Raw genomic sequence first — 144,179 nt, 5'->3', positions numbered from 1 at the left:
CAACAGTTGCCCTGAGGGATTTGCCAGCCTCTATCTTCCTGTGTCTAGTGCATAGTCTCCTATCCATAAGCTGTTTTTTAATAACCAAAGCTTAGAACCAGACAGAGAGGGGTTTGGAATAAAGACCTGACAAAGCTGGGACCCTGGAAGTGCTACATCCTTAGCAAAGGGGTCCAGAAAAATCTGCCCACAAAGAAAGGAAAATAATAAGAAGTGTTTTCTATATTTGCCGGGCTGTCTGCAAAAAAATGTTCCCTAAGAATTTGTAACCACAGTTGTGCCTTCACACAGCTTAGGTTTGGGATTTGCCCTTCCTGCAGGATCTAAGAATCCCAAACCAAAGTTCATATGAAGTGGTCCTGAGTTGGTGCCTTGAGGTCTGGAAGAATCAATGGTAAATCCACTCTGGAGGGACTGTCTTCAAACCATGGCTTCTATCACTCCCTTGTAATACCTAGCAAACAGGAACAGACACTACACAATTATAAAATACACATGGAAACAAGGCATTGTGAATGAGCATTAAAACAAAACAAAACCAAAAACAATAAACAATGGGATTAAATACCCAGCATTTTGGATTAAAGGAATTATTAAAATAAAAATCTAATACAATTATTTTTCAAATACTAAAAGAAATAGAAGTGAAACAAACAGATTTGTAAAAAGTTCAGGTAGATTCAAAAAGAAACTAAAACAATAACAGTCAGAAACTAGGAATAAATAATATCATAATTGAAATTATAATATTTTGGGGACTTCCTATTTCAGGTATATCAGAGTGAGGAGGCAAAAAAACCATCTTCCCCAAAAGCAACCACATAGCTGGATACAACACCATATGATCATCTCAATAGATGCAGAAAAGGTATTTGATAAAGCCAACACTCGTTCATGATATTTTAAAAAAGTCAACAAATTGGAAATAGATGGAAACTTCCTCAACTTGATAAAATGCTTTTATGAAAAGCCTACAGCTAACATCATGCTTGATGGTGAAAACCTGAATGTTTCTTCCCTAAACTAGAGAGCAAGGCAAGTAAGTCCACTCTTGTTACTTCACTGTATTGGAAGTTCTGGCAAGAAATAAAAGGCAATCAAATTGAAAAAGAAGTAAGACTGTATTTATTCATAGATGGCATGATCTTGTATTGAGAAAAACCCGAGGAATCACATACAAAAAAAAAACCCCACCAGAACTAATAAATTGAGTTGGATACAAGGAATCACAAACCCTACTAGAAACTAATAAATTAAGTTGGATATAAGATCAATATACAATTTTTATTTTTATGATTTTTTTTTATAACTCCCTCCCACCCCAGATGTCTCCCTCATCTGTCTGCTTGCTGTATCTGCTTGTTTTCTTTAGGAGGAAAAGGGAACTGGACCCAGGACCTCCCATGTGGGAGGTAGAGTGCCCAACCACTTGAGACACATCCATTCCCAAGATCGATATACAATTTTATATCTATATACTGGCAACAATTTGAAAACCGAATTAAGAAAACAATTCCACTATAATAGCATCAAAAAGAAACCTAGGAATAAATTTAACAAAAGTAGTGCAAGATATATACACTGAAACTACAAAATGTTGAGAGAATTTATGGAGGATCTAATTGAGAGACATTTTATGTTCATAGATTGGAAGATCCAATATTCTTAAGAAGGCAAGTCTTTACAAAATTTTCCCAAGCTCTTGTTTTTGCAGAAATTGATAAAATAATTCTAAAAAAGTGTAGAAATGTAAAGGACCAGAAGAGCCAAACAATTTTGAAAAGGAAGAAAGAAGTTGGAGAACTTCCAATTCCTGATTTCAAAAGGAACTGAAATTGTACAAAACTACAGTAATCAAACCAACATAGTACAAGCATTAAGAACAGACCAATAGGGGAAACGGATCTGGCTCAAGCAGTTGGGCTCCCATCTACCATATAGGAGGTCCAGGGTTTGATGCCCAGGGCCTCCTAGTGAAGGCAAGCTGGCCCTTGCAGCGAGCTGGCCCACACGGAGTGCCAGCCCATGTGGGAGGCCGCTCCATGTGGGAATGCCACCCTGAGTGGGAGTGCTGGCATACGCAGAGAGCTGGCACAGCAAGATGATGCAAGAGACACAGAGGAGAGACAATAAGAGACATAGCAGAAATGGGAGCTGAGGTGGAGCAAGAGAAGGATCGCCTCTCTCCCACTCCAGAAGGTCCCAGGATTGGTTTGCGGAACTGCCTAACAAAAATACAAGCAGATGTAGAAGAACACACAGCAAATGGACACAGACAGCAGACAACAGCAGGGGGAGAAATAAATAAATAAATCCATCTTTTAAAAAAAGAACAGAAGAACAGACTGATATAGATCAATGGAATGAACTAAAAGTACAAAATTAACCCTTAACACTTAAAATGGTGAATTGGTTTTTGACAAAGTTACCAAGGCAATTCTTTTCATCAAATAATGCTGAGACAATGGGACATCCACATGCCAAAGGGTGAATTTAGACCTTATCTCACACCATACACAAAAAGTAATTCAAAATAGACCTAAATGTAAGAGTTAAAATTCTTCAAATTTGTACTGTTCCTTGCTCAGTTTTCTAGTACTTGACATGTAGCCATCCTTAAACTCCAGCAGAAGTATAAATCACCTCTCAATACTTTCAAACACATCAGATTTCTGTTAATTTCAGTGATTGGAAGAGCCAGAAACCCTTAATAGACAGACTTGGGGGCAGGAAGGATGCTTGAATTTGGATGGGAAATCCACATCTCTGTTTTCACTAATCGCTTGCTAAAATTTAGCATTTCTAAAATTATAAATATAGGTGTAAGTTATGTGCAGTACCAGTTATTTTCTCCTGACCCCTTCTGTCCTGTGTGTATCTGGGTTGGTTTATCTGTTACCAAATCGCCATCTTTGGATTTCCTCCATCAAGTTCTTGGGGTGGGTGGGGGTGGGGATTCTTTGCTTCTCATATTTGAGACCCAGTTTCATTGCTCCCATACAATACGCTTTCTTGCTTTATTACCCCCAGCATATTACTGAGAAAGAATGCATAAGTTTTTGACTTCTGCAGGCCTGAAAATTATTTATTTTATCCTCATCCTTAATTGATAATTTGTCCATGTACATTTTTATGATGGAAATCATTCTCCTTAAGAATTTTAATGACTTTGTTCTCATGTCTTTAAGCTTCCAGTGAAATCTTGGGAAGTCTGAGCCAATCTGATCCTCACTTTTTTATGTAATGTCTTTTCCCTCTTTGGCAATTTTTCATATTGTTTTCACCCCAGTGTTTAGTGATTTGATGATGCTTCATTTTGGTATAGTTTAGTTTTCATCCTGGGCTCTTCGGGTCTATTTCTATAGATCTGGGAGGTTTTATTGAATAATTTTATAACTTCTCTGCCCATCTACTTCCCTGTCTCCAGTCTAATTGCATTGCTCTCTCTTTCTGGAACTTCTATTGTAGGGTGAGAAACTCCTTGAGTGATTTGGAATTATTAAAGACAGTTCTTTTTTATCTTATATTCAGCTCTAGGTTTTTGTTGTTATTGTTGCTGTTACACATTCTTGAGTTATTTCAACATTATCATCCAAACCTTCTTTTGTGTTTTTCATTTCTGTTATTTTATTTTTAATTTCCCAGACTCCTTTTATTACCCGATGCTTCCTTTCGTGTTGAATTTTTTTAAACCAATATTTCTCTCTCCCTTTTTTTTTAAGATTTATTATTTATTTATTTCTATCCCCTTCCTGCCCCACTTGTCTGTTCTCTGTGTCCATTTGCTGTGTGTTCTTCTGTGACTGCTTCCATCCTCAGGAGTACTGGGAATCTGTGTTTCTTTTTGTTTCGTCATATTGTTGAGTCAGCTCTCCATGTGTGTGGCGCCATTCTTGGACAGGCTGTACTCTCCTCCGTGCTGGGCGGCTCTCCTTACGGGGGGGCACAGTTCTCTGGATGGCAAAAGGAAATTCTTTACTAACTACAAGTACAAAAAAAAAAAAAATTAAAACTTCTTGGACTTTTTTCCTGCTGCACATTTTACTCCTTGTTTGTTTTTTTTTTCAATCGTCTCTGTTGCTTTGGAGAGTAGCTATTGAATAGTGATATGGTAATTAAGGAGCAATTAAAAAAAACCCTCAAAACCTTCACATTTCTAATTTTTAGAATTAAGGACTGCTTCAAAATGATTTCCTAGAACCACAGACTTGTATTTTAAGTTTCTTAGAGATGAATAGCTACTTCAGAATGCTCTCAGGAACTGGGTCTTTCCATTGGTCAGAGGTCAACCTTGATGCAGCTCACAGAACGCGAGTGCTTTGTGAGTGATGTCAGAAGCCTTAGGGGCTCTGCAAGTCTGAGAAAGCTTCATTCACAGAGTCAAACTCCAGGGTCCCAAAGCAGTCACCGCTCGCGAGACAGGGAGAGAGAGAATGTCTCTCACTTCAGTGTGTCCCCTCCACGCCCGGAGCACTGCCTGTATCTCCACTGCCGGGCTCTTCTGCTAGAGTTGGGGAAAACTCACATTGAGGATCAAAGCGCTGGTCTGGAAAACTGTTAGATGGGGCTCAAGCAGGGAGGCTGGGTGGGTCCCTTGTCCCTGGACAGTTTCCCTTTGCCTTTGATATTATTTGTCCTGGAGCTCTTGGCCTCCGTGTTTATGGGCAATGCCCTGCCTTGCAGCAGGAGGGCACCCCCCCACCCCACCCCCTGCCAGCCTTGCTCTTGGCCTTGGCTGACAGGACCCTTTGCGTGCTGTCAATTACAGGGTGTTGAAATGCGTTCTGCTTTTCTGGGCTTCACTTGTAGCCACATTTGCCGTGCTTTTCTTTCTCTGCTTCTCTGCTGTCATCTAATTTCAGAAGAAATCCTGCCATTTCTTATTGACCTATGGAAAGGGAACAATAGGCAGTTTCTGGACTTTTATTTACAAAGGTGAGTTAGATGGACAAAAAAGGACCCATTAAAAATTTTTTTTTTTTTTTGCTTCTTAAAGTAGATGGTATTGGCTATGTAAGAACAGGTGCAATGTGGGAGGTAAACACAAAACCAGGTGACTTGATTAACTCGCCATGGTTTTGTCCTAGAGAAGTTATTTCTAGGTGTGAAGAGCAATCTTGTCTTTAGGCATATTTATTTATTTAACAAACCCTTATATAGCAGTTGCTAGTGCCAGGCTCTAAAGACTACAAATATTGGTTCTCTTAATCCCCAAAACCCTAAGAAGTAATTATTAATTTTTTCAACATTTTCTCAATCAAAAAAATGAGGTACAGAGAGGTTAAGTTACTCACTTGAGGTTGCACAGCTAGTCAGGAGCAGAGCTGAGATTTCTTTCCAGTCAGTCCCCCGCCCCAAAGCTCATGTGTTTCCTTTCCTAAAAATGTAAAACCATTCCTTGTTAGCTATGGGTATAATCAGCTTATAAAGATTAAAAAGGACAGGAAGGAAGAGAAAGAGAGAGAGAAATGATCATACATGGCAATGCTCACTTACCTCACTGCCATCATAAGCCAGGTTGTTTTATTCAATAACATATGAAGTATGTACCTTTTGAAAATGTTTCTAAAGTAGTCTTATGTATGCTGTGAAATACAATGTACCTATATTTGAAAACAGTGAAAGGATTCATTAAAATCTGAATCTGCTTTAAATCAAACATGTTTTAATTTGCTGAGCAGATTGTGTTGGTGGGGAATAAAAAGGTTATTTCATCATATTTTTAATATATTCAGGAGCTTCTCAATAGCTGGCTAAAGAAAATATGCATATTAAAAATAATTTCAGTTTCTACTATGTTCCTAAAAATTACATTCTGTTTTAAAATGCAGATTCAAGTTACTGATTGTGAACTTTTGCAGAAATGGGTTAAATAGATTATTAGGGAAATATTCTTTGAGTAAGTCTTCGCAGAAAATACAGCTATTCACTAACCGTTCTTAAAATGTGGTTGAAAAATATATTTGCAGATGGGGCTGTACTGTAACTCCTGTGCGTGTGTTGTGTCCACTGTCTGGAGCAGGATGTCGTTTTCAGAGGACATAGGCTGGGGAGGTGAGCTGGGACGACGGGGTCCAAGGGATGTTGTGAGTGGATAGGGTAGATTGAAGAAAAACAAGAGGGGAGGGGCCTGAGAATATTTACCTACCAAAGCTAACGATTCAAAATGTCCCCAAACACTCATTTGGTTGACTGAATTTGCTTCCCAAGAAAAATTAATTTAATATGTTTAAGCATCGATGTTTTGGGACATCACATGGCAAAATGCATCAGCCTGTCAAGAGGTGGTGAACATTACCCTCTGGTAGTGCTCAAAATGGCACAGCTACATTTGTTTCGTTAGTACTCAGATGCATTATTTCTTTATGGTGGTTTAGACTTTGTGTCTTGGCTCCTCTAGGATGATCTTGAAGCAGTTCTCTCTTATATAAATATCTTCCCCCAAAGTTTTGGTTTGTTTTAGTTACTCTCAATGTTCCGATAATTCTTACCACAAGAAGAAAAACATTTCAACATTTAGTTAGTGGGAATGAAAGCCCTTATTCTATTCTTTCTCTTGATGGTACTCAACCTAAAAGAGTGATGTTATTTCAAAAACTGTTTTATGTTTTAAAAAATTTACGTTCTTTATCCTATTCAAAAGAGGAAAAAACAACAACAACTGAGAGGTTTGTGATTACCTCTGTTTTGATTCTTCATCTTATGCTTCCTGAGTTATTTAAATCACTAGAATATGAGCTCCATGAAGGGACAGATTTTTTTTTATAAAGTTTAATTTATTGATTTATTTCTTTTAGAGTTTGTGTTGTAGTTAAAAACACTTGCCAATCCCAAGGTCACAAACATATTATCCTGTTTTCTTTTAGAAGTTTTATAGCTTTAGTTTTATATTTAGGTCTATTATTTGTTTTAAGTTAGTTTTTCTATATGTTATATGGTAAAGATTGAGGTTAACTTTTTTTTACATATGGCAATTCAATTGTTTCAGCACCATTTCTTGAAAAGATTATCTTTTCCCATTGAACTATTTCAGTATATTTGTCTAAAATCAATTAATTTTTATTTGTGAGTCTATTTCTGAACTCCCACTCTTCTCCATTGAGCTGTAGACTTTCTACGCTGATACCATACTTTTGTGATTAGTGTAACTTTATGTCTTAAAAGGTAGAATAAGTCCACTTACTCTACCTTTTAAGATTTTTTTCTTAATGAGTTTTGTTCTGTCCTGGGTCTCCATTGTCTAGAACAGCATAGAACATAAAAGGATGTCAAAAATACTTGCTAAACAAATGTACAAAATACATCCTGAAAATGTGATCTAAGTAAAAACTTCATGAATTTCAAACAGAAAACATGGAAGAAATTATCCCAACGAATGAGGAAAATGGTCTTTTGCAGGGCTGTATAAATACAATGGTTTCCTAGAAAGATTTTGTTTCATAATACACCTGAAATATTTTCATAGTTTCCTTTTTGGTGTTTGCTTGTTTAGAGGTTCTCTAATTATATGGAAATAAAGTTTTTTACTAATTTTTTATCACCTGTAAAATACAGAGGTGTGTAAATCCTGGAAGCTAATCACAAGACTTAATTTCTTTCTAAATCTTCTCCATTATAGAATGCATACTGTAAATGTTTCCATCTCTTCAATATTCAAGTGGTATTACTTAATTTTAAAGTGCTCTTTCCATAAAAATCACAGTTTTCTTAGAGATTCTGTTTTTAAATTCCCAGTACTCCCTAACCTAAAATTTGTTCTATCAATGGAGGTCTTTCTTATAATCAAAACTGCACCCAAGACTCCTCACAATTCTGACATCGTATCTCAGATTTAAATGTTATTTTAACCTTTAACTTCCCTTCCCAGGTGGGATCTGTAGAGAAACTCTACTCCCACCATCATCTCTGTTCACCAACTTGGGTTCCCACCTGTCCATAGCCATGACCTTTGGGGAGAGCGACCTTGGAGAATCTAGTTGGTATGTAAGTTCTGCGGGACAACCCAAGTTTCTGCTCCTCTGGTTCAGAAGCTTTATTGTGAAGTGTCACAAATTATCCAAGTTAGGGCAGTGGCCATAACCAAAGGTGAATCACCCTGAAACAGGATATCCAAGGGAGGTGAAGATGACGTGGGCCCAGGCACTGTGCTGTTGGCTGGCCTCAGATGCTTTTCTGTCTCTTCTGTCCCCTTCATTTTTACATGTCCCTTGTTCTTCTGACTCAGTCGTTGAGTGGGATTCAATCTGCTGTTTTTCCCAGTACTCTCATTTTTTATTCTCACTCACCAAAGAAACAGAGAATCGACACCATGTTAAACACAGTTTTCGGGAAATTTCTTCATATTATAGGGGTCATTTGTTTCTTTGGGTAATTCAGAATTGACTGTAAAACTGCTTTAAAATTATTTCCATACGATTTATCAATTGATCTAATGTTGCCTAACATTGCCTCCCTCAAATAGCTTGTTATCACATGGTGTCTGATCTTGCTCACAATGAATTAAAGAAGTAAAATTAACCTTCTTTATGACTACTCAATATTATTTATTATTTCCTTGAGAAATTTATTGACACAGGCTTTCTGCAAGCCTGAGTTAAGACATCACCTTTAAAAAGGGAGGAGATTGGAAGGGCACAAGATCAATTTGGGTGGATCATTTGGCTTCCTCTTTCTAGGGGACAGACCAAAGTGACCCCAGAACATCAAGTCAAACCCCTTCCCTTGAATATTTCAGCCTCCCAGTTCTTTACACTGATGACCCTACTTCACAAAGGTAGATATTTTTGAAATGTTTCCAAATTAGAATATTCTTTATACTAGTCAGAAAGCTTTTTTTTTTTTTGGCAGTATTGGATATACAGAAATAATATTTAATTTCTCTGGCTTATATACCAAATCATGGTATTTTTTGACCCATACTTGAAAAATTTTTTCTCACTTAACATGCAATATAAATAGCAATAATATAACTATTTGTTAGTTAATTTAAAAAAAGGAAAACATTTTCTTTTTTAAATTTGATTTTCAAAATATTTTCTACCCACCAACCAGTTAAAATGGTCTGAACTTTATAAATATCTTCACTCTCTGATGTCCGTAGGAGGGTCACAGAATAACCCTCTAGTTTAAAATATATGATCATGGTATTTTTTCCCAGAACTTTTTGCTGTTGTGAGTTCTAAGCACTGATTATTACTTGAAAAAGAGAGAAAGAGTGCTTATTTATTTTCCTTTTTTTAAATTAGAGAACTTTTGAGCTTATAAAACAATCATGCATAAATTACAGGATTTACTACAACTGATGATAGCATTTAAAAAAACTGTACTTTTTTTTTAACATTAGTTACCTTTGCTACAATTGATGAAAGATTATTAAAATAGTTTTACCTATCATCCGTTATTTACACTAGGTATATTTTTATCATATGTCACCCTATTTTTAACACCTTGTATTAGTATTGTTCATTTGTTGTATTTCATGAAAGAACATTCTTACACTTGTTTTATTAACATCATCTACAAAACGGTTTGCTGTGTTATACTGATCTATTTTAACTTTTAATTAAAATTTTCTTATTAAACAACTTGTAGGTTTACAGAACAATCATGCCTAAAATATGGACTTCCCATACGCTACCCCATCACCAATACCTTGCTTTGGTGTGGAATATTTGTTACAATTGATGAAAGTAATTTTTTTGTAATTGTACTATTCTTTTTAACAGTAGTTACCTTTGTTACAATTGATGGAAGATTATTAAAATAGTACTATTAGCTATTATCCATAGTTTTCATCAGGTGTATTTTCCCCCATATACCACCCTATTATTAAGGTCACACCAATATATCAGTGCTGTTAATTATACTCATAATAATGTGCTACCATAAACTCTATCCATTTCCAAACATTTACACTCAACTTCATTACTGATGATTCTACACAAAGTAAGTATGTAGTATTCTCTATTATCATTCTATCTTCTGGTAACCTACATACTAGGTTTTTAACTCCATTAGTTTGCTCAATATATTTAGTTCATATTAGTGAAATCAGACTAATATTCATCCTTTTGTGTTTGGCTTATTTTACTCAACAAAATGTCCTCAAGCTTCATCCATGTTGTTGCATACATTAAGGTTTCATTTCTTCTTACAACTAAAAAATATTCCATTGTATGTATATACCCCATTTTGTTTACTCATTCACTGATTGATGGACAATTGCGTTCTTCCTATCTTTTAGCAATTGTGAATAATGCCACTTAGAATATTGATGTGCAAATATCATTTGTGTCCCTGATTTCAATTCTTCTGGGTATATACTTAGTAGTGGGATTGCTGGCTCATATGATAAGTCTGTATTTGGCTTTCTGAGGACCTGCCAGACGGTCTTCCATAGCAGCTGCACCATTCTACATTCCCACGAGCAATGAATGAGTGTTTCTATTTCTCCACATCCTCTTCAACACTTTTAGTTATTTGTTTTGTTAGTAGTGGCCATTCTAGTAGGTGTACAATCATATGTCATTGTGGTTTTGATTTGCATTTCTCTAATAGGTAGGGATATACCTGTTGAGTATCTTTTCATGTGCTTTATATCATTTGTATTTCCTCTTTCTAGAAATGTTTATTCAAGTCTTTTGCCCATTTTTAATTTGGGTTGTTTGTCTTTTTATTGTTCGGTTGTAGGATTTCTTTATATATTCTGGATATTAAGCCTTTTTGTATATTTAATTTCAAAATATTTTCTCCCATTGAGTAGGTTATCTTTTTACTTTCTTGACAAAGCCCTTTGATGCAGAAAAGTTTTTAATTTAGAGGAGGTCCCACTTGTCTATTTTTTCTTTCATTTCTTGTATTTTGGGTGTAAAGTCTAAGAAACCATTGCCTACCACAAGATCTTGAATATGCTTCCCTACATTTTCTTCTAGAAGTTTTATAGCACTGGCTTTTATATTTAGGTCTTTGATCCATTTTTTTTGTTGTTAATTTTTGTATATGGTGTGAAATAGGGATCCTTTTTCATTCTTTTGGATATAGATATCCATTTCTGCCAGCACCATTTGTTGAAGAGATCATTCTTTCCTAATTGAGTGGACTTAGTAGCCTGGTCAAAACTCAATTGCCCATAGATGTGAGGGTCTAATTCTGAATGCACAATTAGATTCCATTGGCCAATATATCTCTCCTTGTGCCAGTACCATGCTATTTTGACCATTGTAGCTTTGTAATATGCCTTAAAGTCAGGAAATGTGAGTTCTCCAACTTCTTTCTTCCTTTTCAACATATTTTTGGCTATTCAGGATCCCTTATCCTTCCAAATAAATTTGATAATTGGATTTACTATTTCTGCAAAGTAAGCTGTTTGAGATTTTAATTGGGATTGTGTTGAATCTATAAATGAATTTGGATAGAATTGACATCTTAATGATATTTAGTCTTTCAATCTGTGAACACAGAATGTCCTTCTGTTTATTTAGATTTATTTCTTTTTAGAAATGTTTTATTTTCTGTGTATAAGTCCTTTACATCTTTGGTTAAATTTATTCCTAGGTATTTAATTCTTTTAGTTGCTATTGTAAATGAACAGTTTTCTTGTTTCCTACTTAGATTGCTCATTGCTGGTGTATAGAAACACCACTGATTTTTGCTTGTAGACTATGTAGTCCACCATTTTGCTGAACTTGTTTATTAGTTCTGGTAGCTTTGCTGGAGAGTTTTCAGGATTTTCTATACACAGGATCATGTCATCTGCAAAGATTGAAAGTTTTACTACTTCCTTTCCAATTTGGATGACTTTTATTTCTTTTTCTAGCTTAATTGCTCTGGCTAGCCCAACCAGTACAATGTTGAATAACAGTGGTGACAGTGGGCATCCTTGTCTTGTTCCAAATCTTAGAAGCAAAGTTTTCGGTCTTTCACCATTGAACAAAATGTTAGCTGTGGGTCTTTGATATACCTCCTTTACCACACTGAGGAAATTGCCTTCTATTCTTTTTTCTTTTTTTAAAGATTTATTTATTAAATTTATGTTTACATTTATTCCCCCGCCCCACAATGGTTCTCTCATCTGTCTGCTCATTGTTTTCTCACCTTTTCCAGGAGGCACTGGGAACTGGACCCAAACTCCCACATGGGAGGTAAGTGCCCACTGGCCTGAGCCACATCCGCTCTCCATGAGCTACAGCATCTGCTGGCTTGTGGCATCTGCTTGTTTAGGTTCCTGCTCATTGCAGCAGGTACAGTGTCTAGCTCATTGCAGTGGGTATGGGCATTTAGCTTATTGCAGTTTGTGCGGGCACCTGTTCCTCTTCTTTAGGAAGCACTAGGGCCTGAACCTGGGACCTCCCATGTGGTAAGCCTGCACCCAACTCATTGAGCCACATCTGCTTCCACTATTCCTATTTTTTTTAAATGTCTGTATGAAGAGAGGAGGCTGGATTTTGTCCAATGCATTTTCGGCATCAATTGAAGTGATCATATGGATTTTCTCCTTTGTTTTGTTAATGTGATGTATTACATTAATTGATTTTCTTGTGTTGAACCACCCTTGCATACCTGAGATAAAACTCACATGATTATGGTGTATACTTCTTTAAATGTACTGTTGGATTTGACTTGCAAATATTTTTTGAGGATTTTTGTGTCTATATTCATAGAAGAATTCTTTTCTTGTAATCCCTTTATCTGGCTTTGATATTAGGGTGATATTGGCCTCATAGAATAAGTTAGGTAGTGTTCCCTCCTTTTCAGTTTTTTGGAAGAGTTTGAGCAGGATTGATCTTAATTCTTCTTGGAATAATTGGTAGAATTCATATGTGAATTTATCTGTTCTTGGACTTTTCTTTGTTGGAAGGTTTTCAATGATGGATTCAATCTTTTTACTTGTAACTGGTCTGTGGAGGTCTTCTGTTCCTTCTAGAGTCAGTATAGGTTGTTCATATGTTTCTAGGAATTTATCCATGTGATCTAGGTTGTTGAATTCGTTGTGTACAATTGTTCATAGTATCCTCTTAGATCCTTTTTATTTCTTTGGGGTCAGCAGCATCTCTCTCTCTCTCTCTCTCTCTCATCATTCTAGCAAAGTGCTTGCCAATTTCATTGATCTCCAAGAACCAACTTCTGGTTTTAAAAATTCTCTTTTTTGTTTATTCTTAATGTCATTTATTCTGCTCTAGTCTTTATTATTTCTCTCCTTCTTCTTGCTTTGGGATTAGTTTCTTGTTTTGTTTTGTTTTTTTTTCTAGTTCCTGCAGGTGTGCAGTTAAGTCTTTGATTTTAGCTCTTCTTTCTAAATCTTGGCATCTAGGGCTATCCCTCTGAGCACTGCCTTCAGTGCATCCCATAAGTTTTGTTTGTTGTATTCTCATTTTCATTTGTATCAATATATTTACTGGTTTCCCTTGCAATTTCTTCTCTGATCCACTGATTGTTGAAGAGTGTGTTGTTTAAGTCCATATTTTTGTGAAGTTTCCAGTTCTCTGCCTGTTATTGCTTTCTGGATTCATTCAATTATGGTAATTTCAATCTTTTTAAATTTATTGAGACTTGTTTTATGGACCAACATATGCTCTATCCTGGAGAATGATCTTTGCACACTTGGAAGACTGTATATCCTGCTGCTTTGAGGTGCAATGATCTGTATAAGTCTGTTAGGTCTAGTTTATTTATCATATTATTAAAGTTTCTGTTTCCTTATTAATCCTCTGTCTAAATGTTCTATCTGTTTATAAGAGTTGTGTATTATAGTCTCCAAATATTAGTGTAGATGTATCTATTTCTCACTGTAGTGATCACCTCATATATTTTGGGGCACCTTGGTTATGTGCATAAATATTTACTATTGTTATTTCTTCTTGGTAGATTTCATTTCCCCTTTTATTAATATATGGTGTCCTTTGTCTCTTTTATGCAATATTACTATAGCTACTCCAACACCTTTTTGGTTACTATTTGCACTGAATATTTTTTTCCAAACTTTCACTTTCAAGGTAGTCAGATGCCTAGACATGAGCAAAAAAAATTACAAGCCATACTAAGAAACAGAAAGATATGGCCCAGTCAAGGGAACAAATTAAAACTTCAGAGGAGTCACAGAATTTGGAACAACTAGTCAGTGATGTTCAAACAAGTCTCCTAAATCAATTCGAGGAGAGGAAGGAAAATATGCATAAAGAGGTAAAGAATATTAAGAAGACAATGTGTGAGTATAAAGAAGAATTTGAAAGGGTAAAAGGCAACAACAGAAATTATGAGGATGAAAGACACAATAGAATAGATTAAAAATACATTAGAGGGGGGAAGCAGCTGTGGCTCAATCAGTTGGGCTCCTGTCTACCATTTGGAAGGCCCTAGGTTCACATCCCAGGTCTTCCTCATGAAGGCAGGCTCACCCACACATTGCAGAGAGCTGCCAGCCCTGGTGCCACTAAGTGCCACCAGCCCGCAAGCACCACGGAGAGCCAACTCAGCAAGGTGATGCAACAAAAAGGGAAACAAGCAAAAAAACACAGAAGAGCATGCAGTGAATAGATACAGAGAGCAGACAGCAAGCAAAAAGCCCCAAGGGAAGGGGGGGATTTAAAAAATACATTAGAGGGGAAGCAGCTGTGGCTCAATCAATTGGACTCCTGTCTACTATATGAGAGGCCATGGGTTTGCATCCCAGGGCCTCCTTGTGAAGGCTGGCTGGCCTGCGCCCCATGGAGTGCTGATGGCCCAGGCCCCATGGAAAGCTGATGGCCCACACCCACCAAAAGCCGACGGCCAATACCCCATGGAGAGCTGGTGCAGCAAGATGACGCAACAAGGGAGACAAGCAGACACAGAAGAACATGCAGCAAATGGACACAGAGAGCAGACAGCAAACAAGCCACACGGGGGTGGAAATAATAAATCTTTAAAAATATATATGTATTAGAGGCAAGCAACAGATTTGAACAGACAGAAGAAATAATCAGTGAACTAGAAGACAGGACAGATAGACTACATTGATGAGCTTACTCTGAAGGTCAGTTTCTCTTTCTTTCCTAGGGTGTTATTGTTGATTGCCTTGTGTTAAGGCTCTTCTTTGATACTTATTCCATCTTATTCTAGACCTTCAGAATAGCCTGTGTTTAAGTGATCAGAGTTTTTCAGCTCTTCATCATCTGATTCTTGCCCTGGATACAAGCACAATTTTTAAGATTGTATTTTTTGTGCAATTGTTTCACTTTCAGGAGAAAACTTCCTTTCTACCCTTTTTTTTCTTGATCTGTTCTGTTTGTGTTTGTTTTGCCTCTGTAGTTTTTTACTCTCCTTTCTTGTCTCTAGCTAGTGGCTTTTGCCTGTAGGACAAATTCTGGGAAGAAGGTCATCCCAGAGAGGACTTTCTCAAGTCAGTATTTCTTGGCCAAAATAGGGTCAGGGAAGCACTTTCCCTGAGGAGGGGATCATGAAGGGCACCAAAGTCATTTACTGACTGCTCCCCAAACCTGTGGTTTCCTGGCCTGCCCAGAAAATGCTACCCTTCAGTTAACTGAGCCTACAGCCCTGAAGAAGTAATGTGCCTTTAAATTTACACTGCCTCCTCCCCTGTTCAGGTCAGGGTTGAAACAATGGCTGCCACAACCTTTGTCCAAGGCATGTTGAAACAATAGCACAGAGCCAGTTAACAGTAATCCAAATTAACAAACCCAAAGCCATGATCAGTAAGAGGCTGTGCTCACCTTGGTTTTGGGGAAGAGGATTCTTATGTCCCTCTGTGTCACCAAAAAGCTAGCCAGGGACTGGAACCCAAGGCTGCTCACTGTGAGAGTGAGTGATGGGAGCCAGCTGTCACTGCTACACAGAGAGAGCAACTCACTCTTCTTTATCATAGTTTATCAGCCTCTTCCTCCCTCTCTTGCCTGGATGCTGTACAGTTTTCTTCTGGCCTCTGGAGGCCCAGAAAGTTGTTTCAGACAGTTCCTGCCTATTTAATAGCAGTTTTGGTGAACTGAGTCCTGAAGTTCCCTACTCCGCTATCTGTCCTGGAAGTTCTGTTTATTTATTTTTGTTCTAAGTGTTCTTTACAAGATAGTCACTCTCATTTTACCTTGTTTGAAGTTTAAATTTCCAACATGTTAAATTTGCCTTCTCCTAACATCTGAAAAGAGGATAAAAATGGATTCGATAATTACCAGCCCCCAACAAAAATAATTGAACTACATTAACATCTGTGTTGTGTGTGTGTGAGAGGGAAGAAGAGTAAAGATAAAAGATGATTTCCTTCAATTTCACTCAAATTAATTTCCCCACTCCACATCTTCCCACACACACATTAATTAAATTTTTACATGTTCCATTCCCACAATATCAAGTTTCAGTATGTAGCCATGGCTCTGGAAACTGAGCAACTACATAAAGTTTTAGAAACTTGCATCATGAAAATCTCCAAGCTACATTTGTAGCAAATAGACTTTGTGTGAGTGTTTTAGTTTGATTTGAAGTCAACAGAAATACTATAAAATAGATTTGTTTTCTAAAAATATTTTTTTATAAAAATATATCCAGACCATATAGTAATTTATAGTATCAATATATTTTTATTACTATGACAAATTTTTTACTTTACAAAAGAGGGAAGTTCCTGTTGACTTTCTTCTTATATAAGTTACAAAACAATGCTCTTCCTCAGTTTCCTCATAAATTGCTGTAAGGATTAAATGAGGCAATCCATGTAATATACATGCAGTATTATTATTATTATTATTATTGAAGTTGTTACATGTAAAGCTAATTTTGTGATGAGATGGCGTATTACTTAGCCAAAAGGAGTGCTGATGCAAAATACCAGAAATTGGTTGGTTTTTATAAAGGGTATTTATTTGAGGTAGGAGCTTACAGATACCAGGCTATAAAGCATAAATTACTTCCCTCACCAAAGTCTATTTGCACATGTTGGAACAAGATGGCTGCCGATGGCTACGAGGGTTCAGGCTTCCTGGGTTCCTCCCTTCCAGGGTCTTGCTTCTCTCTGGGTTCAAGGTTCCTTTCTTCCTGGGGCTGGCTTCTTTTTCCTCTGTGAGTTTACTTCCCGGGGCTCCAGCTTAAGTCTTTAGCATCAAACTCCAACATCAAAACTCCAACATCAGAAATGCTCAATTCTGTTCTTTGCCATGCCTTTTATCTGTGATTCCCAACTACCAAGGGGTGGGGACTCAATGCCCTAATCATAATTCAGTCACACCCAGGTACAGATGAGATTACAAACATAATCCAATATCTATTTTTTTAATTCATAACCACATTAAACTGCTACAGATGGGATTTCAATAAACCCTGTATGGGCACACACTGCAGTGAAATGACAGCAATTATCTGGACAGTTGAAGTAGTGACTATCAATCTGATTATATTTTAAATTTTCAGTCTTTTATTTAGTTATATAAGTAAGGGAAAACATGGCTTTCAGAGAACAAATTGCATTTACGTACAGCTAAGTCAATGATCCAATTTGTTTTTTTTAATGCGGAGATTTCCAAAGAATTCAAATTAATGCTTAGATTTAGAAACAAGAAGAAACAAAATCTTGTAGCATAGAAAACAAACATAACATATTTTCTCCTTTTATCCATGTATTGATTAGAAAGCTTCCAAACCTTGTTTAACATTCATAACCAGAAAGCTCATTTTTGCCATTTTCCTTATGGAAAAACAATTGCTTGCTATTGATTCATTTAAGTGAGACAGCTTTTCATTTAAGTGAACCTATATTCATTGCATATTTATTATTCCTAGTAATGATTGTAATGATTTTAATTAAGGTTTTGAAGGATTAAATATTCATGTTTATATTTTTTTAGTTCTGTGGCCTTTCAATATAGTACAGATATCTTCTGATCTTTTCCAAAACCATGTTTGGAATTTTTGAATCAAGTAACACCACATCCTCTCATCAGTCTCAGTGTGGAGTTAAATTTGTATTCAGGTATTTTTTGCTATTTTATTTTATTACTTTACTTATTTTTTAAAAAATTTGTGTGTGTATTCAGTTTTGAATTGATTTTGGTTGTTCATTTTAACTAAGCACTAAACTTTTATGTAAACTGATGGTGATAGACGTATAAGCATATAGAAGCTAAGTATTTAAGTGTCAAATCTACTGCTTTCCTTTGGTCTCATAAACGTTAACGTACCCTTGGGTGCAGATACAAGAGCGGATGTGCTGCTGTCATGCCAGCGAGCGCTGGCAAATCGGCCCAGGATGTAGAGCTGGCAGTGCCTGACCGTGAAGCTGAGCTGGGTGGGGTGGAGAGTGGGGAACAGTAGTAGGGGGTGGTGGGAGAAGGAGGAGTCAGCAAAGCCAGACCCCAAGTCTGACTTCCAGGAGGGTGAGAGAGAGCTCTTCTTTCATGTGTCTCTGCTTTATGAAGCAAGCGTGTAAAGGTTGCCGTGTTTTCCCTTACTTAGATAGTTGGATAAACGTGAAATACTTTACAAAAACTGGAATGAATGGATTCCAGGAAGCAGAGTCCTCAAATACGTGGGCATCAATCAGCAGAAACAGAGGGAAATTCAAATGCCAGTCAGGAGCAACAGGCAGAGAGAAGGAAGAGCCGGCCGCCCCAGGAAAGAAGGCATCTTGTCTGCAGCAGAAAAATGTTGACCTGAAAACAGAAAACATCTGGGAGTGGAGGCGGTGGCAGTACCAGTGAGACACACTCAGCCTCCTTGGAAGAGAATGGTGGAGTAGATCCTCCTGTTGAAAACGAGAAACCATTCAAGAACAGAATTGCAGTTAGTAAAGATTCCTGGAGAACTAAAACCATGGCTTGTTGATGCCTGGAAGTTAATTACTAGGCAAAACAACCCAGCTCTTTTATCTTCCTGCCAAGATGAATGTGGATTTCATGCTAGAGGATTATGCAAATTTCAAAACTTCTCCAGGAAACACAGATCATAAGGAATACGCTGTTAATGAAGTTATGGCTGGGATAAAAGAATCCTTCATTGCAATGCTGGGCACTCGGCTACTCTCCAAATCTGAGAGACCACAGTATGTTGGAATTCTTGCAGATCACCTGGAGCACCCGTGTTCCAGGTTATTTGTACGAATTGCAGCCGTGTTGGCCTGTATGCTTCTGCATGAGAGGAGCCTTGCTTTATCACTGAACTATCTTCATGAGTTCCCAAAAAACCTGGCAAAGGATTCTGAGACTTTGTTTAACACTGCGATTAGGAAGTGGCTCTTCCTGGGTGCCATCAGAGAGCTGTATGATCCTACTGCTGACACCCACTTAGGTTTGAATCTCTAACACATTTCTGTTCCGTGTCCTTTCCTTGTACAAATGAAGCACTTTGACAATGTTCGCATATGACAGAATTGATGTATGTTTGTTTTCTGATTTATTTATAAAAGGAGAAAGTAAAAGGGTCTGTGCTACTGTTTTCTTTTTTTTTTTTTTTCATTTCAAAATCACTACCAGTGTATTCAGTGATGGACACGACAGGCTGTCAATTGTTTTATTGCCTAATTGGCAAAGTTGGTTTTTAAAAAAATTTTATTTTTTTAAAGAAGCTTTAGATTACATAAATGATACATCAAAAGTACAGGGGGATTCCCATATTTCCTTTCCCCTTCTCTTCTGCCACATTTTCCCCTTAACATCTTTCGTGTTGTTGGTCAAAGGTGACCAGCGCCTTTATATCAATGTTGCAAGTTCTTCCATTGCTAGAATAATAATAAGTCTACTTTAGTCCATAGGTGCAGTCCCCCCTTGTGTTTGTTCATGCCTCAATCCTGAGGATGTGGGGATGATGATGCCCACTCTGCTTCTGATTGAGAGGGGACTTCCGTGGGGCAGATGGATGTAGCTGTCTTGCTTACAGTTGTAGATACCCTCTGTTTTTGGGGGGGGGGGGCATTGTCCATCATCATCATTTTGTTAGTTGTCCTGGGTGAGTCAGATGAACTGGAGAGTAGGTGTTGTAACTCTGCTGAGATTCAGGGCTCAGCCAGCATAAGAACAGACTGAAGCCTTAAATCTTCAGTCTGTTCAAAGCTGCTTTTGAATGCTGGCGATTCTATTCCTTTGACACCATGCACTTTTATAATATGTGTTAATGCTGTATGGCAAATGCTATGATTAGTGCCAAAGGCTCAGTTTGGCATATGCAGCTGAACATACTTGTCCATTTGTGTTCCTTTTTAAATAAATTTTTTAATAGTGCTTATACTAAAGAGCTCTTCCTTTGTAAATCGTACATGTTGTTTCTTAGGCATTTTTTCTTTGCCCAAATTGTTGAAGAATGGTGGCTCATCTCTTAGTTTTTATACTTGTGCCTAAGGCATGTGTTTTTTGTTTGTTTGTTTGTTGAGGTACTGGGCACTGCAGATTGAACCCAGGACCTCGTATGTGGGATATGGGAAGCCAGTGCCCAACCACTAAGCCACATTGGCTTCCCTGAGTTGGTTTTTTCATTTGTTTTGCTTGTTGTTTGTTTTTATTTTTATGAGAGGCACTGGGAACCAAACCTGGGACCTCCCATGTGGGAGGTGGGCCCTCAACTGCTTGAACCACATCCACTGCTGCTAACGCACGTTGTAAAATGATAGACTGAATGCATCGTGTCGCTACATTTTTCTGGAAAAGTTCATCTACTAAGGATTGTTTTCCAGATCTTCAATACATTTTTTTTATTCCCCTCCCCCCGTGTGGCTTGCTTGCTCTCTGCTCTCTGTGTCCATTAACTGCATGTTCTTCTGTGTCTGTATTTTATTTATTCCCCCCTGCCTTGTAACTTGCTTGTTGTCTGCTCTCTGTGTCCATTCACTGCACACTCTTCTGTGTTTTTACTTTTCTCCCTTTTTGTTGTGTCACCCCGCTGAGCCGGCTCTCCGCAGTGCTTGTGGGCCAGCGGCACTCCTTGGTGCCCAGGCCAGCGGCTCTCCGCAGCATGCGGGCGAGCCTGCCTTCACAAGGAGGCCCCAGGACGGGAACCCAGGGCCTCCCAGATGGTAGACGGGAGCCCAGCTGATTGAGCCACAGCCACTTCCCTTCAATACATTATTTCTTTAAATTTCAGGAAAAAATAACGTACCCCTTCTCTTAACCAACACTCAAATCCATTTAAACTCAGATTGTACTGATGAAATGTAAAACCACTAAAGCTCACAAAACCATGGTTGTTGTCTAGGATTTCACAATTTAAAACTAAGTGTGTCTTACTCATTCTAGTGAGGATGTTAATAGAGAGAAGTTATTTCTAAAATAATTTCATTTTAGCATCATCTTCGATGTTCCTCGTATTCATTTGAAGCTACAGCAAGGTATGTAGAAGTGTGTGTGTGTAACAGATGGATAGAGGGATGGAGGTAGAAAGCAGCTCCAAGGTGAATTTTGCAGAGTGGACTGGAGAGAACCTGCCTTAAGCTAAATACAAAATAAACACTCATATGCCAACATGCCAGTAGTAAGTTTTGAAACAAATCATATACAAAATAATGGTTTTTCAGGACAGTGTTCAGAGAAGCTTGGCAAGAATGTCTAATATCCACTGAATCATGGTTACATGTTCAATGTATTCTCATCCTAATGCTCTCTCATTAGACTGTAGGGCTTAATGGGAAATACCACGGCTGGAAAAACATTCAAATAAAGGGAAATTTAGAAGTGTTTATAGTTTCTTTTTAAAATATTTTCAGTTTAGCAGTAATTAATCTACATATATGGATTTTAAAATACACCATTGGGAAAATTCTCTCGCTTTCCTTTGACTCAAACGTGAAATGATTTTTACATGGTGAACAATTTCCATACTGTTTAGTTGGCCCCTTTTAGTCATAAATGCTTAATAGTTTTCACTGTTATAATTCTCCTACTTTACTTCAAAATGGGAAGTTTGGAGATCCAATATCACAATGGAAAAAAGATTAAAATATTCCAAGAACACAAATTCAAGAAATACTTTGACTTTCTTAAAATTAATAATCTTTAATTTTGAGAAGCTAAATTAATAAAATATTATGTAGCCTGTGGGAAATGTAACATGGAAAGTATTCACTGTATACTCTAGACTAAAAACCACTCCTAGAGTGGAAACAAAAAGTCGTAACAGCAAAATTCCTGTTCAGATCAAAATACAAATTCTTGCCGCTGTCCTGAATCATCACCCCCACAGGCGCACAGCCAGAAGGTAACTCCCACGTCCGAGGCTGGGGGGAGAATATCACCATATTCACAATGTCTTCTTTCTCTTTCCACTCTGTCCTCCTAACAAATGTCTGGAACTTAAAACTTGATGAAGCCAACACCAACATTGAATTTGAAATCTGAAGGATCAACCTGATACCAAAACAAATGACCAAGTCAGAGGAAGTGGAAGGAGCCAAGCATTGTTTGGTCAACTGTGGTGTCAACTGTGGCAGGTAACCAACCTCCCTGCTGGTGCCTATTAAAGAAGGAAACAACATCAAAACTATTACTTAGAACAGTTTGTTTCTGTCTAGGACTCCCTTTCCTCATCAGTAAGCTGAGTGTCTTGGACTAGGGGATCTCTAAGTTTCCTTCCAAGGCTGGCCTTCTACGATTAACTCAGCACGTTTCTTTCCCCTCCCATGATCACTGACAGCTTCAGTTGCTTGGTCCCCATAGAAGTGAGAGAGGCGGAAATGGGAGGACATGGGTATTTTCCTTCAGCTAACGGTGATTTCAAAAATGCATACGATTTCCAGGTTTATTGTATGGCCTCCATCAATACCAAAAAAAGGTTTTGGAACAATCACACTGGAGAGGTACTCAGTGTAATCGATTTCTTTCCCATCTTGCTACTGATACACACCATGGTTCCCTGCAAAGGGAATTTCTAACACATGGTCGTTAGTGGTGAAAAGGAGATTGCTTTTTCTTTCACTGACTTTTTTTTTCAGTTGAAACAGTTGTATTTCAGAGCATAGTTTACAGATCATTCTAAAGCATAGGTTTTGCCCAGAGAAAATGGTTTGCTTCCTGTGATTTTCACATGGAAGAATTTAAGAGTAATTTCCAGGGTCAAATGGTCTCAATTTCAGAGTGACCTCAAGAACTCCGTTAATGGAATCTTAGTCTCCCGAAACCCCGAATAAAAGTAAATGCACCATGTCCTCACTTCCTTCATCCCACATCATCACCATCACATCATCCATTATCAAAATGATGAATGTAACAGTGAGCTAATAGTGACTCATAGCATCTTGCTCATGTAAGAAATTTCAACTGGCATTCAAAATTACTAGTTTTTATTAGTGATGAGGCAAGAGCCAGAGAAAAGTATGCAGTTAAAAAAAAAAGAAAGAAAGAAACCAGAATTCTATTTTTGGCCTTGCTGCCACTGACTCACAGTATGCCCTTGAACCAGTCACCTATGCACACAAGTGCCTTAGTTTATAGACTAGAGCGAGAATATGCATCAGCATCCCCGTTCGAGTGTTGGAGAACTGCTGAGATCACTTACATAAATATTTTTCTTTGAGCTCCCTATGAGACGGGAACTTTATAAATATTTAGTATTGTTGCACCTCAGGTAAAAGTAGACAGGGAAATGATGATATTCCAAAAAAGAAATAGGCTATTTCAGACCATCCTGGTTCATTCCAAGTGACTTAGCATGGACTTTAAAAATTTCTCTCCTTCCCCTTGCCTAATGTGGAAACATAAATAAACTTGAGCAGCAGAGCCTTTGGAGGTGAGGGAGCTCAGCATGGCTGCAGTCTCACTGGCTGATCACAAGCTGTGTATCAGAATGGGTGGGTCGTCAAAATAAACATGGCATTTAAAATGCCTGATTGAAAAGTGTGAGAAAATGATTCATTGTAAGAATGAGCAATCTGGTTAAATGTCCTGAACTTCAGTAAGACCTCGCTGAGACCCTAGTTTTATCTTTTCTCTGTTCCTTTCATTGGATACGTGTTGGGAGAAGCAGCATGAAAATGTGATTGTAACTGGTGTGCTTAGAGTCACACCATTTATTTCAAACGAAGTCTTACAAAATTAGTTCACCTGTTTCTTCGCAAATTCTTGTCCACCAGGTTTTTTCTCCAAGACTTGGATGGGACTAGGTTCTGGAATGAGGTTCCCGGAATGCATACAAGAGTTATTTTTGGATGGTGGAATTTCAGGCAACATTTTAGTTTACTCTCTTAGTCATACTTTTCTGCATTTTCTGAGTTTTTTCTTTAAAGAAATAGCATAGATCATTTTTTACAAGAACAATAGTTTGTTCAAAAATGATTTGATATCCCTTCCCATTGATTTCATTCACCTCTCTATTCTATACCCTGAGTTTTAATGCACCTAGGCTTTCTTCCCGCTTTCCTTACAAATTGAAGACAAGCAATATAGAATAATTGATTTCCAAACTAGAAACTGAGGCCTCTATGAAAGTGAAGTGGGGAGGTGGTTTCCATCAAGGGAATTCAGGTAGCTTAGGTATGGATTTATAATCTTTTCTATTTGTCCTCAGTTATGGGGTAATTCAAGCCAAAACAGAGTGGGTCTCTAGAGTATAAATTATACTAATAATGTTCTGTTTGTTGACCTAATCTCAAGACCATTATGCTTGTTTTAGTATTTCTTGAGCATGTGGGTTGTTTTAAATGCAATGCCCATCACCGATACACAAAGGACAATAACTTCACACTCAGTGACCTTACTTAATGAAATCATAAAACAACTGAGGACTTCCTCTTTTGTGTATTCTCATGTGATCTTCTTTCTATGTTTACCTCAGTACCACTGCAGAGCAGAACATTCAGCCAAGCTGGGGTAAGCTTTCCCCTGACAGCCCAACCTTGTTAAGAGGATGTTTGCAGAAGGATCTGCACATGCATGTGTTCATTCTTTCTACAAGTATTTATTAAGCACCTACTGCATGCTGGTCTGTATTCCAGGCAATGAGGTTACAACAAGGGAGCTGACATCTCCCTGACCTAAAGGGGTTATGGAGAAGCATGAAGACAGGATGCACTGGGTCTGTACGGAGCATTCTTGAGCATTTCACAGCACCGTGAGAGGGGTCAGTGCCACCTGGCCCTTGTAATGTGGGAAGGAGGATCAGAAATGCTTCAAAGAACTGAGGGGGTTAAGGTAGCACGGCTCTCTGCTGAGGGCTCTAGAGGGAATTTTCATGTGTCTAGAGGGCAATGGGTGATATGAAAATGGTGGCAGGTTAAGTCCAGAGCAGAAAATGGAGGTCAGATTCTGGAAGGCATAACATCCCTTTGTTTTGTCATAAGGAGACAGAACATGTCCTAGGAGATGTGAAGTGGGGATTTATATGAGGAAATCCATGTAGCAGCTATAGCCGTGTGTCCCAGACTGCTCGTCCTAGGAATAAATGGAAGGTTGCCTTTGGCCATGCAACAGGATTTGAGTTCCCTGAAATCCCTGCCCAACACAGTGAGAGGCTGCAGGTGCCTCTCACGTGCCATCACCCATCCCCTTGGCCTCGGTGTCTGCCATTCTGTTCTTTCTCTCCATATCCACCCCCACCCCCTTCATGGAGGAAGCCAACAGCAGCAGCCAAAACCCAGGTGCTTGCACAAGGCGCCTGCTAGAACCAGCTCTAACGCTGCAACTCGTAGGGCGCTGCAGAGGGTGCTGCTGCCCCAGTACTGCTGCTCTTTCCTAGGTCAACGCCTTTGTTCTTTGTTCTTTGAAGGCGCCACAGGCTCCTTTAGGGCTTGCCCTGTGCCAAGGTCTCAATATCTCTGTTCTCTGACCCTGGCCCATGGTCACTGGCTAAGCCTAGGGACCTGATTCCCTTCTTCCTTGGTTGGAGCCCATTCCCAGTAAGCAGACCTGAATCCTTGGGAGAACACAGTTCAGATGCAAGCTGGTAACTCTGCTGTGTGCAAAGCAACAAGAAAACAAGCACACAGGATGAAACAGGATTTGAGGAGAAAGAATAAGAAGTACGCATGGTTTATGTGAAGCTTCCAAATCCAGAATAAAAAGTACATACTTCAGGTATTCTTCTTACCCATATATTTTTCATCTGATATCCAGCCGTTTTTCTATTTACATTGTTTGTATTTTTGTAACCCACCTTAGTACCTTTCTGAAATATGACAGGATATTAAAAAATGAATAAATAAACAGAGGCTAACTTAGAATTGACAGGTTGCGTAATTAGCATTCTGAAGACAGGACTGATGTGGTCAAAGGTTCAGACACAAAATTTGTGATAAACATGGCCCAGGCCAGAACGTGGGAGGACAGGAAAAGAGGACTTCGAATTAAAGCCTAACTTCTAGCCCCTCTGCCCGTAGCAAAGGAGTCTGGCAGAATCTGCCGCCATAAAATCCAACCCAAACCAAATCAAACAAAAAACAGGCGGAGGGCAGGCATGGGGCAGGCATGGGGCAGGCATGGGGCGCTGGCTCCCGCGGAGCGGTAGGAAGTCGTGGGGCCCGCGGGTGAACGGGTGGGACGGCTGCGCCGCGGAAGGCACCAAACTCCCCCTGGGAGCCGGGACGCCGCCGGGTACAAGGAGCTGAGATGTCCAACAGCTACCCTGGAGGGACTTTTGGGGACCCTCCCTCCACCGCAGCCCAGGATTATCCCTTCAGCTCACTGGGAACTCGCCTCCTAGGCTAAACTTGCTGTAACCTCGCATCCTCTCCTCCTTTCCCCTCGGATCTCCGACGTTTCGCACAAGTGCCCACCAGGGCTCTGCCCTCTGCCCCCGTCCCACTTTTCCGTCTTTTCTGGGCTTCTGCCTCTACCCACCCGCCTTCTTCACAGGAAGTCCCCGCTTTCCTTCCCACCCAACCAGCCCTGGGAGATCCAGGCCGGGTGGGGGGCAGCAGGTGTCTCGGCCTGGAAGAACCAGGCCAGACGGGAGCTGCGGGGCGCGCGGGGCCGGATAGGGTGGGAGCGCGGGACTCGGGGTTGGGGGGCGCGGGTCAGAGGTGGAATGCGGGAGGCCGGGGTGGGGGCGCCCACAGCGTCGGAGCTGAGCCTTCCCTGCCCGGGTGGGGGAGGCGCGAGGGCCCGGGGTTGGGAGGGAGAGGTGCGGGGCGGGCCGGGGCGGGGCCAGGCTCCCGCCCCCGCCCCCCGCACCGCCCCCCTGGCTCTCTTCGGCTGGCCCAGGTGCGGGCGCGCTGGAGGCGCTCGGGATGTGCCGCTGGCTGCTGCTCTTGCTTTGGGGGCTGCTCCCCGGGGCGGCCGCGGGGGGCTCGGGCCGGCCTTTCCCGCACCGCACCGCGCTGGACTCGGAGGGCAAGTACTGGCTGAGCTGGGGCCGCCGGGGCGGCCGGCTCGCCCTCCGCCTCGAGGTGCGCACGGCCGGCTACGTGGGCTTCGGCTTCTCGCCCACCGGGGCCATGGCCGGGGCGGACATCGTCGTGGGCGGGGTGGCCCACGGGCGGCCCTACCTCCAGGTAAGCGCGTATCCCTCCCGGAACCCGCCACGTCCCGCCCGGCTCCTGGAAAGGCGCCGGGAGAGGGACCGCGGAGCGGGACCACCCCGGGGGCGACCTGGCGAGCTCTCCTTGGCCAAGGTGAGCACGCACGGGCCCAGCAGCCCCGCAGCCGGCTTTGCACCCCGTCCCCCGCGCGGTCAACTCCTGCTCCCCGGGGCTGCCACCGCCTGGGGCAGCTGAGCTCGGAGGACCGCAGGCGAGTTCCCGATTCTGAACGCGGCCCTGACAGATCCCCTACGGACACTCCAGCCGTGCCTTCTCCTTCATCCCTGATAGGAAGGGAGAGGGACCCCGGCTTTAGGGATCTAAAGCATCAGCTCAGAGTTGGGGACCCAGAGAGCGTGAGCGCTCTGCTGCCATGCTGCCCGGGATTGGAGATCTGAGAACTTCACAAATTAAAGCTGTTTTGGAGTCACTGGGCGCGGGGCTGCTGTCAGCTGCTCACGGGTTAGGCGAAGGAAGGGTCGGCCAGAATCGCTTAGCAACTTCGCGATCCCGTGAGCGGCTTAGGAAGCCGCGCTTAGAGACCTCCACCGCCCACAGCCCCCGACGGAATCCCCTAACAGGCGCAGAACTTTTCACGTGTTCTGCGGCCCACCGACTTTGACAGCTGCCCTTTGCGTTAAAGGAACCTGGGTAATGACGTTGCCTCCTCATAGATGGATTTTTGAACAGGAAAAAGCCGTGTGGGACGACCGGCATGACTAGGTCGTTAGATCTTCTGGGCACTCCCTTTAGTTTATCGTGGCCGACATTTACACCGTTTTGCACACTGAGAAAACATCGTCGTGGAAATACTCTGTTTGTTATCTATCTAAATCCATCCCCGAATACTGCACTTTGCTAAAAGTTTCTTGGTTGATGTGAAAACTCATAGTTCTGGCATTTTGCTAAAGCTTTGATAATATTAAAGGTGAATTTCACAGTGCATTTCTCAGTAATTTTATTTCTGACTTCTGTGTTCGATTTCCATGAAGTTCTGAGGGAGATACCACCAGATTTCAATCCTGATTCTGGCATTAGGCTAACTTTGGCTAGAAATAAATTTTGAAACCACCTATCTTTATTTTTTCATGAGTTTATCCTTTCCTCCCAAAATAAGTACTCTACAGATCAAAAAAAATTACGTTTTGGATGGTGGATCTAGAAATCTATTGTTGCACCATCAATATTATATTTGTGACCCAAGTGTGTTATCTGAAACACTGGCCTCACTAATTGAATAACTTACTCCCCAGGGGTATGAAGTAGACAATGCCTTGTTTAAATACCTATCTCAGCCTAGTGGCTTTTTTCTTTTCGGGGCCAGGAGTGTAACATTCCCCCTAACTATTCCTGAATGCATTGTGGAAGGGAACGTGAGGCGTCTTACTACAGTATTGTTAAATCCAGGATACATTTTTAAAAAGTTAACTTGTTTTTTTCCCTCCTAAAAGAGTAGTATAGGAATTGTAGAAAGCCCACCCAATTTGGTATCAAATGAAAGGCCAAGAGTAGAATCCTGTTTCAACATGCCTTAATGGGTCCACCACAAACATGGCCTTTGTTAAACTACAAAGTGTTTTTATGCTGCTGGGGGTACTTGATAAACATGGCATAAGAATTAATTGTTTTCTTTAGATTGGTATTGAGACAGAACTTTTCTTAAAGTCATTAATAAGTTTATATCCCTAGGAGGTAAACCTTAGAAAAGAACCATTCCCCAATATATTTAATAAGCAAAAACAAGATTTTCTCCTCTATTTTCATTCCTAAGAAAATAAAATCCTTATTTTGATGATTAATGGATAATCACATTCTTAGCTGGCTGACATCCTTTAAAATCCACTTCCTAAAATATTTTATTCACTTTAGGACATTAGAATACAATAAAATTATGTTAATTAGTTCAGTAGAAAGGCATTTTATTAAATGTCTCTTTAATGAGATGAAGGGCACCAATGGCTCTAAATAACAAGAAATGTATCACTTTCAGCTGGATCATCCAAGTGTGGTGATTTCATTTTCCAGCCCTTGAAGTGGAATCTGCTCCCTCTAAATTACTTAATTCAGAGTCTTCATGTAATAATGTGATGCAATTATATCAAATGGTTAATAGGGCTCTTACAAGTAGTATATGTGATTCTACTAGTAGATTTTGGATTTCATATAATGTTGGTCCCAGTGAGAACAAATTTACATGAACAATCAAACAAAAAGCTTTGGCTCCTGGGTGATCAGTGCAGGTGCAGTAGCCAGTGATGGTGGAAAATGGCATCCAGCTGCATGATAATAACCTAAGCTGGCATCCCACTCACCTTACCTCGTGGATTTTTAAAATATATTTGATTCCATTCTTATTTAATTTTAAATTTCACCTTTAGATATTTTGTGTTTGTTTATGAGCCTTTTAATTTCTCTGATTTTTTTTACTCTTCAATAGGGCATGAACTTCTGGATAACCATATAGGAGTAAATCCCAACCAACTGGATTGAGAATTATTGGCCAAGCAGATATCACAAACCCAAATGCCTATGGGGGTCAGGCAGGAAATGAAAGAGTCACTGGGTATGAATGCAGCAGGAAGGATGGAATGCAACCGAGAGTGGAGGGGTTGAGGCAAACAGAGATTTTGTGCATCAGTTACTGTTGTGTGAGTGTGCAAATCCTGTGTTGCCAGAGATTCTGTTTTTTGTTTGCTTGAGAGAAGAAATTTAGAGTGTGCATGTGTGTGTGTGTGTGTGTGAAATCTTATTACTAAATCCTGGCAGCAATTCAAGTTTGTGCAAATTGCCAACACACCAACACATACACACTTTCAGATGGGATATATTCTTTGGACAATTTAAATATTTTGGGGAGGGTTGGAGCCATTAAATTCTCAAAGTGTTTTTTTTTTTCACTTTTATTTGAAAATATGAGACCAAAAGGAAAAAAACAACAACAACAGGATTTATCAAGTATCAACCCAAATGATGAAAATCAGTGAGAGGTAGAGAGGCAGGTCCCAGTTTTTTTGTTTTTTGTTTATCTTGTGCTAGGAAATGGGTCCAGAGTCTGGGACACCACGTGAATGGCAGTGCTTCCTGAACCACCCCCTTGGCTGTGGTTGGGTTATCTATTTTTCAGTGACAAACCACCCAAACTGTAGTGGCTTTAATGACACAACTTATTTTGCTCACAGATCTACAATTTGAGCAGGGCTTGTTGGGGACGGCTTTTCTCTACTTCACTTGGCATCACCTCAGGGGTGGGCGGCTGGAGCCGTCTGAAGGCCCACTCTCTCGCATGTCTGGTGGCTGACGCGGGCTGTGGGATGGTACCTGAGCTACTGCAGTGGCAGAAGTGTGGACTCTCCACATGGCAGCTGGGTTTCCTCACAGCATAGTGACTGGGTCCCGAGGGTGAACATCTGAGATGCCCAGTGGTTTCCAATCACTAATTCAGGGTAAGACCCAGCCAGATGACCTCCAGAGGGCAGTGTGGTCTTTGCCCGCAGCCTTGTGTCCTAAAAGAGCAGACTGAATTTCCCTGCCTCCAGGCAACAGGCTTAGGCACCCTTGAAACATACCAGAGACTGGGCATTATGGAAATCTCCTTGCCCATTTTGTTACTCTTCTGAGTTATTGAATCATACCTGTTTGATCAAAATGGGACCCAAAAGAAAGGTGCATTGTGCGTGTGAAGCAGAGTCTGTCTCAGGGTAGGTAATCTTATGGGCATACATGTTCTGGAGGGGCTTACACTTGTGGAAATGCCACCCCTGCCAGACCCTGAGGGCAGTTTCTAGGCTGTCTTTCACGGAAGGACCAGGGACCAGAGGGGGAGGCAGTTTTGCACATTGACTTCTAACAACCTCACTATTTTGTCTCAATGAGTCAGCTCCACTCTCACTTCCCTGATGGATTCGTGTCCTTTCCTTGTTCTTTGCCCCTTTCTGACACAGAGTAACCCCACCCCCACCCGGACCACTTAGCAACTGAGTCCTCATTTGAAGCCAGTAACAGGGATTGATGAATGCCTAGTTTGTGTGAGTTGGAGAAGAGAGCACCATTGTCATATGTGCCTGTCGCATTTGCACAAAAATTGACCCCCCCCCCCCAACTTTCTCTGAGGGTATAAACTGCTGGTGAATGGAGGCTGAAACATGTCATCATTTGTTACAGCCTTGCTTGGAGGCTCTCTCTAAAACTGAAGCCCTTCTGTGATCCCAAGAAATGTCTTCAGTAGCAGGGTAATTGCTGCTGGCTGCTCAATGAGGAAGTGCTCGGAATGGATTTGAAATCACAGAAAACAGTGAGCATTCTTTGCCCTTAATGATGTGCTTCTTTTAAGTGCACCCCAGCCATCGGCAACAAAGAAATGTTTGGGAAACAAATTGAAAGGCTGCAAGGGGAAGATGGAGAGAGCGTGCTACCCTGACACAGCTCAGCTGGCGCTTTGTTAAGAGATATTTCTAAGTGTTTGGATTATGCCCCCAGATGTCCAGACCACAAAGCGATCTCTCCAACCTTCAGGCTTCGGCGTGTTAGTAATAAGGACACATGCTCTGTGTAAGGCTCTCATGCAGCCTGATCCTCTTCAGCTGTGCAGTTGGCCCTGGCAGAGCAGATGATTTCATAATGCCAGCCCGAGGGCGTGGCGGAGCCCGACAGCCAAGGGGATGCTGCACCTGAATTGACAAACGTGCCCAAGCCTTCGGGCAGCCAACGGCTTATTTCTGGAGCCTTAGAAAGAGAGGCGAAGGTCTTCAGATGCACTCAAGTGCAGTTTTTTGGCTCATTATTTGTGATGGAGACCTTTTAAAATAAATTTGCCAGCAAAAGGGATGAATACATTCTACATAATTGTGCTTCTGGAAGAAGTTTGATCCATATGTAATTAAAAAATAGCTATATGTAATGCCTCACCATGCTGTTTATTGTAACTTTTAAAACTATCTAGTAAAGAACTTTTAAACAGAAAAAAGTATTTCCAAGAAGCATATTCCAGACTCATGTCTTTTTAGCTTGTTTAATTCTGTTGTAGACAAAAACAAACAAAAACCTGCTAGTTGCTCATACGGACAGCATATGAGCAGAAATGTCTGCAAAATGATTTCTCATGGATAATTTTCACTAACTGCAAAATTGGGTCCTCTCAGTGCTATACAATGAATGAATGCACAAAATTTAATTTGCTATGAAGAATATGCTTTCTTATTCATCTAATATAGCTAAAAATTATAATCAAATCTTTAAACAATTCTAGCTTTTACAAGTTAAATTTTGAAATTTTGTGTGTCTATTGGTTGTCTGTTAAGTGCTCAGGCTCTGGTTGATTCTCTCCAACCCCACCCTACCCCTGCCCTCCAGTTTTACAAGTGAGGAAACTGAACCTTAGGTAACTTAATGATTATACGAATCAGCATTCATTCATTTCCTCTGAGTCTGCTTAGTTGCTCTATTACTGAAAGCAACTGGAGCTTACAAAAAACATATTCTGGTTTTCTTCCTACATAGTCAAAGAAATATCAATGTTTTAAAATATTAATAAAATCATAGTATTTTTGTTACTTTTTGTTCCACTGTGTTGTAGATAAGCATTTTTTATGATAGGATTTTTTATGACTTTTCATTCATTGAGGTCTTAAAATGTGCCATGCATTGTATGGCCTTAACATCAGTTATTTTATGTAATTCTCATAATAGTCCTATGAGGTCAGTACTCTTATTTCTCCCACTTTGTAGGTGGGAAAACTTGAGGCTCCAGGTCCCACAGCAAGGGAATCAACTGTGACTTTTACGTGCCTGTTTCAGTAAATATTCACTTATAGGTGGAGGATGGTGGAATATCCATTCATTCATTCATTCATTCATTCATTCATTCAAAGGTTATTGAACAATTCTAGATGCTGGGGCCATATCATGGAGCAAAGTGAAACCAGTGGTATCATGGAGCTCGTGTTTTGGTACGGGATTAAGCAAATTAGTGAATAGGCAAGAACAATATCAGAGTGACAAGTGCTGTGCAGACAGTTCAAGTGGATGATGTGATAAGCAGCATCCATGTGGGTATTTCATATTTGTATGCTTATCATCCAAATATGAAGGAAAACAAGTATCTTTCAAGGTTAACCAGAGTGTCCACAATTCAAAGTATTATATACTTGAAGACTATTATCTGCATTAGCATCAAAGAACTCAGTAGACCTTGAATACAGCCAACTACTTAAGTGGAGGAAATATAATTAATACTTTTCAAATGTGTCTGAACCACAGGAGCTCTCCTTTGTATTTCTGTGGCTTTTTTTTTTTAACCCCCCCACCCCACCCCACTTGTGGCTTTTTTTGCATGCTGTCTGCTTTCTGTGTCCTTTTGCTGTACATTCTTCTTTGTCTGTATTTATTTATTTTATTTCCCCTCCCCCCTTGCAGCTTGCTTGCTGTCTGCTCTCTATGTCCATTTGCTGTGGGCTCTTCTGGGTTCTCACTTGTCTCCCTTTTTTTAATTGCATCACCTTGCTGAGTCAGTTCCCCGCAGTGTGCAGGCGAGCCTGCCTTCACTAGGAGGCCCTGTGATGCAAACTGAGGGCCTCCCATATGGTAGACAGGAGCTCATCTGATTGAGCCACAGCCGCTTCCCTCTGTGGCATTTTTATACAGATATTCAGTAAGCTCAACTTACTTTCAAGCCTTGATCTAGAAATGTGGTGATCTTGGGGAAGTTTTTTAATACTAGTTATGAATGTTTTCCTCTGTGTTCTTTCTTTTCTCAATAATATTAGAGAGCTAAAGAATTTTGTGCAGCTATGTCAACAAAACAACAAAAAACCAACATGGGGTTTCACAATTCTTAACTACTATGTTGAAATCTTATTTTCTTAGGAAAATTAAATTGCTGCCTCTTTTCCTGTGAAGAACATGCACTGCAACCTCACTCATACAAGGAAACTCATGGTAGATGACACCCTGTAGATGCCTCCTGGTGCTCAGACACCTGTACCCTTTTGTATAGGGTGGAGATGGATCCCTGCTATGGCGGATTGCAGAACAGTGATGAGCTGGCAGAGGGAATAGGAAATTGGGAACTGTGAAAGCTCCTTTCTGTATGGCCTGTACATTAGAATCATGGAATATTTTAAAAATTCCAGACACAGGGCACACCCCAATTAAACCACCATGACCCCGGTTAGACCCAAGCATTATTGGCTCTTCAAGTTTTCTGGGTGATTCCAATGTGGAGGCAAGTTCAGGAACTACTGACCTTATGTGACTAGGCTATGTGACAGGGATCAGAAGGCCCCTTTGTGGTCAACATGCAGGAGCTTGGAAGATTCCAGGCAGAGGGCATGAGGATACAAAGCAGGATTCCATATAAAGCCGTTCAGTCATCTGTTGATGTTTGAAGTGAGCACTAGCATATACTTGGGTCTCTACAATTATTTTGAAAAATAGAAAACTAAGATAGATTTTCCTGGTATGGAAACACTTCCAAGATGAGTTTAATGAGTTTGTTGATACTACTTGGTATTTTCTCAAATTTCTTTGCTGAAACAGGAGCAGCAATTACAGAACTGAGGATAGTGGTGTGTTTCAAAATATGCTGAGTTGGGAATCTTTTTCTTCTCTTCTAGCTCTACACCATTCCTATACCCTTTTAGCAACAGGTACCAGTTGTTGTATTGCTAACCAACAGGAGTAGCTGCCCAACAGAGAGTCTACTATTTATCAGTTGCACATGCACACATCAAAGAAACATGAATAAACAAAAATCCCAGGTAATTCTCATCCTGCATCTAAGCCAAGAGAAATGTTCCTCTCTAAAATTTTTGTCAGAGTTAAGAGGAACAAAATCGACTCCCCTAGTATTAGGAAAACATTCTTAAGCATCTTTCCAGTTACATAAATGGATTTCCTTTCCCTTTCCTCCCCCATTCTCCAAGGTTACTAATAAGCAGGGATATACCCTATGACTATAACTGCAGAGGGGAGGAAGAGTAGCAGGAGTGGTGGGTAATTAGTGTTTTATTAGGGTGTGGATGGGACTTTGACAAGTTGATGACTGTCTGTGCTGCCATTTCTTCCCTAGGGACCAGGGAATTCCATGTGGTTGGCAGTCTCAAGGCATACCTGCCGAATACCTGCCAAGTGGTCAGAGCAGGAAGTCTCCTAGACTCTGTGTGTGCCCTACTACTTACCAGTGCACACTACTTACCAGTTGCATGGACCTTGGCAAACATCTTATGTGAAGAAGGTGGTCATGACATCTAATCACCAGATCACTAGGAAGATTACACAAAATAGTCATGCAAAGCTCTTGGCAGAGTATATGATACACTGTAAGCACTTGATAGATACAAGATATTGTTATAATGAATTGATCACTTAGAGAAATGTCTGAATTGTCAGAAGACCAGATAAACACAAATGTCCCACCCTTCTGCTGGGGGATAAGGACATATAGATGGGGAGATAGATAACCAATTTTGAGAACAATTCAAGAACAACCTTTTAACCAGTGGTTTTTGATCACTTGGCGGTGATTGAGGTCTACAGGCCAGCATGGTTTCAATAAACACAAATTATACTGATAAGACTGCATTTTCTTTTGCATTTGGTTTGCTGGACCTGTAGATTGGGATATTAAACAAATGGTGCATCTGAATGATTATAAGGCATTTTGTAGGATTTATTATGATATCCTTATAGAATATGGACTATCAAGGTTGAATTAGCTGCAATCATAAATATTTAACATTTATACCTAAAATGTTAGCAGACTGGCTACATTAGTTTACAGAATGAAGACGCAAAAGAGTGGTAATTTAAAATAATGAAAGGGAAACTAAAGTTAAAAATTAATTGGGATGGGAAGTGAGTTGTGGCTCAAGTGACTGAACTCCCACCTATCACATGGGAGGTCTGTGGTTCAGTTCCCAGTGCCTCCTAAAGAAGACAGTGAGCTGGCATAATGGGCAGGTGCAGCAAGCTGATGCAACAGGCTGACCCAACAAAGAGGCACAAGAAGAAAAACATAATGAGAGACACAACAAAGCAGGGAATGGGGTGGCTTAAGCTATTAGGCACCTCCCTTCCACATTGGAGGTCCTGGGTTCAGTTCCCGGTGCCTCCTAAAGGAACAAGGAAGACAACAGACACAGCAAGTGTAAACAATGAGGGTGTGGGGAGAAATAAATTAATAAATACAATAATTCTTTAAAAAAATTCATTGGGACTGTGAGTAAAGTTCAACACTTGGTTAAAAAATTAGCTGTGTTTCTGAAATGTGTAAAATTTGGCTGAATTGGGAGTCATAAAAACAAGATCTAATATTCATTTTAAGTTCATATGAGACAGTAGTGTGATGTGACTCTGGGCATGGGAATGCAATATTAGCCGCTGCTTGCTATTGCTTCCAACAAGGGTGGTGATACTGTCACTGTACTCTGTACTAGTCTGTTCACACCAGAGGATCTCTTCTAACAATTGGATTTTTGAAGGACATCTGGGTAAACTAGAGCATTCAAAAAGAGGATTACAGGGATGGTGAGACCTCTGCAAATCAGGGTATCTGAAAAATGGGAAAGAGCTGGCAATTTTAAGAAGAACAACTTAAAAAGACATAATCATTGTCTTTGAAATATTTGACAGTCTTTCTCAAGAAATATAGATTAGATGTTAGATACTATCTAGCAGACTCCAGAGAGAAGGAAAAATGACCCCATTAATATATGTTAAAGGATAGACTATTTTGACATAGAATAAGAAATAAATCTCTGAAAATCAGAAGTATTAAAATTGAACAGCTTGCCATGTAAAGTCATGAGGTCACGAGCTTGTCACTGGAAGTGCTAAAGCAAACCCTGTATGATCATCTCTTGAAAAAATACTTTTGAGAGAAATCTACCTTTGGTGGGAGCTGAGATTTGTTATCGTTCAGATTTATCTTCCAGCTTGGGTATGGTGCTGAAAATAACATTACATTGCAGTCATGCTTTTAGATTGTTCAAGAATAAGTACAATCATCAATATCAAGGGCCTGATGAAATGATCTGTCTTCCTTCGCTAGGCACTGCCCTTGTACTCGGGGGCTTCTTGCCATTATATTAGAGAATGTAGCAGGAATCCCCTGGGTGGAAATTCATTATTCTTTCAGTTGTTGTGTGGGTCTACACCCATCAAGATAATGCCCCATGAACTTATATCATTGATTTAAAGGCAGTGGCCAGCAGAGGTTCTAAGAGGAGGGAGAGGGAAGAATAGGGGTAATATGGGGGCATTTTCAGAACATTGGAATTGTGCTGCGTGGCATTGCAATGACAGATACAGGCCACTACATGTTTTGTCAAAACCTATAAGATCATGCGGGGTAGAGTGTGAACTATAATGTAAACTATAGCCCATGGTTAGTAGCAGTGCTTCAATATGTGTTCATCAATTGTAACAAATGTACCACACTTTATGAAAGATGTTATTAATGTGGGAAAGTGAGGGATGGGGAGCAGGTGAGGCATGTGGGAATCCCCTATATATTTTGTTTTTGTTGTCTTTTTTCCCCTCAATATTTTTGATGTAACGTTTATGTAACCTAAAGCTTCTTTAAAAATAAAAAGCAAACATTTTTTGAAAAGTATTATACCCAGGGAAGACAAAAGAAATGAATAGTAAGGATACTATCTAAACTGTTTTTTAACCTGCCTCAAAAAGTTCTGGTCTCTGTGGATACGTCTGCAATGAATCCTTAAGATGGCTCTAAGAGAATTCCATCTCTTTCCATGTTATTTATTTCGGTATATTGGAATTATGCATAGTGAATATGTATTACTTTTGACATTTGAAACAGGGAAGAAGAAGAAAAAGAAGAGGCAAGAATTCAGAGGGTTTCTAGGGCCAAACTAAAGGTAAAGTTGATGACTTTCTGAGACAACCCCAGTTGCTGCATTACTTTGACAAATCTAAGAACAGCCTAAATATCCTCTACCTTCTGACCTTCCCATCTGGATATCTAGGTTGGCACCAAAAACTTAGCCCAATTTTCCCCCAGTCTGCTTCCTTCTCAGCCTCCCCTCTCAGTAAATGGCACCATCTGGTAACTCAAGTAAAAAATGTAGGAGTTACTCTTGTTTACATCAATCAGAATATGTCACTTGCTGTGTAAAGCTCTGCTGACTTCCATATAAGCTTAACATTAAATTCAAGCTCCCTGCACTGACCTGTAGGACCAGGATGGCTGTGGCCTCATCTGATGCCCCCCTGACCTCACTTGCCACTCTGGCTTTATTATTCTGCCAAACTGATTTCCATTTGCTTAGGCAAACTGATAAGCCCACCTCCTCTTGCGGGCCTTTCAGTAACTGCTGTCTATTTCTGGAATCGACTTCCTCCACATCTTTGCATAACTGGCTCCTAATTGTAGTTTTTATCTATACTTCAGTATCACTGCCTTGGTGATGACTTTTCTGATCACCTAAACTAAAGTAGCCTCCCAGTCACTCTATAATCTATGTTTCATTGTCATCTAAGCACTTATTGCCTAAACTTTTTTATTACTATTTTTAATTAATTAATTTTTTAATGTTACATTAAAAAAATATGAGGTCCCCAAATACCCCCCTCACTCCCCTATTACTATTATTTAATTTAAAAATTGTCCCCTCTAACTCAACTATAAGCTGCTTATAAATTGTCCCCTCCAACTCAACTATAAGCAGGAACCATGTCCTGTGTAATTATATATCCTACAATAAGATTGGGGTATAGTCATTGCTCAATAAAATATTTGTGGAAGGCAAAAAGGAAGAAGGGAGGTGAGGGAAGGAGGAAGGGAGAGAGGGAGGTAGGGCGAGAGGAAGGGAGGAAGGAGGGAAGGAAGGAAGGAAGGAAGGAAGGAAGGAAGGAAGGAATTGGTTTTCCCCTCAAAGTTTATTCCTACACATAATGATGACGGACAGTTCAGCGAAGTCATATGAAAGTAGAAATAAAAAAATGAAATGATAGGATGAAGGTAAAATTGTACCTTACTTGAAGGATGAAAGCTGAAATAGTTATTTTTTTCCCACTGAAGCTTATTATTAGAAACAAAGAGACAAAATTTTAATTTTATATCTTTTTTCTGAAATTGTTTAATTATAGCAAAGTATTAAAGTACTGTACATGAAATCTAAAAGGCAGTGATTTTCTGTGGAAGATGCCTGTTTTCAGAAGGTGGCACTCAAAGAACAGTGCAACTGCCCAGGTGGCCCTGTAATTGAAATGCCAGCTACATGGGTATATTTGGTAGGCATTCTGGTAGGTAGGTAACAGATCTTTTATTAGGCCTAGATGGTTTTGTTTTTTTCTGAAGTGGTTTCCTAAAGGCAAGCATTTTCTGTTTTGAGATCCTGCTCCAATTTCTCAGATTAGTGAAGAAATTACTTATTCAAATCAATTTTATTGAACTCAGAAAATTGCATTTATATAGTAGGTTTATACAGCTTTATGATTCTTTTAGGATCAAAGATTCTCTTTAACTCAAAAATACTTGTCATTATACTCTCAATATTATTAAACTACCATAATACTTCTTATGGAAATTGATATCATGAACAGAAATGTTTGAAGTGATGAGGCTTTTGCGATTTAGAAAAAGAAGAAAACCTACAAGCACCTGTTGAAGAGATGATGACAGATGGCGACATTTTTTTCAAGGTTTCCCACTGCAGCTGTGCTGCTTTCTGTTCTCCAGGGCTGCTGAACCAAGTCTGTTCACATCTTTTATTACGCCCGTAAGAGTTTTCAGCTCATCCCATTAAAACAGCACCAAGGCTCTTCTCTGTAGCAGAACTTTTTTTCAAAAGAGAAAGAAAAAAAAAACTAATAAAGAGTGAGAACCACTTTATCATCTGTTTAATCGTGCCTTTTTTAACAAGAGGTCATAGCAATCTTGTCGATTATCAAAATTTGATTTTTTGGGTATGTTTTCGACTGAAAGTGCCTTTTGCCTCACACGCTATCAAGTTCAGTGTGAACTTCCTGCTGACTTCCCTGATCCACATTTTGCTGTTGCCACACAGCATTCCACCACCTCAGATATATATTTTGTCATTTCTTTTTTTTTTTTTAAGGAGATAGTGGGGATTGAACCCAGGACATCATACATGGGAAGCCACTGAGCTACATTTGCTCCCCGATGAGAATTTGTTTGTTTTATTTATAGGAGGTACTGGAACCAGGAACTTGTACATGGAAACCAGGTGCTAAACCACTTGAGCTACATCTGCTCCCCTCATAATTTCTTTTTTTTTTTTAAGATTTTATTTTTATTTATTTCTTCCCCCTCCCCCAGTTGTCTGTTCTCTGTGTCCATTTTGCTGCATGTTCTTCTTTGTCCACTTCTGTTGTTGTCAGAGACATGGGAATCTGTGTTTCTTTTTGTTGCGTCATCTTGCTGTGTCAGCTCTCCATGTGTGCGGCACCATTTTTGGGCAGGCTGAGCTTTCTTTTGTGTTGGGCGGCTCTCTTACGGGGCGCACTCCTTGTGAATGGGGCTCCCCTACGCGGGGACACCCCTGCGTGGCAGGGCACTCCTTGCGCGCATCAGCACTGCGCATGGGCCAGCTGCACACAGGTCAAGGAGGCCTGGGGTTTGAACCACGGACCTCCCATGTGATAGATGGATGCCCTAACCACTGGGCCAAGTCCACTTCCCCCTCATAATTTCTTAAAGCCTAAAATATTCAAAAGAAAATTCTCTCATCCTATGAGAACATGTTTCAGGAATATTTTCTTATAGCACAACTAGAGATTAGCTTTATTACTAGAGTCTAATTATCAACTTAGATATTCAAGAGTAACAGGTAATATTTAACTGAAAACATGTCCAAAATTAAATCCATGATCACCATAAACTGCAATAAAAGAAAAAACAATACTCCATGACAGTTCCTATTGGAGCTGATCTTGTGTTAGGCAGTCATTGCAATTAGAAAAAGGTTGAGATCCACATGGAGCCATTTATATGGGGTAATATTATTTCACATTTCATTTTAAAGAATATTAAAATTGAGTTACTGCAAAGAAGAATGACTTCTGCATATCAGTGTTTATATTTATACTATTATTAACAGCATCTATATATTTTTATTTTTAAACTCCTACAAAATCTCTAAGAATCATGATTATTTGAATCCTCCCCAACCCTCTTAGACCCAGAAAGTTTTGTTTTAATGTGTTTTAATTGGAGCTTACTTTGATCTATCATTATTTTATAGGTTAGATTTTTAATATGTATATTTAGTATATATATCATACAGTTAAGGTTTTATAATGGCTATGACATCAGACCATGACAGTGTATACTGTCATCATATTCCAATTTTTATTCTAATGGTTCTAAAATGCCAAGCACTGTAGGAAGATAGTCTGGAGGAAATAGCTCAGCTACAGCTGTACAATAGAGCTACATCTGGTTCTCTTTGCTAAATGGGATGGGCAGTAGAGGTGGGGGAGACCATTAGAGTCTAATTGTACAGGTGATAATCACATGTTGTAAGAATGACCTGCGAAGTTTCCTTTAATGGCTCAGAATTATCCTACACTGTGGGTTTGTGAATTAAACTTTTGTGTGACTATGTGAGTACTTGCATTCTTAATTGGTCAGTGTTTTCCTACACCAGTTTCGTTTTCCAGTTTTTTCCTAGAGGATGATTGTGAAGCAATAGCTATCCATTTGATTGTCCAAATGAACAAAGTTTTATTCTTTTGTCAGATTGTCAAGAAACCCTTAAACTCATTGAACAGTTTTTTTTAGGTTTAGCCACCTGTATTAAGGATTTCAGGACTGACCGCTCTTTGGGTGGCTTTCTTTTTTTCCTCCCTTCCTCTTTTCCTCCCTTCCTTATTTCCCTCCCAACAAGAATAGTTTGAAGTCTCTGAAGTTTGGGACCAAGAATTTTTTTTTTTTTTTTTTTTGTCCTTTTCTCTCCACTTGCCTTAATTGTGCTTTTAACGTTTGCCAATATGCCATTTTTACTATAAAATATCGACACTATTAAGGCTGGGTTTGATTATGGTCCATGCATTTTAAAAATAACAGAATAAAGGAAGAAAAAGATCAGTCCTACTGGGTAAATAGTTTGCTGTCATCAAAGTAAACAATTCCTGTACCTCAAAGAGGTGAAAATCAGATGATGGTTCTTGTGTTCTTGTCTTTGGCTTTCAAAATTATCTCCTTATTTAGATTTACCAAAAGGAAAAACAGGATGCTACATTTTTAAGTCCGTGTATTTAATGACTAGCTGCATTATGCAAGTCACTCCGCTCCGCACTGGGGATATAAATTAACATCAGAAACCTTTTGAAATGGTTTCTCTCAGATATGCTTTTTCCCCCTTTTATTTATTTAAAATAGCTGGGGAATGTCCTCCTCCTGCAAGAGGATTTCAAAGAGTTGTTGCATGGATAAACACTGTGTTCTAAATACACATGCCAGGCTCAGAAGATTCATGTCCATTTAGGGGCTAAAAGGTCATAACAACCTTCCCAGATTTCAGTGCCAGATGTGTCTGTGTGGCTGGTCACAGACCCAGAGTGGACTCAGCAGCTGGTTAAAACAGGCCACCCCCGTCTTACCACATGGAAATATAATCAAGGGCAAGTGGCAAATCTCCGTTGTGTTCCTCCTTTTGTTCTATTTACAATGTAAACAGTTATTCTAAAGGTACACATTTATAATTGCCTAGCACGATGAGCTACCTGTTTTCTAGGAATTGCCACCTGGTCGAGCAGGTAATACTGTGTGTAGAATATACTACGGGCTACATAGAGATGCAAATAGAAGAAAAGGATTCAGAGAGGGAGTGATCACTTCCAGTTGGAATGATCAAAGAAGACTTCACAGAGGGACGGAATCATGAACCTTGAAGAGAGTGAAGAGATTCGTTGGGTGAAGTTAGTGGAGGGCATGCATCAGTGGAATGAACAGTGTAGGGGAGTAGAGGGGAAGATGTGAACAAAAGCAAAGAATAGGGAAAAGGTAGAATATTTGAGGGGGATAATAAGTAGATAGTAGAGGTTCTGTGTTGAGATTAGTGATAGATAACCTGGAAAGCTACGTGAGGTTAAATTTATAGGATACCCTAAAACCAAATTATTGGACTTTGAATTATACGTTGTTGAATACAATGTAATTGCATATTGAGAATGATTTTCTCAGTGTGATGAAATATAATGACAAATTGAAAGTGATTTTTCAAGAAAGACCATGACACAAAGAGATGATAGGGTCTGAACTGAGATAGAATGAAGTTGAAATGCAGTAGAAGTAAAAGGTAGATTATTTTCTTAAGGAAAGAAAGAACTAATAAGACCAGGGTCTCTTCGTGGAGGTGTGAGTTAATAGAGAAGTTAAGCAAGAGTTCAATTTTGAATTGGGATGGTTGGGAGAATGGTTCTACACTTAAAGAAAATCAAGAAAACTAGTCCTACAAGTAAAGAGTAAGTCTAATTTTTTAATATGCTGCATTTGAAATGATAAGACTTCCAAGTGAAAGTATTCAATACATTTTGGATATGTGGTACAGAATAAAGTTGATGATTTGAAACTCATGGAGTAGATGTGATTCTGAAAGGATGACATATAAGACAGAAGGATAAAGGAAGCAGATTTGGCCCAGCAGAGAGGGCGTCTGCCCACCACATAGGAGAGCCAAGGTTCAAACCCAGGGCCTCCTGACCCATGTGATGAGCTGGCCCATTCACAGTGCTGATGTGCGCAAGGAGTGCCCTGCCAAGCAGGGGTGTCTCCCACCTAGGGGACCCTCACGCTCAAGGAACGCACCCCATAAGCAAAGCTGCCCAGTGTGAAAAAAGTGCAGCCTTCCCAGGTATGGCACCGCACACACAGAGAGCTGATGCGGCAAGATGACACAACAAAAGGAGACCCAGATTCCCTTCCCATGCTGCTGACAAGAATACAAGTGGACACAGAACACACAGCGAATGGACATGGAGAGCAAACAACTGGGGGGCGGAGGGTGTGGAGCAGGGGAGAGAAATAAATAAAAAAATAAATCTTTTTTTTTTTCCCAACAGTACATTTTTATTTATTTTATTTATTTTTAATTTTATTCATTTTGTAAAAATATTACATTCAAAAAATATGAGGTCCCATTCAACCCCACCACCCCCACCCCACCATTCCCCCCCCAGCAACACTCACTCCCATCATCATGACACATCCATTGCATTTGGTAAGTACATCTCTGGGCATCTCTGCACCTCATGGTCAATGGTCCACATCATAGCCCATACTCTCCCACGTTCCATCCAGTGGGCCCTGGGAGGATTTACAGTGTCCAGTGATTGCCCCTGAAGCACCATCCAGGGCAACTCCAAGTCCCAAAAACGCCTCCACATCTCATCTCTTCCTGCCATTCCCCATACCCATCAGCCACCATGGCCACTTTTCCCACTCCAATGCCACCTTATCTATGTGGACCTTGGATTGGTTGTGTCCATTGTACCTCCATGTCAAGAGGAGGCTCAGATTCCACATGGATACTGGATGCAATCCTCCTGCTTTCAGTTGTAGGCACTCTAGGCTCCATGGTGTGGTGGTTGTCCTTCTTCAACTCCATCTTAGCTGAGTGGGGTGAGTCCAATAAATCAGAGTGTAGGAGCTGATGTCTGTTGAGGCTCAGCGCCTGGCTATCATATTGTCAGTCCAGAGATTCAAATCCCCTAAATATATCTTAAACCCCAACACCAACTACAATTCCAGTAAAGTAGCATGAAACTCTTGTGAAAAGAGATCCCATCTGAGTCCAGTTATAAATAAATCTTTAAAAAAAAAAAAAGAAGGGTAAAATGTCAAGGGCAGAACTTTAAAGTCACGTTTAGGAAACTAGAGGAGAAAACAGAGCCAGGGAATAACAGAACAACTGTCAGGGGTGGACAATCAACAGTGGAGCTTTCTGAAAGTAGGGAGTGCTGGACATCCTAAGACTTACTTGTTCCCAAACCTAGGGGAGAAGAATTCAGCCTTTCATCATTTAGTATGTTAACTCTAACTTTTTCACAGCTGCCTTTTATAACATTGAGGAAACACCCTTATATCCCTAGATTACTGAGAGATTTAACCATGAATGAAAATTTCCAAATGTTTTGTTTTGCATTTATTTGGAATCATATGGTTTTTCTTTTTTTAATCTGTTGATAGGGTTAATTGCATTGATTGATTTTCTAATGTTGAACCAACTTTGCATGTCTGCAATAACCTCACTTAGTCATGATATATTGTCCTTTTTTATGTTGCTAGGTTCTATTTGCTAATATATATTTTAAATGAAATCTGCAGGTAGGTTCATGAGGAATATTAGTCTATAATTTTCTTCTAATGTCCTTGTCTGGTTTTGGTATCAGGGTAATGCTGGCATCAAAGTATGAGTTGGAAGGTGTTCTCTACACTTCTATGTTCTTATGATTTTAGGAGGACTGTATCTTCCCTTCCTTAAATATTTGGAAAAAATGCAAGTGAAAGCATGTTAACCTAGAGTTTTCTTTGTAGGGAAGATTTTTATCTGTTAATAGATATATAGCCATTCTGATGATCTATTTTATCCTGAGTGAGCTTTGCTTACTTTTGTCTTTTAAGGACTTTGTTTCATCTAAATTATCCAAATTTGGGAACATAAAGGTGTGAATAATATTTTCAGCCTTTTAATGTCTATAAGTTCTATTGTGATGTTTTTCTTTCATTTAATGTTCATCCATCTGTTTATTTTCTATTTGTTCCTTCTCCTCTTTGTTTTGCTTTCTCTTTTTCTTGCCTTCTTTTAGATGAGTTAGTTTTATGAATCCATAAAATGTATATATATTTTTTAGTATAGAAAGAAGCCAAGATGGGTGCTTTTATGTTTCATCAATAAAATGAGATGTGAGATTTATCAATAAGGCAAAGTATTAATAACATGGTGGTGGTTTAGTTAGAAAAGGGCTGCAGGTGCAAAGTACCAGAAATCTGTTGGCTTTTATGGGATTTATTTGGGGGTAAAAGCTTACAGTTCTAAGGCTGTGAAAAGCCCAACTCAAGCCACCATAAGAAGTATTTTGTCACCCACATCAGCTGCCATGTGTTGAAGCAAGATGACGGGTGATCTCTGCCTGGTCTCTCACTCCCCTCTGGGCTTCCTCTCTCAGACCCAGCTGCTCCATGGGTCCAACATGTTGGGACTTTGTCCTTAAGTGATCCTGTAGTCCTCTCTCCTGCCATAGGGCTTGTTTCTTTCCAGGCTTCCTTTATCAGTCTTGGCTGTTCTGCTCCCCTCCTAAGTCCAGCTGTAAATGATCAGGCAAATGGCTCATTTCTCCCCAGGGCCTCAGCTGTTTGAGCCTCTCCTTTCTATCACCTGGCAGGATTAAAAATTGGCTGGGCTTTCTCTTCCTGAGTCTCTCTGAGTGTTTATTTCCGTTTATATCAGACCCAGCAAGTGGGCAGACTCAACTTGAGTCATGCCTCACTGACATAGCCCACTCAAAAGCCCTAAAGCAATCTTATCAAGTAATCTAATCAAAGCCCACTGAGATTTAATGCAATCAAAGGGCACTACACTCAGAGGAATAGATTAGTTTATAAACGTGATCTTTCTCAAATCTCAAACTGCCACATGTGGTGTGTGGAAATCCTGTATTTTACGTGTAATTGTTCTGTAAATCCACTAATTCTCTAATAAATTATATATATATATATATATATATATATATATATATATATATATGAGATGTGAGATTTATAAGCTGAGGGTGGGGAAACATTCGTTTCTTATATATAGAAAGGTTTAGAATATTTGCCCTGGGAGGGCTCCTGGGAAACAAAGAGAAGATTGCTATGTAGATTTCCAAGCATTGGTGAGGGCTCAGCTGAGGTAAACATGTAAGTAATAATACTATTTGGAGAGCCAAAGTATCCTATGGTCAAATCTGAAGATATGTCACTAAAATTGGCCCCCCAAATTTTAAAGTGTGAAAAAAATCATAATGGAATTATAGTGATGATTAGGGCACTTCACATTTCAATCTTTTTTTTTTTTTTCCATAGAGTAAATATTTTATTGGTCATCAATATGTCAGACACAAGGGATAGAAGCACTCAACAAAAAGCAAAGGACTCTCCTTGCAGAGTTCACAATTTCCACCTAATAACTAGCCAGGTGCCTTTTAGCCTGCCTCTTCTCAGTGCTTCTCCCAACTCTAGGTCCATAATCAGATGAGGATGGCTTTCTAGGTATCACAGACCTAAAAAAGGAGGACACCTCTGCTCCAGCAACAAGCTGGCATCTTCAGATGTGTTAACACCGTTTGGAAACTCAGGGGTAACCTGCAGAATAAATGGAAACACCTGGCCTCGGGTCCCTCCAAGCCCAGGTCCTGAGACATTATAGGAAAGTCGAGTGGCAGCTGCAGGTACTCCGCTGACCTGAGCTGTCAAAGTCTCTCCAGGTTGCTCTCGCATGCAGTTGGAGAACATTTCAATCTTAGTTTCAATAAACCTCGACATGTTTTTCCCTCACTAAGTTGAAGAAATTAGTTTCTTTTAGACAATCATGTTTTTTTTCCTGTTGAGTACTCAGTGGCTTACAGGGCCCATGAGATGAAGGGGGAAATTGTCAGAATCAGAGCTGAGTGAAGTTTCCATCATTTTCTCCCCACTAAATTATCTGAAAAGCCAGATAATGCCTAATAATTAGAAGGAATTGATATTGTTGAGTGGAAGTAGAGCTAATAGAAAATTGGCAAGCCAGCTGGGTTTTGGCATGCTAATGGTTTTTGAAACATATTTGCAAGACTAGTATACTTATTCTACTCTTTGAACTGATTACAAACTAATTATTGTATTCTTTTGGTTGGGGAAAACTGAATTCTATAATGAAATGTGAGTTCAGTGGAAAGGCATAGTTACTTGATCTGAACCCTCCTTTCCCTCAGGCATTGATATTTCATTTCCATATTGAAAACCTGTGTGATGAAAATGGGAAAATCACAGTATTATAGGAATATTTCATTTGTTACCTTCACAATTACAATCCAGTTCTCAGAGTAAATTTTTTGACCAACTCAATGTTAACAGTAGAAAAAGAAACATTTTATGTAAAAAAAAATGATGTAGATACATAGGTTATATAGACAGAAAAAATGATACATTCTTTTCCATCAGTGGCCATTACAGTGTAGAATAGTAAAGAAGGGTCAGGGGTCAGACAGCTTGAGTTTGAATATAGCTTTACTTCTTACCAGCTGTGCTATCCTGGGCAAGCGGTTTAACCTCTTTGTGCTTCAGTTCTTTGTATATAGGATAGGGAAATAGTTTCATCTCTTACAATTAAGGTGAAGATTAAATGAGTTAATACATGTAGCATGCTTAAAACAGGATATGATGCATAGTATTAACTCAGTGACTTGTAGTTACTCTTACTTGGGTGAAGATGGGTTAATTAAGGCTTGGGTATCAAATTTACACATACTTGATAAATACTTTAGAAAGGGTGGTAGGACTGAAAATGCCAGATGCCATTCATATGAGTGTGACTGTGATAGACAACTTTTTTCTTGGTTATATCTTCTCCACCAAGCATAGCATGTATGTTCTACCAACTAACTCTAATACAATATCATTATATTCTCAAAAGCGAATATAATTAAGGGAAATATATCTTCTATAGGTGAGGAAAATGAACAGTATGAATTTATAACTCAGAATAAGGCAGTGTTTTGGAAGAAAACGAACCGTATTGCAAAAGAGGAAAGGAAGTTAGCATTGAATGAGCATTAACTATGGTGGGCATTCTTTATCTTTCAAAATCTATAAAATAGGCATATATTATCCCCATCTTATGCGTATTAAAACTAAAGCTTGAAGAGGTTGACTTCAACCATTCTTCAGGGTTATTTAGTGGTAGTGCTAGGGGTCAAACCCTGGTTATTTGATTTCAATCTCCATGCTCTTTCCATTGCCAGGGCTGCCCCCTGGAAATATGTACAGAAAATTTAGTGTAGAAATTATACCTAATTCAAAAAAGTAAAACTACCCTGACTTTTCAGTATCTTTACTAGTTTTATTTATTTTTCCATTGCATTTAATTTTAATAAGCTTGGTTCATGAAAACTCATCATAAGACAACCTCTGATCTCAGGATGGGCTCCTTGCTTTTACAAGTGGTGGAAGGAAGCTCCATGGTAATAGTGGAAACCGAGCTGACCTGGGGGCTAGTTCTGGCTTTGCCACGGGTTAGTTATTTCATGTTGGGGAAAATTTTGTTTTACCTGAAGTGCTGCAAGTTCAAGGATGGACCATTTTCTTTGGGAACTGATTCCCTTGTTGGGGAACCCCAGGCTCTTGGAAATTCCAAGAATTTATAAAATGACTATGGAGACTGAATTGTGTAGTAAGCAACCATAACGAGTTTTGTGTTGTTGTTGTTTTTGGGCCTATAAATATTCTAAATCTAAATTACTTTCATTCTGTATTGAGAGCATTGTCGTAGTCCTTAGTGCTGGTGTAACAAAGTATTGCAAACTGGGGGGCTTAAAACAACAGGAATTTATTGTCTCACAGTTCTGGATGCTGGAAGTCTGAGATCTGTAGGTGGTAGCAAGACCATGCTTCCTCTGAGTCTGCAGGGCTCAGTGCAGGCCAGCAATCGATGGCATTCTTCGACTTGTAGCACAACTCAGTCTCTGTCTCCGTCACTTGGCTGTCTTCTCAGTCTGTCTGTCTGTGTCCAAATTTCCTCTCCTTATAAGGATACTAGTCATGTTGATGGTGTATCAGACAGCCAAAAGGGTGCTGATGCAAAATACCAGAAATCTGTTAGCTTTTATAAAGGGTATTTATTTGGGGTAGAAGCTTACAGTTACCAGGTCATAAAGCATGTTACTTCCCTCAAGTCTGTTGCCATGTGTTGGAGCAAGATGGCTGCCAAAGTCTGCCCAGAGTTCAGGCTTTCTGGGTTCCTCTCTTCCTTGGGCTTGATTCTCCCTGGGCTCACTCAGCTGCTCTGCTCCTCTGTGTGCTTACTTCCCAGGCTCCAGCTCAAAACTCCAAACTCCCTTCTCTGCAGTACGTTTTCTTTGTGTGTCCCTGCCCACTAAGAGGGCGGGGATGCACTATCCTACTGTCATGGCCCAATCGAAGCCTTCTCATTATTTAGTCAAGTAAATGTGAAACCTCTGAATCCAATACACTCAAATATGCCCAGAGGAAAAGACTAGTTGACAAACATAATTCAACTTCTTTTTGGAATTCATCAATATCAAATGGTATACAGGTGGTAATACCTTTGTTTTTAAAGGAAGTATCAGGGATTGAACCTGGGACCTTGTACATGTGAAGCAGGTGTCCAGCCACTGAGCTACACCTGCTCCGGCACCAGTCATTTTGGATGACAGCCACCTTAATACCGTTTAACCTCATTTTAACTAATCATGTGTTCAAAGATCCTATTTCCAAATAGGGTCACGTTCATGAGACCAGGGGTTGGGACTCGAACATTTCTTTGTGGGGAACACAATTCAATCCATAACAGATATCCTGGTTTTTCTCTCCCATGTTTTCCACAGGATTACTTTGCTGATTCAAATAGAGAGTTGAAAAAGGATGCTCAGCAAGATTACCACCTAGAATATGCCATGGAAAATAGTACACACACAGTAATTGAGTTTACGAGAGAGCTGCATACGTGTGACACCAATGACAAGAGCATATCGGTAAGGAGCTGATGGTGGATGCAGGCATGAGTAACCTGCAATCCACATTCTGAAATGTTTTATAGAATGAGTGGAAACAGGTATTTTAAAATGTCGTTGACAACCCGGTCAAAAAGAGTTGCTTTTGGAATCTTTTTAGGAAGCACATACGTGAAAAACTGAGGACCATAAATTTTAAGAAAAGCAATTTTTTGGGTGTGATTCTAAAGTTTTGAAGGACTCTTTAAAGCTCATATGATTTTGTCTGTAGAAGGTTTTTAGCCACTTCTCTATACAATTTGAAAATAGTGGACGAAAGTTGAAGAAAATGTATTATGCAAAAGAGAATTAGGATGCTCCGCATTAGGCTGTAAGTCATCTGATTCATTTTTTGTAAATTTCTAAACTCAAGATGAATAGTAAGCTGATGAAAATCACCTACTAAAATTGGCATATTATACAAGATTTCTTATTTTCAGATTTCATACAAAAATCAATGCCTTTGCGTATATGCAAATTCTTCTTTAAAGGTTCTGTAATCCATGTGGGTGCTTTATAGAATAATACAATTACTTTTTAAAATTTGGTAAGTTAAAGCTTTGAAAATAGGAATGTAAACCTGAAGCAGTTCTGATTAACATTCAGCGTAAAGAGTACAAGAGGAAGAAAAAAAAATACATGCAAAGTTGTGGATCAATTTTTATGTAATATACATTGCAGTTATATTTTAATTGGGATAACAATTACAGTTAGACTTATTTAGAAAGAACATAGCCAAAAGACCCTTTAAAATAGATGGTTTTTGCTTTATGACTTCTTTTCAAAGTTCTTACTTCAAAGATTTGGCAAAAACCTCTTTGTCTGAGGGAGGACTGAGCAGTTGCTTTATATCCCAGCAGCAATTCTACCCTGGCCCCCAAACCTTTGGGCAATTGCATGATGGAAATCAATTTTACCTGATGGTACTTTCCCTGGTGGGGATGTTCTGGCCCCTTGAAAATCCCCAGGATTTATAAAATGGCCATAGGTAGACTTTTGTGTGATAAGCACACCCAGGATCAGAAATGTCTTCCATGTTGGCACTTTCTGTGAACTCATGCATGTGACTGGGCTAGCGCATCTATTGTGAAAACATCTATCATGGAAAGAAAAGTCCTGACCTGGAAGGTAATGTTAATTTTCATTCTATTTATGTATTTTCCATAAGCTGTTCCAAGGTAATAAAATTGGTTTAACTTTTCAAAGTCCCTACTACTTGGCAAAAGCATTTGCTTGGTAATCTGCTAGTTTGGATTTTAGCATGACATTGACGTAGTGTGGTCATATTTGTTAAACATAACTGTTAAGTCAATTGTCCTTTCCTCAGTTTTGGAACATTATCTCAAGTGCTGAGACATCTGGTTTATTCCAAAAAATAATTTGTCTATTTGGATATTTAATGACTTGATCAAGTTTACACAATCAATATTAGAGACCATCAAGAACTCCAAATGTCATTATTCTCTTCACTAAATGTCCTGTTTTAAAGAAAATTCTTTAAGCTCAACTTAGGAAAGTGCTCTCCTAAGAAGTCATGGTACCCATGTCATCTCATCTCCAGGAGAGCACGGTGAAAGTGATCTGGGCTTACCACCACGAAGACATAGGGGGAGCCCATCCCAAGTACCATGACTCCAACCGGGGCACAAAGAGCCTGCGCTTACTGAATCCTGAGAAAACCAGTATACTGTCCACTGACTTCCAGTACTTTGATCTGGTAAATCAAGACGTAAGTGTTCTTTTGTTTTTTGTTTTTTAATTTTTTGATTGTAGGGATAGGTTTGTTGAAAGTACATAAGAGGGTTGTTGCCTAAATTATTGTGCTTAATAACATGTCAAAAGAATGTGACTTTGTGTCTCCATTCCCCTTATTTTAAGACAGGTCCCCATCCCAAACAAAGGGACAACGTATTGGTGCCAAATGTTTAAGATTCCTGTGTTCCAGGAAAAGCATCATGTAATAAAGGTATGTGACACACTTACAGGCTAAACTTAATTTGTATGAATGGAGGAAGAAATCGTTGCCCTTAAAATGAAATTGGTAAAACATTTAAAAATTATTTCCATTGCTACAGTTGGAATGGTTGGATTTGCTATTTTAATAATATATTTACATATTAATAAATTATATCCAGGATGGATAGAGTCCCCACCAATATTGTTTGAGAATGTATGCTTCATTGATAATACTGGATATTGTCATAAAAAATAATTGTTGCAGTCCCTTTGTGAAAATAGGAAAAAAGAAAATTCCTGAATTTCTACAGGATTAAAAAAAATAACAGAATTGGATAATAAATTAGTCCAATTTTTCTGTGGCATTTAATTCCCTGCCATCCCCAGGGTTGACCTCCCCAAACTTTTGCATCCAGTTAGTGAATGAAACAAGTGTTTAAAAAAACTTACAGGTCCTTGGCTCTGTCTAGGAATTGTTGGCAGTTCGACAGAGGCTAAAGATTCGATGTGCTCTCAAAGAACTTAGTGAGATTGTGGGAGACGTGGCCAAGAATAAACTGAAATGAAATACTGTAAGCATTCCGAGAAATGGCAAGCCACGCCAGACAGTGCTGCTTTCCTGTCAGTTCCCAGACTATGTAATGAAGCAGTGTGAATGTGAGGAAGGCAAAAGCTTCTAGACTCTAGACTGAGCAAAATGTTGGGTTCGAATTGCTGGCCCACTATTAGGTTAACTGTGTGCTATCAGGTAGGTAGCTCTGAGAAACCCAGGGTTTCTGGGCCCAAGTTTCTTCATCTGTAAGAGGTGGGGGGGCACAACATCTTCAAGCCTTTTGGCAGAGATGCAAACACTGAGCACATTCCATAAAGTGACTTACATTGGTTAATTCTGCTCTATTTGCCCAGTTGCACAGACCTGTTTTTTTTTTTTTTTTTTTTTTAATTTTTTTATTTTTTATTGACTTTGTAATAATATTACATTAAAAATATATATGTGAGGTCCCATTCAACCCCACCCCCCCACCCCCCCCTCTCCCCCCCCCCCCAACAACACTCATTCCCATCATCATGACACATCCATTGGATTTGGTAAGTACATCTTTGGGCACCTCTGCACCTCATATACATTGGTTCACATCATGGCCCATACTCTCCTCTATTCCATCATGTAGGCCCTGTGAGGATTTACAATGTCCGGTGATTACCTCTGAAGCACCATCCAGGGCAGCTCCATGTCCCTAAGACGCCTCCACCTCTCATCTCTTCCTGCCTTTCCCCATACCCTTTGTCCATTATGTCCACTTTTCCCAATCCAATGCCACCTCTTCTATGTGGACACTGGATTGGTTGTGTCCATTGCACCTTTATGTCAAGAGGAGGCTCAGATTCCACCTGGATGCTGGATGCAATCCTCCCATTTTCAGTTGTAATCACTCTAGGCTCCATGGTGTGGTGGTTGTCCTTCTTCACCTCCATCTTAGCTGAGTGTGGTAAGTCCAATAAATCAGATTGTAGGTGCTGGAGTCTGTTGAGGCTCAGGATCTGGCTATCACATTGTCAGTCCAGAGATTCAAATCCCCTAAATATATCTTAAACCCCAACATTAACTGCACCTCCAGCACATTAGCATGAAAGTCTTATGAAGGGAGATCCCATCTGAGTCCAGATTCATCACACATAAACACCATTTCCAAAGAGGGGCCATCTGCCCTGGTAGTTAACCCCATCGGCCATGACCATACCTCCCATGGGTCTCTTTAGCCCTCAAAGGAACCAATATCTGGGGGTTGTATCTGCTTTATCTGTCTCTCTGACTCTGCTCAGTTGTGCATGAGGGCAAACCTTCTGCCAGCCTCCAGACTCTTTTTTAGAAACTCGTAGCCATATAAACTCATTTCTCCTTTCCATTTCCCCCTTACTTTAGGTCAAACAGCATTTTAAAGTCATGGTATTTTATGTAGACATGGATATTCTGCTGATCCGCATTGAACCTTCCATATAAGGTCATTTTCCAGTTGCATCATCAGTTGGTAGTTGATAGTGGTCCCTCGTTGCCAGGGAGGCTCATCCCCGGGTGTCATGTCCCACGCTGGGGGGAAGGCATTGCATTTACATGCTGAGTTTGGCTTCGAGACTGGCCACATTTGAGTAACATGAAGGCTGACAGAAGGGAATTCCCAGGCACAAAGTTGCTCTAGGCCTTGTTATTATTTTGGGTTTATCAGCTCACAAGCATAGTCATTAGTATCAGGGGCTCACTGTTGCACCCTCACTCCCTCCCGGTCCCCACCACTGTACCTGGGAGACTGTCGCTGCTCCCCTAGGGACCACGACAGAGCACCACTGGCCGGGAACCCAGTACCCCCCCTACTGTGGTTTTTAATTGTTGCCACTATGAGTATATCCAAACATTACCATGCACCCTGGACATATGTTCTGTACAGCTCCCTGTCAGTCATATATCATCTGTCATTGGTATCCCATACCAGTATCCCTCCATTGCCATTGTTGAAACACTCTGTGATCCAGAACTCCCCGAAATTTGAAGCCCAATATAATGTCATGGTCCCTTACTAGGGAATGGCATATAGCGATGAGTTTAAAGGATAGATAAAGAACTTGGATAAAGTTAGATAAAGAACTTAGATAAAGAATGTTGACTTGAAAAAATTCCACATCCTATTTTCCCCCCCCCCCCCCCTAATTATTCAGCTTTTCTTCACAGGAGTCCTAGACCACAGCAATGTATATATATAATATACAGCACTCCCACACATCCACCAGAAAACCTTTTCCCTTCCACAGTGATACTCTTACGCCCTATTCATATCATATTTACTTAAAGTGATGTACAGAGTCTGAGACATTAGCTTTCTAACAAGGTGACATCTGTATTTACATTATGGTGCCTACTTTAGGATACACAGTTCTTTACATTTTTAGTTATCCTATGTTTTACATTATGGTTTACATTATCAGTCTGTCATCTCCTATATGTTATGGTGTAATATTACATGTTTTATATCCATCCTTGTGTACTCTCAAGAAACTCCTCTCTTACCCCCCATTTACTTTGGTTCCACACATTTAACGTCCATTTTCCCTTCCACCTTAGTGCCCTCAGTGATAGCCAACCTCCGTTTCCTGAGGAGCCACTTCCAGAGATAGATGGAATAGTGTTCAGGGCCTAACTTGCTCAACTGCCCCAATGCCCTGGGAGCCATCCTTTCTCTCGAGGGATACAGTTCCCTCTATTGGATGGCATTAGTCCTCCCCAGGATGTGGGTCCACCCCCACTCTCACTACTTGGGTTTCTACCCCATGGTGTCACCCACTCTGGCAGAATGAGCATTTAGACATTCCCCAGGAGCCCGTCCTGCATCAGACCCTCCCCTCCGAGCATTCTAAACAGGTAACCCTCTTTATTATATTTTGATATGATTTTCTCGGCATTTTACTCTCCACCAACACCTGACCCTCTCCTGATTCGTATGCTACCCCTCCCTCCCCCCACTTTTGGGCAACGTTACCCACCCGTCCCTCCCCAGCCACCCTCAAACCCGCAAAGCCCCAAGCAAAGGCAACCCCTTGCCCCCCTTTTATCTCTTCTTTGTGTTCATACTTACCACCATCTCGTCTTAAATTCCACCCCTGCAGACATCGGCTCATATCCTTCCTCCACCCTCCGATTTCCTGCAAGCCTATCGTTCAGTCTCTTGCTATCTAGGGCAGCTTGTTTATTTCATATCATTGAGGTCATGTAGTATTTGTCCTTCAATGTCTGGGTTGCTTCACTCATCATAAGGTTCTCAAGATTCATCCATGTTATCACATGTGTTTGTAGTGTGTTTGTTCTTACAGCCGAGTAGTATTCCATTGTGTGTATATACCACATTTTATTGATCCACTCGTCTGTTGATGGGCATTTGGGTTGATTCCAACTTTTGGCAATAGTGAACAATGCTGCTATGAACATTGGTGTACATATATTGGTTTGTGTTCTTGTTTTCAGTTCTGCTGGGTATATTCCCAGCAGTGGTATTGCTGGGTCATATGGCAAATCTATGGCTAGTTTTTTGAGAAACCGCCATACTGTTCTCCAGAATGGTTGGATCCTTCTGCATTCCCACCAGCAGTGGATGAGTGTTCCCCTTCCTTCACATCCTCTCCAGCACTTGTATTCTTCTGTTTTTTTCATAGCTGCCAATCTTATGGGTGTAAGATGGTATCTCATTGTGGTTTTGATTTGCATTTCCCTGATAGCTAGAGATTTGGAGCATTTTTTCATGTGCTTTCTTGCCATTTGTATTTCTTCTTCGGAGAAGTGTCTGTTTAAGTCTTTTTCCCATTTTTTAAATGGATTGTTTATCTTTTTATTTTCAAGATGTAGGAGTTCTTTATATATGCAAGTTATAAGTTTCTTATCAGATATATGATTGCCAAATATTTTCTCCCACTGTGTGGGCTCCCTTTTTACTTTCTTGACAAACTCCTTTGAGGTGCAGAAGGCTTTAATTTTGAGGAAGTCCCATTTATCTATTAGTTCTTTTGCTGCTCGTGCTTTTGGTGAGATATTCATAAATCCATTACCTATTACAAGGTCCTGTAGATGTTTCCCTACACTGCTTTCTAAGGTTTTTATGGTCTTGGCTCTTATATTTAGGTCTTTGATCCATCTTGAGTTGATCTTTGTATAAGGTGTGAGATGGTAATCCTCTTTCATTCTTCTACATATGGCTATCCAGTTCTCCAGACACCATTTGTTGAATAGGCCACTCTCTCCCAGTTGAGAGGGTTTGGTGGCTTTATCGAATATTATGTGGTTGTATATGTGAGGTTCTATATCAGAGCTTTCAATTCGATTCCATTGGTCTATATGTCTCTCCTTATGCCAATACCATGCTGTTTTCACCACCGTAGCTTTATAGTATGTTTTGAAGTCAGGTAGTGTGATTCCTCCAATTTCGTTTTTCTTTTTCAGTATGTCTTTGGCTATTCGGGGTCTCTTTCCTTTCCAAATAAATTTCATAGTTAGTTTTTCTAGTTCCTTAAAGAAGGCTGCATTGATTTTTATTGGGATTGCATTGAATGTGTAGATCAATTTTGGTAGGATAGACATCTTAATAATGTTCAGTCTTCCTATCCATGAACAAGGAATAGTCTTCCATTTATTTAGGTCTTCTTTGATTTCCTTGAACAATCTTGTATAGTTCTCAGTGTATAAGTTCTTTACCTCTTTAGTTAAATTTATTCCTAAGTATTTGATTTTTTTATTTACTATTGTGAATGGTATTTGTTTCTTGATTTCCTCCTGATCTTGCTCATTATTGGTGTACAGAAATGCTACTGATTTTTGCGCATTGATCTTATAACCTGCGACTTTACTAAACTCATTTATGAGTTCTAGAATCTTCGTTGTAGATCTCTCAGGGTTTTCTATGTATAGGATCATGTCATCTGCAAATAATGAAATTTTGACTTCTTCCTTTCCAATTTGAATGCCTTTTATTTCTGGTTCTTGCCTCAGTGCTCGAGCAAGTACTTCTAAGACAATGTTAAATAGGAGCGGCGACAGTGGGCATCCTTGTCTTGTTCCTGAGTTTAGAGGGAAGGAGTCTAGGATTTCTCCATTGTAAACAATATTGGCTTTAGGTTTTTCATATATACTCTTTATCATGTTCAAAAAATTTCCTTGTATTCCAATCATTTGGAGTGTTTTTATCAAGAAAGGGTGCTGTATTTTGTCAAATGCTTTTTCTGCATCAATAGATATAATCATGTGATTTTTTTCCTTCAATCTGTTTATATGGTGTATTACGTTGATTGATTTTCTTATGTTGAACCATCCTTGCATACCTGGGATGAATCCCACTTGGTCGTGGTGTATAATTCGTTTAATGTGTTGTTGAATACGATTAGCAAGTATTTTGTTAAGTATTTTTGCGTCTAGGTTCATTAGAGAAATTGGTCTGTAATTTTCCTTTCTTGTGATGTCTTTGTTTGGCTTTGGTACTAGGGTAATGTTGGCATCATAGAAGGAGTTGGGTAATGTTCTTTCTGTTTCGATGGTTTGGAATAGTTTCAGCAGGATTGGTGTCAGTTCTTTCCGGAATGTTTTATAGAATTCACCTGTGAAGCCATCTGGCCCTGGGCTCTTCTTAGTTGGGAGATTTTTAATAACTGATTCTATCTCTCTGCTTGTGATTGGTTTGTTAAGATCATCAATTTCTTCTTTTGTCAATATGGGCTGTTTATGTGTTTCTAGGAATTTGTCCATTTCCTCTAGATTGTCATTTTTGTTGGAATATAGTTTTTCAAAATATCCTCTTATGATAGTCTTTATTTCTGTGGGGTCAGTGGTGATATCGCCTTTCTCATTTCTTATTTTGTGTATTTGCATCTTCTCTCTTTTTTTCTTTGTTAGTGTTGCTAAAGGTTTGTCAATTTTGTTAATCTTCTCAAAAAACCAGCTCTTGGTCTTGTTTATCTGTTCAAGTGCTTTCTTATTTTCTATTTCATTTAGTTCTGCTCTTATCTTTGTTATTTCCTTCCTTCTTCTTCCTGTTGCGTTACTTTGTTGTTGTTTTTCTAATTCCTTCAAATGTGCAGTTAGTTCTTCAATTTTTGCTCTTTCTTCTTTTTTGATATATGAATTTATGGCTATAAACTTCCCTCTCAGTACTGCTTTTGCTGCATCCCATAAATTTTGGTATGTTGTGTTATCATTATCATTTGTTTCAAGGTAGTCATTGATTTCTTTTGAGATTTCCTCTTTGACCCACTGTTTTTCTAAGAGTGTGTTGTTTAATTTCCAAATCGTGGTGTGAAATCTGGGCTTCTTTCCCTTGCAAATCTCCAGCTTGACTCCACTGTGGTCAGAGATAATGTTTTGTATGATTTCAATCTTTCTGAATTCGTTCAGCCTTTCTTTGTGGCCTAGCATATGATCTATCTTGGAGAATGATCCATGTGCGCTTGAGAAAAATGTATATCCTGCTGTGTTTGGGTGTAGCGATCTATATATGTCTATTAGATCGAGCTCCTCTAATATACTATTCAGATGTTTTGTGTCTTTGGTGATTCTCTTTTGAGATGTTCTGTCCAGAATTGATAGTGGTGTATTAAAATCCCCCACTATAATTGTAGATGTATCTATTCTTTCACTTAGTTTTTCCAGCGTTTGCCTGACGTATTTAGAGGCACCCTTGTTAGGGGCATAGATATTTATGATTGTTCGATCTTCTTGACAGATTTTCCCTTTGACTAAAATGTAGTATCCTTCTTTGTCTCTCACAATTGTTTCACATTTAAAGTCTATTTTGTCTGATATTAATATAGCTACTCCTGCCTTTTTTTGGTTATTGTTAGCTTGTATGATTGTTTTCCAGCCTTTCACTTTCAATCTCCATGCGTCTCTGGGTCTAAGATGTGTCTCTTGTAGACAGCATATGGATGGGTCATATTTCCTTATCCAGTGTCCCAGTCTGAATCTTTTGATAGGTGAGTTTAATCCATTGACATTCAGTGTTATTACTATCAAGGAATTATTTGTGTTAGCCATATTTTGATTGGATTTGTGTTTGTCATATTTTGTTTGTATATTTTTTTTTGTCTTTTTTGTTGTTGTTGTTGGTCTTATACTCTCCTCCAACTTTGCCTTTCCTGTTTTTTCCTTTCTTCCTGCAGAACTCCCTTTAGAATTTCTTGAAGGGGAGGTTTCTTGTTGGTATACTCTTTCAGTTTCTGTTTGTCTGCGAATATTTTGAACTCTCCATCATGTTTGAATGCTAGTTTAGCTGGATAGAGTATTCTTGGTTGGAAATTTTTTTCCTTTAGTACCTTGACTATATCATACCACTGTCTTCTTGCCTCCATGGTTTCAGAAGAAAAATCAGCACTTAATCTAATTGAGCTTCCCTTGTATGTGATGGTTTTCTTTTCTCTTGCTGCTTTTAGGATCTTCTCTTTGTCTTGAGCATTGGATAATTTGACAAGTATATGTCTTGGGGTGGGCCTTTTGGGGTTTATGACTTGTGGAGTGCGCTGTGCTTCTTGGATATGTACATCTGTCTCTTTCAGTAGATTTGGGAAGTTTTCAGTCATTATTTCCTGCAACACTCTTTCTGACCCCTTTCCCTTCTCTTCACCTTCTGGAATGCCTATAATACGTATGTTTGAGCGTTTTGCATTGTCATTCAGGTCCCTAAATCCTAATTGGATTTTTTCTATCTTCTTATTGACCCCTTCTACTATCTGTTTGATTTCTGATGTACTGTCTTCCACATCACTAATTCTCTGCTCTGTCTCTTCTAGTCTGCTGATATTTGCTGCAAGTGTATTTTTGATTTCTTGAACTGTGGTGTTCATTCCCATCATATCTGTTATGTTTTTGCGTATGTCTGCAATTTCCCCTCCAAGTGATGTCTTCATGTTGTTAACCTCTTTCATTACTGCATCAAATTTGTCGGTGATAAATGTTCTGAGATCTTTCATTGCTTGTGCCAAGTTTTGCTCCCCTTCGTGATTATTGGTTTGTTGATTGGATTCAGCCATGTTTTCCTGATTATTGGTTTGGTTCGTAGATTTTTGTTGCTTTCTGGTCATCTCTTTATTTTGACGAATTTAATCAGTTCCTTAGCTTCTTTGTCTGCTCTTGGAGGTTAATTAGTTGTTATTTTTGCACAGGTGTTATATCTTCTCTTTGTCACTTTTATCTTCTTATTCTAGTTACTTGTTGTTGGTTAAGTTCACTTTAGAGGAAAGTATTAGTGTTGGGGAAAGGCAATTGTGTAAGCAAGGGAAAAGTGTAAAGTTGTATTGGTGATGTATGTTAATAAAGCAGGAATATGAGATCTGGAAGGATGGAGGTTAGATTCATGTAGATTGTATAGAGTTATAGCTGTAGGTAGAGTACCTTTTATGAAGTTGATGACTGAATTTGGGAGGAATATGGTATGAACTACACAGCTATTGTTTTCATGAGAGAGGGAAAAAGAAAAGAAAGGTAATAGTTTCAAGAGTGGATAATAGACAGAAAACAGAACAAAGGTATTAGAAATTAAGAGTTAGACACTTTGTGGATCAAAGAACGGGAGGTGGGGGGTGGAATATAGGAGAGACAGTAGATGATAGTGGATATCAAGATGCAGGGGAAGGGGGATAGTGTAGGTAGCCTAAATCAGTTCACACAGAAATGAGGCAGTGGAGGATGGGAAAACCCAGCAAATGTGAGGTGTTCCCTGTAGCACCTATTGTATACTTGAATTAAAGTAAAAATAAGTGGAAGATGAGGGACAAGAGGGAAAGAGAAAACCGAAAAAAAAAAAACAAAAACAAAACCTAATTATAATAGAGAAAAAAGAAAGGCAAGAAGAAATGAAGAAAGAAAAAGAGGATGGGCAAACGGTGGGGAACGGATAGGGAGAAGAGAGATACAGGTACACACGTGTCACAATTGCAACACTATCTAAAACAACAACTTCCCCCCGCTTTGCCCTAAAACCCCCCCGTCTGTCTGCCCAAATGGGTCTGCAAGCACCTCCCTTCCCACAAACCCCCAATAGGCCGCCCAGGGCCCACGAACTCCCCAGTACTGCAGATGCTCAAAAAAAAAAAAAAAAAAAAATTTTAAGTAAAATTAAAAAACAAACAAACAAACAAACAAACAAACAAAAAAAAAAAACAAAAAAAAACAGAAACCCCTCCGCAGGCCCGGCTCCGCCCGCCGCGGAGGCTTGGACCGGCTCTGCCCGGCTCCTCACGCCGCCTTGGCCTGGCCTGGCTCCGCCCAGCTCCGCTCGCTACAGCGGCCCAGCCGGCTCCGGCATCCACCTCCCGCCACCGCGGCCTGGACCGGCCCTGCCCGGCTCCGTACCCGCCGTGGCCTGACCCGGGCCCGCCCGGCTCCAAACGCTACCGCGGCCCGCAGCCGGGGCCTGAACCGGCCCCGCCCGGCTCCAAGCGCTACCGCGGCCCGCAGCCGGGGCCTGCACCGGCCCCGCCCGGCTCCAAGCGCTACCGCGGCCCGCAGCCGGGGCCTGCACCGGCCCCGCCCGGCTCCAAGCGCTACCGCGGCCCGCAGCCGGGGCCTGCACCGGCCCCGCCCGGCTCCAAGCGCTACCGAGGCCCGCAGCCGGGGCCTGCACCGGCCCCGCCCGGCTCCAAGCGCTACCGCGGCCCGCAGCCGGGGCCTGCACCGGCCCCGCCCGGCTCCAAGCGCTACCGCGGCCCGGCCCGGCCTGGCTCAGCCCCACCGAGCGGGGCTAGATGCCTCGTCTCCGCCTACCCAAGAAGGGAATCCTCTGCAGGTAGCTGGGATCTCCGTGTATATTTCACAGACGAATCCTCTCTGTTACCTTCCCTCCAAATCGATGTCCAGACACCTCCGGACCAGCAAAAATCCCGAAACAATCCGGTCCCAAAGAGTCTCCAACGCCACTCAGCCGATTCCCTGCAGAAGACTCTAACAGGGATGTTCACTCAGCCGCCATCTTGCCCCCTCCCCCAGACCTGTTTTTTTTGTTAGTTGAATGACTCACAACTCTGTAGAGGCAAGAGGGCCACATTGAGGGAATGTGTATTGAATTAATACGTAGTCCTAAATATTTGTAGGATGTTTTTGCAATCAGAAGACTTAGCAGCAGTGTGACTGTGGATGAGTCATTTGCTTCTGCAGTAAGTTTTTTCCTACTTTGTGCTTGTGAAAGGGGGGATGCAAATTCTAGTCTTCTTTATTCCATATGGTACCTAAGCGCTCCCCTTTCGCCAACACAAACTTTTTCTCAGAAAAGAGAATGCTGCATTTATATCATACATGTTATTTGTAGCAAATTTAATTGGAACCTGGCTTAATAGACAAATGTAAAACCTCAGGTTAAAATGAAAACAAATACTCCACAAAATATTTCCTTTTTCCCCTTTTCGGCAAACAGTTGATTGGATGTATAGTCCTTCACCACTTACATTAACACACTTTTATTCTTGTCATTATTAATGCTAATAGTTGAGTTGAATGAAATAAAAATAATTACATACATTTAAGAGAGGCAGTATAGGTATCCCTTTCTTTGGGATATTTGCTAAGTATTTCATCTAAGAAGTCTTTGCCAGGTTTCCTTTCACAAGCTTATCTTAGAATTAAGTACTTTGGGAGTCACGTTGCTGTCTTCAACTGGGTGTTGGTATTTTTTTCTTTTTAAGATTTATTTATTTCTCTCCCCTTCCTCCCCACGCCATTTGTCTGCTCTCTGTGTCTATTTGCTGCGTCTTCTTTGTCCGCTTCTGTTGTTGTCAGTGGCACGGGAATCTGTGTTTCTTTTTGTTGCGTCATCTTGTTGTGTCAGCTCTCCGTGTGTGCGGCACCATTCCTGGGCAGGATGCTCTTTCTTTCGCGCTGGGCGGCTCTCCTTATGGGACGCACTCCTTGCACGTGGGGCTCCTCTACGTGAGGGACACCCCTGTGTGGCAGGGCACTCATTGCGCACATTAGCGCTGCACATGGGCCAGCTCTACACGGGTCAAATAGGCCCGGGGTTTGAACTTTGGACCTCCCATGTGGTAGACGGATGCCCTAACCACTGAGCCAAGTCTGCCGCCATGGGTGTTTGTATTAAGAGAGATCTCAGTTACTTGAAAGACTTCAAACACGTTTTGCAGTATTTCAGGATCAGCCAAATGATGAAAGTTCTTTACCCTGAGCAAGAGCGATTTGAGGGACAGCACACTTTCCATATTCCTTATTCTCTGTGCAACAAATCACTGTATCAAAGAGCCTGGGTCCTCCTCTGATACAAACCAGAATTACTTTCTCAGAAGAGAACATTGTTTCTATATTGTATAATATTGCATGCCATTTGCAGTAAAATTTTAAGAGGGATTGCAGCAGGACTGTGAGAAAGCAGTTTAGTCTTGACTCAAATTCAGATAGAGAAATAGTTTGTATTTGCAGTTTAAATATTCATAGTACTGTCCAATATGTTGTATAGTTATAGAGACTACAAAACTAAGCAGATAAATAGAATATGTTATTGATTTGCTTATGAGTATGTTTAATGGGGATGAGTAATATTTAAAATATTAATAACAGTAATTTCAACTATAATACATGTAACGATAACATTATTTACACCAAAATTTTGAAGTAAAAAGGTAAATAATTTCTAAAATTGCCAAAATTATACAATAACAAAGGTAAACAATTTCATCTGCAGAAAAGAGGTGCTTATGGAAAAAAGACTGGTATTCACTTGTGATTCCAGTTTATTGATTTATATTTGGATTCTTACAAAAATGTTTTAAATAGTGACTTAGAAATGTTTATGGGGTCAGATAACAGCATGCCACTCTTACAAGTGGATATGGAGATGGTAGAAAAGAGATTTCTCGGTAATTTATATTAAAAGCACACTTCTCACATGAGACCATCTCTGTTTTATACCCAAGATCCACCATCCTGCCCAGCTCTCCATAGGTAAGCAGGACCCTGTTCATGTTTTACAGAATATGTACCTTTCACCCAAGTTTACAAGTTTTTAGAGAAGGTAATTCTTTTCACTCTATCATCAACAGTAATGTCATATTACTGCTAGTAGTAATGATTGGAGGTACCCCACTGGAATCTAGGGTTAGCAATTGGTATTACACACTGCTTTGGAGAAGCTTTCATTGTCTGGAAATCTTACTAATAGATAAATTAAACTCTTAATTCATCCATTTAAACAAGATATGTCTTACTATTTTAATACATAGCTCTTGATGGCCCATTGTGTTAGAGAGGAGAAAGCAGGCCAAACAGCCAGGCAGAATCCTCATCCCTAAGTCCTCTTCCCACAAAGACCATCGTCCTCCCAGAGGGCAGTCGAGCCCTGAGCTGTGGCAGGTGATTCTGGGGATGTCACCTTCCTTATGGGATTGTTTAGACTGAGGATTCTATAGGAATTTTTATTGGCACCAAGCACAGTATCTGACTTATAGAAAAACCCCCAACACACCAACTCCTGTGATCAGGACCTTTATTTCCAGAACAGGATAGGGCAGCGTGTTGGAACAGTAACCGTTGGTGAGCTTTACGAGAGGATTACTTGACCTAGTTGCGTGACTGTGGGCACATTATTGAATCTCTCTGTGTCTCTGTGTCCTCTCCTAGAGAGTAGGGAAAAACACAATACCTAACTGAATTCTCCTGACCATTGAGTACATGAAATGAGCTTCCTAGTTAAAGTATTCAGAACGGTGTCTAGCACACAGTATTTGTTAAGGGAAGTATGAAATACTATTCTGGGCTCACTAGCAATATGCAGTTGCTAATCTGTTGATCATCTTGTTATGTTTCTGGGCTGCTGAGGGTCCCACACCAGCCAACCCTTCCTAGATCGTCAGGGTTCTAAATAAACCTGGTTGTCAATTATTTCCTGGAAGAGGCGGTTAACTTGAAACCTTTCTGCCTTGGAGAAACGTGAAATTGAGTTAAAGAAAACACCCTTTGTCTTTTCTCCTCTTCATCAGTAGATGTAAGAAGCGAAACGTTATCCTTTATTATTTGCTATTGAACAGAACATCTTTCTTGCCGTAAAATGAGATGTTGCTCTCCTGTTTGTGCATTCATAAATCTGAACTACTGGATTTGGGGAATGTTTCCTAGAACAAGAAAACCCAAGAATAAGAGTAAATTGAATAGCCATGTAATGTTCTTGAAACCAGAGTACTGTTTAGCCATGAAATCATGACTCAAGAATCGATTTTCCTATGCATATAATATGAACATTAAGCATTATATACTAAGCTAAATGGACATTGTGGCCCAGTTTTTCTATTTTGTGCATTCCTTCTTTTTTACTAAAACACCCTCAAATGGAGAACTTGAGCATTAAGACATTTCTGAAAAGTTATATGTGAAAGGTTTTTTATTTCTTCAAATGTTTCAGCCTTCAGGATTAAATTTAGTAACTTACAGGACGTTTGAGTATTCTTAGTGTCAAACTATACTATTTTACAACTATTAAAATTATCTCTTCTTTGTCAGAGATTTCCTCCTTTTTTTTCTGAAATGATATTTCCAATGTTTTTAAAATTATTCTGTTTTTGCCACCTCATGGAAATAGCATTTTGGCTTGTCATCAGGATGCATTTCTCATTCTTCACTCATGTGTTCACCTTCTGTTTTACTTTATCATTTGCAAGACTTTGCTTAGCCCAGAGGTGTTTGGTGATTGTTGCTGACTGTTGACTGAACAGTTGTTTGTGTTTTTGCAGAAATTGTAGAATTTCTAGAATTTGTTTTTTCTTGCTGATATTTCCCATTCAGCCTTTATTTATTTAATCATATTTCCTAAAGGCAGATTTATTTTGCATATTGAGATGAATTTCAAAATATGCCCAGATGAAAATATTTTCCACCCCCTTTTAAATACTTTGCAACATTGTATTTGGTCACTAAATTCTTAATACCAGTGCTTTACCATGAGCACCTGTGGATTTTTGTCATTGATCGACAACATGGATAATTCGGGATCTTCTATAAAAATCTGTACTGTAAATTTAATGAGTCACTTAATCCCCTTCTTGGGAATTTGTCATACGAAGTTTGTAAATACCATGATGATTTTATACCTTATGTTGAAGAATATCTGAACTTTCATAATTTCTTTAATCCACTGGAGAACAGGTGGGAATACCTCAGTATTTACTGTGACTTGAACTATAACTTTGGACAGAAAAGATGTTGGAAACAACTCTTGCCCCTAGCATTCACAATTTGCTTCTACTTAACAAATTTAACGAGTTCTGGCTGAGATGGCTCAATGTTGTAAAGTTCATTCCAGATCCTCTCGGGTTTGTCTACTTCAGAGAATCACAGGCCGGGGTTGAGGGCAGATCTTAGCTACACGGGTGTTCTTAATCATTATTTGACAGTACATGGTAATTGAATTAACTTTGAAAGCGTGTCTTTTCACAGAAGTGATTCATTGCTAACTCTGTCACTAATTAGCTTTCTGACCCTACTTAACCTCACCCTGATTCTCAAATTCCTCCTCTGTAAAATACAGGGATTGGACTAGAAGATCTCAATCGGCCCTTTCTACTTCTGAATGTCTATGACTTGATGGAAACCAAATGTGACATCTGCGTGGTAGTTTCGGAACCCCCGTGGCCTGAACTCCTGACACTCTTGATTCTCACAGTTTGCCGGTTTGAGGGGTAAAACTGCTTAGAACCCACTGCCAGCCTTGAAGTCAAAAGTACCCTTTTCTAGACCCCTTGGGCACAGGCTATCTTCACATGTATTCTGAGGCATCACACTCCTTTCCAGAGCATGCCAAAATGTCCCAGAAACCCAGTCCAGAGTCCAGAATGTCTAAAGGCACCCATGGCTTCTTGGTCTATTAACATAAATATGTAATTTTGTTCTTAAGCCTCAGACTTTCTTATTTCCGGGCTTTAAACAACTCATTTTTTAAAACTAAATGCCTGTGCACTTAACTGAGTTCATTATTGATATTATTTAATGACTCTTATGTGTCTACAAGTGCTTAATGAGGACCCAGAAAAACAATGGAAAGTTAAAGCAAAGCATTAATATCAAACCAAACTATGAAACCACAAATCTTTACAGAGTCCATATTGTGTAGTAGCTAAGGCATTTTCAGTAGGGTCAGATCGCATGGTGCAAACCTTGGTTCCACAAATTATCAGTATGTAATGCAGGGCACACAGTTGACCTCCTTGAGTCGTAGGTTTCTGTCTGTAAGTGGGGGTGATAATAGATTTGCCTCAATTGGTAGCAAATCTCATGTGAGTATCACATGAGATACTATGTGTTAGAGTGCTTATATGTTTGGCATATAATAGATAGTTTAAGAAGTATTCTCGATATTCCCAATTTACTTTGGTTTTCAAGTACCTTTTCAATCATGGAGATAATGTAATATTTAATTATTTATCATTAGCTCCATGGCTCCAGCTAAACTCTGGGAGTTTGCATCCTCACGTGCAAAGTAGGGAAAATACTTTCTAATGAAGATTAAATACAGGTGAAAACACCTCTTGCTTAACAGGCTCAGAATTGCTTGTCGTCTTCCCTTGCTGGGGATGGGAGAGTTGGATGACAAAACTTCATCTGGTGTTTTCTCATACTTAAGAGTCAGGACTGCACCAAACCTACGGTAGGCAGCAAGTCTCGATTTCATTTTGGAGAAAAGATTCCCTGGGAATTAAATTTCATAGTTTGCTTCCATTACTCCAAACCAAAAGAAATTGAAGATAAATTTCATTCTTGCCTAAGGAAGGATAAAAACCAGCTGGTGACTAACCTCTGGGAAATATTCTTTCACATTCTTAGGTCACCCTAAGCCATGGGCTGTCCATTCTATGGGCTTAAATAATCCTATTTTTCAACATACATCAAAAGATATTTATTTTTCTTAGTTCTTCTACCACCCAATTTTATCCCCGATCTAGTATGCCTTTTACAAATAGTCCAAAAGTTTGGATTGAAAAGCATTGGCACATTTGTTGGTTATTATTGGCATTAAAAATTAGTAAATAATTTAATAGTAATTTATTGTAAGAATAATAAAACCTTTATGCTGGATCCTAGATGTTGATGGCACAGTAGGATTAAGAGGTATGGTAATGTAAGAGATGAATGACTTTTCTTTCCGTACAGGGAAGGAAGGCTAATATTTTTGCTACTTTAAATTCATTACCTCATTAGATTTTCATAGCCTCTGGAGATAAATTGAAATGGCCTCTACTTTCCAGGCACATGCACTGACACTGAGCAAGCTTAAGTAACTTGCTTAGCATCACACAAATTACGTGAAGCAGAGCTATGAGTTGAACAGATATGCCTAAATCCGAAACTGATAGCCCTTTCTCTATACAATTTTACTAATCCAGGCCTTATGACTTTTCAAGATGCTACAATAAATGTATTTTGAGTGGGAAAGATGTTTGATAATTAACTTATTTATATTCAGCCATGGGCCCTTTGAGTCAGCTCCTAAAAGCCGAGACTACTTTTTTTTTTTTGAGGTACCAGGGCTAGGGATTGAACCCAGGATCTCGTATGTAGGAAGGCGTCATTCAACCACTGAGCTACACCAGCTCCTTCAGGTTGTTTTCTTTTAATTTGTTTTTATGTTTTGTTTTAGGAGGTACCGGGGATCAAACCCAGGACCTCATACATGAGAAGCAGGTGCTCAACCACTTAAGCTACACTTGCTGTCCCCAAGACTGCTTTTTGGTCCTACAGGATCAGTGCACAGTCCCAAGGCTATGTGAGCAGGCTTCACTAGACCCTTCTAAAGATACCAGTTCCTTGGGAACACCTCAGACCTAGTTGGATGGGCATGTGAGTACACAGACATTTGATGTTTTCAGTTTTGGGGCTGGAAAATGCTCGTTAACAAGGGATGACAAAGTCTCAATTATGATTTAGGAAGTCATTTAAATAAAACGGAAGGTAATGGATTAGGGTAAAGATAATGAATATTTCCATAAAAGGGTCAGAACTGTTAATTCCTAGAGATGATATTAGGAAGAAGAAGAATTGGAGATAATTTCTCTGGAAAGAAGGTTGCTAATCTTATTGGATACATTCTGTAGCATAAAGAGTTTTGGAAACACCCTTCTTTTTAAGCTGACTTAATAATCCTCTTGGAAATAAAGTGAAAACATTGGCAATGACCTGTTTTATTCCCTTTCACTATAATGGTCCATAAAAAGATGAATACTAGCATTTTCATTTTCCAGTTAAATTTATGGCAAAATGCCCAGAGAGACACCGAGTTGGGGAGAGAACTTGAATGAGTGGCATCTCAGAGTGGCCTGAGAACTGGTTCTGATCCTGCCTTCTCTACTGGGCAGCAGAAAATTCATGGAGTTGCATCATGGTGCTTTTTGAGAGATTGAATCAATTACTAACACAATTCAAAGATGATATATCATATCCCTGAGAGGTCCTTCTAAGTGATCTCTAAAGGTTAAGATTCTGTGAGTTTAGTTAAATATTGGAACTGACAAAATTGGAAGTTTATAAAATAAATCATGAAATGAATTGTCTGAAAAAAACTTGTAACAGGAATGAAGATAATTTTTGGGCATGTTTCCATGGGATATAATATACCAGTTTTATTTTGATGTCTGTTTTCAAAGTAAAAACTTGTATATCTATCAAAACAGGATGACATCCATTCTTTCTCTACTGATGCAACAATGACATTTTAAAAAAGTTTTTAGGAAGAGGGATTTTAGTAAATAGGAGAAAAAAGTATATGTGTAGTGGAAACTCCCAATTTTAAATAAATGAGATATTTAACATTCAAATGTATAAAACTCCTACATCAGAAGATAGTTTTACATAGACTTGCACCAACTCATAAAAGGCTGCACAGTTGTAGTCTTTAAAATAGCCCATTGGATTGGTGCATTTAATATAAATGTATTTTTAAATAAATAGAGTTTATACATGAGTTCAATAATATATATAGGTATATATAAAACAAAAATGTGAAAATATATTTTATAAAGAAAAACAATCACACTAACATACCAAAACATTATCATTGTGTCTTGCTTCATCGGCTTGTTATTGCATTTAGAATCATCTGGATCAGAATCTTTGGGGACAGCTTCCAGTTCTTTGTGGTGGTGATGGTTGTTGCTCTCATTTCAGAAAGCTCCCCAAGTGATCCTGATACAAATCCCCTCGTTGAGAATCATTGCTTTAAATTTATTAAACTTTCCTAGTAGGTTGCACTTTTAAATTATATTTTATAGCACCTAATAAAATGCCCTTTATGCTAGTAGCATGAATAAATATATTATAGTTACATGCTATTTTATCCAATAAGTGTTGTACAAATCGGGCTAATATTGAACAAACATTGAATATCTAGTTGTTGAAATGCACTGTTAGTTATCTACACATGATGAAGATTTAAGCATTTTATGGTTCTGAGATATTTCATTCCTTGATGCATTGCATATTTCTTTGTGGAAGGGGAGTGGCAAAAGCACCAGCTGTTTCTTGGAACCGGAGCTGACTTTCATTGTAAAATTTGAACATGGACTAATTCAGATAAAAGGATAATTTTTTTCTATGAAGGGTAAAGAGCTTATGTTCTGGTGAAAAATGGATATTGAAGTTAACTCTGTGCATTGATACTTAAAATGTGATGGTTGCATTTTAGAAATGGTGTGCAAAAAAGCCACCTTTGCTGACTTTAAAATGCATTCCATGACTGAAGAGATTTCTTTTTATCACTGAAATCATACTGGATTGCTCCATATGGAATTTTAAATGGTGAGAAAGGCAAGGTCCTCAAGTATCTAAGTGCTTCCCAGAGCCCAAGGAAGTCCTGAGGATATAGGAGAGGCACTTGGGTTTGCAGTGTGCTTTGGAAATCAGATATACACTTAAGTATCTTAAGCAGGTGGAAAGCAGCCCTTCAAACTACAAAACTATAAATTGTAAAGGACAATCAATGACTGTCTAGTGAGTGGCTGCTTTAGACAGTGCTAGGTGCTATGTCGTTATCAGATATAAGGCAACATAAGACAGCTCTTCACCCCAAGAACTTCATAGTCTGGATGGGGAGAGGAGAGGCACATCCAAGAACAGGGAACCCCCAAAGCCAGCAAATGAATGCTGGCATAAAACTACAAGGTACAGGCAAGGATAAGGGCAAGAGCAGTGAAGGTGCTGGCACAGTCCCATTTCATGAAGCAACTGAGGCCCAGAAATATTAGACATCTTTCCTAATGCCCAGAACTAGAAAGTCACAGACTTAGGATAAGATCCTAGATTTGTGTTTCCAATGCCCAAGCTCTGAACCACTGGAGGGAACTCTTTTTCTTTTCGTTAAAAAAACTTATTGAAGGATATCATTCATACATGAACAGGCATAAACAACTATATAGTAAAAGTTGTGAACTTATAAAACAAAGATGCTTATCATCGTACATGGCTCCCTTACATCTCCCCACCATCAACACCTTGTATTGTTGTGAAACATTTGTTACAAACCTTAAAGAGCATTGTCAAAATATTACCACTAACTATAGCCCATATTACATTTGGTGTATTTTCCTCCAACCCACAAGGTTATTGACACCCTGTATTAGTATTATATATTTGTTATAGTTCATGAAAGAACATTCTCATATTTGTTCTGTTAACCACAGTTCATCTTCCACCACAGGATTCCCTGTGTTATAAAATCCCATTCAAAGTATATACTCAATGGCTCTCTTTCCAACACAGAGTTGTGCTGTCATCACCAAAAGAAAAAATCCCATACCCTTTTATATCCCCCTATTGTTGTCCCTTATAATTGGTATATCTTCTTTGCCATAGCTGCAAAAATTTACAATATTACTGTCAACTTATTGTCCATAAATTGCATTAGTTATAATTTCCCCATGTATCATCATATTCTTAATACTTTGTAGAAGAACCTTCTGATATTTATATTATTAACTGCAGTCTTTATCCACCACTGAAATCACTGTTATATAGTCCCTTGATTATCCTCTATCTTCCTTTCTATTGAGATTTATGTCCCTAGACTCCCCCTTTCAGCCACAATCACATTTATAACTCAGCTGTGTTAATTATAATGTGTTAGCATCAACTCTATTCATATCCATACTTTTCCAATAAACCTTATTAAAAATTCTTTATACTTTAAGTATCAGCTCCCATTCTCAACCCACATTCTATCTCCTAGTAATTTATACTGTGGATTTTACCTCCATAAATTTACTCATTATATTTAGTTCATATTAGTGAGACCATACAATATTCTTCCTTTTGTGTCAGGCTTATTTCACTCAACATAATGTCCTCAAGGTTCATCCATGTTGTCATATGCACCCCGATTTCATTTCTTCTTATGGCTGAATAGTGCCGCATGTGCATGTGTTATAATATTGCAAAATGCCATTAGCTTAATCTAGGTGTAGGGCTTTGCACACTTTCTTTTTTTGGTAGACAAGGGAGTAAAGAGTTTATTAAGAAACAAAAAACTAGAAATTAGGTAAGTACAACCTGAGATATGGGTTGTGGGCATGTTACAGGGCGAGTTGCATACATGGAGCCTGATGTTAGGCCTTTGAAGACTTTCCTCCTCCCCTTTCCTAATGTTGGGGAGCGGCCCCAACTGTTTGCTGTTCTGATTGGTTGCCCCACCTGTTAGCTGTCAGGGACCAATGGGGAGGCCTTTTGTTTGGGATTATCTGGGGCTTCCCCTTGATCCCAGAAAGAGTTCCAAATGGGACCTCAGGGCCAGGGTCTCTGTGTCTTTTCAGCTTTTTTCTTTGTAGAAACTTTTTCCTCAGGGAATTTCTGGGTGGGGTCTCATGGCCATGTTCTCTGCCAGGTCCCAGCTGTTACTTGTCTTCCTTTTCCTATATTGACTTGCCTCAACTCCCCCCTTAGAGAGTTTACACCCTTATTCTTAAGAGGGTACTGAAGGGCGATGGACATTCTTCTGTAGCTGCTTCCTATTTCCTGTAGGGGGAGTAGGCCCTGCCTGACTGAGTGTAAAGCCCTCTGACTATTTTATCATGGTTGAAGGAAGACTGGTCTGGCACCATGGCTGGAACTAGGTGAAATTCCCATGTGACTAATATCTTGTTCTCGAAGGCATTGATTCAGTCTTTGTAGGGTGTTGGAGAGCACGACTTGCCTCTTTGTCTCCAGTCATGGCTTGCCAGATACGTTAGTGGAGTCCTCTGGGTTCTGGGCTTCTAGGTTCTTGGCTATGTCCATAAAAGAATTTAAGGACATGCCATAGGTTAGGCAAGGGAGTAAAGAGTTTATTAAGAAACAAAAAAACTAGGAAGTATATAAGTACACAACCCAAGACATGGGTTGCAGGCATGCTACAGGGTAAGATGTGCCAGGACTAGCACAATTTAACTTATCTGAGCCTTAGTTTCAAGAGACCTGTCCTTCTGGTCACATGGAACTTGATTCAAATCCTGGCACTACTACCTACCACTTATATGACCTCAGGAAACTTAGAGAACATCTCTGAACCTCAATTTTCTTGTCAGCAGAATGGAATAAGATTGTTGTGAAAATTATTTGAAAATGTTTATAAGGTACCTAAGGCATGACAGAGGCTGAAGTCCATCCTCTTATAGTGACATTTTCCCCTCCAATATGCTAAACTTTCTGATTGTTTTTGTCAATATTTTATTTCATGGTCGTAAAAAATGATGTCTAGTGAGAAAACTGCCTTTTCCATCCAATTACTTAATTGGAACTGGGATTTAAAAATTAGGTCATAATCCCAGATTGCTGTTATTTATCTCTTGTATTTCTCATTCAGTTTATGACACAGAAAACAATGTAAAGGTAAAATATATACTTAAAGTTTATATCCCATTCTACATGGTCATTATAGCAATTTGATATTATTTATGAATTCCAAAAAGTGATATTGATTATGTTTGTAAACTTGTCTGTTCCTCTGGGCATGACACCCTTTGATTGGCTTAAATTCAAATGCTTTACGTTTACTTGATTAAATCAAAATTAGGGCTTTAATTTGGCCAAGTTGTCATTAGGGCCATTCAGTTTGAGTTCCCACCCCCTTTGCGGGCTAAATAAACAGATATTCAATCAATAAGACACACAGAGAACACAGAAAAAGACACGGCAAAGGAGAGAACTTAGTTTTGATGCTGGAGCCCTTGGGAGAGGGAAGAGCTGAGCCATTGCATGCATGATAGTTTGCAACAGAAGAGACCAGAGCTCTAAGCAGCTGAGAAAAGCCTGGAAAGAAACAGATCCCTCCAGCCCTCAGCTGAGATTAGAAGAAGCTGGACCCACAGAGCTTTAAGAGGAAGAAAGGAGAGACCAGGCGAGATCACCTACCATCTTGCTTCCAACAAGTGATAGCAGAGTTTGGTGAAGAAGTAACCTTGAGTTGGACTCTTTAGGGCCTGGTAATTGTGAGCTTCTACCCCAATAAATACCTTTTATAAAAGCCAACAGATTCCTGGTACTTTGCATTAGCACCCCTTTGGCTGACTAATACAGTCATCTTTTAACAATCTACAATGAAATAATTTTTAGGGCTTTTTGAGAAATCTTGGCATTCACAATTTGCACTCTGTCAGCTTTATTGCTATATGCACTTTTAAGATAAAGATTAGCTCTTTTAAGGACTATGCTGCCAAGTGCATCTTATTTCTTATGTTGGGCATGCTCTCATTGCAAGTGTTTGTAAGATTCATAATTGAATTGAATTTACAAGCTTAGAGAACTAAGTTCTTTTTTTAGTGCTAAGCCAGAAATGTCAGTTCTCTGAGTAACATTTTCCACTAGTATAGCAAATACAAATTTTGAACAGATTTTTGGTTTGGTCATATTATTTCAAGTTATATTTATTCCAAATGTTAAAAAGATATTTTATGGGATATTTTCTTTTTTTGCCTGAATTAATAATCATACGACATGAATATGTGATGTAATATGCTGCTGGAATGGCCTTTAACAATCTTGAAAAGAGGTCATATCTGTTAAATCTTTATGCCTCATCATTTGAAACATTAGGGAATTTGTTCTGTACACTGTCTCTCAAGAGGAAGCTTTAGTTTTTTCTTTTTTTTCTTATTTTGTACAAACTTTAGGTCTACATGAACTGATTTGACATAATCTAAATTTTAAAATTGTAGGTAATTAAATTCTGGGATTTTTTTCTATTTTCTAACATACGTACTTGTTTCATTTTTCAATGTTATATATAGTACTATGTTGTACAAGATATATAATATAATATGTTATAATGAGTAAAAAAGAGAAAAGTGTATAAAAGAAAATTTGGTGATGTATGTCTTCCTTCCTCCAATTCCAATTCTCTAAGGTGATGTTAACAGATTTATTTGTATCCTTCTGTAACTTTTTCTATGCTCAAGCAAACATTTACAAAATTACATAGGATTTATTGGGTTAGTCTCCCTTTTTATTTTTTAACCAACAAAGTATATTGTTTTTTCAACTTGCCATTAATATCATCTCAGGTCAAAATATTATATATAATAAAATATATTAATAATAACTCAAACACTCATTTTAATATTTATGTAATTTAGTTTCCTATCATGTATATACCATAATTTTTACAGCCATCTGCAATTTAATGATTGCTGCAACTTGCTTTTCCCAGACTCCTAGTGAGACTGATGTTCTTTTTAAATTTTCCTTCAGTGAATTTGCTGTTTAGCCCTTTACCAATTTCCTTCTGTAAAATCTTTTTGTCAAATAATATGCATAAAAGTCTACAAACATTAGTATACAACTCATTGAATTTTTAAATTTATTTAATCCCCGCCCCCATGGCTTGCCTGCTGTCTGCTCTCTGTGTCCGTTCACTGCACATTCTTCTATATTTGCTTGTTTCCCTTTGTTGCATCATCTTGCTGTGCCAGCTCTCCTCAGTGTGCAGGCCGTTGGCTCTCCGCAGTGCACAGGTGGCCAGCTTGCCTTCACAAGGAGGCCCTGGGATGCAAACCCAGGGCCTCCCATGTGGTAGATGGAAACCTAATCGAATGAGCCATAGCTGCTTCCCCAACACATTGAATTTTCATAAGGTGAAAAGATTCATGATACCAGATTCCAGGGCATGGAATGCAGTCCACTAGAAGTTCCACTTGAGCCCAGTATCATGTACTATCTTTCCTCAGAGGTAACCATGATTTTTACTTGTATCCCTGTTTATTAATTGTGCCTATTTTGAAATTTATGTGAGTGGAATCAAACAACAGTACTCTGTGTCTCACCTCTTTTACTCAAAATGACAGAAGAATCACTCACACATTGGCATGTAGAAAATAATGTGTTCATTTTTATATTTGTCATGTTTCATTGTCTGAAGATGCTAGAAATTTTTATACATTTGTATCAGCTACTGCTGTGTACCAAACCACCCTCAAATTCAATCACTTTAAATAAGCTTTAAATAAATAAGCATTAGGTACAGTTTACAAGTCAGTGGGGTGGGGCCTCTGTTCTTAGCTGGGCTTGCTCTGGGGTCTGTGACCAGTGTGGTTTGGGCAGGTAGTTCTTTAATCACCACGGGACTCTCTTGAGGTTGGGCATCAGCTCTCTGGAGGCTGGTTTAAGAGGCTTCAGTTGGGACAAGTAGGCCCTCCTTACGGTTTCTTATCTTCAGAAGTTTAGACTGGGCTTATTCAAATGGTGGTGGCAAGGTTCCAAAAGGAAGAATAGATGCTTGTCTGGCAGTTGAGGCCTGGTCTTAGCTTGGTGCACTCTTATCCTAGCCACAAGTCACAGGTCCAGCCTTGATACAAGGAGTGGGCTAATAGGCTCTACCTCTTCATGGGAGGTTCTGCAAAATCTCATTGCAATGGGCATGAATGTAGGAGGGGAAGAGAATTGGGGAATACTTTACAATTAATCAGGGAGATTTTTCCCATCAATCTCTGTACATTCTACTGCTGATGGGCTATTGGATCATTTTCAGTTTTTGGATATGGCAGTCAATGCTGCTATGAATATTCTTGTACATGTCTTTTGGTAATTCTGTTGATATATACATTTGAATGGAATTGCTATGTTGTAAAGCTGGATATCAACCTTTGGTAGATAACAAACAGCTTTTCATAGTGTATGACAGTTGTAGTTACTCCATATATGCTCATCATGTATGGGTATTATCAGTATTTTTCAATTTAGCCATTCTAGAGACAGTATAGGGATATTGCATGGTGTTTTTTTCCCCACAAATTTATTGAAGTATATTTTATTATAAACTGCACATATTGAAAGTATATAATTTGCAAAGTTTTCTTTTTTTGGAGGTACTGGGGATTGAATCCAGGACCTCATACGTGTGAAGTAGATGCTCAACCACTGAGCTACACCCGCTCCCCAATTTGAAAAGTTTTGATCTATGTGTACATATATGAAGTAATTACAATAAAGATAATGAGCATATCCCCCCAAAATCTTCATAGCTCTTTGGAATCTCTCCTTCTCTTCCCTCATCCCATTCCTAGGTAACTCTGGATCTGCTCTCTGTCACTATATATTTGTTTATATTTCCTAAAATTTTATATAGATGCAATCATACTATATGTACTCTTTTTTTGTCTGATTTCTTTTACTCAGCATAATTGTTTTAAGATTTATCACCTTGTTGTATGTGTCAATAGTTCATTTGTTTTATTGTCCAGTGATCCATTGGATGGATACACCAAATTTGTCTGCCTGTCCACTTGTTGTTGGATATTTGGGTTCTTTCTACTTTGGGGCTATTATAAATAGAGCTGCTATCATCATTTGTACACAAGGCTTTATTTGGACTTATGCTTTCTTTTCTCTTAGATATATACCTGATGAAGTCTAGAATATGGTAGATGTATATTTTAACAATTAAGAGTGCCAAAGTAGTTGTACATTTGTTTCTAGCAATAAAATATTAACATTCTGTGTATTCCAACTCTTCACCCATACTTGAAATAGTTTCTTTTACTTTTAGCCATTCTAATAGTTGTATCTCACTGTTTTAATTTGTATTTCCCTAATAACTAATAATGTTGAACATCTTTTCATGTGCTTACTTACTGCTCATATGTGTTTGGTGAAGTATTTTTTCAAACTTGGTCCAATTTTGAAATTGGATGTTTGTTTCTTATTATTGAAGTTTGAGTGTTCTTAAATATTCTGGAGACAAGTTGTTTATCACATATATGATGTGCAATTATTTTGTCTCAATCTGTGATTTGTCTTTTCATTAACTTAGTGTCTTTTGGGGAACAGAAGTTCTTAATATTGGTGAAGTCTAGTTTTTTTCATTTTTTTGCTTGTTTGTTTTGTTTTTGTTTTTAGGAGGTACAAGGATCAAACCTGGAACCTCATATGTGGGAAGCAGGTGCTCAACCACTTGAGCTACATCCACTTGCCATCGAGTTTTAAATTTCAATTACTACATAATTTATATCTCTAGAAATTCTATTATTTTTCAAAGCTGCTGAGACAGCTTTGATATTCTCTTGTTTCTTGCTCATCTTTTCAAATCCATCTTTTATTTCTTTACATTTAAATATAGTTAATGTCATTTAAAATAAAATATTCATGGTTATTAATTATCTCTTGTTTCTTCATGCTTGTTAATTTTTGCCAAGTTAAACTAATTCTTGGGGCTCACAAGATGTTGGACTGAGTATCTTTCCTCCAGGACGTATATTAGTATTTACTTTAGCCAGACTCCAGGGGTGCAACCCATGAGGGTCTTTTTATTTTCTTGGTTTGGAATTTCTACAACCATAATTGGCTACAAATTCAAATCCTAGTGGTACACATGAGAGGACTTATGTTTGATTTTAGTAGTAGTAGTAGTAGTAGTAGTAGTAGTAGTAGTAGTAGAAGAACTTAATCAAAATTGTGGTAGAGGCAGGCGGGTATTTTTTTGACTAACTTTGGTGGCAGGTAGATTTCCCTACCCTGCCATTTCAGTGGAGGTGTCTCTGTCACCTTGGAGGGTACAGGTTCTATGTGAAGCGTGCAGGGGGGAAGAGGTGTGGCTCAAGTTCAGTCTTCCCATTATTCTGTTGGCCCATCCTGTGGCTATAATGCCTGGAAATCTAGGATCAGAGTATGGACATATGTTCACAGGGGAGACTTAGCTTCTGCTTTTATTACTTTGACTTCAATTTTCTATTTTTTTTTTTCTTTTGCCTTTAGGAAATTTCCCTTATCTTCTTTAGGAGTTTAGAAATATACTTTAAGGTGTGTTTATTGTGATTTCTGAGAATCCAGCTGTTTTCCATGTGAAGGATGTTTAAAACATGTAATTCTCCCTTTTCTATATACACAAGTTCTGATGGATGCAATTTTGCCAGATACAGGATGAAAAAAATTTGGAGTGCCTTGAGTAGAGACACAAAGAAAAGATACTCCTGAAAGTATTTGGGAAGACTGTGATGAGAGCATGGAGGGTGTGGTTCATAGGCAAGAAGTGACTTTTTCTTGAGGTAACGTAGAATTATTGGGTGTTCTGACTGCAGAATGCCATAGTTTGTTGCAGAGGTTTTAGAATACTGAAGACTAGCATTGGGAGTTTAGTCTGGATGTCTTAGGACAGTGTAGGTAAGAGAAAGAACAGCCTCAGCTGGGAAAGTGACGTTGGAAATAAGGAGAGAATGCTCACACAGGCTGTTGTGGAGGTAAAAGATGAAAGATTTGGCAGCTCATTTGATGTTAGTAGTTGGTATTTAAATAAAAAGCTGAGAGAAGCAGTGGTTCATGGGGGAGAGTAGATTCTGAGTTCTTTTTTGGAACTATTGCAATATCTATTTATCAGATCTCTTTTAGTTTCCTTCTTTCAACTGCCAAAAAAAAAAAAGTTTGGCCATATTTCTGAAACTGCAGATTTCTCTTTGAATACCTATGTGGGTGGTGAAATAAATATCAGTCAATTTTAAGGCCTTAAATTATGAAGTTTAGATGGAGTATAGCTTTTATCCAATTGGGAAAATTATGGAATCAATCATGTAAGCCTTCATAAGTAGATCCATTTTTAATGTCATAACTATTACTACAGACCTGAGAGTATTCAAACGGTGATAAAAAGTCTTAATTGAAAAAGTTAGTTTAGGCTTATTATAAAAGAGGTGGCTGACATGTTTAGGTAAAAAGCAGATCAAACCTGTTAAGACTAAGGGCTCCTGAATTTGCCCTTGAGAACCACTTGGACCCTGTATAGTTTAGCAATTCATTTCATGATTTGAGTACCTAGTGGGAACACAGAAATGCTGGACTCAGTGTGGGCAAAGATGAATAGCAAAGTGAAAATGCCAAAATGTTAATTAATTCTAAATGGTTGTCATATGAATCCTGTTATGTTATTTTTCCTATAAATAAACTTTCCAAATTAAACCAAAAGCAAGCAAATAGAACAGCCCGAAGATTAATGGGACAGATGCCTTAGTCTCAAGAAGGCGACATCTAGAAAAGACTTATTTATTTAAATAGATGGAAGGCAGCAGGAGAAAAAAGGTAAAATCGGTGTGACCCTGTTTACTGAGGTAAGCAAAGGCTTGGAGGGGGCAGTTGGGGGGAACTGTCAAACTGTCTAGAGTGGGGGTTCACCACCTGGCATGAAGACCAGTGTTTTAACTCAGCTGTAGCCTGAGATACAGTCGACTTTGTTATTTTCCCTATATGATGAAATTGCCTTATAATTGGTGACTTCTATCCTGGAAGCGTTGTGTTTAAACACATAGAAAATAAAGAGAGAATAAAGAGAAGAGCCAGAACTACAAAAGTCATCTATTTGTATTCATTTACTTTTTTAACTTTCCTGGAGCACGAGGCTGTGTATTTCCTAATTTGTAGCAATGGTAAATCACAAATTCTGGGACAGGTCAGACATAGGTCTTTTTTACTTTTTATTATCCATTTCCCAGCCAGAGATCAACTCTCTGTAAAATAAAACAAATGACTGTTTGAATAGGTGCTATAATATTACAGAATTATCTTGAGCCTTATTCCAGTTCCTTTCCTGACCACTGCTCCCTCCTTCCTGTTCCCACTGTAGCTTGTCCAGAAAGACAAGCGAAGTTGCCAAGAGATTGGACCTTGAGTCAGTAAGCCAAGCCAAGCTGCTACTCGAGAGCTGTGGGTTTGTTCCCTTTTATTTACCTGTGCCTCAGTTTCCTTGTTATAAAATGAAGAAGCTCAGGATTCTAGGAAGATTAGCTGAAATTCAGTGAGATAATATACACAGTGTGCTTGGCTCACGGAAGTACTCGCACACGGTTCCTATCGTTGATGCCACACCTCCTGTATTTTTCTACGGGGCTCGTCTTTATACCTGAGCATAGAACTTTAGTTCCCTGAAAATTGTGCTGAGCCCATCCTTTGCTTGCGAGCCCTGGGTACAGTTCCTGATGGTGCTGCTTAGTGACTGTTTCTTGGATGAATGACTCAAATCTAGACTGAAGTCAGTGATGACGGTCTGTAAACCATGTTCAAAAATTCAATTTTATCTCTTGGATAAATGCACTTTGAATGTATGCCACTGTGGGTTATGTGTTCAATTAATTTGAGGGCTGAGCTGAACAGCTTTGTAGTGTTACTTCTAGACATTTCATGGAAAGCATCAACATTCAGTGAAGTAAATTGCGATTGGAAGATATAGATAGATTACCAGCTCTAAATAAACTTTAAAAAAAATACATTGCAGAGCAAAAACAATTAACCTTGATTTCTCTTGCTTAAATTACAGGATAAAACAGAGCTTACTTTGCAGGTACTTTAAGAGCAAAGAATTCTAGACTTTTGGATAAAAGCCAACATAGAATTCTATGAGGCAATATTAATTAATTTGTATTGCCTACACTTAGATCTGTTCTATAAACTGTTCCCAAAGGAATAAAAAATGTCATGCAGTCATAATTTCCCCTCTAGAAGGAGAAAAGATGGCTCATTCATTAAATTTCTCCAGGAAGCAAAATCTTTAAATCATGATGAAAAAATGTTAAAATAATATATATTTTTTAAAACTGGCAAAAATTTTAAGAAAAATTATAGACGTGAAAACAATTTTAAAATAGAAAGCTAGGTTTTAAATCTGCCGAATTAAATTGGTTGTTTTTATATGTAAAGTTGTATTGAACTAAATGAAAACTATGTTTTTTTCTGTCCCCTAATTTGGGGCTGTGACATTTTATCATGATGATCATATGTTAGTAATTAAGTTCTGTCCTTTCATGGATGGAATTATTAGGTCTGAAATTGTTAAAAACAACAATGATGACTACAGTCTAACAACAGTAACTTCAAAGAAGAACAAAGAGCAAAAAACAATCCAGAGAGACAGAAAATGTTTGATGTAGAACCAAAGAAAGGTCTCAGTGTCTTTGCTGGGACCTTCCCAGCAGGAAGTCCCAGGGCTCCTGGGTGAAGCAGTGGGCTGTGAAATGTGGATGGCAGGTTTGGAGAAGAAAACTTTTAAAAATGACTGTAAGGGCCTCAACACTCAGAGGAAATACACTTGGGTTTTTAGAAATATACATATTGTTCTAGAAACCTAGCCATACATTATCCTAGTCAATTATTAATCTAAATGTAGTTTTTACATTTTTTTAAAAATTATGAGAGGAGTTAGATTATGTTCCATTGGCTCAATATTAGGGAAATACACATTTTTACGGGCTTTTGGAGACTCCATCTATTTAAACATAAACAGGATATGTCTTAGTCTGCCAGGCTGCTATGACACCTACCACAACCTGGTTGGCTTAAAAGCAGGAATTTATTGTCTCATGGTTTTGGAGGCTAGAGGTCCAAAATCAAGGCCTGCTCAAGGCTTTGCCTCCTCCCTGAAGTCTGCAGCATCCTGGCATGGCTTGCTTCAATCCTTGGGGTTCCCTGACTTGCACATGGCCAAGTCTTAGGTTTCCTCCTGTGTGGTTTTCTTTTACTGACTGTGATCAAATTTCTTCTGCTTATAAAGGACCCTAGAAATATGATTAAGGCCCACACTTATTCCATCAGGCCACACCTGAATAGGATCTTAGAAGATCCCAAGCACCAATGAATCCACACCTTAAATGATAATCCATCTTCCAAGTATATTCCTTACAAATGGGGTCACCCCTACAGGAATGTGGATTAAGGTTAAGAACATGTCTTTTATTGGGGTACATAATTCAATATACCTCTACATAGATATATGATCTTCAAGGAAATAGCAGAGCTATATTATGGATGGAAAGTATGAGAACTAATGAATTTGAAGAATTCTTGTATATGTCATGCACAGTGCCAAGATTTTCAGTATCTTACATAATTCTCCTAATCACTTTGTGAGTTAGGTAATGGAGACTCATATAGTTCACTAACTTGTCATGGGCCATTCAACTAGTAAGTGATGAAACCAAATTTTAAAAATATATTCTAAAATTAGAATGTGTTCCCTGTATAAACTTAAAAATTCAAATACAGAAGTCCATAGAGTGAAAAATAAATGGCCCTAAATCAAACTCTACTTCCCATAATGTCATCATTAATATTTTCTTATATGTTCTTCTTGAAAATAGCTATGCATCCTACATGTCTATTTCTGTTTCCATTTTAACTTCTCTCTTTATATACATCTTTTCTTGTTTTTATTTTAGACCCAGATAAGACTGAACTATCTCTTTTGAAACTTGCTTTTTATACTTAGCAGTACCTCTTGGAAAATGTTCTTTTCTGGTATGCACTGATCTATCTTACATTTTTTTAATGACTGTGTGCTAGCTATTGTCTGAATTTAATATGATTTAATTAACAACATTAAAATATTTCCAGTTTTATGTCATTATGTACGTTCTTTCCAACACTTCCTATTAACACACTTTTAAAATGTTGCCAATCTGATAGGTGAAAAGAGTATGTCATTGTTGTTTTAATTTCAGTTTGTTCACTTATTTATAAGTTTTAAAACCCTTTTCTCTGTTTTGTAACCAATTGTATCTCATTTCTATGAACACTGTGTTTATGTGCTTTGTCCATTTTCACCACAGGCTTTTCCCCTTCATCTAAGCTTTTTTATATTAAGATAATTAGGTCTTTTCCTGACATATATGATGCATAGGTTTTATCCATTGTTTTGGTAATTTAATGGTAATTTAATGCTCATTAAATTACCAAAACAATGAGTGTTGCTTCAAACTCTTGACTCTACTGACCTTTAGGTCTCTTCTCCAGGATGAGAAGATGTATCACATGAAATAAAGTTGGAGTATCCATGTATTTTGTCTCACAGTTCTTTCTTTCCTGTCTTTCTGTGATGTGGAGCTATCTTCCTACAAGATGCCCCCCACTTCTGTTTTCATCCTCTGTAAAACATGTTAGTCCACACGTATCTGTCTAGCCTTCATAGGATTGGCAGAAATCCAGATATACTCATCCCTTTGATGTATTGCTGCATTGACGAACATGTGTTGACCAATAAAAATGTTGGAAGTGTTCTTTGAACCGTTTTGTTGCAGTATGAAACAGAAAAATAAATCTACTTTATGTGAACTGCATGCATTTTTAAATACCAGAATTTTAAACACAGGTTTAAACTAAAAAAACAATGTATCCTTTATAAACAGCTCACACTTAAAAGATATAAGCAATAACATGTCAAAGAATAATTAGCAACAACTAGCCTTGATGTTACGCTTTCTTAATTACGCAATGCACACACATATAATAATGTCTTTGAAAAAGTCTGCTCCATATAATGAATTGGTAACAAGTGGTAAAACAGGGTTTCCAAAAAAGGAGAAGAGAATTCATACATGAAATAATCAAGAAATGTAAGTACTAGACTGTAAAGACTTAAGTACAGTTTTAAACTAATGTTTACTAATATTAGGAACATTCTCCTCTATAATATTTAAAACGAATAAAAAGTTGATTTTAGAAAGAGGGACACTGAGTTTCAGGAAGGTTAAGTAATTTGCTCCAGGTAACAGAGCTAAGTGGCAGACCTTGGCTTCTGAGCCCGGTCTTTGGCTTTAAGCCACCATAGGATGCTGCATCTTGAAAGAAGTTCAGAGGAGCAAGACAAATGTGGGCCAAAATAATCAGAGAAGTAATCCAGGAAAAACAAAGATTGGTCTTTCAACAGTAAATAGGAGTTAAGAAGGGGATTTGGGGGATGGGAAAAGCAAAATGAATGAAATCATAGAGTGAGAATGAACATGGGGTAAAAGGGTCCATATGATCTTGGATTCATGGGTATGGACCTGTGTGTGTCAGGTACTGCTGACAACAGAGGGCCCTGAATGTTAGAAGAGAAGGAGGGGCTCGATCAGCTATAGGATCAGTGGTGTGGAGCCATTGAATCTGATTGATCAGGTTGATAAGGTGAAAAGTACTGATTTGAGAAGGTCCGTCTGACTGGGATCTGCAGTGCTGACCAGGAGGCGGGATCCTAAACATCTAAGTAGGTGGCTATTGGAATAATCCAGGCAGGAGAGATGCAAGGTATGGACTAGAGCAATTGCTGTGACTGGAAAGCAGCTTGGAGGACATTTTGAAGAAGAGAAGTAGGAAATAGGCTGAGCCATATTTCTTTGGCATGGTCTAAATATTCAGTGTTTCCCTGAAAACACTTGTTTTCAAGTACATTGTAGAACCAGGCTCAGCTATCACCTATTTTTGGGAACTCTTTTCAGAAGTCTGAATTAACATAGCTTCCAACTTAAACCAGATATGGGTAGTCACCTCAGCTTTCATTTCTTGCTTGAAAAGAGGAAAGAAACAAAGAGTGATTCAAGAAAATGACTGTCATTGCCAATTGCTATCAGCATTGTTTTAGTTTGCTCAGCTGCTCAAAGCAGATACCATGAAATGTGTTAGCTCTAATGATGGGAATTAATTAGCTTACAACATTACAGTTTTTAGGATGGGAAAAATATCCAAATCAAGGCATCCTCAGGTAGTGCTTTCTTCCTGAAGACCAGTTGTAGGGGATCCTGGACTCACCTTTCACATGGTAAGCCCGTGGCAGCATCTGCTGGGCTCCTCCTTCTCTTCTGGGTTTCCATGCTTTTGACCCCTTGCTTCCATGGCTTTCCCTTGTGCTGTGTGTATGCATCCATTTATAAAGGACTTCAGTAAGAAGATTAAGATCCACCCTGGGCTATACCTTAACTGTTGTAACCTCATCAAAAGGTCCTACTTACTATAGGTTTACACCCACAGGAACGGGTTAGCTTTAAGAACATGATTTTCTGGGGCTACACACAGTTTCAAACCACCACAAGCATCAAACCCATTGTTATTTTAAATATATTTCTTGGCTTTATTTCCAGCAAATCCCTTGATGCAGAGGTTCCGGACATTTTGAGAGCTGCAGCTTCATTTTGTGGCTTTGCCCTTTACCTTGTGCTGTCTTCAGCCATGGGCTGTTTTCTTCTTGATATACCTGAGGATGTACACTTTCTCTTTTACATCCATGGGAGGGAAGAGAGCAACTCTTCTGCCAGCCCATATACAAAGTCCTGGGACTTGCTATGATTGGAACAATTTAGGCTCTTTTTTTTTTTAAGATTTATGTATTTATTTCTCTCCCCTTCCTTGCCTCCCCTCCCCCAGTTGTCTGCTCTCTGTGTCCATTCACTGTGTGTTCTTCTGTGACCACTTCTATCCTTATCAATGGCACTGGGAATCTGTGTTTCTTTTTGTTGCGTCATCTTGTGTCAGCTCTCCATGTGTGCAGCGCCATTCCTGGGCAGGCTGCACTTTCTTTCGCGCTGGGTGGCTCTCCTTACAGGGTGCACTCCTTGGGCATGGGGCTCCCCTACGCGGGGACACCCCTGAGTGACAGGGCACTCCTTGCGCGTATCAGCACTGCACATAGGCCAGCTCCACATGGGTCAAGGAGACCCAGGGTTTGAACTGCGGACCTCCCATGTGGTAGGCGGATACCCTATCTGTTGGGCCAAGTCCGCTTCCCCAATTTAGGCTCTTGTCAAGGATGGGCCCACATAGCTGAATTTAGTCCACTTGGGGTGGTGTGGGTCATGCCTAGGCAAATGGCAGCATAGCTAAGAAATCCAGGGTCCTGTAGGAGGGTCTTATGTGGGAGTTAGGAGCCTGTACTCCAGAGTCTGTCCTCTACATCTAGCCCCAGAGGTCAACTCTTGGTTCTGATACTGGGACAAGATCCTTACTTACATGTGCTGTATTTTTTATATATAGATAATGGGGGACAATTCTGTTATCTGAGTTCATAAGGTTGTTTTGAGGATTAAAGAAATATTTTATTCATTTAGCTTAAACCAGACCCTAAGGGAAAGTTAGAACTCTGAAAGTACTTGCCATTATTATAATCAGAGATAAGAAATAGAATTCAGTAATATATAAGTAGGAGGGATCTCAGACCTAGCCCCACATTTTCCAGGCGAGGAAAGTGACACTCCCTGTGGGCAGTTACTTGCCCCTGGTCATGTCACACAGCTGGTTAGTGGAACAGCTAGGAACTGATCTGGACTTCTTGACATCCAAACCAGTGTCCTTCTACTCCTTTCTGTTTCTGTATGTGTTAATTTTAAAATTTCTTAGAGTGGGTAGGGTCTCTGCTTTATTGAATATCCCTATTATCTGAAAATTAACATGTATAACTAATATAGGGCTGGAAGATACCTTAGAGTTCATGAATAGTTTATTAAAATCAAAGGACAATATAGACACTAAATATTCCATATTACAAACTTTTATAAAAGTAATTTTCTATTTTGCTTTGTTTTTATATTCTTGAGGTGTTTGGCAAAAGGACCTAATAAATTCACTTTCAGATATAAATGCCTGCAAATCTTAATGTGTTACCTCTCTCAGGGGTACTTGCACATTCATTAAGTAAAAGAGTCCTAATGATAAATGCCTGTGTTTTGGAATTTCAGGAATCAGTGAGAAAGCAAGAGAGACATTTGTGTTTATTTGAAAGGGTAAATTATTTTTTCTTTGAAGTAACTCCCTTATTAACTTATGCACTTCCAGTTAAGAATAATAAATTAACTGAAAGAGTAAAGCAAAAGCAAAATAGTAAAGTAGTTTCTGTAGTCAGAAAAAAAAAAGCCAATTTCAGGTTGCATATGCGTAAATACATATACAAATCGATAAGTTGATGAAATATAGTTACATATGTTTGTATATTAATTAGGACTCTTCATTGCAAGTAACAGAAACTCAACTTGAATTAGCTCAGGTAAAAGAGAAGTGTAGCGAATCTCCAAATAAAAGGAAAGGAAGAATTAATCCACAGAACGGCAGAGACGCAGCTGTTTTCAGGAATGGTATGCAGCACTGCCCAGGCTGTGTTAGCTTATCTTTGGTATCTCTGTGTGTGAGGGTTTTATTGAAACTCACTGCACACTGGTTTTGTCCAAATACTGAAAAACACCACCCATGGGTGCTGCTGAACTTCACAGTATCCACTTCTAACAGGGGACTCTTTTTCATACTTGGAGGAATCTCAAGATAAGACTGGTGGCCTGTCCTAGGTTGAGTACCTGACTCTAAACAGATCAACTAGGGCCAAATCATGGATGAAGAGAATTCGGGGTTGCAGTAGGTGTGGAGGGAAATGCTGGAGGGTGTGCCACGGGAACACAGGCTCAGGCACAACAGAACCTTTCAGCAAACGACTGCTTTATTCTTACACAGCACAAAGGGGTCAGAAGAGCAGGGGAGGTCACCTGCTTGGATCAGGGCCAATGGATGGCAGCTCAACTCATCCCACTTTGTGTTGGAGAGGAAAGACCACTCTGTGCCGCCCAAGGGGGGGAGAAGTTCGTAGCCTGATAAGTGGCTATAACGGCTCGTTCCAGTTTTCTGGGAAGTCTATTAAAACATCTGCACATAATAGAAAAGGGAGGCAGGGTTAGGCAAGGGTTGGGAGATGGCTGGGAGATGACCTACTCGGTGTGTCCCTGACTTCCCCAGGAGTTAAGGGGGGCATTAATTATTTCCCAAAAGTCCCCCCTCCCTCAGTACTTCTCTTTCTTTCATTCCTTTTCTTCATCTCTTTCCCACTTGACCTCACCTTGCATCATCTCCTGTGCCTCAGCTGGCAAGTGCATCCGCACTGCCTCCTGGGAAGCACATCAAGTCATGCTCTGCTCTGACCCCTGGCCATTTTCAAAGTGGAGTACCTTCAGACAAAGAGGCCACTCCCTTGCTAAATTTAGTGGTTTCTCATAATTTGGGTAAATGGTCAAGCTAAAGGAGCCCATCTTATTATGGTTGAGGATGAGGAGAGAGGAAGAACGATGGAGCAGATACCTCAGCATGATCATATGATCATTTTCCTAAGCTGCTAGTTCTGGCTTAACTGGTTTCCTCGGAAAGCATCACCTTATAAGTCAGCTGACCTTCAGATAATGTTGTTGGAGATGATTTACTTGCTTTCACATGGACAGCAACCAAGCCTCAGGTGGGGACATAAAACAGTGCCAAGAACAAGAGAGGACAGGAAGAAAAGTGGGGGGTGGGAGTGTTTACAAAACTTCAGCTCATTACAGAGTCCACCCATCGCTTCCTTCCTTTTGCTGTAAATTTTAATTTATTGAGTTGAAAGCAGTTTTTGGAGAGCCAGGTTCCACTCATGTTTCAACAAGCAAGGAGCTACATCTTAAGTGGAGAGACGTGAGCAAATGACTATAAGGAAATTGCTTGTAAATGCTCTACTAACCTCCCTATTTTTTTCACACAGAGCTCCATATACTTAGCAAAGTCAAGAAGAGCACTTTCTCCCCTGTAAAATAATAAAAATGAAAGCAAAATACACCTATATTTTACTATAGATGAAACCTACTTAACCTCCATCATGTTAAAATGACATGCATATTTCTTATGTCTGCATCATAAACAGCTGCTTGTCAGTGACAAGCCTGACCTAGATCTAAATGTACAAGTCTGCACTTTGTTAGTTTACGACAGAAAAGTGAGGATGGGGGAATTGGGGGGAAAAAAGTTTATTTTGGCAAGCATTATTAAGATAATTGGCTATGTGGAATCTGCAACAGCATGCAGATTCTTCAGTTTGCTGATGTGCAATGGCTTTCAAGAGAAGTCCTTCCTGAACTAAATCTGTTTTCACAGTAGGCATTCGTGATGGGAGATCAGCAGATAGGCACTTCACAGCTTTATCAAGGATCCCCTTCTCTTATGTGTTGATTCGTGTCCCCCCACCCCCCCAAAAAAGATATATTGAAAACCTAACCCCTGGTCCGTGTGAGTGTGACTTTATTTGGAAATAGGGTCATTGCAGATGTAATAGGTTAGGACGAGATCATACAGAATCACGGTGGCCCTAATCCGATATAATGGGTGTCCTTGTAAGAAGAGAAGAGGCACAGAGAGACACAGAAAGGAGGACCCCAGGTCAAGTTGGAGATACACAGGGGGTGGACGGAGGCAGAGGTTGGAGTGACGCTGCCACAACCAAGGCCACGTGGGACCACCAGCAGCTGAAAGAGGCCAGGAATGATCGCCCCAGAGGCTCTGGAGAGAGGATGGTCTTGCCGACACCTTGATCTCAGACTTCCGGCCTCAGGAACTGTGAGAGAATTAATTTCTGTTGTTTTAAACTACCAAGTTGTAGCAATTCATTAAAGCAGCCCCAGGAAACGAATAAACCTTCTTTCAGTGACAGGGCAATACCATACATTTCCCATAAGATTTTCTTACCTCCTTTTCTGAAGTACTTTCTTGGCCCTAAGTTCTAAGGAATTCAGTGACACTTCAGATTTCCTTTGTCTTGGCCCAGCAGTCCAGTACTTGGTCCTTAGTTCTCCACTTTTCATCCCACTCCATGTGGTTCAGGATAATTAAAGGAAGATGACACCTTCTGTTCAGTTCACAACTATTACAATACACTTATTTTTATGTATGAGCGACATACTTCAATAAATTAAAAAAAAAATAAGATGACAACAAGTTTAGATTCTTTGGTTCATTTCATTATGTCATAATTTTTAAAATTTTTTACTGAAACTTTAGAATGGGTTGCTGAAGTTTAACATTTTCCAATCATACTGTTATCTTTGCATCCAACTCTACACGCCCAACTCATGCAACTACAGAGTGGAGAAAATTCCTTTCCCCTCTCACCAAAATAATGGAGTCATTTACTGAGAGCTGATTGAGAGAGACACATAGAGTGCTAAGGGTTTGGAATGGCACCTTCAGGGTCAGGAACAAAATGCAGAGTGAAATAAAGGCAGATTGATGTGCAGAGGCAAAGTGTGAATTGTGTCTTTTGCAGTCCTGTAGGCAAGGGTGTGGAAGTATCTTCAGCGTTACTTTCACTGAGCTGCTTAAGTGGAGGATGAGAAGGCAGATGGCGGGATTGTGAGGGAACTGTCGAACAAGTAGTTCAGGGGCCTTCCAGGTGAAAATGGTGGGTTGAGTCACTGGAAAAGGGTGAAAGAACTAGAAGAGCAGTGAAGGGGGACAGAAAGAGTTTCTGAGGAAGCCGCATTGCCCAGGAGGTTGCAGGGGTGCAGTGGGAGTGGTTTGCTGAAGTGGGATGCAGGGGTGTCATGAGTTAAGACAATCCAGAACCGTGGAGGCAGGTGAGTGTGCTCAGCCTCTTTGATGTTGGCTTCGTGGCAGGGACAGGCTCCCTGCAGTTCAACTCCGCGGTTCTGAAGCACTGTGTGTGTTGCCAGGGCTGTGCTAGCTGATTTGATCTGGATAAAGAGGGAGACTCTGGGGCCAGGAGGAAGAGTGGATGTTTGGGGCGTGTCAATTTCCAGGTTCAGCAGTGCAATCAAAGTGCATTTCCACTTGTCTCGGCTGTAACTAGCAGCATTTTTCTTTTCTTTTCTTTTTCACTACGCTCTAGAATATTCCAAATCTCAGCTTACTGGAGCTAACTGAAGGGACTGTTCTGCTCTTCTTTCAAAGCCTTCCCCTCTCCTCATCTGTGTGTTTTGGTTCCCACAACGTTCCTTTCCTATGCGCCAGGCTAACAGTTAGGCCACAGCCTGCAGGACAGCTTAGCCTGGCCCAGCTGCCCATGAAGATGGGTGGGTAGGTCTGTTCATCTGTACTGGCCCCTTATGTTCAAGGACAAAGTGATTCCATAGCACAGTTTGAAAAGTCATCAGGTGGATTTAGTTCTATGTTGTGCCATTCCCACCCACTTTTTTTTTTTCAGTCCTTTTAATATCTTTCTGCTACCATCAAATAGCCAGACTAAAAGCAAAATCAATTAAATCTTCATTTAGGTCTTAGAAATACCTAACTTTTATGTTGCCATGACCTTCTTTCATAATATCTCTAATGTAATATTTTTTGACCAGATGCAGCTTTTGGCATTCCCATTTTGATGGTAATAAGAATTTGACATCTGGAAAATAACCAAAATAGGAAACACTTTTTAAGTGCTTCTCTTTATAGCACTGATTCATTAGAGCTTTAGTTGCCTCAGAAATATTTTAAAGGCAAAAATGTATAGCTCCACCATCATTCCAAGCAATATAGTGATGACAAAGAAAAATCTTTTTTGGCGGACGTTTACTGAGCACACAAAAATGATTAGTGGTTAGTGTTGGTCCAGCCAACAAGCAGAAGGGGCCTGCGGCTCCCTGTTTGTGAGCTCTTAGCCACAAGGCCTCTTAAGTGCCTCATTCTGCCTCCTCAGGAAGTGCTCATCAGTCTCTGCCTCAGCCTTCCTCAGTGGGGTTTGAGACACACATTTTACGACTGCCTGAAATGGTTGTGGAATTGGATGGTAAAGAGCAGAGGTCATTTAGGGGTATTAGCAGTGCCCTGACCTTCTTAGGGCTTTATGAGATGGCTGCAGCCTGGGAGAGCAAAAGCATTGTGGGAAATTCTGTCCTGTGCAGATGTCATGAGGCAATGGCCCTGCTCCACATTTCTCAAAATATGTCCCCTGTCTGTCCTTAAGGATTATTATTTGACTTATCTGCAATGGTGGTTTTAAAATTCTCTCACCAGATAGTCTTCTGTTCTTCAGGAGTCTGACACCGGTGATTTCTCTCCCATTTCAGTGGCCCCTTCCTTTAGCAGCTCTCCTTACATGTAATTCCCAGACACTTGTCTTTCTTGCTCTTGTCTTGCACATCCTTTCTATTTTGCCAGAGGCTTTGCTTCTTCCGAAACTTTTTAGCTTCTCCTATGATCAGTACCCAGGTTTGCAAGAAGACAGGTTTCTAGTTGTTTCGTGAGTGTGGCAGTTTGATATTATTTATGAGTTCCAGAAAGAGATGTTGATTATGTTTGCAAACAGGTCTGTTCCTCTGGGTATGATACCCTTTGATCATTTTAAATCCAGCTGAGATGCCTTTGATTAAATCATGTTTTTAAGTTAGGGGTTTGATTGACCACATCATTAGGGAGTATAGGGTTGAGTGTCCCCCCACCCCTCCTTGGAAGGCTATGTAAATGGATGCTCAATCAAGAACACATGGGGGAAGTGGACTTGGCCCAACGGATAGGGCGTCCACCTACCACCTGGGAGGTCCGCGGTTCAAACCCTGGGCCTCCTTGACCCGTGTGGAGCTGGTCCATGTGCACTGCTGATGTATGCAAGGAGTGCCGTGCCACGCAGGGGTGTCCCTTGCAAAGGGGAGCCCCACGTGCAAGGAGTGCACCCTGTAAGGAGAGTCACCCTGCGTGAAAGAAAGTGCAGTCTGCCCAAGAATGGCACCCCATACAAGGAGAGCTGACACAACAAGATGATGCAACAAAAAGAAACACAGATTCCCGGTGTTAAGGATAAGGATAGAAGCAGTCACAGAAGAACACACAGCGAATGGACACAGAGAGCAGACAATTGGGGGGGGGGGAAGGGGGAGAGAAATAAACAATAACAACAACAAAACACATGGAGGTAGATACACAGAGGAAGAGAGGAAGAGAGGCAGCTCCATAGACACAGCAGAGGCCCCGGGAGGAGAAATGAGCCATTCATCTGACAGTTTATAGCTGACCTTGTGAAGAGACCAGAGCAGCTGAGCCTGGAAAGAAATGATTCCTGGGAAGAGAGATAAACCCTATACCAGCCTACAAGCTGAGACTGGAAGAAGCTGGACCCACATAGACTTAAGAGGGAAGAGGAAGGCTGAATCCTCGTAGACATCACCTGCCATCTTGCTTCAACCCTTGGCAACAGACTTTGAGTGAGGAAGTACCTCTTATGGTACCTTGAGTTGAACTCTCTAGGGCCTTGTGACTGTAAATTTTAGCCCAAATATATACCTTGTATAAAAGCCAACAGATTTCTGGTACTTTGGATGACTAATATAATGAATATATATTTTTTTCTTATGAAATCCTTGTTTTCTAGGTTGCTCCCTTAATTTGTCATCTGAAAGTCAGATTAGAATTTAATCCTTTTTGAAACCCACACATGCCTCTTCTGTTACTTTTACCAGACTTATGGTTGGCATTTGGGTTTGTGTATACTCAGGAGACCTGAATCTCTGAACTGGCCATGTGACGGCCAGGCCCTGGGCCTCACCAGACTTGTAGCTCCTGCCCTCTGGTTTCTTGGACTTACCCTGGCCAGCTGACAGGGAGGTGAAGAGGGTCAACCACCACACCAGGGAGCCAAGAGTGCCTACAGCTGCAAGCAGGAGAACTGCATCCATCATCCATGTGGGATCTAAACCCCCTCTTGATGTAGAGGGGGACTAGACATAGCCATCCCAGCTCCACAAGATGGAGGAATAGAGTATGGACTAGAGTGGACTTACTGGTGTTCTGCTGGGGAACCGCTGTGATTAGTAAGAGATTAAATTGTAGTAGTGATGTGGAGAAGGTGGCCATGGTGGCTGCTGATGGTTGGGAGAGGGAAGAAGAGATATGGTGTAGGGGCATTTTCAGGATTTGAAGTTGTCCTAGGTGGTGCTGCAGGGACGGATGCTGGACGTTGTGTGTCCTATCATGACCCACCTGGTGGGCTGGGGGAGAGTGTGGACAACGATGTGGACCACTGTCCATGTGCTGCAGTGGTTCTCCAGAATGCATTTGCCACATGCAGTGGATGTGGCACAATGATGGAAGAGTATGTTGATGTGGGAGGGGTGGCGTGGGTGGGGTGGGGGGAATGTGGGGACCTCATATTTTTTTAATGTAACATTTAAAAGAAAATAAAGAAGAAGAAGAAAAAAAGATGTATATCTTGAATGGAAAAAACAAAAAAAGTCCATAAACTGTTGAAAAAAAAATCCACACCAGGTTTCAGGGAGAGACACTGTCTGTCACCCTGCAATGTGTTTCAGCGAGGAGCACATTGGAAGGCCCGGCCCCAGTTCTGCCTCTTCTCCCAGGGATCTCGGGCTGCTCGGACTAGGGTGGGGAGGGCAGGAGAGCACAGGTGGAAGGCCCCTAGTCTGCACTGCCCCCAGAGCGCAGTCACCTGTGGGGCTTTCCAAGGCGCCTGCTGGTCTTGGCTCATCCCCTTGATTGCCAATAGCTATCAGCAACTTACCTTGTGGAAGCCTTTTAATTTCTCGTCCTCACTGGCAGCCACTCCTCGGAGCCTTGGCATTATCGCCATCCTGTCTTCTTGCAATAATGGGCTGCTAAAAGAGTGCTGGCTTTGAGGTCAGACCAGCCTGGCTTCAAATCCCCATTTTTTTTTTTTTTTTAGGTACCTGGTTCTTTTTTTTCCTTCTTCTTCTTTATTTTCTTTTAATGTTACATTAAAAAAAATGAGGTCCCCATATACCCCCCACCCCGCTCACCCCACTCCTCCCACATCAACAACCTCTTCCATCATCGTGGCACGTTCACTGCACCTGGTGAATACATTTTGGAGCACTGCTGCATCACATGGACAGTGGTCTACATTGTAGTCTACGCTCTCCCCCAGTCCACACAGTGGGCCATTGCAGGACACACAATGTCCAGCATCTGTCCCTGCAGCACCACCCAGGACAACTCCAAGTCCTGAAAATGCCCCCACATCATAGCTCTTCTTCCCTCTCCCCACCATCAGCAGCTATGGTGGCCACTTTCTCCACATCAATGCTACAATTTCTTCCATTACTAATCACAATAGTCCCCCAGCAGTCCTGACTTTGGGACCCTGGACTTGCTGCTGAATCATTCAGAGTCTCAGTTTTCTCATCTGTAAAAGGGAGACAGTAAGAACTACTTTCTACATTTCTTGTCAATATTAAATAAGATACCTAATATAGGTAGTAGGTGCTAAGTAAAAGGCAGATGTACTATTGTTATTCCTAGAGTGACTGAGAAACTTCATAGCTTGCTGTTGTTTTCAGCACTGCCTTTTAGGAAAAGCACTTGCCCTTAAAACGTTCTTTTAAGCCATTTATTTGAAAACTCCCCACAGTCTGCCCACCCAGCTACACCTTCACTGCATCCACTCTCTTAGCTCCCTCTTGCTGTGCTTCAGTGAAGGGCCCTTGTCTCTATAGCTGCCTTAACAACACCAACTGGCATTTACCCTAAGGTTTCCAATTTCTACCTCGTAAAACTCAATGCAACCTGCAGGGACTTGGCAAAATCCCATATTTTGCCTGAATATTTTTTACTGTTGACATTTGAGCAGTGGCCCATGGACTACAGAATACTGAGGTACCTACAGAATTCAAGTTACATGAGCATCTCTAAGTCGATGTGGAAGCTAAACCCCAACAGAAATCCTGGGTTCTGCTTCTGAACACAAATTATTATGCAACCATGCTTGAACAGTAACTGCCATTTTCAAGTAAAATGGAAAATCGCTTCTGCCTTCAGGGCTCACGACCTTTTAGAGAAGGACAAGTGCAAACAGAGCCTCATGTGGTGCCATTCAGTGCGTATGACGGTAGGAATGTGCGTGTGGCTTGGGTGTGGCCTGACTCATGAAGGAAAAATGGATTTAAAAGCTCCAATCCACTGGGGTCTGTTCAGACCTCTCTCGCTTCATACCCCACATACCCCTTCCCCTTTGGGCTTCTTCGACTTTCCTGTATATATAAAAAAAGGAAATATGTGGAGAAAACAGGAAAGGGAAAATCCTACAAGAACGGAACTCTTCATCTTAGGGTGCTTATCAAAACCAGAAGGCATAGGTTTCAAACTGCAGGGCAGTTGAGTAGTTAGGGCTAAACACAGAAGTGGGGGTGAGTCCTAAGGCAGCTGAACTCCTGGAAACTTAGGGACACACCAGGGCTTCTTAATCAGTTGGATAGAATATTCAAAGAACCCTGTAACTGGTGGAAACAGCCATGATCCATCTCTGCCAAGAACACAGCTTCTATTTCCTTTGGATCTAAGCATCACTGGAACACTTGGATGTGCTTAGCACACTTGGAAATGGCCCCAGGTTCCTGGACCAAGGAGGGTAAGTGCTGCGAAGAGGACAGGCAGAGGGGATGACGGAAAGCCATGTTCACATGGATGAGGCTTCTGATACCAGGTCAACTTCATGGCCCATTCTATTAGCTGGTTTAAAGTGTTCCTCTTTTTAACTTGAGCAATGTTACAGGAGCACGTTAGTACATTGATTTTTCTTTCTCAAATTCTAATAGTGAAGTTGCTAATAGAATTCAATCCTAATCACTAAAATGAGAGAAAACAAAACAAAAATCCATAGGAGCCCTAGTTTATGCCCAGCAGTATGCTGAGCACCAGGTGTATTATTCAGCCAAAGAGGTGCTGGTACAAAATACCAGAAATCTGTTGTGTTTTCATAAAGGGTATTTATTTGGGGTAGAAGCTTACAGTTACCAGGCCAAAAAGCATAAGTTACTTCCCTCACCAGAGGCTGTTGCCACATGTTAGAGCAACCAAGGCTGCTGATGTGTGCAAGGGTCCAGCCTTCCTCTTCCTCTGAAGGCTCTGTGGTCCCAGCTTCTTCCAGTATCAGCTGTAGGCTGGGATAAGTCTCGTCCCTCTCCTGGGGCTGGTTTCTTTCTGGACTTCGCTGCTGAGGGCTCTGGTCTCTGCAGCTGCAAACTATCAGATGAATGGCTCGTCTCCACAAGGCCAGGCGTAGACCATCAGGCGAATGGCTCACTTCTCTTCCTGGGGCCTCTGCTTCCAACGGAGCCTTCTCTTCTTCCTCACATATCTGCTTCTCTGTGTGTTTATTTCCCAGCACTCCTGTGTAGAAAACTCCACCTAACTCCTGTGCCTTATTGTTTTCTTTGTGAGTGGTGGGCAGGGACTCAACGTCCTACTGATGTGGCCCAATCAAAGCCCTAATCATAATTAAATCAAGTAAATGAAACCTCTGACAGCCCAGTTTACAAACATAATCCAATATCTGTTTTTGGAATTCATAAATAATATCCAACAGCTACACCAGGTATATAAAAATGAATGAGACATGGTCTGTCACCTCCAGTAGGGGTGAGTAAAGATATTTTGAGTTAGAAGAGAGAAAGGGAGAGAGTTTATGTCTGTGACCTTAATTTTTGTTCGATGTGGGGGAAAGAAAGGAAAGGGAAGTAAGGGCAAGGTGAGGCCTGGAAGAGAGCGAGCAGGTTTCAGCTGCTTTGAAGAATGGGTAAGGGAATCAAAAAAGAGTTAAAGAGAAACCCACAACAAATCAGTAAAGTCCCAAGACTTTTTAAGTAAATGATTGTCAACGTCTCTTGTTTTTTTGTTTTTTTTTTTAAAGAAATTAATTTTATTGATACCTATTAATAAAGCATAAAATACAAGCAAATTGTACAATCAGTGGTATTTCAAATAATCACATAGTTGTGCTTTCATCACTTCAATCATTGAGCATTTTCATTAAGAGCTGAAGAATTTCATTGTTTCTTTGTTTTTTGTTTATTATTATTACACTTATTTTTAAAAATGGGCTATGAGATCTTTTTTTTTTCTTTATTTTCGTTTAAATGTTACATCCAAAAAATATGAGGTCCCCATATACCCCCCACCCCACCCATGCCACCCCTCTCACATCAACACACTCTTCCATCATGTGGCACATCCCCTGCACCTGGCAAATACATTCTGGAGAACCACTGCAACACATGGACAGTGGTCCACATTGTAGTCCACACTCTCCCCCAGGCCACCAGGTGGGCCACGACAGGACACACAACGTCTAGCATCCGTCCCTGCAGCACCACCTAGGACAACTCCAAATCCTGAAAATGCCCCCACACCATATCTCTTCTTCCCTCTCCCGACCATCAGCAGCCACCGTGGCCACCCTCTCCACATCACTACTACAATTTCTTCCCTTACTAATCACAACAGTTCCCCAGCAGAACACCAGTAAGTCTACTCTAATCCATACTCTATTCCTCCATCCTATGGACCCTGGGATGGCTATGTCCAGTCCCCCTCTACATCAAGAGGGGGTTTAGATCCCACATGGATGATGGATGCAGTTCTCCTGCTTACAGCTGTAGGCACGCTTGGCTCTCTGGTGTGGTGGCTGACCCTCTTCACCTCCCTGTCAGCTGGCCAGGGTAAGTCCAAGAAACCAGAGGGCAGGAGCTACAAGTCTGCTGTGGCCCAGGGCCTGGCCATCACATGGCCAGTTCAGAGATTCAGGTCTCCTGAGTATACACCAACCCAAACACCAACCACAGGTCCAGTAAAAGTAACAGAAGAGGCATGTGTAGAAAGGTTATATCTGAGTTCAACTCCATCACACTTAGAACACAAACTCCAAAGCAGGGCCAACTGACATGGCCCTGAACTCCAGAACCATCTGCCTTGACCATAAAACCTGTGGGTCCGTCTCTTGTTTTTGATGTTTCCTCATCATTGTCATCATCTGCTTCTCTAGACCAAATTATTCTTGAACCCCATAATATTCACCTAATTGAAAAGATGTTTCTTTGAAAAACCAAAGAGCGCTTATGCTCATTTGGTGCTTGCTTGTAGGATGTTGCAAGATGGTTGTATTTATCGCATCCTCCCTCTCATTTGTGCTTGTGCAGGTTGAGCCAGTGATACAGAGGGGCCACGAGAGTCTGGTCCATCACGTGCTGCTCTACCAGTGCAGCAGCAATTTTAACGACAGTGTCCTGGACTACGGCCACGAGTGCTACCACCCCAACATGCCCGATGCATTCCTCACCTGCGAGACTGTTATTTTTGCCTGGGCCATCGGTGGAGAGGTGGGACTAATGATTACTTTCATGTAAAACAGTTAAATGATCAGGACCCCCTTCCCCCAAATACTTATAAGTAAAACTGTTTACACAGTATATGTATATGAAGGTGTTTCTCTTCTCATAGGATGTGATTCTTTCCTTATGCCATTTGATTTTTTTAAAATCTATTTATTTTTTTATTATTTCTCTCCCTTCCCTCCCCTCAGTTGTCTGTTCTCTGTGTCTATTTGCTGCATCTTCTTCTTTGTCCGCTTCTGTTGTTGTCAGCGGCATGGGAATCTGTGTTTCTTTTTGTTGCATCATCTTGTTGTGTCAGCTCTCAGTGTGTGTGGCACCATTCTTGGGCAGGCTGCACTTTCTTTCATGCTGGGCGGCTCTCCTTACGGGGCGCACTCCTTGCGCGTGGGGCTCCCCTATGTGGGGGACACCCCTGCATGGCAGGGCACTCCTTGCGCGCATCAGCACTGCACGTGGGCCAGCTCCACAAGGGTCAAGGAGGCCCGGGTTTTGAACTGCAGACCTCCTATGTGGTAGGTGGATGCCCTAACCACTGCATTGAAAAGTCTTTGAGAAATGGTTAGCATGTGAGTGGAGTGCTGCTCTCAGAGCTTTCATGGGACACTGACTTCTGGAATTCTCCACATTTAGGGTTTTTCCTATCCACCTCATGTGGGATTATCCCTCGGTACTCTGTTAGATCCTCGCTATGTGCTCCTGGAAGTCCATTATGACAATCCGACATATAGGGAAGGTGAGTTTATTCTTCATATATTTTACCTATGCTTTTCAAAAGTTTTGTAACTCTTGTCTTAACAGCGTTGAAACAAAATAGCACCCCCCGTTAGAAAGAGTTAACCTATACATTTATCATCCAAATTAAGATACATTTTAGAGTGAAAGAAGATACTAGTAGTAATTACACTGGGACAGTAGGCACTAACCAGCATGGAACCAGGCAAATGGGCTGTGTGGTCACTAATCTTAGAAAGCATTTGCCTAGTACATCAGAAATATAGAGGTGGTAACACTGTAATACAATATTGAAGCAAAGAGGTATGTACATTTGATTCTGAAGTTACGTATGTAATATGCTAAAACCCAAAAGTTGATAGCTTCAATTTGAAATGATAAACAGAAGCATCTCAAAGTTTTTCTTTTACATTGATGTATGCAATTTCTCAGAAAATATTGAGTACCACCTTTGTGTCTAGTGTGTGACTGAGGATATAATGTGAGTAGAAAACAGACACTTGCCCCACCCCATGGAAATTGTACTCTAGTGGGAAAGAAAATCCATTAGATAATCCCACTAATTAATGTAAAATTATATGTATGTTAATTGAGTCAGAGGAGAGGTATCTGGTGCTATGAAACACTAAATTCGAGTATGCTAAGAATCACAAACTCATGCAGCAGGAAAGGTGATTGAGAGAAAAGTATTTTCTGGGATAAGTATTGGGGTACTTAATTAAAACAACTCATTGTGCCCTAAGACATCCAATGCAATGGATATTTTCTAAATGTGTGTCTGCGTATGAGAGAGAGAGAAACAAGTATATAATATAAAATGAGAAATATTCAGAATAAAAGCCTTGATGTTTAACTAGTGATTGCCAATCAGTAGATTGATCTGGAAGAATTAAAGGAAATTTTCGGAAAAAGCAAAATGAGGAATGAGGAGAAAGGTCAATTTGGTGAGCACAGGTAGTTTGTAAGCCACCACTACAGAAGGGAGTCAGTTAATGTCAAAGTACGGGCAATGGGTTCATAAAGTGTTTGGCACTCATACTCTCTCTCCTGATGATAATTTATGTGACAACAAAGAGTGTGCCTTATTCAGCTTTTATCCCCACAGCCCCTAATGTAGTACTGCTCACACACTAAAGCCTTAATGTCTGTTTGTTGATTGAATGCCTGTTAGTGAATAAGAAAATGGTGACAAACTACAAAGAGAGAAAACTAATCTTTATGCAGTTTTCTCCATCAGCAGATGGTCTTTTAGACCAGGGTTTTTTTACCTCTAAGTGGATGTTATTGAACTTCATCTCAAAGCAATATAGAATAAATTTTTTTGTTGAGTTATTCTGTATTCAAATGAATCACTTTAGACTTTTCATTCTGTCTTCATCTTAGAGAATTGTACACAATATCAACCAGATAACTCAAACGTTTTGCCCATGGTGGGTAGTGTGAATAAAAAAATGGGTGCACGTAATATGAGACTTGCCTTTTAATTCCTGTTTTGAAGCTGAATGTTTTCCATTAATCTTCAATTTCTAGGAAAATTTTAATTTTAAGGAAAATTAAACCCGTTTCAACTGGCTATAGAGAACTTTTTTTTTTTTAAGTACTCAAAAACCATTTTTAATTATGTGCTCTTGTTCCAGGCTTGATAGATAATTCTGGACTGAGGTTATTTCACACGACCAATATAAGGAAATACGATGCTGGGGTGATTGAGGCTGGCCTCTGGGTGAGCCTCTTCCACACCATTCCTCCAGGGATGCCTGAGTTCCGGTCGGAGGGCCACTGCACTCTGGAATGCCTGGAAGAGGTATGCAGGCTGGACCCCATGTGCTGCTATTTACACTGCAACCGATGCTCCTAGAGTCTGTTAACCCATGCTCTTAGAGTTTATCCTTTCCTTGTCGGCACATTGCAGATCCATTATTAGCATTATAGCTGGACTTTGATCACCTTTTTAAGTATGAAAGACTTTGGGCACAGGGGGTGCGGGGGGTGGGGTGGGGTGGGGGCGGATTCTGAAGACAAGAATAACTTCCAGGTTATTTTCTTTTCTAGTCCTACTTCCTTTATTTACTTCACATTTAATGACTGCTTCCATTGGTAGTTGTTTTTTGTTTTTTTTCTGAATGAAATATTTCAACATGGGTAATAAATAGTCTTTATGATCACAATATACTGTGGTGTGGAGAGTATGGTCGACTGGTGAAATGGAAATATTATGCTCTTCTGAGTTCCTTAGACCACAAAATCGCACATGGCTGTGACGTCATTTACCAGCTGTGGGATCCTGGGCAATTCACTTACTTCCAGTGACCCGCTTCTGCTTTCCTACCTGGAAAAGTAGGAATAATTTCTCCTGTTAAAATTTGGGATTTGCAGTTTACTAACGTACTGAGATCCTTTTGCCAGAAGTGTTGACTACCTTGTATCTCCTAAAGGAAGGAACAAGAAACAGAGCATTTAGAAGGTGGTCTGGGGGGTCCCCAGTAATGGAGTGCCCCCTCATGCACCTTTATTTATCTCCCAGCAAATGTAACACAAAAGGTAATGTAGTAGAAGCGTCATGAAAACCTCACATTCAAAATGTTTGGCAGCTCTAGAGTTCACGTAAATTGTTTTAGCTCTGCTTCTCTGTTGTCGCTCCAAGTGTGCTTTAAGCTCAACTGTCTGGACATGCACCTGTTTGGGCTGATGGGACCCTGCTGTGCGTCCCCTGCAGGCCCTGGAAGCGGAGGAGCCCAGCGGCGTGCACGTGTTTGCCGTTCTCCTCCACGCTCACCTGGCCGGCAGAGGCATCAGGCTGCGGCATTTTCGCAAAGGGGAGGAGTTGAAATTGCTGGCTTACGATGACAACTTTGACTTCAATTTCCAGGAGTTTCAGTATCTGAAGGAAGAACAAACAATTTTACCAGTATGAGGTTTCTTTTTTTTCTTTTTCACTGACCATTAGAAAAGTCATAAGACTTCTCTCTGCCAAGATTTGGTAAGGTTTCTGCTGCTCCTGTACCCGCATTCTTCCAGCCACCACTGTGGGCATTGCACAACCCGGTTGGATTGATGGCGTTTCAGCTGTTTTCCAAAACGGAACCTTGTTTTTCTAATGTTCCCAGGGACAAATCAAGTTGTTGATTTTAAAAATGGACTCGGATTCTGAGCATTAAATATTATTCTTTACTTGTTTGACTCTCCTATTAGGAATCCTTTGGGTCGCAATTCCAGTAATGGTAAAAATCGATGCTTTCTTATGTATCTTGAGTAGATAGAATAATTTTTAGAAGTTTCATTTCAGTATAAAATTGAATATAAGGATAATTCATTCATTTGATATAGGTATTCAGCATAGCTAATTATACTATGCTGTGTAATCCAACTTGCAACCATATTTACGGTTATGGTAGATAGAAAATCTTATATCTTACAATAATGAGGTTTTTCTTTAATTTTATGATGCATCATTTTGCAATATATTTTATTCCATGGTGGTAGAAGATCAATAGTCACCCAATTTCCTACCTTTGCCCTCCCGAGAAATAGAAGCGACAGGGTTGGTTTTAGGGAATTGGCTCACGAGGTTGTGGGGGCTGACAGCTGTAGGGCAGGCCCATGGGCCGGAAATTCTGGTAAGAGTGGTGTTGCAGTCTTAAGTCCCAAATCCATCAGGGGAACTCAGAGATACGTAGCTGGCGTAATCTTGAGACAGTATTTCTTCTTTCTGGAACCCTCAGTTCTTTGTTCTGAAAGCCTCCAGCTGATTGGATGAGGCCTACCCACATTACTAAGGTTAATCTCTTTTACTTAAAGTCAACTAAATTTAAATGCTAATCCCATCTACAAATACATCCAGAACAACATCTTGGCCAGTGTTTGATCATATAGCTGGACACTGTAACCTAGACAAGTTGACACATATAATTAACCATCACAACACCACTCCAAAGGTCCGAATCTTAAACTATTTGTGAAATGAGAGTAATTATACTAACTTTTTATAAAATCCTAGGACAGCGTTTTTAGATGGGATGATCTGCCAGGGAGAAGGTATAGTACTATGAAATGGAAGGAAAGAAGATGAAAAAACAAAAGAATTAGGAAGAAAAGAGGATCCTCCTGTTTTTCCAATGATTATCCCTTAAATCCACCGCTCCAGTTCTATACTCCTTTCAAAATTCTTTGACATACCCAGAGTGTGGAAAGATGCAGTTTGAGAATCACTGATCTTGTCAGGATTCTCACGGACTCCTCTGTTGCTGTGTAGTCTCAGGGTGTTCCAGCCAGTTGTGTTGTGTTACCTCAGAGCTTCCTGACTGTGTGCCTGCAGATCAGTAGAGATATTCATCTCTACGCTGTCTGAATAGGAGGGCACCTGGCACCTCAGGACTTTTGCTTCTGGCCTCCTCCGCTCATCTGTGTGGTATATTATTATATCTATGTGGGTTGTTATGTTCAAAACGTGGGAAAACACTGGCACAACAAATTACTATTAATTAGCCTCATGGTTCCGTTGTAAGAAAATAAGACATGACTAAACATGACTAAAGATCTTAAAAGAAAAACACAAATGAAGAGGTAAAACACAATAACTAGTATCTATGACTAACATTTATTAAGTGCTTAATCTGTGCTAAAGGCTACATGTCTTTATATCATTTAACCTCCTCATGACAGCTGTGCAAAGAAAATGCTATTTTTATCCTTACCTTTTAGATGAACAATTGTGCCACACGGTTCAGCTCCTTACCTGAGGTCATACAGTTAGCAAGTCGTGGAGTCTGCCCTGAGCTCAGAGAGCCTTATTTGTTTGCCTGCTTGCTTATTACACTCACAATCCTTGGATTAAATACATCAAAGACCTTCTTCTGAATCCAGTTTCCTAACCCATCCATTCATACAGCAAATATTAATTGTTGGCCTACAGATGTATTCAATGAATAAAACAGCATGACACTTTAAGCTGAAAGCTTTTACTTTTATGTTTTAGGGAGATAACCTAATTACTGAGTGTCGCTACAACACAAAAGATAGAGGACGGATGACTTGGGTAAGAAACATTTTTTTATTATTGTTAAAATTTATTGCAAAGAAGGAAGAATAACCTTGATTTTAGATGAAGAAAAGTAAAAATAATTTATGAAAATCTTGAGCATGAAACATCATAGACGTGAAATCCAACTTCAGATTAACTGAGGATACTATGGTAATATTTATAGTACAATTTATTGACTCTTTCATGAAAAGCTATTGTTTGTTTTTCAGTCATTTTCTTGCCAAGATGATATTGGTCATTAACTAACCATCTACTTGAAACTGTACTTAGTCAGATAAATCAAGATTTCTAAAGGAAGAACAAATTGCATGCTTTTCTATGACCTTGCGACATATGCCCAAAGGGAAATTTGGTCCTAACATATTTACTGAAGGTTTCTGTCAAACATTCAAGAAATGGATAATTTATGCCTTGCTCAGTCTCTTCCAAGGAACACAGAAAGAGGAAAACCCTCCCCCCAACTCATTCTTTGAAGCTAACATAGTCTTAATATTAAAATTTGATAAGGACAGTATGAGAGAGACCAATAACATGCATAAAGATGGAATTATCTGTGACAAATAGTGTTAGACCAAATCCTGCATTATATAAAAATGTGATGTTAGGATCAAATTGGGTTTAGTTGAGGAAGGTATAATGGTTTTCTATTAGAAAATATATTCATGCCATTCACCATTTAAAATTTAAAGGAAAAAGACATATGATCATCTCAATAGGGACAAAAAAAAAAAGCATTCATAAATCTTAAGTCACTGATGGAGAAAGAAAAGACATTTAGCAAACCAAAAATAGAAGGACATTGCCTTAACCAAATAATGGTTATCTATAAAAAATGTTTAGCAAGTATCAAACTTAATGAAATAGTAAAGCATTTTTAAATAGAAACATGCTTCCTTATTAGCAATTTGCCTTCTGCTAGAAGGCAAAGATATTTATTATCACAGCTTCTATTCAGCAGTTTACTGGAAAATAAAAAAAATACAAGATACAAAGATTCATAGAGGAAGAAGCAAAACACATCATCCACAGGTATTGTGATTTTCTACATCAAAACCCTTTCTCCAAATGATAACATATAAATTAACTATATTTTAGTGCAACTATCTGTAAATTATAAGTCTTATACATAAAAATTTAACATAACTTTTGTTCGATCTTTATGGGAAAATTATAAATATATAGTCAGAGATATTAAAGCACAGCTAAAGAAATTAAGAGATACCATGTTCATGGATAAGAAGGCTCAGAAAAATAAAGATATTACTTCTATTCAAATTGATATACAAGTTTGATGTAATTCCAATAAAAAATCCAAGAGCTTTTATGTATTGGACTTTTATGTATTTGGTCAAAAATTAAACCAGTGGAACAGAAGGAGGATACCAGAAACAGATCCACAAAAAATATAGATGGGAACTTGGTTTATGGTAGATGTGGCATTCAGATAAATTAGGAAAAGGATAGACGTTCACTAAAGATGTTGGTACAATTGGGTATCCATGTGACAAAAATAAATTTGGGCCATTATCTCACAGAACACACAAAAATTTAATCCAGGTAGATTAAAATTTAAATGTGGAAAAGAAAAATTTAAATCTTTTAAAAGGAAAGTATTTGGATATATCTTTTTTACCTTGAGGTAGAAAAAGATTTCCCAATAAACAAATAAAAAGCAAAAACTATAAATAGAAAGATGGATGAATTTAACTACCTTAAAGCTTTTATTCACCAAAATGCACTGTTAAGAAAGTGAAAAGACAAATTTTAAATTGGGAAGATAATTGTGATGCACAGCTACAAAGTGCTAGCATTCATCATATAAAAGAAATTCCATACATCAGTAACAAAAGATAAATATACAATAAAAAGCAGAAATGTTCCTCATAAATAACCAAAATATATAATAAACATATGAAAAATGCTCAATTTCATTTAAACCAGAGACATGCAATGTTAAACCAGAATGAGATATTTTATATCCTCCAGTGAGGCAATAGTTAAAGATTTCAATTGCAAATTACTAAAACTGGAACCTTCATACACTGCTAGTGGGGATGCAAATTTATAAAACTACTTTGGGAAAAAATCAGGAATTTTTTTGAGGGAAAATTATCTAGTAAAGTAAAAGATTCATATATGCTTTACCCAGTTTTTTCTTAGGAAGATTTAAACATGGAATGCTTTTGCAGAATGTATTTCAGGAGTAAACATACAAAAATATTCATAGTAACATATAACAGCACAGGAACAAAAGGCTGGGAACAGCTCAATTATTCATCAAAATGAGACCAGGCAAATCCATCATAATATATTCATATAATGAAAAATAGTGCATAGTTATGAAAATTACTCAACTAAAGCTACATATATTAACATGAATGTGTCTGAGGAACATAATGTTCATTGAAAAGAGCAAGTTTGCCGCAGAATATATAGTATGTTTGAAAAGTTAAGAAACATACAAAACTAATCACTATATAGCTTAGGGATATATACATAGATAAACTGAATGAAAACTGTAACAAAAACAATAGAATGGTACTGAAAATATTAAGTAATGGTCTTCTTTGATTGGGGTCAGGAAAAAGGTTTGAGGATGGGTAAGGGGGATGTCAGTACAGTGATGTTGGTTTTATTTTTTCTCATGCCTTATATATAATATTTGCTTGCATGAAATATTTTATTAAAGACATAATAAACAAAAAATTACTATTGTAGTGGATATTTGGGTACTCTGCCTAGACACCTTTTTCAGGACTAACAAAGCCAAACTCCAACTACAGGCAATATCAGACGATAACATTTCATAACAGTGCCTTTCACTGGGAATTGCCCTTTCCAGCAAGAAATGCCTCACCTAAAGTTATGCTCCCTCTCAGGGGACATCCAGAAGCCAATTATGGGCTGTTATGAGCATATGAAGGTCCAGTTCCCTTCCTAAAATTTGGACCGATTCAATATGGCCACCACTGTCCTAGGATTAAATATGATATTTAGACATCAATTGAAGTCTCATTTTTGGATTGGTTTCTCTCTTTGCCCAATTCTGCCTTGTTCATCAAGTGCAGCCATTTTATTTTTGCAATTTGTAAAATAATTACATATTAGCCACTACATTAATTTATAGCCATGAAAAATACTACTAAATTTTCACCTTTGTATTGGAAAGATTGATTTACTGGATATAGGATTTTTGGTTGACAGTTTCTTTTTTCATTGCAGCCCTTGAATGTGAAATTCCAATGTCTTTTGTTACATATATCATTTATGATGAGATTTTAGCTGTCAATTATATCATTGTACCCCTTTATGTGATGTGTCATTTTTCTCTTGCTGCTTTCAAGATTTTCTCTTTGTCTTTGGCTTTCAGCAATATGACTATGATGTGTCTAGGTATGGCTCTCTTTGTATTTATCTTATGAGGGGGTTGTTGTGATTCTTGCATCTATAAATTAATTATTTCCATTAAATTTGTGAAGATTTCAGCCATTATTTCTACAAATTTTTTTCTCCCCCACTTTTCTTTCCCCTCCCATTCTGGGACTACTTTTGCACATACTGGAACATTTAATATCATCCTACAGGTCTCTAAGATGTTTTCACTTTTCCTCAGTATTTTTATCTTTGTTATTTGGAGTGGATAATTTCTATTGGTAGCTTGAAGTTCATTGATTCTTTCCTATGTCATTTCCACTCTGCTGCTGAGCTCATCCCGTGAATTTTTATTCAGTTATGTTACTGTTCAGCTACAGAATTTCTATGTGATTCTTTTTTATGCTTTCCTTTCTCTGGTGGCCTTTCATTTTGTTCACTCATTTTGAATTTATTTGCTTTTAAATATTTAAACATGTTTTTCCTTAATTCTTTGATTATGCCTATACCTGAGTCTTTGTCTTCTAAATTCAGCATCTGAATCCTTCCACAAACAACTTATATTGACCAACTTTCCCCCCCTAAGGATAGGTTATAGTTTCCTGTTTCTTTTAATGTCTAGTAATTTTTGTTTAAAAATTGGACATTGAATTAATATGTTGTAATACCTCTGGAATTTGATCTTCTGAGGGAGGGTCTATTTTTCCCCTACAAGATAACTAACTTGCCTTTATTCAACTTGCCTAGATTTATTGGTATCATGTTAATCAATCATCACCATGACCCTCTGAATTGTTCCCTGTGGTGAGAATTTTATATCATATAAACAGAACTTTAAGGAGAATATTAAGTTAGTTAAGAAAGGTCGCTTTTCAGAGATGGAAGTTATTTTTATTAGTTTTAAATGTGTTAAGACCTTTAAAAAAGCCATATTGTCATTTGGATTATTACTCTTCAGCTTTAAAATTTATTATCTTTAAATATTCATATCTTTTAATATTGTGACATTTGTGGCTTGTTAGAAGTGATGATGGTGGAACATATATTTTTCTGAATAAAAGATATCCATTTTCAGGGAGGACTAAGCACCAGGAATGAAATGTGTCTCTCATACCTTCTTTATTATCCAAGAATTAATCTTACTCGATGTGCAAGTATTCCAGACATTATGGAACAACTTAAGTTTATTGGTGTTAAGGAGATCTACAGGCCAGTCACGTAAGTAGTAAATGAATTTCATGAGATGGGCAATGGACTTTAGAGAAGGAAAGACCTTATTTTTATATTGGCATCGTTAATATGTTATGGGATTCTTTATGTTCTATTCTACTTCATTATTTTCAACTGGGGAAACTAGGTAAGCTTCTTGGTTGCTGTATTGAAGATCCCCAAGACCAGTCCCAGCTCTAGTGATTCACTAGTTGGACCTACAGGACTCATGGATAATATTTATTCCAGTGGAAGTAGACAAAGAAAAATAAACAAAAGCAAAGGCACATGAAGCAAAATCTAGAAGAAGCTAAGTGCCAAGTTCCAAGAGTTATCTCCTGGTAGAGTCAAAGAGTTCACATATAATTCAATCATCATCAAATTGTGACAACCTGCATGAAGTGTTTACTGGAGAAACTCACTAAGGACTCAGTGCGCAGGTATTTCTTTGAGAATGGTCACTTAACTACCCTCTGCCTTGCATATATGGAAATTCCAGATTCCCAGAAGAAAAGTAGGTGTTCAGTATAAACCATGTTGTTTGTACCAACTGTCTAGGCACCCTGAGCCACTTCTGTCATTTGTGGAAAGTTTTTTGTCAGTGTAGGCTACTTTTTACTAGTCAGGTTCCCAGATGTCAGCCATGGATTAACTTTGACTGGGCATTCCCAAGATTAGGTGTCTCAGGCCTGCTATCCTAACTCCTTTCTGTATGATTGCTGATCATAGAAACTACTCAAGATAAAAGAGTAAATAAGGTAAATATTAGTCTTTGAAATTATATTGCTAGAGGAATAGAGAGGTAAGCAAATAAACAAATATAAATTTGAAATTTTAGACAGTGGTAGAGGTAATGAAATCAAGACAGGGGAGGAAGTATGTAGCTATTGTTGATAGAATGGTAATGGTAATGATATATGAACAAAGACCTAAATGATGAGGAGCCAGCTATGGCCCAATGCTGGGTGTTAACTTGGGATATTCAAGGACCAGTCAGAAGGTGAGTTTGATTGGATCAGTGTGACGTGAGGTAGAGATTAAGGAAAGAGGTATGAGAGAAAATGTGACCAGATCATGTAGGGCTTTACAGGCAACACAAGGACTTGGGGTTTTACATGCAAAGAGAAACTGTTATGTGGTAAAACCAAAGTCAAATTGGCTGCCGTTTTGAGAAAAGACTCTAAGAGGGAAAGATTGGATAGAAGAGTACCAGTCAGGAGACTGTTGTGGTTGTTGTGGTTGAGAGTTGATGACATCTTGGACCAAGGTGGTGGTATGAGAGTTTTTGAGCTGATAATATTCAGGTTATCTTTTGTAGGTAGTGCTCACAGGACTTGTGGATTGACTACATCTCAGGAGGTGGTGAGGGAAAGAGAAGAATAAAGGTTCAAGGGTGAAGTGTGAATGGTGTTAGGGGAACAAGTTTAAAGTAGAAATTGAGAATTCTGCTCTGTATATATTAAGATTAATGTAGGAAAAGGATTTCATCTCTTCTTATAAAACTGGAAAGAAGAATTAGGATGATAGTGGAAATTTTGGGATAGTAGATATGTTTTGATGAAAGGAAGAGTTTTCTAATGATTAGAGATTTCAAAATACAAGAGACTGGCTTAGCTAGGCAAAGGGTAGACATCAATTTTTGAGGAAGTAAATTTAAGGATAGGCTAAAAAACCACTTAATGAAGATGTGGTAAAAGGCAGTGCTGAAGAACAATCTAAGTATCATCTATTTTTACCTTTAAATAATACTATGATTATAAATTATGGATTATACGAACACTCTTTTTAGTAAAACTTACCATTTAGAAGACATGTTTTCCTGAGTACCTAATCCAAATAACCAATGACCACCAGAAATCTGTTTCTAGTAAAATATAAATAATAAAATATGCAAATTAGTTTGTAATTTACCAAATATTTTCACAGGCACATTTTAGTTTAGTTTATTTTCACACATTTATAGCAGGTATAGCACAACAGGCAACCCCAGTTTTATAGAGGATGAAAAAACTAAGAGATTAAGAAACATCACAACATCACATAGTACATAGGGAATCTATGTTTCATACTCTGTTATCCTGATTTATACATATATTGTACTGCCTTTTAATGCAAAATAAATAATTACATATGCAAACAAATAAAATACTAATACAAATACAAACTCAGCACATAAAATGTCAATCTAAGAAGACTAGGATAGAAATCATTGACATGGAGACAGTGACCACTGAAGGTGCTGAAGTCAGGGAGAGGTTAAAAAGAGGTGTCATATGGGGGCATTTTTAGGACTTGGAATTGACCTGAAAGACATTGCAATGACAGATACAGGCCATTATATATCCTGCTATTACCTACAGAATTGAGTGGGAGAGAGTGTAAACCACAATGTAATCTATAATCCTTGCTGTGTGGCAATGCTCCAAAATGCATTCATCAAGAAAGAAAGTTGCTGAAAGAAGTTGTCTATCTGAGGAAAAGTGGGAGGTGTGGGGAGTAGGGCATATGAGAATTCCTTATATTTTTTTATGTAACATTTTATGTAATCTAAGTATCTTTTCAAAATAAATAAAAAGTATATTAAAAATAAATAAAAACATATAAAGTGAAAAAAAAGACTAGGATAAAGTCTTGTTTTTAACATATTGATATTATTCTTTATTAAGACTTAAGTAGTCTTTTTTTTTTTCTTGTGGACTATTTTTTTACATATTGATAGAAACTTTTCCTCATCAAAGGATAATTTGAGAAAACATGGAAAACAAATGGGCCATCAAAGATGTATGCTTACATGATGAAGGAAGTGCATTCTATGGCCCAATTATTTTATTTTGTATTCTAACTGATGTGAAGCCTCTAAAATGCTCAGTTCCCTTTTCCAGAGAACTCAGCCAGTGTCCAAACCTTTAGTCTATGCCAGGAAACATGGACGTTGTGTTTTTCATGCCTTGGAAGAACGGGGAGAATTGCTTCGCACAACAAAGCCAGTTTTGAAATGTTGCCCACATGAAACCATTTAAGTTCATGGTTAAATTTATTTATTCTTCAAAAATGCAAGTAAAAAGAGCCTCTATTTAAAAACACATCATTAGACTCTAAATCAGGCTTTTAAGTCCAGTTCATCATCACAGTGTCATAAATGATGTTGAAGGCCAAACCAACAAGGTACTGGCTAAAAGATCAGAAGGGGAGAAAGTGGCTTGGGTGCTTTTATTTTTCTGTCTTGTGCAAAAGGATATTGCTAATTTGGCTTCAGGGTACAGTACTAAAAAAAAAGGGTATGGTATAAGATATGACCTCAAATCTTCTCTCCTTTGCTTTCACTATAATGATTACTTAGGGGCTGTGTTTTGTTGTAAACAGTCTGTAGCAATTCTAGGATTAGTGGTTGTGCTGGTAGAAAAATAAAGACAATCACATCTGATTCAATTTCATTGTCTGTTCTGGGTGATACAATTTTTCTCTGCCTCCTACATATCCAGAAAGGCTAAAAGAAAATTTAAAAAAAACTCACCAAGGTTAGGTAAGAGAGGAAATAATGAGCTCAGTTAAATCATGCACTCCCTGCAGCGCCACGCAGCAACACCGTACAGATGACATGACATTTATGCACTGGTAAGGTCCTGTATTATTTATTTTATTTATATTTTAAAAAATCAAATGAGATGTTTCTTTTTTTTTCTTTGCAGGAAAAATCACTTTGTTTTTATATTATGTGAAAATCTCACATGCTTTTTTTCAAGAATTCAGTTATTGCAGAAAATTTGTACAGAAGGCAAGAGCAAGCACCTCAAATGCCGTTACTTAGACATATACAATGCCAACATTATTTGAATGTTATTACAAATATCTTTCTAGGTGTAAAGATGAATAGATTAAATGTTATTATAAAGATTGTAATGTGTGTGACTGTTTTGAATGAAAACATTGAATTTTAATTTTGTTTTAATGTGTCAGAAGGTAAAGAAACTAAAGTAAAACTGAAGCAATTGTTGAACTTCGAATAAGTGTTGTTTGTAACCATGATAGATGGTATTTTATAAAGTGCCTCTCACATATTGAGTAAAGAGATAAAAGACTTGAAAATTTGGACTGTTTTTTTAAATTACATGTTTGAAAATTAAGTCATGAAAAATGAGGGCCTTAACACTTTCATATTTTCTCTACATCTCCAAATATATATTTTTTATATTATTACTTTTGAATTTTCAACATTTTTAATATTCATAGTACTTTTACTTTTGAAACTATAATCTCCATATTATTTAATGCAACTTTTATATTTAAACAGATTCTGTGATGATGCCTAATTTGTATATGATTTCTACACTTCCAGTTTCTTTAATTTGATTCATTGGGATCTTATCCTCAAGTTGTTTAATCAAAAGGGGCATTTGGGTGCTTTGTGCCTTGAGTTCTTTTGTGTTTAAGGATTTCTGCATTTATATTTGCACAGCATTTTGGTGGATATAATACTTTGGGGTCATATTTCCTTTTCTCTCTATACTTCCTCTCTTGGGTATTCTCCCTATATGAATGGAAGATTTCTTCCTTTACATGTAGGTTTCATAAGTTAAATCAAAGCTATTTTAATATTTAGCATTCTGAATTAAGTTTTCCTGAAATAAAAAATGTTCTTTCAATATATATATTCCTGTGTTTTTAAATATCAGAGAAATTTTCTTTTATTATGTCTATTAAAATTTAAAAAAAATAAAAAAATAGCTTTTCGGAGTTATTTGTCTCCTTCTTGCTGTTTCTAACTTAGTTAGTAAATTTATGTCATCTTAAATTTATTTCCTTTGGTCTGCAGGCTCCCTTTTCATCTCATTCTGTTGTTTGTATCATCTAATATTTGAGTTCTTGTTTGATTGAAGTCATGTTTTTATACTTGTGGGAATTCGTTCCCAAATAATTGGGTTTATATTTTCTTTTAGACTCAGTATTTTTCTTTTTACATGCAAGGTGACATAATTTCTTTTTCTTCCCTATATTTTCATGCTTATGTCATTTCTTGCTTATGTTAAGACAATTTTATCCAAAACTTCTTTCTGTTTTGATACAATGTAGGTGAATTCTTGACTTCCTCCCAAGCATATCTGACAGTAATTTTCTTTCTTTCCTCATCACAGTTTGATGATTGGATGACTTATTTATGTGTCTTTTTTTAAATATAATCTTAATGGCATTTTTTAAAATTTTATTTCATTTTTTCTATTTATTTTTTTAATGTTATATTAAAAAAATATGAGGTCCCCATATGCCCCTCACCCCCTCACCCCACCCCCTCTGCCCATAATTTTGTGTCTTTTGAGAATAAAGGGTTGAGTAGGGACGGGACCCTGTACTCTATATTAGAATACTTGAGTTGTTTATTAAATGTTCCTGAGAGTTTATTAAATGTTTGAGGAGGATTTCTAGCTGATTTGGGCATGTCTTAGTTTACCAGGGCTGCTATGACAAATACCACACAACCTGTTGGCTTAACAGCATCAACTTATTGTCTCATTATTTCAGAGTCTAGAAGTCCAACATCACAGTATTGTCAGGGCTTGCTTTTGACCAGCCTGCAGCTTTCCCATGATTTTCCATGGAGTGGTGATATCCCTCTCCTTATGTCTATTCCTCTGATTTCCACTGATTTCTGTTTTCTACTTTTGTGACCAATTTCCTTTGCTTATAAGGACTTTAGTCATATGGGTTAAGGCCACACTGATTGAGTCTGGCCTCATCCAAATAGGATCTTCAAATGAGTCCACACTTTAAAAGTAACATCTAAAATACGTTCATACCCCCAGGACCAGGAGATTAGGACTTGAGTGTGTCTTTATGGGGGATTCAATCTTCAACAAGACTGAGCCCCTTTCTATGGAAGGAGGTCCCAGGCTTTATATTAATATTATGCCATCAAATCTGTTGCAGCCCTGGAGCACACTTCACTGTGTACTCCCCAATATTCATTTCTCTAGTCAGGGAGTATGAAGAGGATTAGGAGTTTTGCCATGTTGGTCAGATTTCCTTGTAAAAATTAGATGTGAAGTGTATGGCTTTAGGCTGTCCTCTTTAATTTGTCTGCTTATTGAAGATACATTTTTAGTTCTAGTATTTATGTATGTATGTATTTTAAGTCAAATATTTATGGTATAATTTACGTACAATAAAATACACCTCTTTTAAGCCTCCTGTTAGAAGAGTTTGTCAGATGTATGCACTTATTTAACCTGGTCACAGACAAGATGAAGAATATTTCCATTTCTCAGAAAGTTCCCTTATGCCCATCTGGAGATAAATCTGCTTTCCACACACAGAGAGCCCAGAAAAATGCAGATTTGCTTTCTGTCACTATATATTAATTTGATCTTTTCTAGGATTTTATATAAATGGGATCATATAGTATGTTTTCTTTTGTATCTAGCTTCTTATACTAAGAATATTTCTGAGATTTATCTGTGTTCCTATATGTATCAGTAGTCCATTCCATTTTTATTGCTGAATCATATTCCCTTGTATGGGTACATTATGATTTCTGTATAGACTCACCAATTGAAGGACATTTGGGGTGTTTCCAGTTCCTGGCTATTATGAAGAAAGCTGCTAACAAATACTCCTATTCGTTTATGTATGGACTAATATGTGTTTGTTTCTCTGAGTTTATACCTGATGATAGAATCACTGAGTTGTATACTAAGTTTCTGTTCATGTTATAAGATTCCCAGAATGTTTTAAAAATCATTGTATCTCTTTAGATTTCCATCACTAATGTATGAGTTCCTATTGCTTTACATTCTTGCTGTTGTCTTATGTTTTCAATCTTTTAAATTTTGTTCATTCTAATGGATATAAAGTGGTATCTCATTGTGACTTATTTTCATTTCTATTAAGACTATTGATGTTGAGCATCTCTTCACAAACTTATTGACCCTTTATGTATGTTCCAATTTAAATTGTTCCAATTTGTTTCATTGTTTAATTGGGCTTCTTGATCTTTTATTATGGAGTTGTGAGAATTATTTGTATTTTGTAAGATTCTATATATTTTAGATATGTCCTTTGCCAGATATATGCCTACGAATAATTTCTCTCAGTATGTGGCTTGATTTTTGTTTTCTTAACTGTGTTCTTTGAAGTTCATGTTTGGTATTCTGTCTTTTGCTATCCTGAGAAATCTTTGCCTACCAAAATTGTGAAGATTTTCTCCTATTTTTCTTTCCCTAAAATTTGTGTAGTTTTAACATTTACATTTAGGCTGATGATCCATTTTGAATTGATTTATGTGTATGTGGCTTGAGGTAAATGTTGAGGTTCATTTTTTTTTTCTGGTCCAGATATCAAGTTCATCAAGAGCCATTTGATGAAAAAGATATATTCTTTTTCTATTGAATAACCTTGGAAACTTTGTTGACAATTAGTTGACCATGTATTGACTATATCTCGACCCAAAATTTTCTTAATTATTGTCACACTTTATTAGTTTTATAGTAATCTTGAAATAAGAGAGTAGAAGTCCACAAACCTTGTCATTCTTTTATTTCTTCAAATTTGTTTTGTCTATTCTAGTTTCATTCCATTTACATATGTATTTTAAAATCAGCTCGTCATTTTCTTAGAAAAATAGCCTGTCGGGATTTGATTGGGATTTTGCTAAATCTGAATCAATATGTGAGAACTAACTATACTGAGTCTCCTAATCTATGAATATGGTCTCTCTCTTCATTTATGTTGGTCTTCTTTCATTTTTCTTTGCACTGTTTTGTGTTTTAGTATAGAGGTTTTGTGCATGTGTCTTTTATAATAATAATAGTTCTTGTTTCTGTTTTAATATTGTCTACTAACTCTTCGCTCTGTCAATTCTAAGTGTCTGAGTATTGACTACTTGTCCCCCTCATTAAGGGTCTCATGCACATGTTTATTCACATACCTAGTAATTTTTTATTAGACATGGATACTGGACATTGTGACTTTTATGTGCATGTGTGCTAGATTGTTTTTATTTCTTTAAAGAACCTTGTTAGGGTGAGTCTAGACTAGCCATTTACCAGGCCTGGTTCAGCTCTACTTCTAAGGCCTGACTCATTTTCCAGTACCCACTTAGTGTTCTGGCTTATTGACGCTTGAATATCGGTCAGCCCTCAGTGAGCTCTGGAAATAGTTCGGCTTCCAGGTACCTGATTGTGTTTAGCTTAGATTCATGGAATTTCTCCCTATATACAGTTGGCTTATTACTCAATTACAGATTCAAGTGATCCCTACGTATGCCTTCTCTACATAGTTTTATCCTCTTCGGTGCTCTGCCTTGAAAACTCCAGCTGCCTCAAATTTTCTTAACTGTGATCTGCCTTCTTAACTTAGCAAGATGGTTGTTCTCTGTTTGAGAATGCCCCTTCCTGCATGGTGCTCCAGAAAGGGTCTCGGAAAGTGCCCGGCACAAAGCTGGGTTGAACATAGAGTTGACCTCATTTGTTTACTTTCTTTTGGGGATCACAGTTCTATGCTGCCTGTTTTCCAGTGTCCGAATACAGCTCTTTTACATTGCTTGTCCAGTTTGTGAGTTTCTTACAGAAGGATAGAGCTTGTGTCAGTCACTCCAACATGGCCAGATGTGAAAGTCTGGTAATATTTTTTGTTTGCTTTACTGGTTTTTCTTTTGATCATATACTTATTTGTTTGATAGAGAGAGTCTGTGGTATAGCTTTATATAGACACTCTTTCTTTGGTTAGACCTTCCATGTCTCTTCCTTCCCTCCCCCCTTTATTCCCAACTAGTAAGATACTAGTGATAAGACTTTTAAAACAGGAATGAGTTTGGGAAAAATACATCAAATATAAGCTACAGACTATAGATAGTTATAATAGTAGGATGATGTTCTTTCATCATTTGTAACAAATGTGGCACAACAATGTAAATTATTGTTGTTCAGGCAATGTGTGGGAATCCTGTATGGTATATGCATAATTGTTTTGTCAACTCACAACTTGTCTAATAAACAAAACAAAACAAAGCAAACATATCAAAAACAGGTGTGAGACTTTCAGGGAGGCTCAGAAAGAAAGGTGTCCACAAATTCACCTACATCTGCTTTTCAATTTTGGTAGAGCAGGGAGACCAGGTATACATATCATTAAACTTTTAAACTTTCCTATTGGTTGGTATGAATCTACCAATATGAATTGCTTTATTTTTGTTGAAAAATTGGAACTTACTCCACCCTTGTATATTGCAGTAACTTTTGCTACCTTTTTAGGAAAACACGTTTCAGAGTTTAGATTGGATTTACAAAGGAAAATTACCCATCAATATTGAATCATAATATAATATAGCCCTATTTATTTGTATGAATTACAGTGTTATATAAATAATGTCTTTTATTTGCATTTGTATCTGGGTTGACATTTAACACCTTAGCCCAGGTGTGTAGAAATATAACTGTTTTAATTTCTAATAACTTCCCTAATATTCCTAACTAATATCCAGTCCCAGTGATGGCAGAAGAACTTGCTCCTACAAAGATATGTTTTTTGTTGTTGTTTGTTTTTCTTTTTTGGTTTATAGCTTAGTCTCTTTAAGAAAAGTGCTCAGGATACACAGTCATAGTTTCAGAATTTATCCTTTTTGTGTTTTCTTTTTTGTTTCCATGGATAATCTGGGTGCATGATGTAGGTAGGTTGGAGAGGGTAGAGATGAGAAGTAGGAAGTGTGCTGGTATAGCAACCTGAGCACAGTTGTAGGAAGGAAGAGGGGAAGGTAAATATCAGACATTACAGGTGCCATCTCAGAGAGGTTGGATACCATGTTCCCCGGGTTACCCAGCCTCAGTCGTTTCTGTCTCCTATAAACCCTTGGATTGGATTTTTAGCTATGTCTTTTTTCCACTTATCTACAGTAAATTAATGACCATGATTATACCTGTCACTTTATGCTGAGCAATCTCACTGAATATGAATATACTGGCTTATATAGCAGCAAAGCCTTTTAAGATGTCATCTGTTACAATGATTACACTATACACTATTACCCGCAAGGCTGCCAAAAATTCAGATTTAGTTCGCCTACCTGATTTAGTAGATATTAAAGCGCCACCTTGTGGCATTTTAAGTGATTACAGGTTGATGATTTTTCCCCAAGCATTTCCCTAGGTAAGTTGATTTTCTGTCTCTCAAAATGGGCGCCTTATCTTTCTGAGAAGTAAATTTGATTCTTAATATTTAATTTAAAATTATTTTAATTTTAATAGAGCTGAGCTGTAGCTTTTAGTATATTTAAAAGGTCTTTGTATACAAATAGAAATAGCCCCCTTTCACATCAAGTTTTTGTTTGATACTAATTCTGGATTGTATCAATTCTTACACCTTTAATCTTAAACCATTATAGAGAATTTAGATCATCAGTAGATGTTTTAAATTTAGTTTGATGCTGATTATTCTTATTTTATAACACTTTAAGATCTCTGCATAAGGTAAAGCATGTAAAAGTCAACAAAGATACATTTACTTCAATTAAAGGAAGAAGTTAGGATTGAAGGCTACAAAGATCCTAGTCATATAGTACACATTGTTTTTCTCATGTCTCACTAATGAAAGTATGGGTGACATCAATTTTTATTTAAACATTAAAAAGTTATCTTCATAATTCTGTAAAGTGAATAAAGTATGCTCAATTTAGTGACTTAAAAAGATAATATTCGATATGCTTGCCTGGAATATAAGCATGTGTGTGTGTGAGAGAGAGAATATGGACACAAATAAATGAAACTGTGAAGATCAAATATTAAAAACAAATTCCTTAGCTAGAAGGTAATTAGTCATTTAGGGAAGAGAGTATCAAAGTTCCTAATATTCTGAATTTAATGGCCTATTATTTTTCCTACTCAGCTATTAGGAACTAGCAAATTTCACAAATTTCTTATGCATAGAGTTCTTTATTGCTGTAAATACACATCTATTATTACATCATGCAAAAGAATTGGATGATGTTTCTTCCTCAACTCCGTTTTCAGTATCTCAGTCAGGGTTAACTTAGCTCTAGGTCTGACTTCTAACAGGTGACAGGTGGTAATGAAGACTCAGGAAAAATACCATGCATTGGCTTGGAGTGTCATTTTTTCTCAAAGATTTTGGAAAAATATCATTTAATTTTTTAAATTCTTGATTGGTATATAACACAAGACAAGACAGGTTTTATATGCACAGGTAAAAACAACAGAACTCTGTACTTCTATGTCAGCAAATTTCAGGATATAGAATATAGAAAAATTAATTCAGTTTGCAGATTCTACCTCACTCACTTTCCTCCATCCCCATCCATCTCTTTCCATCTCCAGGAAATTGGCCACCCTAGTGTGCTATTTGGGAGGGGAAATATTTAAGAAACACCAGCTTCGTAAATATTCCCCCCTTATAGGAACCTCAGGAGCTGTGATACCTTCAAAGCCTCTGTCTTTGCTTAAGAGGCTGTTGAAAGTCCACAGACTGAGCATTTTGCATCAGGTCTGCTTACCTGTTCAGCCCCTGGGGATGATGGGAGACAGTTTCCCCAAAAATGTTTTACTTTCTTTTAAAAAGTGAAAGCATTCATTTTCTGTGTGTTTGTGAAAGAGAGGAAATGAGCATGCTTAAGGGGAAGAGCTGGGAAGTAGGAGGGCGGGAGAAAGGGAGAGGGAGCCGAAGCCCAATGGCTTCAACTTTGGTGCTCTTTGACTTGAGTGATGGAGCGCGGATAATGCCAGCAACTGCTGAGTTCTCTTTGTGGCCTTTGTTAAATTTCTTGCTAATTAGTTTTCTTCTTTTTCTCTCACCATAGTTCTGATTTAAATAGACTTTTCTTTTTTATTATGGACTATTTTGACCTAATTATTTCAGGAATATGAATTGGGGCTGAAGTGACATAAAATATTGAAAGTATCAGTGAAAACTTAAAAATGGCATGAGTTTGGTATCTGCGTGGGGTGTATAATAATTGGCATCATTAAGCTTAATGTTTGCAATTTTCTCATCTGAAAGAAGCCACTGATCCTTTAATTCATAAGAATTGTTACTGAGTTCCTGTCTGGAGTGATGAAAAAGTTAATTGAAGTAAACACTTACATATTAGCAAAATTAAGAAATGAATTAATGAATTGGTAAAAATTAACCTCCATAACAAATAAAGTTTACAACATTAAGTAAACACAATATTCTACCCCAGTTGCAGGCGGCAATAGCAAATGTTTATGGTCACAAAGTATAATCAACAGTTATTGGAATTAAGAAAACAAATCTGTTATATTGCAAGAAAAAAGTTTTTGTATCCTTTTTAAATAGATTTTGATAGAAGCTCAAGTAAAAAATATAGATTTAATTTAAATATTACTAGCAGATTGTAAATATACCACAGTCTTCTCTCTTATCTAATAAGGGAAAATGGCTAACTGGTTGCACTGTATTTTCAAAGCAATTTTGTTAACATTCTTTTCAAGATTCCAGATTTAAACTAAGGCTTCAGATAAAAATTTTAGCCAAGGCCAATTAAAGAATACAGGTTTTCTGATTTTCTGATTTCATCATGAATAAAAATTTTCTTGAAGGATGGGCTTTGATAAAAATGGTCTGCTACTGTAGTTATAGAAAATATGTGCTCTAAGACATAAAAAAAAATACCTATAATAAAAAATTATCAGACCAGAACAGATAGGGCCTAAAAATGAGGCCAGAAAAAAATTATAATCTTAAACTACACAATTTCTGAGTTTTAGAAATATTCCATCATTCTTTTTTTAAAATATATTTTTATTTGTTTTTAAAAGACACTAAGATTACATAAAATGTTACATAAAAAAATTAAGGGATTCCCATATGCCTTGCTCCCTACATGCCCCACTTTTCCCCACATTAACAACTTCTTTCATTAGTGTAGTACATTCATTCCAATTGATGAACACATTTTGGAGCATTGCTACACAGCATGGATTATAGTTTACATTGTAGTTTACGCTTTCTCCCACTCAATTCTGTAGGTTATGGCAGGATATATAATGGCCTGTATCTGTCATTGCAATGTCATTCAAGACAACTCCAAGACCTGAAAATGCCGCCATATCCCACCTCTTTTTCCCTCTCCCTGACTTCAGCACATCCAGTGGCCACTGTCTCCATATCAATGATATAATTTCTTCTATTGCTAGAATCACAATAAGTCTATAGCAGAATACCAGAAATCCACTCTAGTCCATATTTTATTCCCCACCCTGAGGATTCTGGGATGGTGATGCCCACTCTACCTCTAATTGAGACAGGGCTCCGGTCCCCATATGGCTGATGGATGGGACTTTCTTGTTTGCAGTTGAAGACTCTCTTGGTTCCTTGGTGTGGGGGTTGTCCATCCTTACCTCCTTGTTAGTTGCCCTGGGTGCGTCCAATGAACTGGAGCGCAGGTGTTGCAACTTCACTGAGGCTCAGGGCCCAACTCACAAATGGGCAGCCCAGAGATTCAAATCTCTTAGATGTAACCTACCAACTCCAGCACCAACTATAGGTTCAATTAGAAGGGCCATTACTCTCTTAATTGCAAATGCAAATGTCCAGGAGTTTAAGCTAATGCTGATGACTTAATACACATAACTAATTTCAAAATTTGTTGCAATTTACCATCTTGGCATAGGAGAGCCAAGGCCTTGTTCTTTCACTATCCTAGTTGGATAAATTCTACAAGGATGAAAATGGGATACATGAAAAGAGCATCAGCAATTACACAAGGGACAATAGTCAATAATAATATAAAAATTGTATTTAATATAGGAAATAATAAAGACCTGTAATGTTAGGAGTTATTTTTCAAAAAGGTGCTGCCAGGAGAGGTATGCTATCAGCTATGTGGCGAGAAAGTAAGTTAGTGTTAAACGATATTCAGGAAACTCCCAAAATGGACCACATAATAATAAATTGAGATTTGTTCTTCTTTAAATTTATATCATTCTAATGGTGAGGAGGAGAAAAAGAAATTGCTCAGCAAATGTCAGAATATTAAGACAAAGCTGCTTGCCCATTGAAACTTGAGAATGCAAGGCTTAGGACAAGTTAGAAGAAATGTTCCTTCCTGTGATGGATAATGAACTAACAAGTCATAGGAAATCCGAGCATTTTCCTTTCCTTTCTCTGTCACCATGGTCTACTCTCCCTGCTCATTCATGCTCTGTCTCAGAGATTCAAGGAATGATTTCCTTTCACTGGAACATTCTCTTGGGGTGCCACGGGAATCATCTACTTATTAGTCATTTGTGATAATCTCTTGGAAGGCCCGTGGATTAATTTCTTTCACAAAAATGTGAATTTTTGTGATGTGCCAAGATTTTTTTTCTTTTTTTAGGAATCAATTATATAAACTTTTATTTATTGTGAGATACCAGCTACAGACTACCTTTCCAAGCATATCATTTCATGCTTCTGTGATTTCTTCTTTCTTTGTTAGACATTTAACATGCAGTTTTTAGAGGAACAAGTAGAAGCACAATTCTATCATCTGCACGGTATTTTTGTTCCCAGAAAAAATTTAAAACCCTGGTTCAAATTCAAATCTTTTGTATTTTCCTTCTCACTTCTCAGGCAAACTGAAACAGGGCAGCCAGCAGGGGTCAGGCTTTTCAGCTGTATGGATTTGAATTTTACTTCTGTTTCCATACCTTTTTAATAATCTACAAGTTTCTTTATCACATTAGTCTCTTACTCTTCAGAAACGAATGACGCCCAGCTTTATTGTTAACTAACCAAAATAAGTAAGTGAAGCATTGTGAGGTTCTGGGGAAGTTTTCCCAGCCAATTTTTTTTTTTTTTTGTCTAAAAATAATACCCATCTGCTACTAAAACAGGGGTTATCATTTTTAAAAGGCTCCATCTTTGGGATGTGTTTCTTTCAGTGAATTCAACAATGCTTTTTCTGTTGGTTATCTGTAGGTGTAAAACTGAACAAATAGGGTGCTTATTTTAGAAAGTTAAAAATAAAGGAAGCATGTAGTGCTTTTGTTCTGAATGTGACTAATTGTGGTTGTTTCTTTTAAATTCAGGACCTGGCCTTTCATAATCAAAAGCCCCAAGCAGTACAAAAACCTTTCTTTCATGGATGCAATGAATAAATTTAAATGGACTAAAAAAGAAGGTCTCTCCTTCAATAAGCTTGTCCTTGGGCTGCCGGTGAATGTGAGATGTTCCAAGACCGACAATGCTGAGTGGTCGGTAAGCCCTGCTTTGCTTTAACCTTCTGGGAACCCCAAGATCCCATTTCTCCTGAAGCCACAACAGGAAAACCTAAGGGACAGACAACTCTCCATAAATCCGTTCGTAATCTGACCTGTGTGGTAACTGTTTTGTTTCCCGATTACTTGGCTTGACTGAGCACTCAGGATTCCGCTCTCTCTGGAGAGGGAAATTTATTGTAACACGAAAGCTGGGGTGACACAGGAAGAGGATGCGAGTAGGCTTTGATGAGCCATGGAGCCTGTTTTGTATTTCTCTTTTCCACGGGAGTGTGTCTGGCCCTCGGCGCCACTGCTCCTAAGCCCTGAGCCTTGTGACATCTGGCTCGTTCAGCAGCCACCCCTTGATCCCTCTGTCCCCTCTGGAAGTCCCACTGCTCTTCAGTCACCTGCTCATTTGCACTGTCTCCTCTTTTCTTCGCAGATCCAAGGAATGACAGCCTTTCCTCCAGATATCAGGCCGTATAAAGCGGAGCCTTTGGTGTGTGGCGCGTCTTCTTCCTCCTCTCTGCACAGCAGTGTCTCTCCCAAGTTGCTCCTGGCCTCTGTGGCCCTCGGCTGCGTGCTGAGCAGCAAGCACTGGTGATGGTTCGCAGGTCGTGCTTGGTGACGATGTTTTCTGGGGTCAGAATTTACCACTTAACGTGCAGCTGCAAGGCCGTGTCCACGGGGGGTATGAAGGGAGTTGAGACGTTCCTGGCACACACTCCGCCCCCTCCACTGGCTCGCCTCCTCTCTACCCCAGCGATAGCAATCAGTTCTCTGCTTTTCCTCAGGAATGTGTGTTACAATGTATAGATGTCCAATCAAACGAAACTGGCCTGAGTTAACGTCACCTTTTAAAATAAATGGGACAAAATCAAGCAATAGGAAAAGAATTCTGTCCTTCCACATTCCATTTTATTTAAATATCCATTTTAGTGATTTTACTTTGGCTTCTATGTTCCTTTACAAAATGCTTTCATCTTAAAAAATATAAAAGGAGGTACTCTCCATCCCAATTTTCTTCCTCTCCTCTTCTTTGGGTGTGATTTCTTAATGGTAGATCCCTTCCTTGCTTTTCCCTGTCATCTGGCCCCACCCTTTCCTGAGAAGGACACGTGGTCCTTACCTCCACGCTTGTGGACGGCGCCCCCTCGAGTCTCCTCATATTAGCTGAGTCTTTCAGTTGCCCTAAATTACCCCCAAACCCATCTCAAAGGGCATTCGTTCCTTAGCATGGGCCAGGTGAATTTTCCCCTGAGCTCTGTCACTTCCTGAAAAGAAAGAGGTGATGGGACACTGAAACAGAATGGTGACTGACTACAGGCTGAGGAGAAAATGTGGCTGGCCCCAAACGCCTTGCCGTGAGGGGTTCTTGATCAGGTTCTGGTCAAAGGCCAGGCAGTGGGAAGTCTGGGCAGTACGTCACTGACAGCAGGGGGTGGCCCCCGGTGATGCACACTGGCTCAATTTGAGTCACAGTTGCTATTGTAGATTTATTTTATTTTTAGTAGAAATGTTGTAGGTTTACAGAAAAATTATGTATACAATATAGAGTCCCCATATACCGTCCTATTTTATAGAGATACCTTGCATTAATATGGTACATTTGTTACAATTCATAAAAGAACATTGTTTTATAATTGTACTATAAACTATAGTCTATCATTTATATTAGGATTCACTGTGTTGTATGGTCTTACGTTTTTTTTTTAAATTGTTATTCTAGTAACATATACACAACCTAAAATTCTTCCTTTTAGCCACATTCAGATATATAATTCAGTGCTGTTATGTTCACGAGGTTGTACTGCTATCAGCACCATCCGTTACCAAAACTTTTCTATCAAATCAAATAGAAACTGTACAATTTGAGGATTAACTCCACATTCTCTACCCTGATCCCAACCCCTGCTATAGTAGATATTCTAGTTTCTGACTCATTGAATTTGTTTATTCTAATCAGTTTATATCAGTAAGATTATATAATATTCATCCTTTTGTGTCCGGCTTATTTCACTTATATGCTGTCTTCAGAGTTCATCCGTGTTGTCACATATATCAGAAATTCATTCCTTTTTTACAGTTGGATAATATTCCACTGAATGTATATACAACATTTTGTTTATCCATTCATCCCTTGATGGATGCTTGTATCTTTTGGCAATTGTGAATAATGCTGCTATGAACTTTGGTGTGCAAATACCTGTTCGTGGCCCTGCTTTCAATTCTTTTGGGTATATACCTTTAAGTGGAATTGCCAGGTCATATGGAAATTTTGTACTTAACTTTCTGAGGAACCACCAAACCGTCTTCCACGTGGCTGCACTATGTTACATCCCAGTCAACAGCAAATGAGTGTTCCTATTTTTCCACACCCGCTCCAACACTTGCAATTTTCTGGGTTTCTTTAGTAGTAGCCATTCTAGTGGATACGAAATGGTATCTCATTGAGGTTTTGATTTGCATTTGCCTAGTGAATAATGATATGCTTTGTGGCCATTTGTTTACCTTCTTAGGAGAGATGTCATTTTGAGTCTTTTGCCTATTTTTCAATTAGATTGTTTGTCTTTTTGTTGAGTTGTAGGATTTCTTTATATATCCTGGATATTAAACCCTTATCAGATATGTGGTGTCCATATATTTATCCCATTGTATATGTTGTCTTTTTACTTTTATGATAAAACCTTTGATGGACAAATTTTAAAAAATTCTGTTGAGGTCTCGTATCTATTTTTTTCTTTTGTTGCTTGTTCTTTGGGTATAAAGTCTTAGAAATCATTGCCTAACACAAGATCCTCAAGATTCTTATGTTTTCTTTTAAGAGTTTTCTTCTGTAGTTCTGGCTCTTATATTTAAGTCTTTGATTCATTTTGGATTGATTTTTGTGCATGGTGTGAGATAGGGGTACATCTTCATTCTTTTGCATATGGACATCCAGTTTTCCTAGCACCATTTGTTGAAGAGATTATATTTTCTGAAATGAGTAGACTTGGACCCCTTGTCAAAAATCAGTTGGCCGTATATGCAAGGGCCTATTTCTGAACTCTCAATTTGATTCCATTGGTCTATTTGTCTGTCCTTGTGCTACTACTATGGTATTTTGATTATGGGGACTTTGTAATAAGTGTTAAGTTTGAGACATGTGAGTTCTCCAACTTCTTCAAGATGGCTTGATTCTTCCATTTCAATTTTATGATTGGCAAAGAAGGCTGTTGGAATTTTGATTGGGATTATATTGAACTTGTAAATTGCTTTGGGTAGAATTTACATCCTGATAATATTTAGTCTCCCAGTCTGTGAACACGGAATGTCCTTCTATTTATTTAGGTCTTCTTTGATTTCTTTTAGCAATGTTTTGTAATTTTCTATGTATGCATCCTTTACATACTTGGTTAGATATATTCCTAGATATATGATTCTTTTAGTTGCTATCTAATTTTTTTTTCTTGATTTCTTTTTCCAGTTGTTCATTACTAGTGTATGGAAAAACTACTGATTTTTGTATGTTGATATTGTATTCTACCACTCTGCTGAATTCATTTATTAGTTCCAGTACTTTTGTCACGGAGTTTTCAGGATTTTTTGTATCGTCATCTGCAAATAGGGAAAGCTTCAATTCTTCCTTTCAAATTTGGATGTCTTTTTTATTTCTTTACCTTGCTTAATTGCTCTGGCTATAACTTACAGTACAGTGTTGAATAAACAGTGATGAAAACAGGCATCCTTGACTTGTTTCTCACCTTAGAGAGAATGTTTTCAGTCTTTTGCCATTGACTATGACATTAACTATGGATTTTTCATATGTGTACTTTATTGTGTTGAGGAAGCTTCCTTCTTTTCCTAGTTTCCTAGGTGTTTTTTCAGGAAGGGGTGCCATATATTCTCCATCAGTTGAGATGATCAAGTGTTTTATTTCCTTTGTTCTGCAGTCATTTATTGACTTTTTTACGTTATACCACACTTGAATACCTGGAATAAATCCCACTTGATCATGGTGCAAAATACTTTTGATGTGCTGTTGGATTTGATTTGCTAGTGTTTTGGTGAGGATTTTTGCTTCTATATTCATAAAGGATATTAGTCTGTAGTTTTCTTAAATTGTGGTATCTTTGTCTGGCTTTGGCCTTCTATTTTTTGGAAGCATTTGAGCACGATTGCTGTTAATTCTTCTTGAAATGTATTGGTTTTTAAAAAAAAATTCTCTATTACATTTCTCTCTGCTCTAATCTTTTATTCCCTTCCTTCTGCTCAATTTGGGTTAGTTTGTTCTTATTTTTCTAAAAGAGCCTCCAGCTGTGAGGTTAGGTCTCTGATTTGAGATCTCTCATTTTTTAAAAAAATATAAGCATTTTAGAGCTACAAATTTCCCTATCACAACTGCCTTTGCTACATCCCATATATTTTGGTATATTATGTTTTCATTTTCATTTGCCTCAAGTTATTTCCTAATTTCCCAGGTGTTTCTTTTTTTTCCTTTTTTTTGACCCATTGGTTGTTTAAGAGAATGTTGTTTAATTTCCATATATTTGTGAATTCTCCATTTCTCCCTCTGTTATTGATTACTAGCTTCATTCCATTATGGTTGGAGAAGATACATTGTATGATTTCAGTAGTTTAAAATTTATCGAGACTTGTTTTGTTCCTTAACATATGATCTATCCTGGAGAATGGTCTATGTGCACTAAAGAAGAATATATATTCTGCTACTGTTGGGTTTATTTTGCTCTTGTGCTGTCTGTTATGTCTAGCTGATTTAGAATAGTGTTCAAGTCTTTTATTTTCTTATTATCTCCTCTCTAGATATTCTATCCATTATATTTTTTAAATTTTATTTTATTAAAGTTAATAGATCACAAGGAACGTTACATTGAAAAGCATAAAAAAAACAAAAAACATAAGAGGTTCCCATATAACCCACTCCCCACCCCCCACCTCGTCATTTTTGTAAATTGTATTTTTTGAAGATATATACATCACAAAGAAAATTACCTTAAAAAATATAAGAGGTTCCTGTATACCCCCCACCCCACTCCTCCCACACCAACAACCTCCCCCATCATTGTGGCACACTCATTGCACTCAGTGAACATATTTTGGGGCACTGCTGAACTACACAGATAATAGTTTACCCTGTAGTTCACACTCTTCTCTAGTATATTCAGTGAGTTATGGCAGGATATATAAAGTCCAACACCTGACTCTGCAATATCATTTAGGACAACTCAAATCCCAAAAATGCCCCCACATCACATCCTTTCTTCCCTCTCTCTATCCTCAGCAACTACTGTGGCCACTTTCTCCACCTTGATACTAAAATTTTTTCTATTACTAGCCACAATAGTTTTATAGTAGAATATCAGTAAGTCTACTCTAGTCCATATTTTATTCCTCCATTCTGTGGACCCTGGGATGGTGCTATCCATTATTGAAAATGGTGTATTAAAGTCTTCTAATATTAATATAGTTCTATTTTTCCTTTCAAATTTATTGTTTGCTTCAGATATTTTAGGGTTATACTGTTAGGTGCTTGTATATTTATAATAGATAGATCTTTTTTGTTGGACTGACTCTGTTATCAGTATATAATTACCTCCTTTGTCCTCGTAACTGTTTCTGACTTAAAGCCTATTTTATCTGAAATTAGTGTAGCTACTCGAGCTCTCTGTCTGTGGCATTGGACAGTTTGATCCAGTGTGTCTGGGTGTGGTTCTCTATAAGTTTATCCTGTTTGGAATTCATTGAGCTTCTTGAATGTGCATATTCATGCCTTTTGTTAAATTCAGGAAGTTTTCTGTCATTATTTCTTTGAATATTCCTTCTGACCCTTGCTCTCTTTCTTCCCCTTTTGGTACTCCCATGACATGCATATATATGGGTATGTTTGAGAGGTTCCCACAGAGGTCTTAGGCTCTGTTCACTCTTTTTTTTTCTTCCTGTTTCTCAGCCTGAATCATTTCAATTGTCTTGTGTCTGAGATCACTGCTTCTTTCTTTTGCCGCCTCTGATCTGAAGTTGAAACCATCTAGGGAATTTTTATTTCAGTTATTGTGTTCTTCAATTCCAATATTTCTCTGGTGAGATTACCCTATTGTCCATTCATTGTTGTCCTTATATATTTTAGTTCTTTTTCTGTGTTTTCCTTTTCTCCTTAAGCATATTGAGGATCATGTTTTTAAAATTATCTTTTAAAAATGGGTCATCATTTCCTGTTTTCTTGTTTGCCTTGTAATCTTTTGTTGTACACTATGCATTTTAATATTTTAAAATGTTAGTTCTGAGATTTAGTTCCTGAGCTATCTGTTCCTTTACTATGTGTCCCACTAATGATATGACAAGATTTCCTTGAATGCCAGGAGCTAATCAAAACAAACAAAGCCAAGGCAGAAACTATCTTTCTCTGTCTTTGCAGATTTGTTCTGCCTTGACTGGTTATCTCCTTTAGAGCTTAGCCTTCTTATCAAGAAGATCACCTGAAATAAATTGGAAGTGCAGGGTCCTCTCTGTCTTATCTGAATCTGTGTGGAGCCAGAGCTGTGGAGCCTGCTCCTTTTCCTGGGTTTGTACTTGCTAGAGCCCTTAGGAATTCCCTGTTTATAGTTTACAGGAGTTCCTGTGAATGCCTCCTTTACAACCTTTGAAATAGACCTCCTTCCCTGTCAGACTCTCTTGAGTAAGTTAGTGCTGGTTGTCCTTTGCCCAGGTCACTTCAACTTAATTGTTTCTCACACTGTCCCTGTCATCTGCAAGCTGCTTCCTTGCCCTCAGGGCAAATTCTGGAAGGGCTGGCCCAGGAGAAATTCCCCAGCATGGTCTCTGAGACTTCCACTAGATAGAGTGGCATACATGTACTCCAGTATGCACACAGAAGCCACTCTGGAACAGGGCCTGGGAGTGCAAGCTGGCCCCACACTGCATTGTGGAAAAGGTGGGCTGGAACCTACAAGGGCACCAGGAGCGTCTTCTTAGGCTTTTCAAGCTGCAGATCTTAGTTCAAATAGACTCCAGATCTGTGTTCAAATAGACTCCAGAGTTTCAAAGTAGTTGATTTAGACAGTTCCTGCCAATTCAGCAGTTGTTTTGGTGAAGGGACTGATTTCTGAGTTTCCTACTCTTCCATCTTCCCACAATCCTCTCTGTAGATTTACTTTTCTATTAGCTAGTAAACTAACTTTCCATAATAAATTGGTCACCAGTTAAACATGTTGCCACTTTTTTTGTCGTTCTCTTTGTATACAGTTCAGCTAACTCTTGTTTTGTGTTCTTTCCTCACTTCTGGAGCTAAATATGTTTGTATCATATTAACAAACTAAATCAAATCAGGTTTTTTTTGCATGTGTGGTACATTGCACATTCCTTGAGAGAAGCAAGTAATTCAGGTACCAATGTTGCCAGGTAAATCAATTAATAGTGTTGAATTTTCTATTCCATTTTTAAGTCCTTTGTCCTCTGCAGACAACATCTTCAATAAAAAATGTATCATCTTTTAAATAAATATTATGCTTTGGAGTGTTTCCTTATTGATTTTTAGTATTTGTCAATTTAATTAAATATTTGCAAGATTTGTAAGGCATATTTTATATTTAAATTTTATTTTTTATTCTATAATTGCTGTATGAGATTCTATGGTTTTCTATCAAAATATTTGCATGAGAGATATGATAATCCAAATACTCCCTATTTGAAAGTTCATGTTTAACAGAATTCCTAAAGCTGAGGTACCAAATTCAAATGATTTCCTTTGAAATTATGTAATATTAGATTTGTTTTCATTGTTTTTGGTATAGAAGGTGAACATATGGCCTAGAAAAAGGATAAGCTGCTTTTGGGAGCTTGAGGAAATTTGTGGCTTCAGGAGAATCTGTTTTTTCAGATGACATTACAAAAAAGAAAGTTGACATTCTTCTGCTCCTAGGAATTCTCTTGAATATATATGGTTTGGGGTGTTGACTCATCCTTTATTGGAAATTGGGATAGGTTGTCAGTTGAAAATTCTGTAGAACTCTGATGATTATTTTCTAAATTAGCTTGCCCTGACTCTGGGAAGAACTTCCTGAATAAGGTGGTTTCAGAAGTCTTCAGGGTTTTTTATGGCTCTCCTGATCAAGTTGCATTGCCTCTTTCCCAGACCATCAGGAAGTTGAGATCTGGGGGAGAATGGAGTTTCCATGACCCTGGATCAATCCTTAGGTGAAGGGAAGGTCGGGGGACATAGTGGATGAATCCAGCATTCATCAAGGCCATGTGCACTGGAGGCTGTCTTGGGAGACTGCTTTTTGTGCAGGGGTCTCAGGCAGGACCAAAGGAGTCCTCACAATGATGAGGGTGATGCAGCCCACACAGAGGAACCCAGAGAAGTGTGAGAATATCACCCAGGTTGTGACTGTGAAGAAAGGAACGTCTTCTCTGGGTCTGGGCCAGCATCTCCCAAAGGTTTCCTTCTAGATGACTCTGAAGGAAAATTTCCCTGGAGATGACACTTGAACTACAATCAGAAGGACATCTAGGGAAACGGACTTGTCCTAGTGGTTAGGGCATCCGTCTACCACATGGGAGGTCCGCGGTTCAAACCCCGGGCCTCCTTGACCCGTGTGGAGCTGACCCATGTCCAGTGCTGATGCACACAAGGAGTGCCCTGCCACGCAGGGGTGTCCCCTGCATAGGGGAGCCCCACGAGCAAGGAGTGCGCCCCGTAAGGAGAGCCGCCCAGCACGAAAGAAAGTGCAGCCTGCCCAGGAATGGTGCCGCCCACACTTCCCATGCCGCTGAGGACAACAGAAGTGGACAAAGAAACAAGACGCAGCAAATAGACACAGAGAACAGACAACCCCGGGGAGGGGGGAAATTAAATAAATAAATAAATAAATCTTTAAAAAAAAAAAACAAAAAAGAAGGACATCTAAGGCTTACTTCTAGATGGCTCTTTGAAGGAAAAGTTCCCTGGGAGATGACCCTTGAATTATAATCAGGACACCTCAGCAGGCTTTAGGTAGGGGAAGAAATCAGGGAGATGTGCCCAGGGGGAGGAAATGGCAGAAACCGAGGCTCTTTGACTGCCACACACTTGAAAAGCCTTTTGAAGAAGGGAAATTTGGCTGGGGCACTTATAATGCAGGGAGAACAAAGAGTTGATGCAGGAGAGGAAGGCAGGATGCGAACTTTGCCACACACTTAGGCCATAACAAGAGTGATGAGCTTTTTCTGAATGGTCACAGAAGGCAGAGGATGAGCAGCAAACAGCACTGTACAACTCAACGGAACTCTTATTTATCTTCCTCCCCAATCTTTATCAATTTGCTAGTGGAAAATACTAACCTGCTATTTTACCCTTTTGGGTTACTAGACAAATGGTGTCCTTTTTCCAAGTTCTTAATGGCTTTTGTGTTTCTCAGGGGATTGTCCACGTCCTTACCCATTTAAGAAATAGTTATTTTTCCCCAAAAAAGTTATTTTTAAATTATTGATTTATAATGATGTATTAAGGATATTAATTCCTAGTCACATATGTAACATTTTTTCTCTCTTTGCTATATTTTGCCATATTGAAATTAATTACTTTTTCTGGATATCCATTGCCTTTAATGCCATGCGTAATCAGTGTCAAGGATGTAAATGTGTTTCCTCCAAATGGTTACCTGGATATTTGCAATGCATTTGCTGGATTATTTATCTACTGCATTCTAATTTATCACGTGGAAATTTTTGAATCTCTTCTATTTTTGTTTTCAATGATCTATCTGGCCAACATTATACTATCTTAGTGAATACTTGTTATAAATAGGAATATCAGATATTCTCAAACTTCCTTATTACTTTTTCTCAAAAATTGAACTATTTTCACACATTTATTCTTGCAAATTAACTTTAGAATGGCATCAACTTCCAAAAATATCCAGTTGAAGTTCCAGGGGAATTGCATCACATTTATAGATTAACTTGGATAAATTTGGTGCTTACATTTTAGAAGTTTCCCATTTAAGGTAGATCTCATTTCTGCTAAGGTAACATAGAAGACCTTCTCTTGATGAGACCTGAAGCTGCCTGTTGAGAGGGGAGAAATGAGTGACAGTTTGCCCATTCTCACTGAAAAATGAGGTCCAGACCAAACAGAGAGCTCGAAGGATCCAGGGAGTGAGGCAGGATCCCAAAACCATAAAAAGAAGAGGTCTTGAACCTGGGAATCATTTAAAAATATGTTTATTTTGTGTTTCTTTCCCTCAGTATAAATATAATGCCTATTCACTGGAGGACATTGAGACAAAGAAGTAATTTAGAGAAAAGTAAGCTATAAAGTCTGGTCATCTGGTCACCCAGAAAACACTCCTCAACCCCCTGGTGCATGCGCTTCTCGTAAAGGTCTATGTGTAAGTATAGGACATGTGCTTTTTCATATGCTCATATGTTTATGGTTAAACATACACACATATGTACAGAGAGAGAGAGAAAGATTAGTTAGGTAACACCAGCGTTTGCAACAAATTCCAAAATAGCAAATAAAATTTGATATTTTAGCAAATAAAGTTTATTCGGTATTCATTTTTTAATAGTTTAATGTGCATGTGTTACTTGGCAATTGGCTCTTCTTTCTCTTGTGGTGAAAAAAACCCTGCCCAGGTGACTGCTGCCTGCAATTTCAAAAACAGAACATTCTTATTTGTAATAGGGAAGATAATATGTAAGATCTGTTTTGTTTTTCTTCCCTAAAAGTGAAGAATTTGAAACCAGTTTTAATGCAAATGTGGCAGAAGTAAGAGAGTTGGAGGAGATGAACTGGGTACTATCTTCAAGTGAAAGAGTGAATAGGAATGCCTGCAGAAGATAATGGGAACTCAAAGGGAGTCTAAGGCAACTTCTCGAATTTCATTAATTATCCCCCTATATCTGTGCATAACCTATATACCCAAGATCTTTCAGTATAATTTGCATTTATTGCATTCTCTCCTGTCATCCACACAAGTACTCTAATGTTTGTTCCAGTGTAAAACAGGAGTCCATGGGTTTAATAAGTAAAGAGGGAAGGTCTAATGTGAAGCTTAAAAAGAAGCCCCTGTAAAGTACAGAAAGATTTCTTTTTAGTCTTCTGTAAGTAGAAATGAACTTGACTTATCAAGAACAAGGTTACGGGGGAAGCAGACTTGGCCCAATGGATAGGGCGTCCGCCTACCACATGGGACGTCCGTGGTCAAACCCCGGGCCTCCTTGACCCGTGTATAGCTGGCCCATGTGCAGTACTGATGCACGCAAGGAGTGCCCTGCCACACAGGGGTGTCCCCCATGTAGGGGAGCCCCACATCCAAGGAGTGTGCCCCCTAAGGAGAACCTCCCAGCACAAAAGAAAGTGCAGCCTGCCCAGGAGTAGCGCCACACACACGGAGAGCTGACACAGCAAGATGATACAACAAAAAGAAACACAGATTCCTGAGCTGCTGATAAGGATAGAAGCAGTCACAGAAGAACACACAGCAAATGGACACAGAGAGCAGACAACTGGGGGTGGGGGGAAGTGTTGGGGAAGGGGAGAGAAATAAAAAAATAAATAAATCTTTTTTTTTTTTTTAAGAGAACAAGGTTATGGGGTGGGAGGTCAAGTGATAAGGAACGTTCTCCCTCTGTCCTTGTTTGGTATTCTGAGGTCGTCGTTTGGTGTTCATGGACATGGGAGCCTCTTTGGAGCAGATGCCCAGGCAGCTGAAGGAATATGGCCATTGCCGGTAGGTTCAGCTGTCTGCTCTTGTAGAGAAAGCAATAGCCTGGAGTTTGAGCAAATGTTGTGCCACACTGAGTTCTCATTCTTTCTTCCTTTATTTCTTGTTTTCTCCCCATCCCTTATGTCCTCCATTTTTACCTTTCTTTGTTTTTTTTTCTTGCATTATTTCAGAGCAATAACCTTTGTCAGACCATAAACAAGGCACACTTTCTGCCCTTTAGAATGAACAGTCTAATTGTCAGAGAAATACAATGAAAAATCATCACACAGATGCAACCACACACACAGTAGAATGGTTAAATACAAAATAATGCAAACATGCTTACAAGGGTGCGAAACAATGATGTATAAATCTCTTGGACATTGCTGGTGGGAGTGTCAAAGGGTACAGATACTTTGGAAAAGTTGGCAGTTTCTTACAAGGTTAAACATACATTTATGTTACAATCCAGTAATCATACTCCTGGGTATTTAAACTAGAGAAATGAAAACTTAGGTTCACACAAAAACCTGTAGATTAATGTTTATAGCAGCTTCATTCATAATAGCTACACATTAGAAACAAGGCAAAGGTCTTTCAGTGGATGAATGGCTAAACCAACTGTGGTACCTGTCACCAACAGACAAGTACTCAGCAGTAAAATAGTATGAGCTACTGATTCACCCAACAGCTTGGATGGATTACAACAGCATTATGCTGAGTGATACAGATGGTTACAGGTGGTTACATAATGTATGATGGTTACTTAATGTGTGATTGCAACAGCATGCTGAGTGATACAGATGGCTCCACATGGTTACATAATGTTTGGTTCCATTTATATAACATTTTTAAAGCAATCCAGTTGTGGTTATGGAGGACAGATCAGTGGTTTCCAGGAATTAAAGTTGAAATAGTGTTTGACTACAAAGGGGTAACATGAGAACATTTCTTTTTGGTAATGAAACAATCCTATATCCTGATTGTGGAGATAGTTAAATTCATATACTTGCTAAAATTTAATAGAACTATATACCAAAAAAGGACTTGCAAAACGGGCGAAATCCAATTGCTGTCTGTAGTTTAATTGTGTTGCACCAATGTCAATGATTACGTGGCATGTTACCATTGGGCAAAGTGGGAGGAAGGGTACTAGGGAACTAGCTACTAATTTTGCAACTTCTTGTGAGTCTTAAACTATTCCAAAATTTAAAAGTACAAAAGAAAACTTAAAAAATAAAAAAAATAGTTCACCATGTATTGGCTGAAAACAATTATACCACTAAGTAAATTACTAGAACTGGGTATGACTTCAGTGGAGGTATGCGGGATGCTAAGGGGTATTTAATTTTAGTGTGGGTGCTAGGAAGCTGGGATGTTTGCTTTGCTCCAGTCTGGGACCAGATGCCGTTGCCCTGAGGAGAGAAGTTACAGCTGCCCTTTCTGTGGTTGCAGCTTTGTGCTGCCTCACGTCTGTGACTCACCGCAGCGTACTCGTGAGGGCCACGCAGAGCTGTCGAGGCTGGACCAGCATCTCGGTTCTACTGCTAGGGTTGAACCTACTAGGGTTCAACTAGGGTTGAAGTCTACTGCTAGGGACTTGTAATGTCAACTTCCAAAGAAAGGCCAGAACTTCTCAGTTGCCATGGAAATAGTCTTTCTTCCTCAAACACCATGACCAACTTAAACATTCTTTTTAAAATTCTGTCAGTGTGTGCTGTGGATTGAAGGATGTCCTCCAAAAGATATGTTCCAGTCCCAAACCCCAGCCGCGTGAATGCGCCCTTGGGAAATAGGCTGTTGGTTGATGTTATTACTTAAGATGCAGACAAACTGGATTAGGGCAGGCTGGCATTCAATGGGACTGGTGTACTTATAAAGAGAGGACATTTGGACACAGAGAAGGCAGCCACATGACAGAGAAAACGACTGAGTGATGCCGCAAGCCAAAGACGACTACAGACTTCAGAGGCAGCGCGGGTCGTGCGGCCACCTTGAACTTGGTGCCTCCAGGACGGGAGGCATCCGTGTCTGTGGTACTTACTCAGTCAGCCAGTCTGTGGTACTTTGTAACGGCAGCCTTGGAAAACTAAGACAGTGTGCTTGGGTACAAAATAAAAGCAGTTGTTACTGGGCCCATGTGCTTTCTTTGTCTTGACATCTAGATAGTAACAGGGTAATTACTGCCGCTGAGGGCTGCCCTTCCAGGTGAAAGCTTTAATATATGCTGTCAATTGTAACTACACCCTAATGAAAAGTTTTCCTTTAACCTGTTCTAGAGTCATGAAACATACAAAACATCACTTAGAAGATGTTTAAGGGACAAGCATTTTCCATCCTTTTACTTCCATGTTATGTCTTGTTTTAGTGTTTTTGAGGTACCGGAGGAGCGGATTGAACCCGGGACCTCGTATGTGGGAAGCCGGTGCCAACCACTAAGGCAATCGGCTCCCCTGCCTCCATCTGTTTTGCTAGTTGTTTGTTTTTTAGGAGGCACCAGGAACGGAACCCAAAACCTCCCATGTGGGAAGCAGGTGCTCAGCTGCAACCCATCCTTTTACTTTGGATCAATTTGTATCATTATGCTTAAAGTGCTTTTCTTGTAGGAAGCATATACTAGGGTCTTATTTTACATCCAATCTGATTATTTCTGTCTTCTAATTTGACCATATACATTTAATGTGATTATTGATATGACTGGTTCCAAATCTCTTTCTTTTCCCTTTCCTTTTCTTCAGTGGTTGTGAAGTGTTTAGAGTATATGTCCTTAACTTATCACAGTTTAGCTTCATTCAAGTGATACTTCACTATTTCACAGATATTATAAGAATTTTATAACAATAAACTTCCATTTCTCCTCTTAAGATATTTTTGGCATTATTGTCATATGTTTTGCTTCTACATGTGATGTAAGCCCCATGATAAATTATTTTTTTAAATTTTAAATAGTATATTATTTTTAAAGATGCTTAAATAATAAGAAAAAAGTAACTTTTAAAAAATCAGGTAAATATAATTTCCAGGGCTCTTTATTCCTTTATGTGTATACAAGTTTACATCTGATATCATATCATTTTCCTTCTGCTTGCCAGACTCCCTTTAATGTTTCTTGTAGCACAAGTCTGCTCATGGAAAAATTTTTCAGCTTTTGTATTCTGATAAAGTCTTTATTTTGACTTCATTTTTGAAAGATATTTTCACTGTGATGGTTAATGTGACAACCTGGCTAGGTTATGGTGTCCAGTTGTTTAGTTAAACAAGTTCTGGCCTGATTATTAATTATTGTGAGGGTATTTTATAGATGGATTTGCAAGATTGGTTGGTTGATTGCTTCTGTGGTGGATTTGCATCTACAATCAACAAACGTGATTACCCTCACACATACTGTGATAAATATATACACATCCTGTTGATTCTACTTCCTTGGATACTCTGACCAATACTCTCTGGTAAGGAATTCTAAATTAACAGGCCTTTTCTTCTTTCAATATTTTAAAGAGTTACTCATGAGAAACATGCTGCCATCCTTATCATCCACTTTATTCCTCTGTATGTAATGATTTTGTGTGTGTGTGCTCTGATTGGTCTCTTTATCAAGGGCCTTTAACAATTTGATTATGTTGTGCCTTAATGTAAATTGGCATTTGCTAATTTTCTCAGATCTATGGGTTTATAGTTTTCATCAATATGGAAAATACTTGGCCATTAATCCTTCTAATAATTTTTCTACCTACCCCCATATCTTCCTTCAGGGACTTCACTTACACAGTATATTTGACCTCTTGATGTTATCCCACAATTCATAGTTGTCCTACAGATGAACTCTGTTTATTTATTTTCACTCTTTTTTCTTTGTGTTTTGTTTCATATAGTTTCTATGGTTGTATCTTCAAGCTTACTAATCTTTTCTTCAACAATTTCTTGTACAGTTATTTCGATCCAATATATTTTTCATGAAAGGCATTGTAGTTTTTACCTCTAGAAGTTTTATTTGAAAATTTTTATATCTTCCATGTTTCTGTTTACTATGCTCAATATTTCCTCTTGCTTCTTGAGCCATAATACAGTAAAAATAATCGTATCTATTTATTCTATCATTTTGACTTCTCTAAGTCAACTTCAATTAATTGAATTTTCTCTTCCTATGGACCATATTTCCCTGTTTCTCTGCCTGCCTGGTAATTTTTTATTGGATGCCAGGCATTTTGAAATTTACCATGGTTGCTGGATATTTTTGCCTCACAGTAAATATTCTAGAGCTTTGATACTGACTATTATTAATTTGCTTGGAAGGAGTTTGATCCTCAGATCTTGCTATGAAGCTTTGATGGTGGGAACAGAGCTGCATTAGTCTAGGGTTGATTTTTCCCCACAGAGCCAAGATCTTTCTTACTATTGTAACTGACATCCCATGAATTGTGATATAGTTTCACTCTGGCTTTTGGGAACAAGAACTGGCCCCACTCTCAGCACTTTGTGCCCTCGAATTGCAGTTTTCTCCTGTCTGTCCAGGCGTTTCTATCCCTGGCCTCAGGTGGTTGCCTCCATGCTAGAGCTGATTCTAGTCAGCTGAATACTTAACAGAGACACCCTGCAGATTTTCAGAGTTCTCTCTCTGTGTATCTATCTCCTGCCTCATCCTCATCTCAGTGTCTCTAGCTGCGGTGGTTTCCCTGTAATCTCAACTCGTTCTCCTCAATTCGGGGAGACTACTGTTTGTCCCTTTGATACCAATGGATAGCAGCCATCAGCTAGACAAATACTTAGGAAGGCAATAAGCTCAATGTCAACAAATATTACTACGGGTTGATGCCTGAAATAAGTTGGGCTCTGCCTGAATTCTTTCTCTTTACACAGGGGAGGAGAAATGCTTATCTACCTGTGGTCAGCGGGGTGGGGGTAGGGATAGAACGTTTCCACTCATTTCACAGGGCCAGTATAGGGGATCTCTAAGACCAGGAGAGAGTGTAGAGCTAAGGAGGAGTAGAAAGCCAAAGACCAAGTCAGATTGGTCCAAGACTTAAAGAAGCCAGCTCTCCAGACAGAAGGGGCCAGATGGCATTTCCTCCGTGAAACTTTATCTGACTGCCTCCCTAACATGTGGATTAGCTGTTGCTCATATGCATGCAGTATCATCCTGTAGTCCTTTTTCAGAGGATTTATTACTCCATATCCCATATATCCTCTTGCCTATAAATTCCATGAAGACGGGAATTATACTGATGTTG

General features: G+C 38.9%; 1 protein-coding gene, 1 non-coding gene and 1 pseudogene across 4 annotated transcripts; 2 read left to right on the top strand and 1 right to left on the bottom strand.

Moving 5' to 3' along the window:
• Positions 1-14,052: 14,052 nt before the first annotated feature.
• Positions 14,053-19,240, top strand: LOC101430891 (mortality factor 4-like protein 1 pseudogene; annotated as a pseudogene).
• A 7,829-nt stretch (positions 19,241-27,069) lies between these two features.
• MOXD1 (monooxygenase DBH like 1) lies at positions 27,070-134,759 on the top strand. 3 transcript variants are annotated; one of them, XM_071218666.1, is made up of 13 exons: positions 27,082-27,382; positions 31,571-31,700; positions 50,978-51,124; positions 52,704-52,871; positions 53,025-53,108; positions 101,513-101,692; positions 102,338-102,440; positions 104,077-104,243; positions 105,156-105,347; positions 107,415-107,474; positions 111,928-112,070; positions 127,094-127,262; positions 127,707-134,759. In XM_071218666.1, the coding sequence occupies exons 2-13, from the start codon at positions 31,677-31,679 to the stop codon at positions 127,866-127,868; spliced, it is 1,599 nt and encodes a 532-aa protein (XP_071074767.1). In that variant the 5' UTR covers positions 27,082-27,382; positions 31,571-31,676; the 3' UTR covers positions 127,869-134,759. The 3 variants fall into 3 exon arrangements, with proteins under 3 accessions (XP_004469846.2, XP_071074767.1, XP_071074766.1); XM_004469789.4 differs by lacking the exon at positions 31,571-31,700 and having other exon boundaries at positions 27,070-27,382; XM_071218665.1 differs by lacking the exons at positions 31,571-31,700; positions 105,156-105,347.
• Positions 47,795-47,922, bottom strand: LOC111766894 (small nucleolar RNA SNORA44). The gene has a single exon (XR_002798825.1). It is a non-coding gene; the product is annotated as a small nucleolar RNA SNORA44 (small nucleolar RNA).
• Positions 134,760-144,179: the final 9,420 nt, after the last annotated feature.

The sequence above is a fragment of the Dasypus novemcinctus genome, chromosome 11, assembly GCF_030445035.2.
Source record: "Dasypus novemcinctus isolate mDasNov1 chromosome 11, mDasNov1.1.hap2, whole genome shotgun sequence".
In the NCBI taxonomy this organism is placed as follows: Eukaryota; Metazoa; Chordata; class Mammalia; order Cingulata; family Dasypodidae; genus Dasypus; species Dasypus novemcinctus.
The sequence above is the reverse complement of the archived record's forward strand: the minus strand, read 5'-3'. Positions and strand labels throughout refer to the sequence as shown.

Excerpts from the sequence above, each read along its gene's own strand:
- MOXD1 (XM_004469789.4), top strand. The coding sequence starts at position 27,119 with ATGTGCCGCTGGCTGCTGCTCTTGCTTTGGGGGCTGCTCCCCGGGGCG. Across the intron at positions 51,125-52,703 it reads CCAATGACAAGAGCATATCG|GAGAGCACGGTGAAAGTGAT; the intron begins GTAAGGAGCTGA and ends TCTCATCTCCAG. Across the intron at positions 127,263-127,706 it reads CCGACAATGCTGAGTGGTCG|ATCCAAGGAATGACAGCCTT; the intron begins GTAAGCCCTGCT and ends TTTTCTTCGCAG.